The sequence below is a fragment of the Polypterus senegalus genome, chromosome 10 (assembly GCF_016835505.1).
Source record: "Polypterus senegalus isolate Bchr_013 chromosome 10, ASM1683550v1, whole genome shotgun sequence".
Classification (NCBI taxonomy): domain Eukaryota; kingdom Metazoa; phylum Chordata; class Cladistia; order Polypteriformes; family Polypteridae; genus Polypterus; species Polypterus senegalus.
Genome location: NC_053163.1, coordinates 56515818 through 56659996, shown reverse-complemented (window position 1 = coordinate 56659996; position 144179 = coordinate 56515818). Strand labels below are relative to the sequence as shown.

Genomic DNA, 144179 nt, shown 5'->3' with positions numbered 1-144179 from the left:
GAAGTCTTTCTTAGGTAGTCTTGTTAGGAATGTATCACAGTAATTTAGTCAACTAAAAATAAAAAAAAAACTTGAACTAATTTTTCAGTTTCTTGTAATGTTATATACATTTGCTATATTCATAAAATTCCTAAAATGCAGTCCTAGTAATTTGGTTAATATGTGATTTAAAGTTTAGGTCAGAGTCAATGATTACCCCTAAATTCTCCGCCTTGACTTTTAAACCTAAGAGATCAAGTTTATTTCTAATACCCTCACTATTTTCATATTTGTCAGTCACCAAGATTTCCAACTAAGAAATCCCAATCATCAGCACACACAATTAAAATTTGTATCACTCCCCATAAATGATATGCTATGGGCCTTACTAATGATCCCTTCTGTTCTCTTTGCTCTTCTAAACTGCCAGTTACATTTTTACATACAGTTTATACTGGGAATGTTCTAAAGTTTTGCCTATTTGGAGAGCTGTGTTACAATTTCTTTCTCCTGTCTTCTCCTATAATATCCTATTTACCCATCAAATTTTCATTCTTTTGTATCTTTCTGCTCTTTCACCCTTTTCTTTTCAGTAGGAATTGTTCTGTTTGGGTACAATCACTGCAAACTTTGCCCTGTCTTTAAGTTGAAAATCTTTCTGTCCTTTTACTGCTTTCAGTAAATCTTCGTTCTACAGCTCTATGCTTCTTAAGCTGTCTGCTGCTGCTACTGATTAACAGTGCAACTGGCTTAGATATTTCTAAGTGGCAATCATTTAGTCAAGTTTTTAGACTCACCTGGATGGGAGCGTTACATAATGACCACATAGTTTTTCTTTTGTATAGCTATGCCTTCCCCACTTCGATTAACTTCAGTTATTTGGGGCTGTGGGATGGGTGTATTTTTATTATGTTTTTTTCATGGTTATGTTTGATTTACTGCAACTTTTATGTAAAATTTACTTAATAAAAAATTGGTAAGAAAAAGAAGCTTCAGTGTTAACAAATACTGTATTAAACATGTTGTATTTTATAGACAGAAAAGTATTCTTAATTTGGAAAGTGTGACTGATGGGAGTGTTTTTGCCTTTACATGTTGCTTGCACTGTTACCAAATTCTTAGTGGGTGATTGAGTAAGAGATTATTGTTTTGTTTATAACAGTTTGTAAGCACTGATGCCAAAGAATGGAGCATATTAGAAGAAAACACTCCTGTGTAAAATACACATCTCTCTATTATATTAAAAAAATCCTGGGATGAAACAAGACTTTTTAGTCTGGGGCGAGACTTGACTTTTTCAGAGAGATACTTTCACTTCCCATGAGACAAGACCATGTGCCAAGAGATTTAACAATGCCCGGGGCCAGAAATAAAAGACAAAGAGTAGATGACAAAGTAGAATGTCCTGAAGAGGTTCAAAAACGTTGGTGCAGGTTGTACATGCCGAGCAGGTTAAAGATAATGAAAGTACTAAAATTCGAAAGTCTCAAAAAATGATAGTAAAGATTGCATTAGCACAAACAAATGGAAATTAATACTCCATGAAATAACAGAACAGTGAAAAGAGATTGAATATATTTTTCGGATTTAACTTTAAGTCGGAAACTTGTAGATTGTCTAATTCGTGTTGTCATCAGGGAAAAGTAGTGTTTCTTCCTAATGAAGAGGCAAATTCGCAAGAAATAAAAGATTTGTTGTTTGGTGAAAGTGAAATCACCATACGTGAGCGGCAGAGATGCAAAGTGGCTGGTGCGTAGCGCAGGCCGGGGGGTTGGCAAGCGAAGTGAGCAGGGGGTGAAGCTCCCTGGTATATTACATTTTTGGAAAAGTAACACTGTACTTTATATACTGTACTACCTAGAGAAACACAATCTTTAGAGAGGTTTAGTGCCTTGTATAGATTGTAAAAGATTGTAAAACAAGACTTTGGCACAAAGGTAAATAGAATTTCATTATTTTCCCAGTCTTTTATTTTACTAATGTATTTAATATTGCGGTCGCTGTTCTCATACAATCATAGCTTTCAGTCTGGCAATTTGAAAAACTGAATGCCATCGCTGTCCAGTTAAAACCAAAGCTATCCCGTGCCTTCAGGCAATGACTGGAAGAAATTTACAGCCACGCCCTCATGAGCATCTGCCCAAGTCTCAATTGTGGTATACAACTCACTGTGAAGCACCAAGCCAAGGCAGCTGCACACACAGTCAGAAAGCACAGTCATGCCAGGTTGACAACAGTAACGCTGATGGATGAAAAAAACTGAAACAAAGTGACCCTATTTCACAACCTCTGTCTGGGATTAAATTCAGTCTGTTTGTTACTGTTATAGTTAGTAGAGTACAGTAAAAGAAAGACTTCATACAATTCCAGAGAGATCATGGTTTGTTTAAACCTTCTCTCCTTTCAACTGATATTTCACTTTTTTCAAAGGACCTCGACTGTGAATCAGCTTTTAACAGCCATGTGTGAAATGTTTGAGCAGCTTTGTTACACATTTCTTCCCATGTAAGGCACACTTGACTACCCAATGACATTTAAGCTGTCTGATTGTTGGGCCCTGATTGTCAGTTCATTCTTAACATCTAACCTAGTCAGTCTGTACACGATTTGACTTGTCTAAAGAGTACCTCCCACAGTTGAAAGCTGAGTCATATTTAACTGACTGGCATCTTTAAAATGATGACATAATTCAATAACATCTCTAAACTTTGGATCATATGACAAACTCCTGTTTCAGCAGGATCTGCTACATTGACTTACTATTTCTGTTACAGTCATATTCAAAGTGCTTATTACTTACCTAGAAAGCAGTGAAATCAAAAACCTTGAAACCTTTTGCTACTGACCCTACTGGAAGGGCTTTCTTTATTATAAATCTTTTAAATCTGCATCACTTTATTGAACCTGACCCTGGATGACTGCGAAATAGTATGCGGAACGTGGTGAATTCACCTCTGTCAGAAATTAAATGTACTGACTGAAATGGAGTGTACCTATTTCTAGCTTCACTATGGCACCAAGGGATGAAAGATTATTCAGCTTTGCATCTTTACCCTTTAGACTGTGCCAAATTGTGCCTCCTTTAAGTGGTGCTTAGCAGTTAAACAGCTATTATTATTATTATTATTATTATTATTATTATTATTATTATTATTATTACCACGCTTCTTTTAACTTCACCTGTTTGTTGTCTGGTACAAATCTTATTTAACCCACTTCCTATTGTCCAAATGACTTGAAATTTTACACACTTACTCACTTCCGATGACAATACATGAATCAATAATCAGTTTCACTAATTGATCAATTAATCCATGTTAATTAAGAAATGAAATTTTCATATGAAGAATAGTTAAAGATTTCACCAATAGATGGTGCTAGTAACAGATAGATATATTAAAGGAAGTGTTAAAATATTGATTACAAAATTATACTAAAACAAACCTAAGACTAAAAAGTTGAAAATAATATATATATAAAATACTTTTAAAAGCCATGCTTATATTAAGTTAAAAAGTGTATTAAAAAGTAAAAAATAAGTCTCTCATACATCACTCGTAAAATGAAAGCGTGGGCGCTTTTCATCATTCAAAATTCAAAAAACACTTCTTAAAATATTAGCAAAAGCGTCCACCTTTTATTTTACGAGTGATGTATGAGAGACTTATTTTTTACTTTTTAGTACACTTTTTAACTTAATATAAGCATGGTTTTTAAAAAGATATTTTATATATATATAATTATATTATTATATAACAAGCTTTACTTTATTCAATTCATTTTCTCATGTTGAGCACCCATCTTATGCCCCACATGTGCAATAACATTAAACAGTTGTTGTATTCTCAGAGTTAAAACTATTATGAAATCAGCAGTGACATGCCATATACACCGAGTAGCTCAGTGGTGCACACGACGGTGCAAGTGTGGCACATTTAAATCCTGGCCAGGCAATACCTGTCTGAGTTTTGCATGCTGTCTTTACATCTTTTACTTTCATGTGCAATAACTACACGTTAGTTAGTTTAAATGATGATGACTCGGTGTAACTTGGTTGACTGTGAGTGCCTCCTGAGACTGGCTGGTGGACCATTCAGTATGTGCATAATGTTTCTGTGATAGGCAGTAACTCTTAAAGGGGTTAGAAAATGGCTAAATGAGTGACAGACACGTGACAAAATCTTAATTTTTCAGTTTAATATACTATTTGTGTGAGACTGCTGTTTAGTTGAATGAATAAGATATAAATTAAAATTACAAAAAACATTTAGCTATTTTCTTTAAGAAGAAAGCTGGACATGGATTTACATTTTTAAACAAATGTGGCTGTCCTACCCACTCCTTCTTCAGAACTCAGTAACAAAAGAACCAGCATACACAGCAAATCCTAAATCTGTAGGAGAAAGAGTCTTTATATATGACCTGCTTAACGTACACATTGTGTGTTGTAGTCAGAGTGCAGTGAACAGTTCCCATAGTATTCATGTTTTAGTGTCATCCATATTATGAGAACAAACTGTAAAGCTCAGCAGTGTGCTACACACCCCTGCCACCTCACTGGAGTATCCTGTATTTAAAAACACTTTTTTCTAATTTTGGTTCTGTACATTAACACAATGAATTTTAAATGAAACAACTCAGATGCAGTTGAAGTGCAGACTTTCAGCTTTAATTCATTGGGTTGAACAAAAAGATTGCATAAAAATGTGAGGCAATTAAAGCATTTTTTAACACAATCCTTTCATTTCAGGGGCTCAAAAGTAATTGGACAATTGACTCAAAGGCTATTTCATAGGCAGGTGTGAGCAAGTCCATCGCTATGTCATTATCAATTAAGCAGATAAAAGGCCTGGAGTTGATTTGAGGTGTGGTGCTTGCATGTGGAAGATTTTGCTGTGAACAGACAACATGCGGTCAAAGGAGCTCTCCATGCTGGTGAAAGAAGCCATCCTTAAGCTGCGAAAACAGAAAAAAGCCCATCCGAGAAATTTCTACAATATTACATGTGGCAAAATCTACAGTTTGGGACATCCTGAGAAAGAAAGCAAGCACTGGTGAACTCAGCAACGCAAAAGACCTGGACGTCCACAGAAGACAACAGTGGTGGATGATCGCAGAATCATTTCCATGGTGAAGAGAAACCCCTTCACAACAGCCAGCCAAGTGAACAACACTCTCCAGGGGGTAGGCGTAACGATATCCAAGTCTACCATAAAGAGAAGACTGCATGAAAGTAAATACAGAGGGTGCACTACAAGGTGCAAGCCACTCATAAGCCTCAAGAATAGAAAGGCTAGATTGGACTTTGCTAAAGAACATCTAAAAAAGCCAGCACAGTTCTGGAAAAACATTCTTTGGACAGATGAAACCAAGATCAACCTCTACCAGAATGATGGCAAGAAAAAAGTATGGAGAAGGCGTGGAACAACTCATTATCCAAAGCATACCACATCATCTGTAAAACACGGTGGAGGCAGTGTGATGGCTTGGGCATGCATAGCTGCCAGTGGCACTGGAACACTAGTGTTTATTGATGATGTGACACAGGACAGAAGCAGCCAAATGAATTCTGAGGTGTTCAGAGACATACTGTCTGCTCAAATACAGCTAAATGCAGTCAAATTGATTGGGCAGCGTTTCATGATACAGATGGACAATGACTCAAAACATACAGTACAGCCAAAGCAACCTAGGAGTTTATTAAAGCAAAGAAGTGGGAAATTCTTGAATGGCCAAGTCAGTCACCTGATCTTAACCCAATTGAGCATGCATTTCACTTGTTGAAGACTAAACTTCGGACAGAAAGGCCCACAAACAAACGGCAACTGAAAGCCACTGCAGTAAAGACCTGGCAGAGCATTAAGAAGGAGGAAACCCAGCATCTGGTGATGTCCGTGAGTTCAAGACTTCAGGCTGTCATTGCCAGCAAAGGGTTTTCAACCAAGTATTAGAAATGAACATTTTATTTCCAGTTATTTAATTTGTCCAATTACTTTTGAGCCCTGAAATAAAGGGATTGTGTTAAAGAAATGCTTTAGTTGCCTCACATTTTTATGCAATCTTTTTGTTCAACCCACTGAATTAAAGTTGAAAGTCTGCACTTCAACTGCATCTGAGTTGTTTCATTTAAAATTCATTGTGGTAATGTACAGAACCAAATTAGAAAAAAGTTCTCTGTTCAAATATTTATGGACCTAACTGTAGATGTGCCTTCCCGATTAATAGTCTAAATTGGCAGAGTGTAAGTGAGTGTGTCCTTTAAATGACTTTTGTCCCATCCAGTGTGGACACCTGTCTTCTGCACAGTCCTACCAGAAAGTGATGGAATGGAGCCATGCGGGCACAGATAACATTGACTGGAGAAAGAGAATTAGGCAGATAAACACCATTTTAGACTTTGTATTCCCTTTTGATTCTACAGTTGAAGGAGAAATACAATAAAAGTACATTCAAATGATGGAGAATAACACAACTGCTTTTGTCAGTTATTTCTGTTTTCCACAAGAGTTTTTTCCATTTGGTAACTTTCAAGTTCTAAATATATACTCCTCAGCCAAGGCTGAAATAATCCAGAAGAATTCAATAAGGAAAAATAATCAAGTGAAAGATAAAAATGTAGTATATATTTTAATGAACAAAACATGAAAGAATTTGCTTACGGTAATACCTAGTTGTGAAGTGTGAGACACATCTCTTAAGCATGCTTAAAAAATGTTTCACACGCTGGTAGTGATTTGTGATCTTATCTCATATAATTTCAGGAACAAAAGGCATACTTAAGTGACACACACGCAAGCTCTTGTTTATAATTGTACGTCAGTGCTGTATAAAAAAAGGAGCACTATCCAAAATATGTTTTCCTTCAATTGTGTAAAAGCGCAGGACACAGGATGTTCACCGAGTAGCCTTGTAAAACTGGCACTCCATAAATTCCCTTCAGGATGACCCCCTCTCCCAAATGCCATTGCCTTCTTGCAGGACCATGGTTTTCTACTGATGTCTGAATTGTATCCTATTGCAAGATCGATTTTTCTGCAGAAACTGTCAAAAGGTCAACATGTACTCCATACCTGTAGACTCCACTGTGATTATTATTTCAGCTCATTTCTGTAATACTCAAAACATGAGGTGATTTCACATTTGTATTAGTCTTACTTAAGCAGCTTATGTTCTTGATGCAGTACTCAGGATCAGTAATAAAGAGAATCAATTGTGTATCACATATTTTCAAATGCAAGTTATGCAACTTACAGCTATAATACGCTAAATAGATTGTTCAGTCTGGAGTAATATTAGTTAGATATTGCTTAATTGTTTTTATTTGGAAAGTTATGTCAGTACATCCACCACATGCTGTGTTTCTACTGGAACAAGTGAACTTAAGTATTGGGATGTACCCATCTACTTTACTATCTATTTAATTCAACATGAGTTCATGGAGAGCCCAAGCTTACCTTGACAGTGTCAGGTAGTAGAAAGGAACAAACTAAAGTATACCAGACACCAAAGATGAGCTCATTCACTAAAGCCTTTTAGAGTGACCAGTCAACCTAACCTGAAAGTTTTTTGGTAGAGACCTTTGCAGACACTCCATAGTGACAATGACCAAGTGGGTACTTGAACCCCAGTGTCTGGAGCTGTGCACTAACCACTGTGCTACCATGTCCACTGTACTACAGTATACATTTAGGTCCATAAATATTTGGACAGAGACAACTTTTTTCTAATTTTGGTTCTGTACATTACCACAATGAATTTTAAATGAAACAACTCAGATGCAGTTGAAGTGCAGGCTTTCAGCTTTAATTCAGTGGGGTGAACAAAATGATTGCATAAAAATGTGAGGCAACTAAAGCATTTATAAAACAAGGAAATTGTTCAAACATAATTACAATCAAAAGTCTTTATTAAATAATAAGACTGTAATTCGAATTTTCAAATAGTGATTTTGCTGTATTCATACTCTCTGAACTTCTGCCTACAGGTTCTTTAGTCTCCATTTTAAAATCCAAACTGAAGACTCTTGTCTTCTCTACTGCATCTAAAACCTCTATTCAGCTTCTCACCTACGTGTTATTTTTAATCCCTTTTATCTGTTGGTCCCCGTCCTTTACAATTGTCACTGCCTTTTATTGACTCATTTCTCTTTTCAAATGGATGACCTGAGGCAAAGAAGAGCATGTGGTACAACATCCACAAGTCTGGAAAATTTCCACACAAGATTGTATTTTGCCGTTAGTGATATGGTAGTAGGCAAGTAGCGCAGCATAGTAGCTAGAGCACTGGACTTTAACCAACACATCAGCTCCACCTCACAGTTTCATCCTGAGGAAGTCATTTAATTGCAAAGATTCATGCAAAGAATTTGAATGTATCCTGTCCTTGCAAGTCATCTTGGTAAGACCATCTGTTATAGTTACATCCATAATAATTTGCCTAAACAGAGAAGCAATGATCAAATGTGGTGGCAATACCAGATAAGAGAAAGCAGAAAGCTCACTTGTGTGGATTACTCTTGGCTTAAATAACATGAAATGCAGCTTTTTGACCAACACTATAGTTCTTCTCTTATTAATAATATACATACAATAACTGATTACCTCAAACTGCCCCATGCAGCAAGCTGGCACCCTATGAATTAAGCTGACATTGTTTCTATGGAAAAGCTTCTAAACTCAGTTGGAACCAACAACAACAACAACATTTATTTATATAGCACATTTTCATACAAGAAAAAATGTAGCTCAAAGGGCTTTACAAAATGAAGAATAGAAAAATAGAAGACACAATAAAAAATAAAAATAAGTCAACATTAATTAACATAGAATAAGTAAGGTCCGATGGCCAGGGTGGAAAGAAAAAACAAAAAAAAACCTCCAGACGGCTGGAGAAAAAAAATAAAATCTGCAGGGATTCCAGACCACGAGACCGCCCAGTCCCCTCTGGGCAATCTACCTAACATAAATGAAACAGTCCTATTTGTATTTAGGGTTCTCATGGAAGGACTTGATGATGATGGTCACGTAGACTTCTGGCTTTCAGTCCATCAATGTTGGAGCATCATGATGCTTTGAGTAGGTGGTGGTGTCGCAGGCCGCCACCACAAAGAAACCGGAAAAAGAAACAGAAGAGAGAGTTGGGGTCAGTACGGATTTTAGAGCCACTATGAATAGTTATTATGATGAATTGAACATACAGAGTATCAGTATTAAGTTAAAGTGAAGTCAGGAGAAAGCCATGTTAAAGTAATGTGTTTTCAGCAGTTTTTTAAAGTGCTCTACTGTATTTGCCTGGCGAATTCCTATTGGCAAGATTTTAGGTGAATAACAGCAGAAGGCCGCCTCACCACTTCTTTTAAGTTTAGCTTTTGGAATTCTAAGGAGATACTCATTTGAGGATCCAATGTTACGATTTGGAATATAGGGTGTCAGATGTTCCGATATATAAGATGGAGCAAGATTATTTAAGGCTTTATAAACCATAAGCAGAATTTTAAAGTCAATCCTGAATGACACAGGCAACCAGTGTAGTGACATCAAAACTGGAGAGATTTGCTCAGATTTTCTTTTCCTAGTTAGGATTCTAGCAGCTGCATTCTGCACTCGTTGCAAGTGATTTATGTCTTTTTTGGGTAGTCCTGAGAGGAGTGCGTTACAGTAATCTAGTCGACTGAAAACAAAAGCGTGAATTAGTTTCTCAGCATCTTTCAATGATATAAGATGTCTAACTTTTGCTATGTTTCTTAAGTGAAAAAATTCTGTCCTAGTGGTCTGATGAATATGCGATTTAAAATTCAGATTACAGTCAACAGTTACCCCTAAGTTTTTTACTTCCGACTTTTAATCCTAATGCATCAAGTTTATTTCTGATAACCTCATTGAATCCATTATTGCCAATTACTAAAATTTCAGTTTTCTCTTTATTTAGTTTGAGAAAATTACTATTCATCCATTCAGAAATACCAGTAAGACATTGTGTTAGTGAATCGAGAGAGTCGGTGTCATCAGGTGCTATTGATAAGTACAGCTGTGTGTCATCAGCATAGCTGTGGTAACTCACGTTGTAACCTGAGATAATCTGATTTAACGGAAGCATAGATTGAGAAGAGCAGCGGACCCAGGATAGAGCCTTGTGGAACACCATATAGAATATCATTAAGTTTACTGAATCAGCCCACAATCTAGGAGTTATCTTTGACTCTAGCATGTCATTTAAAGCGTAAATTACAAAGTTGTCCAAATCATGTTTCTTCCATTTTAAAAATGTTGGGAAATCAAGGTGCTTGCTAAATAAACAGGATTCTGAGAAAGTAATTCATGCATTTATCTCTAGTAGGATTGACTAATGCAATGCTGTGTTCATTGGATGTTCAAACTGTTCTTTATACAGCCTCCAGTTAATCCAAAATGCTGCTGCAAGAATTATTACAAAAACAAGAAAATATGAACACATAATTCCACTTCTTAAATCCTTACACTGGCTCCCGGTTAAGTTTAGGGCAGATTTCAAAATCCTCCTTTTAACATATAAAGCATTAAATGGCCAAGGTCCAGCTTACTTGTCTGAACTTATCATTATTTACAATCCAGAGCACACATTAAGATCTCAGGATGCCGGTCTGCTTATGATTCCAAGAATTAATAAAATAACAGTGGGAGGTCGAGCTTTTAGTTACAGGGCCCCTAAACTGTGGAATGGTCTGCCTGCTACTATAAGAGGTGCCCCTTCAGTCTCAGCTTTAAAATCTTGAATTAGGACTCACTACTTCAGTTTAGCATATCCTGACTAGAGCTGCTGATTAACTGTACAAAACTGCATCTCTGTTGTTGGTTATTAGCACTAAAACATAAGTAACATGATTGTTATAATTTGTTACTAACCCTCACCTGCACTGAGCTAGCACCCTGCCTGGGATTTGTTCCTGCCTTGCGCCCTGTGTTGGCTGGGATTAGCTCCAGCAGACCATCGTGACCCTGTGTTAGGATATAGCGGGTTGGAAGATGACCAACTGACTGACTAACCCTCACCTATTCTGTTTCTCTTCTCGGTACTCAAATGTGGCACTTGGTGCCACTTCCCACCTTCCAAGTTGTTTTGCCTGCCCAAGGTAAAGTCATCTTTGATGAAGGATCACAGGAATCGTTAGGTTGAGGGGTCCTTTCATTGGATTGGCTGGCCAAGCATATCCCAGCTGTGGAATGGCCAATTGGGGGAAGCAGCTTGATGGCTGAGGTCTCCAGGACTGTAAACAAATCCAAATCACATTATATGACATTGTCTACTGTTAAATTCTACTCTGTACTTGTAATATTTTTTATTTTAGTACTGTACTATATTGAGGATTACTGTATTTGTGTTCTGTTCTGTGTATTGTATTGTATTGACCCCCTTTTCTTTGACACCCACTGCATGCCCAACCTACCTGGAAAGGGGTCTCTCTTTGAACTGCCTTTCCCAAGGTTTCTTCCATTTTTTTCCCTACTAGGTTTTTTTTTGGGGGTTCTTGTCTTCTTAGAGAATCAATGCTGGGGGATTGTCAAGAGACAGGGCCTGTTAAAGCCCATTGTGGCACTTCTTGTGTGGTTTTGGGCTATATAAAAATACATTCTATTGTATTGTATTGTAAAGTGTAGGACTTCAGGAAATTGACTTCTGTCAGTCCTAAATGATATATTGAAATAAGTTACATTTGGTGACACTATATGGCAGCAACTGGGTTTGTAAGATAGAGGGATAGATAATGCTTTTATATACTCATTCTAACTAAAAATAGAACCCAAAAACATTACTGGAACAACATAATCTGTGTATTGAATTACACGTTAGCACAGTGGGTGGGTGCCTCACAGACTTAAGGATATGCTCCACACTTTAAAATAAATAGTTTTTACTGGAAGAGTTGTTCTTTTCTATCTATCTATCTATCTATCTACAGTATCTATCTATCTATCTATCTATCTATCTATCTATCTATCTATCTATCTATCTATCTATCTATCTATCTGTCTATCTATCTATCTATCTATCTATCTATCTATCTATCTATCTGTATACAAACTCATCAGGGATGATCACAGTAACCTCTCTGTATATTTACTATGGGATCAATGATGCAGAATAGACAGGTATCCTTGTGTAGAATGCTGCCAAGATATGGAAGATTTACAAAAATAATATATGCTTCTGGTTATGTGGTTGCTTATTCTTCATTCAATTGTTTTCTAAATGAAAAAGAGGAAATAATAAGTTGAACTTTACTGCCACATATAAGAAAACTGGTGAAGGTCTTACTTATATGTGCACCAAGATTCAACATGTAGCTTCTGTCCAGTGCCATGATCAGCAAGTATTACTTGTCAAATGTGAACCTGGTCTTGAAACCTTCGGAATTTGGGGATCTAACATAAAGGTCTAAACTAACAATGAAGAGAGAATGGGAAAAAACGAGAACCAATTAAGAAGTGGCGCAAAACCAAGTTATTCAGACAGTCAGCTAAAGTGTTATGAAACGGAATAGATAACAGAGCCGCACTTGCGCACATCAGAGAGATGACTACTAAATGCATTTCATTTTAACTAAGTGGCGAGTGCTCCAAAGCTCCGGTGGCTTGTCTCACATCATTCAGTTCTAAATGGTTTTACACGACTTCTTCCCAAAAATTTTCGAAGAAGTGTTCCGTGTTTGCCATTTACTCGAGCGGCAGCTCTTTATCTTGGCTAGGACAGGAACTGAGAAGTGGGTTTAAATTGATAGGGGTGTGAGGCACTAGGAACCTTAGAAAGCTGGCATGCTGCTTCAGCATATTTTACAGTGCTTAACTTATTAAGGGCTTGCATCCCCTCGCGTGACCGCAAGCGGGGTGCAGTGGGCGGGGGCTGGCCCCCACCATGGTTTTCGCGAGCACTGTCAGAATGCCAAAATGGGAAGAATATGGGCTTCGCTTACGAACATCGGACAAGTTAGTGAGAGAGCTGATCACGGGCAGGATGCCTGCGATCAGGGGCTAAAGCTCTGGAAGCCCATTCCCGACGCCATGTTTTGTTCAAGTCTAGCGAATAGCAGGTGGATTCACATGAAATGAAGAGACTGCATAAATAATACCTGCTTTTAATAAACTCGGCACGCCAGTTCCACGCCCGAAGGCTTCCTTGTCTTTCTCGCCCTGTTCGGCAGCTGACGGGCCACGTCGCTCACGCACTGTACAGTCGATGCAGCTGTCAGCAGCGGCTGGGCGACAAAGAAAATTAATCCAAATAAATACATGACATTTGTTATGTGGCTGGCACTTCTCGGTTTAATTCACAGGCCGGTCTCTATCGCTCGCCGTAGGTGTAATCAACGACGTTTAAATATATGATAATCTAGTGTGAATGCACACTAGTGTGCCCTTTGAATGCCTAGCATCCCCGATTGGTATAACATGAAGGGTTTCAAATGCCCTCAAACTGAAAACAAAATCACACACACACAGAGAAATGTGCAATTTAAAACGAATAGTTCAAAGCTAGAAAGGTTTCATTAAAGTTGTATGTCACAGTCTTAATTTGGGATGAATCGGCGTCCAAGTCCCGAGCTAGGTCTGTTATTTAGGGTGTTATTGCTTCACCAAATGGTGTATAAGATAATGAGGCAGGGGAAATGAAAACGTTAATTTCAACATAAGTGTTGAGCAATAGTTCTTTAGATTTCCGTCTGATGCTGTAAAACGGTAGCTGCATAGTCTCCATAAATGTGCCTCATCAGACATGTCTGATATTATTTCGTTTGGAATGTGTGTATAAGTGGTGCGTTTATTTTTTAGTTCATTTTTTCTGCATTTTACGTATCTCTTAGTTTGCTTTGCTTACATACAGCGCTTTTCACTAACTTATATTATATTAATATTAAATATTAACATATTTGACCCCTTTTGTATTTCGTGCGGTCATAAGCGTTTTTCCACGTTGAACTCTTGACACAATCACCGTTTAGACAAACTGGTCTCGGGTGTGGTTTTGTGCCATTTTTTCACCAGGTCGGCATTTTCAAACATACATGGCGAGGAGCTGCTTTGCACTTAACGATTTTTTTTTAACCAAAGTCAGTCATCCCAGTCGCGGTTACAGCGGAGGATCTTCTCCGATTTTGTCACTTGATTGTCTTCCAGCATATTCTCCAGTACGATTTCTAAGTTTAGCGTTCTGTAAAGGATGTGACAAGAAACAACTGAATTCTAACCAAATGTTAACTGAGTGTAATTTTTTTTTAAATTTTCGTTCACTTAGTCTAAGGGATTAAATTACATTTAAAAAAATGTAAACCCATATGGGGTGGCACGGTGGCGCAGTGGGTAGCACTGCTGCCTTGCAGTTAGGAGACCCGGTCAAATAGCTGCATGTCTCCCCGTGTCTGCGTGGGTTTCCTTCCACAGTCCAAAGACATGCAGGTTAGGTGCATTGGCGATCCTAAATGGTCCCTAGTGTGTGGTTGGTGTCTGTGTGCCCTGTGGTGGGCTGGCGCCCTGCCCGGGGTTTGTTTCCTGCCTTGCGCTCTGTCTTGGCTGGGATTGGCTCCAGCAGACCCTCGAGACCCTGTAGTTAGGATATAACAGGTTGGATAATGGATGGATGGATGGATAAACCCGTATGATGTGTTTTGGCACAGCAGGTGGTATCACCTCCTCATACAGCCATGTTCCTGTCCTGTTTCCGGCTTGGGTGCCTTCTGTTTTCCCAGTGTTTATGTGGTTTCCCTCCTACAATCCATCAGATTAAAGTGGCCAGCTGTGAATGACTATGATGGGTGGGGGCACATCCTATGACGGGCTGGCATCCCATTCTGGATAAAATCCTCCTGCTTCATCCAGTATGCGCCGAGGCAGGCTATTAATACTTGCCATTCCCAGAAAACAAGCTTATAAATGTGGAGAAAGACTAATATTAATAAAGTCGTATTCACAATATAATTAATCACCAAGATACATTTAACTACAAGAATAGTTGAAAATAATTAAGTAATATACTGATAAAGTAGCATTTTTGGCACCCTAGGCATATACAGTACATGGCAGTTCCAAACCTCTGAGTTTTCAGGGCATAAACATATATTATACAGAAGAGTGGGCAAATCAGGCCCCTCTCCTTGTTGTTTAGACTGCGCTGAGAGACGTATATTATATATAAAGGAGTTTTGGGGGAGGTTCCCTTAGTGTTGTATTGAGTCCTGGTGTTTCTACGTTAGATAAGTAATGTTTTTTTTTTTTAAAAAAAAGTGCCCCCCAAGGACCACCTAGATAGCCTAAATGCCTGAGCCAGCCCTGGATAAAGCAAACTAAACTTAAAAAGTTAAATAGGAAACACATTTCTAAAAAAGATGGCACTACTGACTTCTGTACACAACATAACAATAAGGTAGGTTAAACATATGTATTTGGTCATATTACAAGATCAATATTACATTTCTGGATTATCATTAAAAAGATAGAAGGATAAACACATAGCAAGATAAAGGCATAAAGACAGGCAGGCATATAGTAGAGGCACTACATTAGATTGATAGATGAATAATAAATGCACCGTGTCCGATAGAAGGTAGACTGGCACATTATAGCACACTGAGGTAGATATGAATGGCACTATACAACAGACAGACAAAAAAGACACAGTATAAAACAAATTGAAATATACGAATGAAAACACAACTGACAGACAAATACGAACGGCACTATGTAATACAAGATAGGTATTTTCAAATATGAAATTTTCTGAAGAATCTATGTTTTTATATAGATGTTCATAATGAATCAATTTAAAAAACAAACAAAATGGCTATTTAAAACCACCATAATAAAGTGCAGTACACCATTTTGGTCGAGTGTACACACAGGACAGAAAAGCTGGGGTTTCAGGTGCGATTTAATTGTTAACACTGATTGAGCCTCTCCAGTGAACACAGGAAGACATTACAGAAATATTGGCCCATCACAGAAATGCGGGGCATTACAACGATGCCATATTACATACGCCACAGTTTCTTAAAAAATAACATTTAAAATATTTTTTTAGTCGCATGGCTATATAAAACAGTATATTGACTGGATATTCTCAGAAATCAGTCTATTTAGAACAAAACAGTTAACTGTGGCTATTAAGATATTCAAAAATAGTGCACAGTTTTATCCATAATTTTGGTACAGTACTGAGCATTTAGGTTTTAAGACCGGGCAGTAGTCTTCGCACATCTGCTTAGTAAAGGCACATTTACATTACTTTGCTTTTGATTTCATTCAGAATGGAATCTCTCACGTTTTCCATTTTCCATCTTACCGTTGAATTTAGACAGAAACCTACAAAACAGCACCGCATTAGTTTAGAATTATATGAAGACACTCAGTCCCCGTTTTGAAATCCTGGCATGAATTATCTCCAACACTATAGTAATAGTATCCCCTTTACTCGCTCGGAGCAGTGACGAACTCCCCGAGTACATTTGGCCCCGGTGTTCCCGAGGCATTCTGGGGCGCCCCACAACTCCAGAGGCGCGTCTCAGAGAATTCAGTCAAGTCCCGTGAAAAGGGGGGACCGCGAGTTGTCTCATCCTGTTCCAGTAGCAGAAGTCATTAGCGGTGGTGGTAAGCTGTTCACTATCTTCAAGCCTAACTCATAAACTCCACTGTATTTTATTTGCTTAGTAAGCTCCCGGTTCGTTCGGCTCTTTACCCAATGCACTTGCGTTACAGTTCGAACCTGACGGACCCTCCTACGGCTCCATCAGTCCTTGCCCTCATTTCTTCCGCCAGGCTCCAGTTGTTCTTCATGTAGATGTGGTACGGGTCGTTCTTGTTCACGTTCCTTCTCTCCCTCATATTGTCCCACAGGAGAATAACCACTAGGGCGGCGAAGAGAAACATAACAGTTAAAACATAGACGAAGGCGTAATCGTTGCGGGTCGCCTCGCCCAATGTCTTTTGATTTTCAGGTTCTCCGAAAATCTTCAGCAGGTAGGAGGGTAGGATGTTGGTGCAGTTCATGTCTTGGTGCCGTCCAATTCCGGGATGGCCGCACGTGGAGTGAAGTCGGAGCGGTCTTCAAGGATCACAATGTACCTTGTAGCAGGGTGTCATGACTTAATGTAGCGATCTAGCAGTAGTCCCACAGAGCCTCCTGACAGCTACCAGTTTATCACTTCTCAGCAGCTGTTGAAAACTTTCTGCCTGCTGGGCTTGCACATTTCCTCCGTCTGGCTCGACACGGAACCGTCTCTCATTTTAAAAAGACAGTAGCATAATTTCAGCCGGCTGATCACGTGCCCCCTCTTCATGGAGCCTGCCTCTTTTCAAGTGAAGTCGTGGTATTTTTTTACGTTGCTACGTTATAATCATTATTGACAAGAATTAATTGAGGAAGTCATTGGGAAGTTCTTTGCCTTTTCTTAGTAATCTCTCTTTGATAGTACAATGACCTTACTGCTGTGCAATCAGTTTTGACAAAGGTCAAACTTAGTGATGTCACAGTTTTTGTATTTGATAACCAGTACCAGTGAAATTTCATAGTACTTAATTTCTGTTAGATACCACATCAAAAACAAATCCCATTCAACAGCTTTATATTAAAAGTACCTCCATTATTCATGCATACAATATTTTAGCACTTCTTAGTGCTTGTCAGTGCTGACCCATTGGATTCATGCTCATTTTATGCTCTTTTAGCAGCATGCTATCCTTAAAAGGACCGCTAGCTTTAAGCCATCCTTTGCAGGCTTGCTGTTTTTCTAGGTGAACCTGCCACTGGTGATATTAGGGCTTGTATCCTCTCAAACGTACGGTGACTCCTCCATGGCTGATGTCACTTATCTGCTGCTGCATAGCCCTCCCTTTGACGCTGCTGTCCCCAGTGACCACTTTTAGCTCCCTGTAACAACACACAAACTGGTCTTCTCTTCTTCTGCTTCTGTTGTTAAGCCAGTGATGAGAGCACATCTGTAGGGATCGTGAGTGCAGTGTCAGATGGTGCAGCAGGGAGTACTGTGCTGTCATTAAGTGCATCGGGGTGGTCGACACTGCCTTGCTGGTTTCTGAATTTGGACTCCCATTTATAGGGAGTAGGGATTTGTAGGGGGGGCAACTAGTCACGGTGCACCACCACTGCCCAGCATCCAACTTTTACCTGATATTCTTCCTCAGAAAACCTAGCCAAGATAGTACATGAACCATACCCACTGTTAGCCAATTTAGGGCAGAGTCTCCTTTTTCGACATAGGTTGTACAGCTGCACCAGGTTACCAGGATGTACTGAGTTCCCTTAGCATTGATTATAGTATATCCTTTTTTGTCAATTGTTTGCATCCTTTTGATTATTCCAAGTTAGTATGTGAACAATCTCGAGACTCCCTCGCAAGTCCTGCACTTAGTGAGACCCTGGAGTTGTGTTGATATTAGGCTTAGGGTGCATCTCAAAGGCCAGGTTTAGGGACTGGAGAGGTGTGTGCAGTGCAGTCGTCATAGCAGTGGATGCACAGCTAGCTCAGTTTTCTGCCTATAGGCTTCCCAGTGGAACTGTTATTTCAACCAGTGCAGTGTCTTAGTAACTCCAAAGCATCCCACTTATGGCAGTCAGCGTACTCACTGAGGGACTTGGTAACACTGGCACTCTGGCACCAGCAAAATTTGGCATCCTGGAAGTGGGCTTTTCCATCTTTAATAAAGCAGTTGACCCCGGAGCTCCAAACTGTTTCATTGCGAGTAGTATGCCTTCACTGTGGGCTTGTAGGGTATGACTTCAGTCCATGGTAGGCGCCGTCTCCCTGCTATCCATCCTTGAACTGCAGCCAATTCTGGGTCTTCCTCCTGTATCTTGTGGAATTCAGTTGTGCTGTGCCATGCAGTGTGGTCAGCTCTTTTAAGTTTCTCTTGAATTGCACATCTAGGGTTGTCTGTTGTTGATTGGTCCTGACAAAGTGGCTGCAGTTCTTCAGAAAGTAAAAGTTCATGAGAGGGCATCAGCATCAGCTCTGATGACAAACTCATACTCTTGCAGTGCTTTTATCCACAACTCCACCTGACCCTCCAGCTCTTACAAATTCAGAAGCCAGGTGAGTGAGACATGGTCTGTCTGTAAAGTAAGCTGTGTAAAGGCCAACCCTGACACAGACAGACCCAGGACACAAGTTCAAAGCACACAGAGCTTTTATTTCCTTTTTCTTCCCTCGTGGAGGATGTCTTCCCTATTCCCACGAATGCACAACACAGTTCCAGAAGCACAGTACCACACATTTCTTCTTCTCTTTACTCTTTTCTCCTCCACTCCTCTCTGGCAAACTTTGTCTCCCTCCTTCCTACTCTAGTTCCTGGAGTGGTGGCTGCTGGCTTCTTTTATACAGTTTTTATACAATTCCGGTTGGCAGAAGAGCTGCTCTGTAGGGCTCAGCAGCAGCTACAGCACCCCCTGGTGACACTCATGGATCCCAACAGGGCTGCACCAAAATCCAACTCCCATGAAGCCCTGCGGGAGTCCTAGGCACCGCTGCAACCCAGGGGGCTGCCATCTAGCGTTCCGGTGGAGGTACTTTCCTGACCAGGCTTGCTCCCCCGGTCCATACAGTGAAGAGGCGTCCCAGCCAGACAAGGACCCCGGACGTCTGTGACAGCTGGTACTCATAAAGGTATGGAAGGAAATGCCACAGACTGAAGTTCAATCTTGGCCATTTCCCAGATATCTCTTTCAGCTGTCTGATATTTAGCAAAACCAACTGGTGTTATCACACATGGATTGGAATTGTTGATGTGCTGCTGAATTAAATCTATTTTGTTGCAGTCCTCATCACAAGTAGCAAAGATGCCTAAATGCTCCTACAGCAGAAGGCAAAGTTATTGGTATTGGTGTTCTGTCAGATCAGCTATACTGCGTTGCCATAAAGCCATGACAGCTGTATTGGTAGTGGTGGATGGAGGCCGTGCAGGTGGATGTTCAGGTCAGGGTCTGCCTAATGGTGGTGCTGTCCTTTAACTTTTTAGAGCCTTTGGAAAAAATGGCACCGTCATTGTTCCTTGCCAGTGGTTTTAGACCTGTTAGGAACCTGTCCTGCCCAGACACAGCTTTCATTTTTCAAATCTCAGGACTGTTCTTTGTGCTGCCGAAAATCTACTCCAAGGATGCACTGGTACAAATGCCCCATAATCCTATTTAACTCAATCCTATATTAAGACTAGAGCCACACATTAGTCCTTCTAATTTCTTCCAGTGTTTCCTAAACAGGTGTGTAGCAGAGGCAGAACTTCAGAGAAGACCACCTTGGTAGTTTTGAACCTCAGCTTGACATGTAACTATTTAAATCTGAATTGCAGAACTAACAACTGTTGTCCCAACCTTGACAGTGTCAACTGGATCCACTTCCACTCTAGATAGAGTTTACTCTTCCTTCCAGAGAGGTCTTCTACTTGTGTACCCATAAGGCAACACACCATTTGAGACTGTCTGTCTTTTGAGTGAATCTGCATCTTAATCCGTCTCAATGATTATGGCCCACTACTTCTCTCTTTCTGGATACTGGTTTTGAGATACCCTTTGGGGCTCCTCATCCCTACATATCACCTCAGAGGTATCAGAAATATTGCCCTGCTCTGCAAGGTCCTGAAAACGGTTGTATACCTCACCCTCTGGATTGAAGTCTCTGGACAGTGTGGATCACTTTCCTTGCAATTGCATCCTACCTCTTTGATTTGGAGTCTCCTCCTGTGCTAATTTGTACTCCATCTCCCCAAAGTGATATCTGGGCAAGATGTATTGATTTTTTTCCTACAATGCAGGCTAGCCACTTCCTTCTCAAGTTCAACAACCCTGAGCTCAAGGTGCTGGATCAACTGGCATTTTCCACAGATGTATGTCTCCTAGGAGCTGACATCACCAGACCCAGCTTCCAAAATGTCCAGCATCATATGAGACTTCATTGTACTGGCCTTGTGATTTGTTTGGGTGACAATTAAGTCCTGGATTAATTTTGAGTTTAATGAACAACAGCACCAGTTTAATACATACTGGTGCTCCCTAAGCCCACTCATTTTTGTTAGAGACCTCACTATTGCAGGCTTCATTTCGTCTACTGCTGATACAATTTAAACTGCCTGCTGAATGTGTGTTATATCTTACTAGACTTTCCCTTACACCTGCCTGCTTCCTTAAGAAACACTGTCTTTGCTACTTAATTTCTTTGTAACCCAAGACAGAGCTCAATATTGTAACTGCATAAATGCTCTACTTTTCAAATGTGCTCTTTACCCTAACCTTTGACTTGTGCAAAATGTACTCAAATCAATGCTGTCACCATAAGTGTAGAGTTTGCATGTTCTCCCGGTGTTCATGCATGTAAAAGTGTCCGGCACCGGACTGGCACCCCTTTTAAGAATGCCAGAATAGTTTCCACTTTCCATAGTTAATCTGGGAATTTAGTTTAATATATTTACAATTTTTATTTTCATATGTTATAGGCTGCACTTTATTTTAGTTTGGATTTAAGCACAAAAAGTTAGTTTGAGTTACTAAACGGGAAGCTCATATTTTATGCTGCTGATGAAGCCTAACTGAGATGGAAGTCACTGCCTTGGGGATGGTGTTTATTAGGTCTGGGAGTCAAATCAGAGCAATGGGTGCTTTGATCTTTAAATAAGTATTTTAGGCTTGTTCCAGTAGCAAGTGTATTGAAGAGCGTTGTGTGTAAGATTTGGGGTACTTGGGAGGAGGATTGTAGTGAGGAAGCATCCCAAAAACTGTGTTCTGTTCTAATACATCTTAATCAAGTGTTGAATGTCCCAAACTTAAAATCCAGGTTAAATGGCATTTCAAACATTTCATCAGGAAAGGTGGTTGTAATAAAGGGACAAGGAATCACTCCAAAACAGCTAAATCAAAGTTTGTAAAGTTTTGCATCTATATTACTGTCAACTTAAAAGCTGTGGTCAAGGACTTGTCTTTTGACATTTGATGGCAGATGTAGAATCCTTTAGTGAGACTAGTGAATTTTTTTCCTTCCCAGAAATGGCTGTCAGTGGATGATGATGTGGTTGCCAATTCAGCTGATGGCCTGGATAAGGTTGCATCTGGAGATTTTGCAATAATTTCAAGTGGCGCATAAACAGTGGGAAGGATGATAAATGAGTTCATGTTGGAGCAGCAAGAGAAAAAAACATTAAGAACAGCACCAATTTAACCAGTCACAGGATGAAGTAATATTGATCTGTGGAAAGAACAGCAAGTGGTAAGGAGGTAATGGAGTCTAGAGAAGCTGTTACTGCTCAGGCCAGCAATATAAGCAAACCAAGTCAATCTGTTAATGTTCATGTAATGGATGACCCATTGAAATATATAAAAGCTGGATGTGATGCCATGATCGTGATTGCTGTCTGAACGTATTTTGTTTAAAGAAAAGCAGAGCTACACTTGTCACTGTGTCTCCAAGTAACCCTGTTGCTAATATCAGTTTCGCCTGTTGTAACTTTAGTACTTGATTTACGGTGTACAGAGATAGTGAAATAAAGAAAAGCAGCTGGTGTGTGGCTAAACAGCTTCCAGTTTACGCAGGTTTTTACACATATGTGCAATTCTAAGTTTAAAGCCAGAGTCCTATCCAGGTGTCTATGAGCTGTCAGAAAGGCTCACTTGGACTTACATGGGGGAGCAACAGTTTAAGGTAGGCCCATTTTCATTATTCATTTTGGGTTAAAAATTGTTAAGTCTTGTTGATTCAGAGGAATTTGTTTTCTGAATATGTGTAGGTTTTTTGTGTTAAATTTAAGGCTGCTGTACTGCATGGAAATGTAAAAGAAGCTTCTGGAGTGTGGTCAGTTGGGTGTATGGGTGTATCAACTCCAAGTCAGTTTATAGGTCATCTTCAATCTTATAGACCTAGTGTTAGTACAAAAGCAGGTTGCCCAAGTTGTAAGTTTTAGATGTGGCAAGAAGGGCCTTAAAAGACCTGATTGTCCTCCAGAGAAATCTTAGGCTATTAATCTGTGCTTTGTACCTTGTCCTATTCCTGATAAGCAGCTCCTCCCTAGTCAGGAAAGATTAGTGTGGGTAAATATAGCTGGTAAATGGCGCCAAGGTTTCATAGGTATGGGAAGTTCCTAGTCCTTAGTAAGAAGACATTGTTTTGATATAAAAACATTAGAAACTGATGTACAGCAGGTGCCCAGTTGTGTTCTTGGGGTGAGGTTGCATATCCATTACTTAAGACCAGGATGGAGATAATAGTGGAGGCAATTGTTTTCTGTGTTTTGAGGCTCTTGATTCAGTGCCTATGCTGTACTTCTTGTTTTTGATATGCTCTATATTGATGGGTTATTTATGCCTAAGAAGGCTTGACTCAAGGGTAGTAACTCAAGCCCAGACAGCATGTCAGCATTTCTATGATCAGGAAGAATGGAATACTTTGCCATTTGGGTCTCATGAAACAGGCATGGTTCCTAAGATGAGAAGGCAAAGAAAACAGGCAAGGATTATGGGAACTCTCAAGACTGAGAGTCTCATCTGCTGTTTCTTTAGAACTGGACCTTACAATTCCTGCAGATGTTGTGACTTTGCAGAGTAATGACATCAGCCTGATGACATGTTTTCAGAAAGCACATGAAAATAAAAGCTTGAGAACTGGGAAAATGTTTATGGGAAGCAGCAATCAACATTACACAGATTAATATGGGAAGCAGCTTGTTGAACCTACTTTAGCATAAGAAGAAATATACTTCAACTAGGGCACTATATTCCTTGGGCAGGTCACATGGGACAAGCAAAGACTAGTATAAGGATTGCCCATCATTGTTATTGGCCAGGGCTGAATAGAGATATTGCCAAGTTTTCTACAGCATGTCCTGATTGTCAGTTGGTGAGGTGGAAGTTTTTTATAATAGACACTGTCCAACTACCAAAATAAAGTAAACGTGATAGACTGACTGATAGAGCACCTTTGGTACCACCACCTAGTGTTGATGTGCCATTTTCATATATTGCAGTTGACGTTGTAGGACCTGTGGAAATAGGTATAGGTACTTGTGGTGGGTGACCATGTAACTCATTATCTTGAAGATTACCCTCTTTAAGAAGTTGAGGTCTTCACAGATTGCCAATGCATTAATGCAGTTATTTTCTAGACTGGAAATACCAGGAGAAGTCATAATTTAATTTAATCTAATTTTAGCTCCACTCTAATAAAACAAGTATATAATTTTTAGGAATTAAGTGGATACAGACTACTCCATACCATCCACAATCTGATGGTTTAGTTGAAAGATTAATTTAGACCCTCAAGAACATGCTAAGAAAATACAAACTGTTTGTTAGGAGGTTCTACTAGTCTCTACAGGAAAAAACCATGTGAGCAGTTGAATGTTGTTTTGTATGTGTTCAAGATGGTAGACAAACTGAACTCCATATCACTCATTAATTCATGAAAATATGGCCAAGGCCTAACAAAATCAGAAATGTTGGTTTAATCAAACTTCGGGTAACAAACTTTCTTAATAAGCCAGTAGGTATTATTATTATTACCAACTTCTGAGAGCAGCAGTCTGTATAATGGCCTGGAACTTATGAAGTAGTATGTCAGATACAACCTGTCACCTGTGAAGTAATTATGCCTAATAGGTTTAAGAACAAAAGGGAGATTTCTCATGTTAATTTGTTGAGAGACTGCTCAAACTGATGCCGAGCCACAGCTTTTTCTTAGTAAGACTGGGGAGGAAGACAAACAGTCAGAGCAATATTTTCTAGTTTCCATCACAAAACAGCAGCTTGAATTCTATAATCCATCAATGGAACAAAGTGATGACATTATGAAAGTAGTACCTTTAAATTTGTTTGGTGAAAGGCCTGGTTGAACAGATCTTGTTCACCATAACACTCATTTAACGTCTTAATGGTTTATTAGATGGTCTGGTTACAGGATTCCTGCTCATCTGAAGGACTGCTGAAAAGGAACTTGACAGTATGTTGCAGTTAAGCATAGGTTAACCTTCATCTGATGGGTGGAGTAGCCCTATTGGTTCCAAAAATAATGGTCAGTTTCAAAGTTCTATTTCAGCATTTGATGTATAACCAATGCCCAGAGTGGATGAGCTAAGTGAGAATTTAGGTCCAACCAAGTTTTTAACTACATTAGATCTATGTAAGGGTGATTAGTAGGTGCCATTAACAGAGGCATCTAAACTGTGAACAGCTTTGAAGGCCCTCTTCTGGGTTACACCAATTTAACGTTGTGCCTTTTGGTTTGCACAGAGCAGCATCCAGTTTTCAAAGTTTGATGGACAAAGTTTTAGATAGACCAGGAGACCACACCAAGACTTAAACAGATGATGTAATTTTCAGTAGCAGTTGGGAGGAGCATTTACAACATTTGAAAAATGTGTTTAGTTTTTTACCAGCTGCTCAATTAGTAGTTATCCCAACCACATGTTGTGGAATTGGAGCATTTGGGATACAACCAGTAGTTGACAAGATGGATGCTATCTGTAACAGACTCCATCTAACTACCAAAGGACAGATGCAATCATTATTGGGTTTAATAGGATGGTATCAACATTTTATTCCTGACTTTTCTAAGAAGGCTGTTTCACTAACAGAACTACTTAGGAAGAATCAGTGAAATCCTTTAACTTGGGATACTGATGTTCAAATGGAAAGTTACAAGAAAAGAAAAACAAATAAAGATTTGTTAAGATATCAATGAATAAGTAACAATAAAAAAATCCACAGATATATACAGTATATATAAAAAACAGATATATAACTAGTAGAGGAGTAGCATCTTTATACAATATCATAATGTAAGTCTCCAAAGATGAGCTCAGTGATAAGGTAAGATGGTTGGGAGAACAGAAAAAACAAAACAAACAAACAAAAAAAAAAAAACCAACTCTGCAGGGGTTCCAAAGCCAAGAGAAAGGGGCATTCTACCTAAAATACATTGAGTTAAATATGATCTTTAAGGAGGAGACTTCATAGTAGAGCTGGACCGCACAGCTATAAAGTGGCTGAAATGTATGTGGTATGTTAATACCAGGATATGTCGCTGGTATTTATCTCTGCAGCCATTTAAATTTAAAGTTCATTATATAAAAGGGAAGGAGGATGTTATTGCTGACCAGCTGTTAAATGGGGGAGTTTGTAACAAAGAATGTCACCCTCTACAGTTAATCTGGAAATTTTGTTTAAAATGTTCACAGTTTTTATTTTCATATTTTTACTTTGGATATAAGCACAAAAAGATAGCTTTAGTTGGGCAACTTACATTATATGAGAGAGGCTGCTGATAAGGCCTAGCTGAGATGGAAGCCACAGTCTAGGGGGAGGAGCTTATTATGTTTGTGAGCCAAACCAGAGCAATGGATGCTGCTTTCGGGTTTATGTAGGAATTTTAGACTTTTTCCAATAGCAAGAGTGTTGAAGAGGGTTGTGTGCAGGTTTTAGAGTAGGTGGCAGAAAAAAATTAAATTTTCCCTTTTAAATAATGGAACATGAGATGCATATTTTATTAGTTACTTTAATTAGTTTTATTTGTTGATTTGGGATTCCCTAAAGAGATGGTACATCCTGGTCTTACCCTATTGGTTGAAAGTACCTGCAGAAGTATAGAGCCTCAGAGTACTTGCATAATTTGTAAACACAAAAACTCTCTAAAGTTTCAGTTACTTTCAAATCCATATACCATATTTTTTGAACTTCTACACAGTGGTTTGGCTGTTGTTGGTTTTGGCTTAAAAATCATGAAGAATCTTGAATTCACACCACACAGATACAGGTCTCAGCAATTATGAGTATGCACTAAATGTCCTAAGGAACGTTCATTCTTGAGTTTTAGTGTCCTCGATGTTTTCACTACAGATATACAAACATAGTTGCACATCTTTCCAACCTGGAAAACATAAAGTCAGTTTTTTCATTATAACAATCTATATAGATAAAATTGAAATAAACTCTGTCTTTAGAATTTTTCAGCACTGTTTGATGTTATGTATTATTTTACACACTACAGACCTCATTTCATCGCATGCATTGTCTAATTGTTTGTTCACCAATCACACAAGAATGGCTGAAGTGATTCTTGAAATTTTGCATGTAGGCTACCACTGGTCCAGTTTAAAATACAGCCTTAAAGACATGTACAAATTTGTTGGTACCCTTATGGCTCATTGAAAAGTATGGTAAGCCTCCTGAAAAGTGATTAAATGAAAATAATTCATGCCTTTGATACATCGAGTAAAGCAAAGCAAGTGTGAAAAGAGATGAAGTATTGCTTATTCTATGAAGATATTCTAAAATTACCTGGACACATTTGCTGGTATCCCAGGAAAATATGATAAATAATTGGGCTACAGTGATTTTTCTAACTAGCTATTTTTTTAGTATCACATATGTTTCCAATGCCACAATTAGCCATTCAGAGTACTAAAAATGGATAAAAGTAGTCACTCTGCTGTTTGGTATCTTCATGTGTCCCAAACTGAACGCGGACCAGAGAGAGTTGTCTGAGGAGATCAGAAAGAAAATTACACACAAGCACGATAAAGGCAAAGGCTAGAAGGCCATCTCCAAGCAGACTGATGTTCATGCTGAAATGCTTGCAAATATTAATAGGAAGTTTAAGGTTCATGGAATTGTAGCCTACCTCCCTGGATGCGGCCACAAGAGGAAAATCAGTCTCAAGAAGGACAGTGAGAATAGTAGACAAAAAGCCAAGAACAACTTCCAAAAAGGTACCAGCTGAACTCCAAGGTCAAAGTCCATCAGTGTCTGTTTGCCCCATCGCTTTTTGAGTAACAGTGTGCTCAATGAAAGAAAAACATAAAAATGCCAGACTGCAATTTGCTAAAATGTATAGTGACAATCTTTAATGCTTCTTTCAGAATGTCTTATGGACAAATGAGACAAAACTGGAGCTTTATTATAAGAGACATCAGCTCTGTGTCTACAAATAAAAAATGAAGCTGTCAAAGTAAAGAACACCATACCCACTGTGAAACATTGAAGAGGCTCGGTTATGTTTTGGGGCTGCTTTGTCTGTGCAGGGAACAATGAAATCTGAAGACTACAACATTCTGAAGTGAAACGTACTTTCCAGGGTCAGAAAGCTGTCTTTGTTGCAGGTCTTGGATCCTCCAACAGGATAATGACCCAAAACAACAGCTATAAGCACCCAAGAATGGCTAAGAACAGAACACTGGACCATTCTCAGGTGGCCTTCTATGAGCCCTGATGTGAATCCTATGGAGCATTTCTGGAAAGAGCTGAAACATGAAGTCTGGAAAAGGCCACCTTCAACACTAACACAACTGGCACAGTTTGCTCAAGAAGAGTGGGCCAAACTACCATTGGACAAGTGCAGAAGTCTCCAGAAATCCCTTGTTTACTTTGATTGCCTCTAAAAGGTTGTGCAACAAAATATTAGGTTACGGGTCCCATCATTTTTGTCCATGCTGTTTTCATTTGTGTTTTATTTGAAATCTTCTGTTGAATCAAAATTCTAAAGCATAGTCTGAATTTTGTTAAATGCTGATGCTAATCAATGATGGATGCTAATTATTTTTGTCAGTTTCAACTTATTTCAGAGACAATTGTGTACCATCAAATTTGTCTACTTCTGCATATTATGGTTTTTCAAAAATTTCATCAGGGAAAGGAAATATAATGAGGGGGCAACCTAAAAACTGTGCATTTTTCCAAAACAGGTAAGTTTCTCTTAATGACGTTTTTCAAGTATTAAACCAGCTGAACCAACCTAAAAATCCAGGCTACATGGCATTTCCAAAATGTCTTCAGGAAAGGCGGTTATAATGGGGAAACAAAGAATGCATCACTTTACAATGGCTAAGTCAGAGTTAATAAACTTTTGTATGTATACTACTGTTTACACAACTTAAAAGCTAGACTTGAAGGCCTTTCAAAAGTTCCATTGAGGAATGGTGTTGAAATGGGAGGTGGGTGGTGCTAAGTGTGTATTGGGTGGGGCAGAAAGCCAAAACAGCATTAAAACAGCAAAACAGTTTAACCAATGGTAATGGATTTGGTGTTACTTATAGTGAAGGCTGCATTCCACATCAGAGTTGGCAGAGAGGATGTAAATAGCAGACCAACACCAATATCACGCATCTCTCTAAAGCGGCTCTGTCTATTTTCATAAAATTTTCTGTTTAGTTTATTGTTCCTGCAATTTCAAATATGGGCTTCATGGAGTCTCACAATTTCATTAGAGAGTCTTAATGGCAGGGTCATCTCCAGAAAAAGCAATCGTTACCTCAAAACAGCCAAGTGGATGTTCATGAAATTTTTGCATGTACGTTAAAATTAAGCCAAATTAGGGTTAGAGTTTAGGGAGTTTCAAAATTTTCATTATGAATATAGTGAACAACACAAAAACTAGTAGTTTTGCCCGGCTTACATGCCATTTCAATAATTCAGTTATTCAGCATCTTAAAATACGTATTCACCACAATAATGTCCAAAATCAACTATCATCTGACCTTCTTCATTTCTCTCCTTGACACCATACCTACGCATCACCTTCTCGTCTCCTCTGTTCCCTTCACCAACATTTCCATTGAAATCCGCTCCAATTACCACTTCGTCCCTTGGGTACACTGTTCCTCACTTCATTCAACTCACTCCAAAACTCTTCTTTCACCTCCATTGCACACCCAACATGTGGGGCATATGCACTAACAACATTCATCATCACACCTCCAATTTCCATCACATGTTCATTTCCAGCTTCATAATTATTACTGTGCCTGATGCCCTTTTCACCTCCCAAACACTCTTGACATACTGTTCCTTCAGAATAACTCCTACCCCATTTCTCCTCCCATCAACACCATGATAGAACAATTTGAATCCACCTCCGATCAACCTGGCCTTACTCCCCTTCCGTTTAGTCTCTTACACGCACAATATATTAACCTTCTTTCTTTCCATCATATCTGCTAACTCTCTCCCCTTTTACCAGTCATACTGCTAACATTCAAAGTTCCTACCCTCAGTTCCACTCCTTTTATCTTCCTCCTCTCCTCTTTCCTCTGGACATGTCTCTCCCCTTCTCCTTCTTCTTCGGCCAACAGTAGCCCAGTTTCTGCCAGCACCCTGTTGGTTAACAGTACTGGTGGCGGCCGGTATTAACTTGGGCCTCGACTGATCTGGTATGGAAATTTGTATTGTTGACTACATATTGATCTGGCAAAATTTTACACTGGATGCCCTTCCTGACGTAACCCTCCCCATCTATCCAGGCCTGGGACCAGCACGAAGAAACACAGCATCCCCTGTGATCAAGCCATAGTTTATTAAAGTGGGATTAAACATCCACTATATTTATGAAACCTCAGGAAAATAAGAAATAGAAAGAAGTAGACTTCATGGTTCCAACCTAGCAAGAAATTATCATAATTGTAGAATCCAATCATACATATTTTCAACTTGTGGGAGCAGAGAAACTGATAAAGAGGTGGCATTGATGACGAATGGAACACTTGTGTGCATTCTGACCTTAATTTATTATAGAGACATAGCTAAGTAATGCTGGTACTTCAGATATAAAATATTCAGAAAGTGTAAAAAAGATATTTCCTCGATTGCAAAGTATCACAAACCGTGATAAAGCATCGGGCACAACATTAGCACAGCCCTTCTGATAGCACACCTTGAACATGAACTGCTGGAGGTGCAATACCCACCTGGTTAACCTAGACGTGGTCTTCGGGCAATTGAATAGCCAGGTCAGAGCCCTATGGTCAGTGTAGATTTCAAATGAAGTTACATCCAGGAGGTGATGACACTTTTCCACGGCTCACACGACAGCGAGGCATTCCTTCTCGGTGGTGGAATAATTATACTCTATGCCCTTTAGTGACAGTGAAGCATAGGCCACCACTCTCTCCTCTCCTTGATTTGTTTGCGAGAGAACAGCGCTGAGCCTGAGGTCACTTGCACCAGTGTGGACCTGAAATGTTAATGAAGGATCAGGCTGTGCCAGGACTGGAGGTGGTATCAGTGCCTGTTTGAGACTTTCAAAGGATTCCTTGCATGCTGGTGACCACTCCCAAGGGGATTCCTTCCTCAGCAGTTGGAATAAAGGGGCAGCGATGTCGGCAAACCTATGCACAAATTTGTGGAACCACCCAGCCATCCCCAGGAAACGCTGGAGACTTTTTACCTCCTAAGGTGCTGGGTAGTCCAAGATGGACTTAATTTTCTTTGGGTCCACCTGGACCCCGTCTGCCAACACCACATAGCCGAAGAAGTTCAGATGGTCTTGTAGAAATCTACACTTTTTGGTGTTGAGGGTCAGATGAGCCTTAAGCAGTCGCTGGAAGATATGGTCTAGGTCCTTTAGATGTTGTGGGACAGATGGGGAGAATACAATGATGTCATCTATATAAATAAAACAGGTCTTCCCAATGAGTCCCTGGAGACCTGCTCCATTAGCCGTTGGAATGATGCCCCAGCGTTTTTAAGTTCAAAGGGCATCACCCGAAACTGGGACAACCCCTCTGGGGTGATGATGATGGTCTTCTCCATGCTACTCTTTCCCAGCCTCATCTGCCAATACCCGGACTTCAAATCTAGGGAGCTGAACACCGCTGCCCCATGCAAAGACTCCAAGATGTCATGAATGAGGGGCATGGGGTAAGCATCATCCAAGGTCTTCTTGTTCAGCTCCCGATAGTCCACACAGAATCGGTAGGTCCCGTTGGCCTTTTGAATGAGCACCACAGGGATAGCCCATGGCGAGGTGGAAGGCTCGATGACCCCATCTGCCAACATCTGGTCAACCCCCTCCTTGATTATTCCTCTTTTCAGAGGTGACACTCTGTAGGCTCTGTGCCGAACCGGGACAGGGCCGACTGTGTAAATGTGGTGACACACCACCTCAGTCCGACCCAATTTGTCTGTCCACACAGAGCACCACCTCCTAAGCAGTGACTGAATGAGCTCTGGCTGTTCAAGAATTGCCTTCTCTACTGTGCAGGGCTCATCCATCAACTGCACGAGGTAATAATACAAGTTAGGCCAAACCAGATTACTTTGAGCCTTCGTCCCAAACTGATGGACTTCACCCCCCGGCAACTCGTACTCCAGCCGTGACAGGTGGATGGTAAGACCTACCGACACAAGAGAGTCCATTCCCAGTAATAAGGGCATTGACAGGTGGCCATCTTCCAGGATGCAAACTTCTGTCTCCCAGTGTGTCTCATGTAAGCAGAACCTCATAGGAACCCTGCCCTTTGTCCCGCGCGCCCTTCCATCCACAAGAAAGAATTTTACTTTTGCACTTTCCCTTAACTGCACATGAAGCACTTTAATCCTTTCCCACAAGCTGTATTTCATATGGGTATAAGTGCTCCCTGTATCTACAACCGCCTCTCCAGTGACTCCTTGCACTTGTACAGGCACCACTAAGAGGGGCAAGGTGGCTTGCACCAGGGTGAGATCAGCCCGGGGATCCACTGGGGCTTTTTCCTCGTGGTTTGGGACAGGGGACATCTCGAGATGTGGGACCCTCTTTCGAGACCCACTAAGCCCTATAGCCGCCCAATCCTTTTCCACTCGGGACCCCACCTTCACCAGCTCATCAACTGATTTCACGACCCCCTTCAGAGTAGCTGCCACCCAAGGGTCACATGCATCAAGGACACTTCGCACTATCTCTTCCTCATGCATGTCAGATCGCCACCTCAGGCACAATGAACAGAATTCAAAGACAAAGTCCTAGGGGCTCTGCGATGGTTTTTGTACCAAAGTCCGGAGCTTTTCTTCCAACAGCGCTTGGTATTCATCAGAGAGCAACGCATTCAGGAAGTCAGCGTGAAACTCCGCCCAGGTGTTACACTTGTGCCGGTCAGCAAACCCCCAAGAGCATGCCGACCCGCTGAGTGCCGTGTTCAGGAATCCCCGCAACTCGGCTCCACTCAGAGGATGCAGCTCCACGAACATGTCGATCTCCTCTACAAAGTCGACAATGCCCGTGGGTGCACACTGAGGGGCCAGCTTAGGAAACTCCATCCGCGGCACTGCAACGGACAAGGACGATTGTTCCCAGTCGTTCCTCACTCCCGTTACAGGAGTCGGCTGCCCCAGTGGCTGCGTGACGGCACGCCAGATTTCCTGCACCTGCCTCCTGATCTCCTCTCTCATATTGGCTTCCAGGCGCTGCACACACTTCACGAAGGACTGTTCCAGACGCTGCACCTTCACAACCGCCACGCCGGAAACTCAGGCGGCCGTGGCATCAATGAGGCCAAGGACAGTTTCGTCTCGACTGAGAAAACTGCGGCGATGTCGTCAACCCGCGTCTCTAGCTGTTCTAAGCGCAGCATCAGGTCTTGCAGGAGCCGTCCTTCGCTGGTCTTAGGCTGATCCGGACTGGAGACACAAAGGGAATCCAGCAGGCTCAACTCCTCCTCGAGAGGGGCTCTGACCGTTACATGACGTGGCCTAAGCAGTGGACGCAAATCAACCAGTGGCTCACTTAGTTCAAGCTCCTCGCCCTGTACTGCGCTTTCAACAGACATGCTTCTGAAAGGGTGTAAGTGAAGTTGGACTAGAAGGGGACGTAAATAACCATGGCTCCTACCTGGCTCGCCAAAATCTGTAGTGGTCAAGCGCCACTAAGATTCACACCGTCAATGTGATGGTGATTTACTTATTTTAGTGGAGGAGATCCCAGGAACAACCCCAGCCTTGGAATGACACACACACACACTACTGGGAACACTGGGAACATTAAACAATAAAGAATATAATGAAATTAAATTAATTTAATGCAAACAATAATACCACCCTTGACCCCTTCGATGATATTACATTTAACATATAAACACAAACACCACACAGCAAAGTCCATGGAAAAACCAAACCGGATGAAATGGGAGGTGACGGATCCAGAGAGCTGTATGTAGAAAGGGAAGGGAAAACACAGTCCTTCCGGTAGTTGCTGAAAGGATGAAGGCAGATGGATGGTTCAGGAGCATTCCTTTTCTTACGGGAAAGCCAAAGAATCCAAACACAGTCCTCAGTATACAGGAAGACAGATGATCCAGACCCCAACAAACAAATACAATCCAGGACACAATGATGAAATATGCCAGAACTAACATCAGGCAGTCCGACAGATAAATGCAACACACAACGTACAACAACAAAAACAACTTTTTTCCTTCCTGACCCCTGCCATCCTTTAAAACCCCTCTGGCCACCTTTGACCCCAACAGCCCATGCAAGGACTGCTGGGAGATGCAGTTCTAACTACTAGTAGCATTGCTACAACTTGTCTCATTGGACTTTATAAATGACAATTCAAGGATGCAGTATGGATTTCCTCAACATAACAGCACTAGCCAGCACAGCTGGAATACACATTTGAGAAACAAAGGGTTAACACCATCAGCCACTAGTAGAGAAGAGCTTGCTCTTATCTGCTTTACGTCCTACTGTGAATCAACTGCTTCATAAACCAAGCCTGTGTGTGTGTGTGTGTGTGTTTCTTCTTAAAATCCTAATTGAGTTGTGGGTGGGATGCAAGTTACAAAGAACGTTTGTTTGGATTTAGGGGTAGAGAATAAGTGGAAAAAGGACTTGTGTTTTAATAAAACGAAGTATGCAGACTTAGGCCTGGGATATACTTAATGCTACATGATGCATGTGCTTGAGGACACTGCTGCTACACGATCAGTGTACTGTCTACACTTGGGCATGTACCTTAAGAAAATCTGGATGATTCCACCAGGTGGCAGTGTGAGAATTCATCATAGTGAGGAAACAACGTCCCGTTTTGCTGTATTGTGAGTTGAGGTAAGAAAGATGTTAAACATAAAAATTCTTTGCATTCTGATGCTGTTGAGAAGGTCCCAAAAAAAAAGAAAGAAGATGGCAACAGTGACACAGAAGATGGTATGTGAGACCTGTAAATGTATCGCATCATTACAATGGGGAATATGTGACGCTTGTATTGCCTGTACAAGAAATGGATGAATACATTTGCATGTCATCATTTAAGTCTGATTATTTGCTTCACCGCATGGATCATTCATCAAGCATGTAGATAGAACCTATTGGAGCTGCAAGCCTGCCATCACATGTTGATAGCAAACAACAATGCTGATGTCACGTTCCAAAGCCTGAACACACGCCACCCATAGTTCTGCTGGTAGTGCAACTCACACGTGCGTCACATTAATTTCTGATGGCACATGTCAAAAGAACACTGGGAATGCGTGCCAGCCATGATGCATGTGCATAAGCATTCTGAGTGTGACGTTTAAACTGGCCCTTTGGGTTTGTTGGCCTGGCTTTGGGTTTTTTTTTTGTTTGTTAAAAGAAATGTGGTTGTTTTTAAGCTAGAGATCCTGGTGGTAACCTGACTTTGAATCCTTTGAATTGTGGAATGTGTCGAGCTGTGTAAGTTCTGTTCAGCTAGATAGCCAAATTAGTGTTGTTCTCCTAACTTGCACTTGCTTTTGCATGTAATTTTCTCTATTTTTTGTTTTAGGAAAATAAATGGATTCTTTTATTTCTTGAAGTGCTGTGGAATGTTCAAGATTTGTGGGCCTTTCAGATGCTTGGAAATTTGGTGCAATAGTAGCTGTGTGATAATAAGAATTGTGGACTTATTTCGTTTGTTTGGACAACTGGAAGTGTTTTATTAAACTTTGAAGGATCCATTTCTATATATTGTGATAGTCAAGTTAGTGTTGTCCTCCTATCTTGCTTCTGTTTTCGTGTGTAACCGTCTCCAATTTTTATGTCTCCCTCTGTCTCCAGGTCGAACCCCTTAAACGCCAGAAGTGACTCAACTCCGTTGGACCCCTCAGCAAAGTCTTTAACCTGCAATTGCTCCGTCCTGGGTATGATGTTAACCTGCACCCAGGCCTGCAAGCAGGTCCTCCAACTTACAGGAAGAACTCGGGGTTGGTGGAAACCTCCCACTGTACCATTCCATTCGAACTAATGTGGTGCTGAGGTGTCACCCATTGTACGGCTGCACTCGGGTCCTAATTTGGGATCCTGCGGTGGTGCGTCATTTACTATATCAGTAGATGCTCCCCATCTCTCTCTCTCTCTCATTTGTGTACAGCCTACTTATGTACCCCTAGACCAGCGTTTCTCAACCTTTAAGTATTTGCAACCCGAGTTTTCTTAACAGTTTTAATCGCGCCCCCCCTAACATTTTTTTGAAATGTAGATGCATATTTTATTATACCTACTGTGACAGACAGGGGGTGCTATCGCTCCCTTGAACCCCTGTCAATGACTCCAGACACCAGGTAAAAGTCCAATAGCTGACTTTATTTAAATGCCACAGTGCACAAAGCACCCTCTCCTCCACTATACTCATACAATCACTAATCACAAATACAATAAATCAATCCTCCACTCCCAGACGCGTCGCCATCCTTCCACCCAGCTCAGCTCGTCGTTGTCTTGGAGTTCCCAAAGTCTTTTTATACCCCCTGACCTGGAAGTGTTCCCAATCCCCAGTCCATGTGATTCAATATCACTTCCGGGTCAGGTACAAGTCCTTCTTCTTCTCCCCGGAAGCACGTCGCTCTTCCTTTGATGCACTTCCAGGTTATAGGGCACAAAGAAGTCTTTGGTCCTCCCTGCAGCTCCCTCTTGCGGCCCCTGTGGTACCCAGCAGGGCTGAGATACAAACTACAAAGTCCATGACTCCCTGCTGGTCTTCGGGGCACCTCCATACTGTAGGGAGGGCTCCATCTGGTGGCCTGGGGGTATGACAAGCCGGCCATGTACCACACTACTTAACTTTTATCGACATTTATCTAACTCTATATTTATTGTTCTGGTATCAGAATGTAGTTTAAGTTAATTTGTTTTGGTTTCAACAGATGTTTTTTTCATATTTTTGATTCTTGTTTTCTTTTTTTCACATCTTCGCACCCCCCTTTTTGTTACTTCGTGTCCCCCTAGGGGGGCCCACCCCACAGGTTGAGAACCACTGCCCTAGACCTTTAGTAGGCCATAATAGTCATTAAGAGACTAAGCTGTTCACTTTTTGGTGGGGGGGATATGGTTTTCCAGGAGGGGAATGAACCTTCTACTCCATTAACATCAAGACAGTCTATAACCGTGCATTCTTTCGTTACCTTTTCACAGCAGCAGACTCTTCGGGAAATGGCTAAATTGTATCTCATGGTTCCAGGTGCACATCTACGTGTGTGTGTGTCTGTCCAGCCAGAAAGTGAGAGGTGGAGTTGGGGTAAGGGCTCCACCTCCGAGGAAACAGAAAACTCACTTAGCCGCTAATAACACAAGCGGAGCCAGCACGTCAGCAAAACGAAACCTCAAAAGAAAGACAAAGTCGCTTAGCCGCTAACATCGGCAAAACAGTATCCCTTTTACTTTTCCTCTCGCCATTAATGCACAAACGATGCGAGCACATCGGAAAAACAAATCCTCCTACGAGAGACATGCCCAGAGTAGTGCCTTTCAATTACTTGACATCTCTACATTTCAATTTTCTTTCTGACAAATCTCAATAGTTTCTAGGACCCCAGGCTTTTTACAACATGGGGTTACACAGCTAGTGTATATATAAAAGTTTAGTGTTTGCAAATAGTGTATGTATTTGACTTTTTGTATAACATATAAATATTATTATTATTACATCGTTCTTGGTGTGATCAGTTGAAGCAGGTGGTGGGGCAGGAAGCCTGTTTAGCGTTATGTTTACCCCCAGGAAAAAATGATTAAAAAAACGTTGAATATTTTTCAGCAAGAAAAAAAACGCTATTAAGTTGTAACAGTAACTTGTCAATACCAAAACGTCAGCATAAACAAAGTAATGTTCACTGCTGTACTGACATAGATTTAGTGCACGCCCTTTGTGTGATGTGTTTTGCACTTGGGACAGTAGAAGTGAGTCTTTTTGCGCACTCAAATTTTTTTTCTGTTGCTTGTGCATGAGAGGGTAAAATGACAGTGCCTGATCCACGCGATCAACATGACCCCTGGTGTTACTGTAATCTACCACAGTGCAAGGCTTAGTGACATGAACATTGACAGTTGCTGCATTGTGAACAGAGTCTTGCGCGTCCTTGCAATTTATCGCAACTATTTTGCTTTTTTGTCATGAAGCTACTGTTGCACCACGTTGAGGCTTCACCAGGCATATCAAACCGGTTCAGTCACGCAGTGCACTAGCATACAGTATATCTGTTTCACCATTCATGTTAACGTCTGATGACCATTTCACATCATCATCACAATGGTTCACTTCATTCTAAAACTACCTTCGCCTTTGTGTTTTTAGTTGGGGGCTCCGCCCTAACTCGTAAATATTAAGTGTCAAAATGTATAGAAAAATTTATGAGATTTCTTTGCAGTATTGTGTTATTTCATCCTCTAGGTGGCAGCAAAAGCATTATTTGGGCTTAAAAATGTAAAGTGGCTCATTACACGTCACCCCGAGTCTGATTCGTGGTTTACTCATGGCATGTAATTGCATAGAATTCTGAACCCAAGTCACACAAATGTAATGGCACTGCTTAATTTAACATCTAAAAAAAGAAAACGACTTTAGCCAACTTCACATAACAGTAAACTTCATCAGCAAGATCTAAAACATACTTTGACCCATTTCAGTTACCTGCTGCACAGTCCATAGTAACTAAATGTGTGCCCACAGGCAGAATACAGAAACATTTAGAAGTGGACCACCTCTTTCTCCAACTGTTGACGCCCCTTGCCTCACCTTTTGATGCTAAATAGTCATTAGATTACTTTTAGTTATGTCACGATTATAGTGGGGTGTCATGTCAAAATGCAATAAACACAGAGCTTCCGCTAAGCGAAATGCTTTGTCTTTATTTATGACACGTGATCTAAAATTCAAATGCAATGCGCTTTTGTATTGCAATTTAACTGGCACGAAAATTGCAAGTCATAATGAAAAACAATCAATCACTTGGTCAATATGTTTTTAAATAAGCCAAAATGAAATAGCCCACTTGCATATGGATTGCATTTAATTTTGGCTTGAGTAACCTGCCATATTTGAGGGGTGTCTTGAGTGTGCACCACTTTTTAAATCTGCCCACAACATCTGGATGGGATTCAGATGTGGGCTTTGGCTTGGCCATTCCTGAACCCTCCACTTCTTTCTTTTCAGCCATTCCTTGGTGGGTTTACTGGTATGTTTGGGTTCTTCTGCTTTCAGTTCAGTTTCAGTCTCCTGAGAGATGGTCTCTCATTATAGTGCAATGAGGAATTCATAGTGGATTTGATGATAGGGAGATGACCAGGCCCTGATACAGCAACGTTTCACCTTTACAGTTGGTATCACGTTCTTCTGGTCAAATGGTTTTCAACAAAAATGTGTTCTGGTACGATGGCCAAGTAACTATTTTTGCCTTGTCCGTCCATGGTGTTCCGTAAGCCCTGGTCATCGTTCATGGGCTAACTTTAGTCTTGTGGTGATGTCCCAGGAGGAAACATTTGCTGTACAGAAAGAACATCACCCATGTAGATCCAATCTGTGCAGCCTCATGCAATTTGACATCAATGGTGGTAAGAACTACCTTGAGGTCCCATGATGGAATTTTTTAGAGGCTTTCTTTCAGCATGTGTGCTGCTTTTGTGCTGAATTTGCTGAGGCAGCCTGGCCTGGACTAGCTGATAGTTGCTTGAAATTTCATAAAAGATGATTTTCTGGATGGTGGAATGTCCAGATATCCAGCTTTCTTGGAGATCTTTTAAAATGCTTTCCAGGCATCTATAGCCTTCTTTCTGAAGGTCTCTGGGAGCTTTTTCTGACTTAGGTGTGGTGGTAACATACACTTCAGCAACAAAGAGCTAACCAAACTAAATGTTGGAGGTTTAAATAAGACGGATTCAGAGGAGATCCTCTCTAAAGACATTCGGATTCTAGTTTTGAGCATTTGAGGTACAGTAGTCATAAATATAGGGATTTATTTACTTTTCGACATGCAAAATTTGCATTTATGTTTAGTTAAATTATGCAATGGAATATTTGTTACATCATCTTTATGAATGCATGCTGTTTAAACAAAGATCAAATCTTAATATGTCCACTTACAGTATATTAGAAAAAGGTGACGCAGTGCGTCGTGTTGTGTTGGTTGTTCTGCAGCCTTGCAGTAAGGAGACTGGAGTTCACGTCCCAGGCCCTCCCTACATGGACTTTGCATGTTGTCCCCTTGTTCATGTTGGTCTCCTCCCACAGTCCCAAGACATGCAGGTTAGGTGGATTTGTGATACTAAATTGGCCCCAGTGTGTGTGTTTGTGTGTTCATCCTAAGATGGACTGGTGTCCTGTCCAGGGATTGATCTTTCCTTGTGCCCTATCCTGGCTGGGATAGGCTTCATCCCCCCCATGACCCTGCTCAGGATTAAGTGGTCTTAGAAGATGGTATGGTATGATAAAAAAAAGGGCTGTGTGTACTTTTTTCACATGACTGTATCTAGCAAACTAGTGGAAATTAAGTCAGAAATACAAGTTTTTCTTTTTTAACTTAATAAAGTTTGTCCCAAACTTCTTACACATTATGATTCCATTTTCTTTTCAGTGCTGCAGGTATTTGAGCCGGTGCTTATCTATAATGCACATTTCATGGTGGATGTGCATTGTGCATGAGATGAACCGTAGGGGCAAGAACTGCTCATTTGGTTTTGTTGCATCTTTTTATACTTAAATATCTACTGTATGTTTGCCTGTTTTGCTTATTGGTTTAGAGGGTTTTCTTAATCAGCTAGCATTTTGGGTGAGAAATATGGAGTTCTTTTATCACATTAAGGCTGCTAAGCTCCTGTAGGTCTACATAAGTAACTCTAGTAAGCCACTTTTAAAAAGGTAGTGATCAGATATCGCACGTCACCAACAAATGGGTAATGTCAGTTCAAGTCCTGTTTACATGCTTGTGTGTGCCATGAAAGTAATCGTACCAAGCATATAAGAATGGAATGTTGGCTGTTTTTCTTAAGATTCTCTCTCCATGACCTTGACCACAGTGTTTTTCAGTCTCTTGAAACAGAATGTAGGATCTACAAGCCTTTGGAGAAACAGACACCACTAGATTATGAGAGGGTTACAAATACATTTAGCCTTTAGATGCCAGTAGTGAATCTCTAGTACTTACGTAGGCAGAAGCAGCTCATTAGTATTTCATCCGCTGTATCTATGGTAGATTTTCTACTTCACCATCAGACAATATGGGTCTCCCGAACTGCTCATCTTTACTGCTTGCACTTTAAAGATATAAGCTTGTTTTCTTACTCTAGGCCAGTTGTCTCAGAAACCCACAAGACAAAAATGTATTTGAATTTAGCACATTATGAAATAAAAAACAATATTATGTTGCTGTATTTGTATACTTTTTGACATGTGCTTTGAAAATATTAAAACACTGCATGCGATTCTCAAACCCACTGTCACACACGTGCACATGGGAGGCAGCTAAAGGGCTTGAGTGAAGGCAGTTCTGAGGCATGCGGGGATGTGGCACTGAGTGCACAGACTCTTTTTCTCCCTTCCCTGTAGACCATTCCCGGGAGATTCCACCTGGCTCTCTTGACATCACTTCCAGGACCGAACCAATGGAAATAGACCTTACCAGCTCCGGCCCCTCTGATGTCATGTCCGGGCTTGATCCAATGATTGATGAACATGTGCCCGATCCTTATGACCTCACTTCCTGTCTTCCCCTTTAAAAGCCTGCCCTTTTTCCCTTTTCCCTCAGTTCTGTATTGGACTCGGTTTTGAGCACAACAGTGCTACCACTTAAAAAAGACGATTTGCAGCCAGGATACCACATTATATGGGTGGCTGCCCCAAACCTTGATATGTCTCATTGTGTGCTTTGTGACACCACTTTATTGTTTCAGAGCTACAGGAGGAACATCCAGCAGCAGGCCCAAGTTAGGAAAGCGCTCTGTACACTCACACTGTGCCAGTCTGCCATTGCCTAACATCACACTCACTCTGTGCCAGTCTGGTAACTGCCTAAATTCACACTCGCTCTGTGCCAGTCTGGTAACTGCCTAACATCACACTCACTCTGTGCCAGTCTGCCATTTCCTAACATCACACTCGCTCTCTGCCAGTCTGCCATTGCTTAACATCACACTCACTCTGTGCCAGTCTGGTAACTGCCTAACATCACACTCGCTCTGTGCCAGCCTGCCATTGCCTAATCTTCAAGAATGTGGGAGGAGAAGCCACACAAACCACAAATCTCTGAGGCAACGGCTAGTGTTCACAAGAGTTATACCTAAACATACATTTTCAAATGTAAATGTGTTAGTTAAAAAAAAGTGTAAAGTGTGATGTGTTTGGAGAAAGCCATTTAGTTGGATGGACCCCCTTAGATATTTTAGTCAGGTGAAATAAATAAATAAATATATATATATTTATTTCAGGACAAAACAAAATGAATACAGGTGGTCAAGTCTCTCTTCATTATTTTATTCAGAATTTATTACAATACTATTAGGCACCACAACCACTGTGGACCTTGTAAATATTACAGTATCTTTAGTTTACACATTGCAGAGATTCTGAAAGCAAAGACAAATGTATAAAAAAACAACAAAAAGAACTTAATGATGTAGACAGCAGACAAAACATTGGTCAAGTATTTATTCCTACATTACAATAACAGCAGTTGTGTTTTTACTAGTAGATTTGCTTTAATATTTCCTGTTGCTACTGAGCATCAAATCCTGCACACAAACACACAAACTGCACTATTGTAGGTCTAATGGTGTTTGGCCTTCAGGTGTTTGTTTAGAAAACAAATACAAAATACAAATATAAAAATTCTGGCAATACAAGCATGGCATCATTGAAAGAGGAAGAATGAGCATTAAACCAAGCAGCCTGGGAACACGTCTATCTAGTTTGGGCCATCACTATGGATGACACTTACCAGCTATGACATATTGCCACTGCTCTTCAAAACTAAACGAGTAAGACATGAACTAATCTCTATATATTATACTTTGATCAGTTTTCTCCCATCACCACCATACACCAAAATAATTCTAATACGTTGCACACTGAAGTAGTATTAAGTACAGATGTTCAGGATTGAAATTGTTCCTAATTGACTCGAAATTGGGCTCCCACAGTGCCACTGTTACATTACATTAATATGTCTTACAGGGGGGTATCAGAACGTGACACTTGCACTAACAGACTCGTGAGGTTTTACTGGCCCTTGGTTTCAACTCTGCATGTGGGATTCACTTAACTAAACTGCCTGTCACAGTATATACCAAAATGGCGAGACAAAGGTATTACATTTTTGAATGATTCAAATAGAACATGAGTTGTGCTGGTTTTTATAAAAGATACAACACAAACAAGTGTATCCGACTGAAGCGCTGTACATCTTTAATAAACTAATGCATATATACATCATCGGCTTCTCTCTCAAGACCAGTTCTAAATATTTTTAGTATTTATTCAAAACATTGTGCAAAGAGTATGACAACTCACGTGTCACAGCGTCAAGTGTCTCGAAGTGCAGCCACGTACTAAAGATCTTTTATACAAACACTCCCAGCGTATAAATCATGCACATATCAATATAAAACAGATCTCCACAAATGTCACCATTAGTACTCTCTTACATATCACTTTTATTTTATAACAGACACACACTCATAAATAAGCACACCCTTCTCATAAAATGGCTGAAAATATAAATACAGGAAAAACTAAAAAATTAAAACAACATTCTAATATTGTGAACATGAACTGCTTTTTAGGATCACTTATGTCCGGTTACTTATTTACTTAATTGAGTTTGTGACTTTGGAATTTTGTTTAAACTCTTTAAATGGAGTATCCTTTTTTTACAAAATAAATAAATAAATATGTACATCAATAAATACCTTCTTTTTGGTTTTGCCCTTCACAAGCGATAAACAATCAAATACACCTAAATGTGCAGCCCTGATTTTCCTAAGTTAAAATTAATGTTGTTTCAGTCGAATTGAAAACACAAGATTTTTAAGAGGTCCCCAGAGTGCGCATGCTGTAGCATCTAAGTCAAATAATACCTAACAATTCAGATGTGTTTATTTTTTTATTTTACATTTTCCATATTTCTACTAAATAAACAAACACACTTCCCACCAAATATGACTTCTACATGACAACCATTACCGTGTATAAAACTCTGCTGTACAATGAAACTGGAAATGTTCATCCATTTGTTTCATTTTCGAGCTTCCAATTCAGTGTTGTCATGATGCAGGTCCAATCATAAGGGGTCTCCAAACCTGCCATCTTTGGGTTAAGGAGGTGATCGCTCACCAGAGAACTTCAGAAACAGGAGGAGAACTTATAAACTCCACACTGACCGTGAACAGGCCAGCCTCCCGAATGTGTCAAGCAGCAGTGCTAAGTACTGTGCCAACATGCTGCCCCAGCTCTAAATGTAGACAAGCATACGTTTGATTGGCAGGGAGACTAAGCATTTTTGAAGTATTCAGATGATAAAATGCTTTCAATGATTTAATGTACACATCGGCCCTTCAGCTTTTAGGGCACAAGTGACTTGAGCTCATACAGCGGGGAACTCTGGTCCTGTAGGGTTGCACGTTTTCCTTTTGACAGCATTTCTTATATCAAGCATTTTAGCTGACAGCAACACACATTTTCTCCTCCAGTATGGTATGTATTGGGATTTAATTTACTAGGCTGGATTTGCAAAACCCAATAACCATTTTTTTTTTCTGTCACAAACACATTTTCTTACAATTTCTACTTTACTAGGAACACTTATGTGTTTAAATAGTACCAGGTAAGCTGGTTTGTCTTTGCAATATGCTCCATATTTGTAAGTGACTGCTGGTCACAAAAGCAATAACTTTGAAATTTACGTGAAAATGAAATATATTGAAGGAAACAAGCAAATAACCTCAAAAGAAATGAACAAACGTCCATGATCTCCTAAGAAGATTATCATTTGATTCGATTATCATAGACTATAAATAAATCTTACACTACTGACAGTTTCTGAGATTGCAGAGACAAGCACTTAATTTGGTGGAAGGGACTGTGTGTGAATTGAAAGATTAAATGGAAAGGGAACCAGCCAATGCCATGGCCCTCAAGAACCAAGGCTCCCCAACCCTGTCCAGACAGTAGAGACAGTCCAGGTCAGTTTACACAGCACAGCTCACAGTAGCCAGACAGACGATGCAAACCAATAACTTAACTTTACACATCAAACTTCAATAATAAGCAATAAATAAATACAGGTGTTCATAGACTGCTTAACTGTTCCCTCAAGCATTATTAGGAATGGTATGCTATACAATAAGTGCAAACACAATGGAAAGTAAAATAATCTGTTTTACAGTTGTGAATAACCTACTTCACAATAAAGTATATCATAAAATAAAAATGACTAGAATGTTTCACTGATTATTCCACTTTTCAAGATTCCTGTATCATAAATAATAGACCATGTAAATATAACTGAAGTTAAACTAATTCATATTCTAAGATGGCACCTCCCATCACTGTGTGAACACAAACAGGAGCAGGACAAGTGCAACAAGGCCTTTTAAAAGCGGGCAGGCTTTGGTTCTTATTTACAGCAACAGAAACATTAGTAAGGCAGCCATATCTGAAGCTCAAAGAATTTCAGGAACAAAATGTTTCCAAGGCATGTCACTTTGTTAAAAATACAGACTTTGACAGAATCACAATGGAAATGCATCTCTTTACACATTTATTTAATTGTTGATTTCATTTAAATATATCAAAACCATTTTTGGATTCTAATCTGCTGTAATTAACCTTGACATTAACCCCGAGTGTGACCTGGGCTCACAATTCTATGTGATTAAAGTTAACCATGAGTCAGATTCAGAATGACATGTAATGACCCACCTTACATTTTTTTGCCTAATTAAACTCTCAGGACGGGGTCCTGCTGACATCCGGCAGATGAAACAATATCATTCTGTAAAAAATCATGAATATTTCCATGTGCTTTAATGAACTCTAAGGTATTTCATGAATATTCATAATTGGGACAGAGCCTCTAACTAAAAACACAATCGCAAATGAAAAGCCGTAAAAGGCATTTTTAGAATAAACAGAAACTGAACCATTACTCGATTCAAACGATCATGATGATGTTGTGAATTGGTCATCAGACGCTGACACAGAAAGTGAAACTGGTGCATGATAGGGCACTGCACAGCCGACCCGCCACTGTATGCCTGGTGAATTTGGTTGCGTGTAGCTTCAGTATGGGCTGTGGGTGATTGTTTCAAAACTCACAAAAAGGTCAAATCTGCATCAGTACCGCAGTGGATACTAGACATAAGTTTTTTACTCTATTTATGTACACATTTTGATATTGACATGTTTGTTTCTACGAAAAAAAAAAAAATCATCATTTTTGGCTTGTTTTTCCTGGGCTAAACATAACGCCAAAGAGGTTATATAGTAAAATAATAGTTGTACTTTTTTGTTAGCCCAGCATTAAAACTATAAAATCTGGTTTAATTTCTAACATTAATAATCATGCCTACACTATAAACAAAGTCTCTTCTGAATAAAATCAATATTTGCATTATGTTTCTAGAGTCCAAGATTACGATTTCTTATAACTCCTTTAGCACAACTATGATTCATTCATTTGAAGTGATGGACAGATTTCAGGACTTCACACGGGCCTAGCTAGCATATAAGACACGTTTTATTGTGAAGATGTGAAATTTGTCCAAATGACATTCATAATATTGAAGGTAGCTATATAAACAAATGGACACATTCCCTTCTAACTTAAAATCGGAGCATTTTGTTATGTACAAACCTAGTCCTGTGAGGTAGTTCTGTGAAACACTTTCTCTTGCACATGCCTTGGAAAGAAATTTTTACAAGGAATAATTAAACAAGCTCTGCGGTGGGCTGGCGCCCTGCCCGGGGTTTGTTTCCTGCCTTGTGGCCTGTGTTGGCTGGGATTGGCTCCAGCGGACCCCCGTGACCCTGTAGTTAGGATATAGCGGGTTGGATAATGGATGGATAATTAAACAAGTTATGGCTTATCGTGGTTTTAAATGGAAAACAAACCAAGATATGACCTGCCTTGAAAACATCTGAATTTTATAATTTTGCAGAAATGTAGAAAAAATGGAATGGAATCCAGTTCTGAAAACACTAACTTCAAATTTTGGCAAGCAAAGATAAATGAAGTGTAACAAAAACATTTAGAATTTATAAAGTCCAAATATGAACCTAAATGAAGGCAGGCGAATACAGCAAAACAGTAATGGAAAACATGATTTAATAAAGACAGATTAAAGGCGTTTGCAATTTATAGAAGCATTTAGCAGGAAGCAGAAGGATCAGCTGTTAATGGCTGTGAAGCTTAAACCCAAGCAGGTAAAATGGAAGGGCAGAGATGGTTTTAGATACCATTTTGTGGCTAAAGATTGGTCCTAAACCGTGTTATATACCGTATATACTCACGTTTAAGTTCTCCCGCGGATAAGTTGGGGCTTGGTTTTACTGTATAATTTTTGGTATTTTATAATGTCATTCGTATAAGTCAAATGCGGAAAACTCGTGCTATTGGTCAAAGAGATTATGATATGCTAACGCCCACCTGAGAGAGTAACCACGGAGCACAGTGCCTTTTTTTCCCCTAAGTACTGTGCCTGCATGACGACACGGTAATACCCAAACTATTCGAAAGCGACGTTTGCCCTATTTAGTGTTATTTGTATCTCATACACCTTTATCGTAAGAGCATCCCTTATCTATGACGGAGCATTCAATCACAAGAAAATATGAAGCTGGTTTTAAATTAAAAGTCATTGAAGTGATGAAAGAAATTGGTAACTGCACAGCTGCAACAAAATGTGATGTGTCTGAGTGAGATTGGAGGAAGGAAGAAGATGTTTAAAAAAAATGTAAGGGTAGCATTTTTGAACGGGAGTATAAGTTGGGGTCTGATTTTATGATCAATTTTTCGGGTTTCTAGACCCGACTTATACATGAGTATATATGGTATATATTACCTACAGTACAGCATCAACTTAAAAAAGTAGGCAAATAGTTGTTGTTGCATTCGTCATCCAGAATTGGCCAGGCATTATTTGTAAAACTGGGTTAATTCAGGCCTCTTCTGTTTGGTCAGATAAAAAAAAATAAAACAGCACGGTCTTCAATGTTGCTTGCCCAACACAAGCATCTCAAAATGACTTTTGTAGAATAAATATGATTTACACAGTAGAAAAAATATATACGTATTTCTCAAAATGCAACTAAAATACATATAATAAACGTGCAGAAAATTAAAAAATGATATTTCAAATAAGCATCTTGCTCTGTTTTATAGAAAGAAATATTTGTAGAGTGCACGAGTTCAAAGTCAAATATTATGATGCTGTGCAATTCTTGCTCAAGAATAACCTGTCCGCATGACTAATCATTGCAAACCGTGAATGGCAGGATAAAAATATAATATACATCAGGACTTTGTGCGAATATTACACTGCCATAAACAGATATCTGCATCCCCTAAACAACTCTAAAAACAATCACTTTGTACACTGCATTTGGTCATTTTAATAACTTATTTAAAATAAGAAGATATTACTTTCTCCCTTTTTAACAACAAAAAAAAAATATTCTCAAAGATGAGAATGTATGTATGAAACACTAAACAGTGCCTATAGACACAGTAGTTACAAAAGCTCAAAGTACAAAACTTAGAAAATGAATGGCAGTTTAAACACGTGTTTTCAACTTTTAACCTTAAGTATATATATATATTTTTTTTATAAAATTTACATTGATACATGGTCACTTTATTTACAGGTTTCACGAATCTAAAGTAAATCTAGGAGCTAGTCACTAGAGAAGTAATGGACAGTACCACAGAGTATACTGAAAGCTGGAAATGTTTTGAGAGAGACCGGCAAAAGCAATATGACCATCTGTAATATTCAAGAGATCATATGACCACCATTTTAACAACAAAAGTTGAAGTACAGTTTAAAGACTGAAAATGCCACAGTTTAAGAAATCATGAATTGACATCAAATGTGCCTACTCCACAATTTAACGATATAAGAGTTTGTGGTTACTTCCCCCCATACATTCTCTCTATATCATTAAGATAATGGTTTTTCAGCTCTTTCCGTTTCAGTTTGAATGCATCTGTAACCAGTCCAGTCTCTGGGGTCCACGGTTCAGGACTCAAGCGAACCTTTACAGGGATTTCAAACCGTTCTAATTTTACAGCATCTGCAGGAAAAAAAATATGTAAAATTAATTCTTTCACAGATGTACTTGAGAAAAAAAAATGTGCATAACTAACTACAAATCAAATTAAAAAGAATACATTTATTTTGTAGACATACATGTGGACAGTAACTGACAAAATTACTATGATTGAATGAACATGAAAACTGATTAAACAAAATCATTAAAAAAAACTTTCTATATAAACAGGAAGAACAAAAAAAGAAGATTAGGTTAAATTTAAAAGACAAGTCTGGAAAAGCATAGTTTCAACCACATGATTCCATTTTATTGTGTTCATGCCACTGCATTCTGAGAACCAAGACCACCATATGTTCAATGCACAATGTTAATCAAATGAGAGGCTGAATACAGAGAACATTTTAAGGAGCCAGAAGCAAATTTTTAGAGTGTCATCAAACAACTCATAGATGACAGTGAACTGCAGTGGATATTTGCCAAATTTTCATTTAAGCTTATTTGGGAAACATGTATATTTTGACTTTGAATTTAATTAACTGTCAGCAATATAGTTAAAGCCTCGTGGTACAATCCTGCCATCATGTTGATACTTTTGATATCTGTGTCTCCTATGCTACTCCAGTGGGGAAATTATTATTGTTATGGCTGTTTTTTTATGGAGAATGAAATACTACAAATACAAATTTTAAATAAAAAAAACTTATATTAATCTTGTTTGTATACTAAATAGCATCAACATTCTTGTAATTTGGGAACCATTCCAATGTAGCTTCTACTGCCAGTCAACAAGTATTTAAAACCATTTCTCTGTTATGCATTAAAGACCTTTTAATTTAATTATAAATTAATTAATATTATTTATTAAAAGTATTACAACAGCCCTCTGCTGTAGAATCTTTCGATACCAAAGAACTCAAACAGTAAGTGTAGGCAAATTGTATAATGCTGACTGTGGATAAACTGAATTATTAATATCACAGCTTACAATTTTTGACCACATCCTCCCACATGTTTAAGACAATTTGCCACCCAAGCTCTAGATCAGGGGTGCCCACACTTTTTCAGCTTGCGAGCTACTTTTAAAATGACCAAGTCAAAATGATCTACCTACATTAAAAATGATTATTTATTTATTTATTTATATATATATATCTCTCTCTCTCTCGCTATATATATATATATATATATATATATATATATATATATATATATATATATATATATATATATATATATATATATATATATATATATATATATATATGGCCGTGCAATATGTAACACAGAGAATGGAAAAGGCAGGCGGCACCTCCGGGCAGGGAAACCACTCGGTAAGTGACAGTTCTTTGATCGATGGTGATCACCTCGATAGACATGTTAATGGGGGTACGGTTGGAACGGTAAAAGAAATGGGTACCTGAACAATGTAAACTAAGTCTAAAATACCTACACAATAACTATAAGCATAATAAACGAACAATAAAACAGCGGAGAAGCTTTCGATTAAATAAAAAGGCTGCAGTTATCAGCACAATAAAACAGCGGAGAAGCTTTCGATTAAATAAAAAGGCTGCAGTTATCAGCAAGGAGACATGAATACCGTGGCGAAGCAAGGAAGGGAATGAAGAGACCGGTGCAACGGACGGCCTTATATGGGCAGGCAGCCAATTACTTGGGAGGCGTGGGGATGGGGGACGCAATATAGGCAGGCAGCCAACTATGTGGGAGGCGTGGGGATGGGGGAAGCAACGCCGCCTCACACGGCGACCGAGCTGCAGGCTATGGACGTATGTAAGTAGGATTCAGTTATGACCGTTACGCATAGAATTTTGAAATTAAACCTGCTTAACTTTTGTAAGTAACCTGTAAGGAATGAGCCGGCCAAATTTCAGCCCTCTACCTACATGGAAAGTTGGAAAATTAGTGAGTCAGTGAGGGCTTTGCCTTTATATATATATACTGTCACAGGTGGCTGGGTGTGGTCGGCAATCAGCCACCTATTTAAGGAGCCACCGCCCTGCAATCAAGGCTGGAGTCGGGTGAGGAGGAAGAAGAGGTTGTTGCAGAGGAGGCGAGGAGAGGCCCCAGTGATTGATGTGTGAAGACTGGCTAGTGAGAGACTGGACTTTGGGGAGTTTGGTGGAGGTGCACTTGACTTTAGTATATATTACTGTAAATAAACGTGTAGTGATGGCTAAAACGGTGTTCGCCTGTGTGTCCGGGACGTCCTATCTCACAATATTATTTATATATATATATATATATATATATATATATATATATATATATATATATATATATACATATATACATATACATATATACATATACATACATACATATACATATATATATATACATATATATATATATATATATATATATATATATATATATATATACACACACACACACTGAGTATACTTTATACATAACTGAATAACTTTTATGGCACAATAACAATTCAATACATTTATGGTCACTACAGTATTTTGATTTAATAATCGTCATGTGGGAAAAGGCTGACTTGCATAAATAAATAGAGCCGAATAATGCAGTCAAGGAGCTTTTGAATTCAGCTGAATGAAAAATGACGGCTGTTTAATTAACTGTGATTTTAGTTCCCTTTCTTTTCTCTTCCTCAGATCGCTTTTTGGAAGGACATCAGTTTCGTAGTTTTTATGAACAGTTCAAAAGTGCCTTTCCACATTTTCCTTCTTTGGAATAGCAATGATAGATTGACAAATCAGACAAATGCACTTCGATTGTGAAATTGTGAGAAAAAAGTCCTCTTCCAATTGCACATCCAGCCCATACTCTCCCCAAACAATTTTTTTTTAAATCCCTTCTTCAGTCGATATAAATTGTAATTTATAATTTAATTTATAATTGAATTTAATTTGTAATTTCTAATTGTAATTGCTAACTAGATCACAGCCGATGTTTTGCAGTAGCTTGCGCGTTTGATCGCGCATGCAGGATGACCAGTGTGTTAAATGAAAAGAGGTCTCAGACTGGCTGCCCTGTAAGTCAATCAAGTGGCAAATGCCATAGGGAAGATATATGATAGACTAACGTTTAAAATTTTTTTTTTTTTTTTTGAATGCAACGCAATCTACTTGCACTACCTTTGCGATCTACCAGTCGATCGCAATCGACGCATTGGGCACCCCTGCTCTAGATAGACAAATTAATAAAAAAAAAATCCATGACTCGCTCTAATAAAACCAAACAATCAAACAGGTTTGATTCATCTTCACTAGTAGGTGTGGGCTCTATGTGCAGAAGAGCAGATATCCAATGAATGCTCATCCAAAAGTGCAATTCATATAAAGTAGCAAAGAGAAATAAGGAAAGCAGGTGTTTTGAACGAACAAAAGGCATGCTCGCCGTTCTGATGTCTCATGTACCACTACAGAATGGAAAAGAAAAAAAAAAAAAAAAGGGACAGATTTTGCGGCAATATACCTGTTAACCCTTCACACAATGCCTGGCTTCATTACACAAGGTTTTTGGCTTTCACAAAAAGGGCCAAGCAAAATTGTGCTGGAAAACCAGTATGCGACGGCTGAATGTGACATGACTAACAATTTTCAGTCGTATAAATTAACATGGTCTTGCAAATAGCAACTGCTGTCAGTAAGTCTGTCTTGCTCAGTGACTTGAAGTTGTGACATTGGCTTTAGTCTCCATAGTTTAGATGCATGACACACAAACACAGTGACAACAGCGCAACCTTGCTTAGACCAGGTAGCAAAGATCTCGCTTTCTAGATTTTAGAAAGCTGCTACTCACTTGAAGCTGCTACTTGTTTGATTTCTTTAAGAACTTCAGCCTCCATGCTGGGATGGTTGCAGATCTCTTCCCAAGAGCCTCGAATTCCTTGCTTGTTTGCCAAAGCGGTCAATTTCTTTTGATTTGGTACCACAAAGCTGATCACATAGTTCTGGTCACTAAGAGAGAATGTTAAGAAAACTGATAACTTGTGTTCAATGTTTATGTCAAAGAAACATTTTCTATGCAGCTCAGTGTCGCATTTAGGGTTACCTGTTTGCATAAGCGCAGATGTTGTCGATCAGTGAGCAGTTCTTTAAGGCAGATTCTACTTTTCCAAGGGACACATACTCTCCAGCCTGTAGTTTTACCAAGTCTTTTTTGCGATCTGTAAACCACAAGAAGAAATAATTGAAAAATCATTTGAAAAACAAAGTGTTAATAGTGCCATAAATATGCCGATAAATAGATGTTTCCATATTATTTGAATTTCTTCGTATGTATTATGCAACAATATATTTGGAACACCTAAAATAATTGCTGGCAAAGTAGAAAATCATATACAGTGCATCCGGAAAGTATTCACAGTGCATCACTTTTTCAACATTTTGTTATGTTACAGCCTTATTCCAAAATGGATTAAATTCATTTTTTTCCTTAGAATTCTACACACAACACCCCATAATGACAACGTGAAAAAAGTTTACTTGAGGTTTTTGCAAATTTATTAAAAATGAAAAAATTGAGAAAGCACATGTACATAAGTATTCACAGCCTTTGCCATGAAGCTCAAAATTGAGCTCGGTGCTTCCTGTTTCCCCTGATCATCCTGGAGATGTTTCTGCAGCTTAATTGGAGTCCACCTGTGGTAAATTCAGTTGATTGGACATGATTTGGAAAGGCACACACCTGTCTATATAAGGTCCCACAGTTGACAGTTCATGTCAGAGCACAAACTAAGCATGAAGTCAAAGGAGTTGTCTGTAGACCTCCGAGACAGGATTGTCTCAAAGCACAAATCTGGGGAAGGTTATAGAAAAATTTCTGCTGCTTTGAAGGTCCCAATGAGCATAGTGGCCTCCATCATCCGTAAGTGGAAGAAGTTCGAAACCACTAGGACTCTTCCTAGAGCTGGTCGGCCATCTAAACTGAGCGATCGGGGGAGAAGGGCCTAAGTCAGGGAAGTGACCAAGAACCCGATGGTCACTCTGTCAGAGCTCCAGAGGTCCTCTGTTGAGAGAAGAGAACCTTCCAGAAGGACAACCATCTCTGCAGCAATCCACCAATCAGGCCTGTATGGTAGAGTGGCCAGACGGGAGCCACTCCTTAGTAAAAGGCATATGGCAGCCCGCCTGGAGTTTGCCAAAAGGCACCTGAAGGACTCTCAGACCATGAGAAACAAAATACTCTGGTCTCATGAGACAAAAATTGAACTCTTTGGTGTGAATACCAGGCATCACGTTTGGAGGAAACCAGGCACCGCTCATCACCAGGCCAATACCATCCCTACAGTGGAGCATAGTGGTGGCAGCATCATGCTGTGGGGATGTTTTTCAGCGGCAGGAACTATGAGACTAGTCAGGATAAAGGGAAAGATGACTGCAGTAATGTACAGAGACATCCTGGATGAAAACCTGCTCCAGAGCGCTCTTGACCTCAGACTGGGGCGACAGTTCATCTTTCAGCAGGACAACGACCCTAAGCACACAGCCAAGATATCAAAGGAGTGGCTTCAGGACAACTCTGTGAATGTCCTTGAGTGGCCCAGCCAGAGCCCAGACTTGAATCCAATTGAACATCTCTGGAGAGATCTTAAAATGGCTGTGCACTGTGCTTCCCATCCAACCTGATGGAGCTTGATAGGTGCTGCAAAGAGGAATGGGCGAAACTGGCCAAGGATAGGTGTGCCAAGCTTGTGGCATCATATTCAAAAAGACTTGAGGCTGTAATTGCTGCCAAAAGTGCATCGACAAAGTATTGAGCAAAGGCTGTGAATACTTATGTACATGTGATTTTTCAGCTTTTTTTTTAAATAAATTTGCAAAAATCTCAAGTAAACTTTTTTCACGTTGTCATTATGGGGTGTTGTGTGTAGAATTCTGAGGAAAAAAATTAATTTAATCCATTTTGGAATAAGGTTGTAACATAAAATGTGGAAAAAGTGATGTGCTGTGAATACTTTCCGGATGCACTGTACCATTAACAATTAGTGGCAAGCAATTTCTTAATGTTCTTAATGTCACAGACACAGCATACTGGCTTAGAATGTGACACAATGCTGTGCATGTTCTTCAGTTGTCTGCATGTATTTTCCTTAGGGTGCCCTGGTTTTTCCTTCCATAACCCCACAGGCATACTTTGTTAGATTGACTGGTGACTGCCAAGTGGCCCAGTATGGGTTTGGACTTGCACTCTGTACTGGCAGCACTGAGGAAAAGGCAGGAAACAACTCAGAATATTCTCTGGTTCTCGCAGTCCCTGAAATATTTTAGAATATGATGTTAAAATGCACAGACAGACTAGACTTTTATTAAATACATTTTTTGGGAACCGGTCATGAAAAAAACTCACTGTGTTATTAATCATCTTTCCAGGTAAATGATAGCCCTTATGGGTAATATTACGTAACACTGACATAAAATCAGTCTTTAAAACGCAAAAATAAAAAATTATAAAGAGATGATAATTACAGTACATTGCTTGATGTCTTCAGACCAAAAATTCAAGAAGGTGTGGTTTAACACTGAATAAGAATGCATATTTTTTGGTGTTCATCGACTGAACAGAACAAATCAGAAAAGGAGGCATCACTTTTTACATGTGCAAGAGGTCCAACTTGTGAATCACATGTATTGGTTTTACATAATGTGTGTTAATTTACTGACTAGTACTGACTAGTTCAGTTTAACTTGAGGTAAAAATACATTCTTTTAGGGTTTTCTTCCTACAAGTTTCCAGGACATAAGGTCACAGAGACAGGAGTAAGGAATACATCAGACTTGCAGTTCTTTTGAATAACACATTCTTTCAAGAAAACAGAGACTTGTAAGTAGGTCAGAAATACAAATTAGAATTTCAGTGTACATATAACATTACTACTACTATTACTACTAAAATAAAAAGAGAAAATTGCTTCAGAAGAGAAATTAAGCAATCAGTAACTATTAATATTTATATTTTCTTAAGAAAAATCTCATTTGTCACAAGTTCCTCATTAATAAATTTTAAAAGCGGAATGTGGCTGTGATATTAGTATAGGACACAAAGATACTAGGGTCAGAACTCTGAGCTAGCAGTATTAGTGTTCTGTGTGGCTCTACTTCATCCTGTTGTTTATCTCTGGTATTTTTTTCTTATTCTTTACTTGCAGTAACCAAACTTATATTAAATGATATAAAACCTCACAAAAAACAAAGTATCAGTGCGTAAAACAACATATTTTTCTATTTTAACAAGTGGCAAGCTTCTGGCTGGCCTCCTATCAATGATGCTTTTGGAAATCTACTGCAAGTTATAAAAAAAAAGAGACCCATTTTTCTCTTTGTTGTTTCCATTTCCTTATATCAAAAGTAATTCAGAACCTTAAGGGGAAAAATGATTTCCATAAGAGTCTAAGTAACATATATACAGTTTAGAATAATGTCATATGATTTCTGGATGTTTGCCAGTGATGTGTGCTGCTTTTCAAGCTTCTTTCATTATCTTCTACACCACATGGTGTTTCCAATTCTCTCTGTAAAGTAGTTCACACTATACTTGAGCCTTTAGGAGACACTAGGTATAAAATGCTCTCCTGCTGAAGGCTCAAATACAAAAGGGTATGAACACTGTAGTTATATACAATCTCAGACCCACTCCAGTATGGGAATGGGGCAAATGTGCAATGTAATGCCACTTTTACACCAGTTTCAAAAGGGAAAAAACAGACTGAAGCTGATTGTTTTGACTACACTGGTAAATGTTTAAATGTCTTTTTGGGCATAACTTTTATTGCGAGAGAAATTGTTCTGTGTTTATGTAATATTTAGCTCACTTTTTCTTTTTGCAAAGATAAAATTCAGTCTCATTGTACATATGGAAGCAAACAATATTGTTTTCTGTAAATCTGAAAATGAAAATCAAAAGAAATAGTGTGTTAAAGAGTAAACAGCAGCTGTTTCATTTAACTACTTCTGCAACCTTTTACTGAGATTACTGACAGATATGAATAAACTGGAATCAGAAGCAATCTGAAAAAAGGACTCCCAGTAAATGAAAGTTTGAAAGAGTTAAATACATCTTATTTTAAGTTTGGATTAGTTCACACATCAACATCTATAATTGATGACTTTATAACCTGTCATCCCCAGGTTCATTGCAGATAAACTGTCCATTACATACTATAGGGTATCGCATTGGTAATTAAGCACGTCTCACATCACAGTTGTGTATAGCATGCAGCAGCCTGCTATTCAAGCCAAACATTAAAAAACTCTCCACATTTGATTTACCTGGTCAGGATAGTTTAAGCTGATGTGACTTTCAGACATCTGAATTGTTACATAATACTAAAACTAACTTTCAGTCTTAAGCACTATTTAAATTTACATACTTCATTATTTCCTGTGTCTGAACTATTGTGTACCAGGTGTGATCTATCAAGGCTTCCTTAGATTTTAACATAAACCTGCCTACAGAGAGTACAGAGTTAGCATTATGGAGTAAATTGAAATTTCATCTCAAGAACAGATACAGATTACTGTGAAACAGGCATGTTTTGGAATATAATTTTTCAAAAAAGTTTGAGCAAATGCAGTATGGCTGTGCAATATAAAAAGAGCATAAGAAAGGCATACAGTCATATGAAAAAGTTTGGGAACCCCTCTCAGCCTGCATAATAATTTACTTTCAACAAAAAAGATTTCCTAGGAACATCTGAGTACTGGGGTGTTTTACAAACAAAGATTTTTAGTGAAGCAGTTTTTAGTTGTATGAAATTAAATCAAATGTGAGTAACTGGCTGTGCAAAAATGTGGGTACCCCTATAATTTTGCTGATTTGAATGCATGTAACTGCTCAATACTGACTACTTGCAACACCAAATTGGCTGAATTAGCTCGTTAAGCCTTGAACTTCATAGACAGGTGTGTCCAATCATGAGAAAAGGTATTTAAGGTGGTCAATTGCAAGTTGTGCTTCCCTTTCACTCTCCTCTGCAGAGTGACAGCATGGGATCCTCAAAGGAAGTCTCAAAAGATCTGAAAACAAAGATTGCTCAGTATCATGGTTTAGGGGAAGGCTACAAAAAGCAATCTTAGAAGTTTAAACTGTCAGTTTCAGCTGTAAGAAATGTAATCAGGAAATGGAAGGCCATAGGCACAGTTGCTGTTAAACTCAGACCTGGCAGGCCAAGAAAAAATATAGGAGCGGCATATGCACAGGATTGTGAGAATGGTTACAGACAACCCACAGATCACCTCCAAAGACCTGCAAGAACATCTTGCTGCGGATGGTGTATAGTTCTACAATTCAGCACAATTTCTGTATGGCAGGATGATGAGAAAGAAGCCCTTTCTGCACTAACACCACAAATAGAATCATTTGTTGTATGCAAATGCTCATTTAGACAAGCCAGATTAATTTTGGAACAAAGTGCTTTGGACTGAGGAGACAAAAATTGAGCTATTTGGTCATAACAAAAAGCGCTTTGCATGGCGGAAGAAGAACACCGCATTCCAAGATAAAAACCTGCTACCTACTGTCAAATTTGGTGGAGGTTCCATCATGCTGTGGGGCCGTGTAGCTAGTTCAGGCAATGGGGCCCTTATTAAAGTCGAGGGTCGGATGAATTCAACCCAATAGCAACAAATTCTTCAGGATAATGTTCAAGCATCAGTCACAAAGTTGAAGTTACACAGGGGTTCCAACAAGACAATGACACAAAACACAGTTTGAATTCTGCAAAGGCATTCATGCAGAGGGAGAAGTACAATGTTCTGGAATGGCCGCCACAGTCCCCTGACTCGAATATCATCGAAAATCTATGGGATGATTTGAAGCAGGCTGTCCATGATCGGCAGCCGTCAAATTTAACTGAACTGGAGAGATTTTGTATGAAAGAATGGTAAAAAATATCTCCATCCAGACACTCATCAACGGCTATAGGAGGCATCTAGAGCCTGTTATATTTGCAAAAGGAGGCTCAACTAATTATCTAATATCTCTGTTGGTGTGCCCAAATTTATGCACCTGTCTAATTCTGTTATGATGCTGTGGTGGATTGCCGGCATTTCACTCCGGCCCTCAACCCCAGGCTGCCAGGAGGAGCTCTCCCGACAGCATGATCATGCCCCGAGTTCCAGCAGGGCATCATGGACTATGTAGTGTTTGTACACAGCCCTGCTGGATACCTTGGGGGCCACCAGGCGTCGCTGTAGGGGGGCTCGTAGGCTCTTATGTGCCCTATAACCCGACGTGCTCCCGGGTTGAAGAAAAGGACTATTTACCCTGACCCGGAAGGAATAAGGACTTGTGGACTGTTGGGCAGGAACACCTCCGGGTCAGGGAATATAAAAGGACTGTGGGAGCTCCCAGACAATGAGCTGAGTTGGGAGGCAGGGTGGCTAAGCGTCTGGGAGTGGAGGATTGTTATTATTATTGTTATTGAAGAATTGTGGAGAGGAGCGTGCTTTGTGCACTTTATTATTATAATAAATATCATCATTGGATTTTTACCTGGTGTCTGACGTATAGTCTGAGGGTACAAGGGTGCGGGAAGCATCTTATTCTATTACAGATGCATATTGCATTTTCTGTTAATCCAATAAACAATGTCACTGCTGAAATACTTCTGTTTCCATAAGGCATGTCATATATTAAAACGAAGTTGCTACTTTGAAAGTTCAGCCAATGATAAACAAAAATCCAAAGAATTAAGAGGGGTTCCCATATGACAGTATTGAACAATAGTGGACATCAAGAAGGAAATCAAATGATAGAAAAGTTATTATCACACTATAGAAAAACTGACATGAGGGGACAACTGCAAATACTGGCAGCAACAGCCAGAAGACAGGTGGGTTGAGGACCTGCAGGAAGTGTAACAGTCTACTGATGAGCACATTGATGCCCACACACATTAATTCCAGATTAGTTTAGATCTGCTAATCAGCTATGTATATCTGTGTGAATTGTGTAAAAATACGGGAATTTCTGAAGGAAACCTGCAAAATTTAATTCAACGAAACCTCAAGATGGAATTAAACATCCAAGTGCTGTGAAATGACTTGGCCAACGTCAGCAAATTAGAATATATTGTACAGCCAAGGGCCTATATACTGACCGACTATTTGAAGGCATCCATCTGGATGAATTTCTCCAATATCTCCTGTGCAAAACCATCTCTGTCCATTTTCATCCACAAAAAAATCTTCACCAACTTTATCACATTTGTAATATCCTTTTGTGACATTTGGTCCTCCAATCAAAATTTCCCCACGGGGGTTAGGTTTGTCCATATCTGTATATCCACCTGTACAAATCAAATAAAATGAACTCTGATTACTATGAGAATAAACATTAATAACATACATATTTATATTGCTGGGATGGGCTCCTGCACCCTGCTACCTTGTTCAGGATTAACAGGGCTTAGAATGCATGGTATGTAAAGAACTGTATATGGCAACACTGTTTGTAACTAATTGGTGCAACTGCTTGCCCTGCAACCATGGCTTGGATAAAGAAAATTGATGGAGAGATGCATTTTCTGTGTCTAAACATTCTGCTACTACTGTATGTTTTAGTGTCCTAATCTTATTTCTAGAATTTGTTTTTCCCTGGGTTCACTGAAAAAAAACGAAGGATCTACAAAGTAACCTCTCGTTCTAAAGCTCAAGGGAATAGTTTCTATAAAGTTATTATATCTAAACATAGTTTTTGCGTTATATTTGAAGTATTCTTTAGCAAGTGAACCTCCAGTCTAGAATGCTAGAATAATATAAATCACTTACAAAAAATTCAATTTTAATGGAAACGCAAAAGCTTCTGCCTTATCACTTTTACGTTTTGGAGGTATTAAGCATGCATCATGTTCTTTTATATTCTTATGTTTCTTTGCTACTCCCTTTCTCCCCTGAACTTTTTACTATCCTCTGTCTCTCAATTATTGTGTTCCTTCAAAAGAAATGTTTGCAAAATTTAAAGTCAACTGGACTTAAGTATAGATTTGTTTTTAACTTCAGAGAAATGCATGCAGTTTGTAATATGGTTTGTGTTACAATAATACAAGTCAAAACACAAACGTGCACAGTTCATACAAAAATGAACATACTTGAAAACATACTCTCACTCTCCTTCACATAATTTCATTCTGTTTACAAGTTTTCACTCGTCTGTCATATTTTTACAGAAAGAACAGTATAACTCTTAAATTCTCCTTGAATAGTTTCTGTAATATATGAAATAATTTACAGATATCACACAAATATTCAATTCCAAACTTATTATTATAATTCCAAACTTTATTTTCCCCTGTTTAAAGTAATGAACACTTTCTAAATCTTTTAAGTATAGTAATTTTGTTGTGTTTATTTGTATATAAAGCTTAACTTCACACCAAATGTACTACAAACAGATATCTGGATTTAATCTAATAACACACCCTTATAAAAAAGATCAGGTTACAACTTGAATTACGGTACATCTGTCTAAGGATGTGAAGAACCAAAACTGTTTAGTCTTTATTAATGTTAAATGTAGCTGATGACTAAATGAATATTCCACATTTCATTTTTAGCCTCTAATACTGTATATACATACTTATACTTTTGACAGGAAAACCAAAAAATGTTTTAAGTTGGAGATACTGCACTTGTACAGATACACACATTTCTAAAATAATATGATAAAGGAAGCAAAAGTAAATCATAATTTATCATATATAGTAAAGAATAATTAAAAGTGTTTCTTTCTGATTTTGTTAATGTAATATTTTGGCTACAGATGGGTTCCATGCATACAGAATACACAATGTATGCACAACAGCTATGTCTCTGAAATAAACCAATATGTTTACTAAAGAAATCTTTCATAAAGCTTTAGAGCTTTAAGTGGACCGGAGGATACCCTTTAATTTTTGCATATAATTTGAATGTAATGTTATTTACCGGTATTAGTCATCCTAAACAACACTGCTAAAATATCATTTCAAACATGTGTCAGGTTACTTTTGCACACTTGTTAGCATATTCCATTACCAAATTAGTCATTTTTTAGATGTTCTGGACAGTTTACTTCATCTTGAAGTCACAGTTTCCACTGAAAAGTTTTTAAAATTAAAACTATATTATTACAGGGAATGATTTTTGAAAGCATAATTTTTTATCTAAAATTTTTCAATCATAACAAACACTGTTTCTGTCATGACTTAAATTCTTAAATGTGATTTACTTCAGGATACAAGTGACAAAAGGTTGTATTTACATTTCTAATTACATTAGAGAGACCTGACTTTTCAATTATTTTATAGCCTTTTCATCCATAATGATAAGCAGTGAAGCAAGCTTGCTAACTTACCATGTAAGAAGAAATATTTTGTTTTCATTTTTATAAACAAAAAAACAGATTAACATTTACCTTCAATCCAGTCCCGCAGCTTGATTTCACAGCAGATGAGAGGGGCCCCCACCCGCCCAGTGCTGTAATCTGCAACTACAAGCAAAACAAAAGCATCACATCAGATGGGCAGAACACATGCAGAGACACACAGAACCAGTCACATCATTTTATTTTATTGTCAACATGAAACTATATATAAAATACTCCAATTGGGAGAAACATGGGACAGATTTTTTTCAGTTATTTTTGCTGTAAATTGTATTGGAAACACAGTAAACATTCTTCACAGATATACAGAAATTACAAAGACTTTTATTTTGTATTATTATACAATTCTTTAAACAACTGTACTATTTAAAAATAGTATGTCCGATTGTGCATAAAACAGTTACTCAGCGATTAACCCTGATGCTCCATAACTTAGATGTTTGGGTCTTAAGTTTAGACATTGGCACATTCTAACGTGCATTTCTATGAGACACCCGAGGAAAACCAGAGTACTGTACATCAAGAGAAACTCTCATACATATGGGGAGACTATGTGAACATCACTAAGAGTCAGATTAACATAACTGTTTTCCTAATAATACATAGGGTACAGTTTGAAATTTACAAAAATCAGAATTTACATTTTCAGTTTAAATGTTACTACATCTTTCATCTATAACAAACAGGCCTGTGAATGCAATGGAAACACTACATAAAAGAAAATTTGTGTTCTTACAGCTAACTATTAACTTTCAGAATTAATTTTACTTACACATAAACAATTTTTTTCTTAATATTATTCCAATACATAACTGCCTAGGAAACACTTGACGGAACAACTTACCTTCTGTGATTGTCCCTGCTCCACAGGTCTCTGTCAATCCATAGCCCTGTCCAACAGGACAGCAGAAACAGATATTCATGAAGCGTTGGGTGGCTGGTGATAGTGGGGCACCACCTGAGAGCATCATTCGCACATTGCCACCTAACAATGATTTCACCTTTTTGAATAAAAGCCTAAGAAGTTGGAGAATATATGGGTTATCTTAAAGTAGCTAATATTTACAAAGTAGAACAAAAATATGTTTTATAATGAAAATGAAAGACGTATACTATAACAGCAATAAAAATATACATTTGAAATCCTATTACAAGACACCAATAAGAATGGAAAAATAAAGATCTCTCAAACTCAGTTTAGCTATCAAAAATCTAAATTTGGCCAATAAAATGGAATGCACAGGGCTGTTGTTTCGGTAAAATATGGACCAGACCAGGCTTCACTTGTAGAGCTTCATGGAATACTTCAAAACTTAAAATACATAGGTGTAAAATACAGATATGGTACAGTATTTTGGAACAGATGAAATTTAGTATAATTGCTGACATAAACACTGAGAAAGTATAACATTTAGGGACTTCGGTAACTTTGGTGTTTTACTTATATGAAAAAGTTTTTTTTTTTTAAATCATAAAATACTATTCTATAAACGGGTTACAGGAAAAGGAATAATTTCAGAAGCAATTGTCTTCTATATATCAAATCTACTTGTATTAATTTCAGGAAAAGTTTTTTTTAACAAAACTGATTACAGTAATCCCTCCTCGATCGTGGGGGTTGCGTTCCAGAACCCCCCGCGATAGACGAAAATCCGCCAAGTAGAAACCATATGTTTGTGTAGTTATTTTTATATATTTTAAGCCCTTATAAACTATCCCACACTGTTAACATTATTAGAGCCCTCTAGACATGAAATAACACCCTTTAGTCAAAAGTTTAAACTGTCCTCCATGACAAGACAGAGATGACAGTTCTTTCTCACAATTAAAAGAATGCAAATAGATCTTCTTCTCTTCAGGAGCAGAGAATTTCAGAGGAGAGAGAGAGCCGCAAAGAAAAGCAAACAATCAAAAATCAATACTTGTGCTTTTAAGTTTGCGCGCATTTTAGAGGAGCGTTAGTATCTTCTAAGCAAACAGCCTCTGTGCAAACAGCCCCTCTGCTCACATCTCCTCCGTCAGGCACAGAGAACGTCAGAGGGAGAGATCGAGATTAAAGCAACAATCAAAAAATCAATACATGTGCTTTTGTGCTTTTAAATATGCCGAGCACCGCAATAAAGCGGCATTTTTTTTGAAGAGCGTCAGTATCTTTTAAGCAAACAGCCTCTGTGCAAACAGCCCCTCCGTCAGGCGCAGAGAATGTCAGAGAGGGTGAGAGAGAGGCAGAGACAAGCAAACAATCAAGCTCCGCGCGGGATGCATATCTTATAGCATTGAGGAGTTTTAGTTAATATGTAATACATGCTCTGATTGGGTAGCTTCTAAGCCATCCGCCAATAGCGTCCCTTGTATGAAATCAACAGGGCAAACAAACTGAGGAAGCGCGTAGCATAAATTAAAAGACCCACTGTCTGCAGAAATCCGCGAACCAGCGAAAAATCTGTGATATATATTTAGATGTGCTTACATTTAAAATCCGCGATAGAGTGAAACCGCGAAAGTCAAAGCGCAATATAGCGAGGGATTACTGTAATCATAAATTCCTTAAAGTAAAACTTTTCTTAAAATAAAAGCACGTGTCTATAGAAAAACAGCTGTCAGGTAATCTATGGAGTGGAGTTAGGCCAAAATATTACAAAAAGCAATTTTGCTCCTATTTTTCTTAATTCAAATACAACACACTCACGACAAAAGAATGTTTCCATTACCAGTTATTCTATCTATTCTTTTGATTAGACGTAAAATTACAAACCCTAATTTTCAAAAATCATACCATTTTACCAAAGAAATCCAAATTAATTTAGCTTACAAAAAATTTACCAAAAATGATAAAAATGCTTCTTACATATTACAAAGTGGGGCATCAAATCCTCGTTTAATTTGTTCAAGTTTATAGTCGTAGCCTAGTTTAAAGAGAGTTTTCTGGATGTAATTCATCTCCTGCACTTTGCTCATCACATTCTTGTAGATTCTATCCATAATTTCCTACAAAGGTAAAATAAATTAAATGTAAAATGACATATTTTAAAAGTGTATCAAACAATGAAAGAAAATTATTCTTGCATTAACCAAAATTATGCACAATTTACATTATATTGGCAAAGAACATCAATAAATTAGTTTAACCTCTTAGTGCTGGTGTCAGCGCTATAACCCACCAAACTAATTCCATGGTCACAGCAAAAGGACAGTGTACATATATTCACATACTGTAAATAAATAAATAAATAAAATACACACACACACACACACACACACACACAGAACATACATTTTATCTATATATCTAAACACACAGAAACTCTATAAAAACACATATAACTTGTATATTCAGATCAGGAATAGCATTTCTTATGGTATGGGTAGCGTTCAGTTATCCGCCACACACCCCAACTGAATTTTAGCCAAAAACCTCATATGTCATGTGACCAAATAGCCGACACCCAAAACTTAACTGGTTAACTCTCATAGTTTATGGTAAAGTCAAATATATATTATGTTTACTACACTCTGAGCCACTGAACTTAAGAAGTCCTTCATAGTCATGAATGGATGACTAATGGCTTAATTCACAAGTCTCCATTTGCAGACACCAAGCTGTGATGGACATTCGTCACATGGACGACCATGTTTGAGCAGTATTATGCAACTTGCACTTCATGATTATCAAATTAACATTGCTCAGAGGGAAATGGAAACACTGCAGTGTAGTTTTTTACTTAGTCAGAACGTGTAGTATTCTTTCAGACATGTGGTGTGCCCGAAGATGCACAACCAAACCTACCCTTTTATACTGAAATTGACTTCAGGACTCAAAACCACATAAACAACAATCCATTACTCTTGACTGGGTATTTCAGCTTTTAAGTAGTAACTGTTTGGATAAAGCTGTAGGCCCTGCTTTAGAAACCCAAACAAACTAGAACGTCTTAAAAATTAGCAGTGTATTTCAACCTGATATTACACTATATTGTATTTTATTTTATTGGTTATTTAAAACACTGCTTATGCGACACAATCTATTCTACATGTGACCTATAAACTTCTATATTGTTACATACTGGTACAGCAGCCATGAGCGTAGGTTTCAGTACAGAGCAGTCTCCTTTGCTTCCCTTCTTGATTTTTGTTGACTAAGAAGAACAAGGGATGACAGGAAGCAATTAATAAAAAAGGCAATTCAGAGGCATTATGGAACAAAGTAATTAACAAAGTAATTAATATTGTTGAAAAATCATAATATTAAATATTGTCATACTACCTATATTAATGGTTTCCACATAATCTTTGATAGTGTAAATAAATGATTCATATGTATTTTTTACATGAAAGAATGTAAACACAAAAATATGACATAATTCAGGTGAAAAAATGCAGCACTGGCTCTTTAGAGCGATGACATCAACAGACGTTTTAGTCTAGTATAACAATTTACACATTATCTTCATATGTAACGAAAACACAAAAAAGGTATCAGACCATTATGTGGGTCAAATAACCAAAATACAACATTCAATACCATATGATTAACACTAGAATTACCCGAGCCTACGAAAAAACTCATAGATCCGTCCCACCTTAAATCGCTTTGCACCTCTCCATCAGCGTCTTAATTGTCCTGTAAATGGGTTGATAAACAGCAAACAGCCTGCTATTACATCCCCCCGGCGCACAGTTTTCTCAGCTCAAGTCTGCATTTCTTCATAAAGCACAAAAAAACTTCCTTTAACCCGACGTTGTGCAGTCAAGGGATGAACCCAGTAGCGGCGGCGATTTTTTCTCTCCCTACGTCGCCGTATTACGAGTATTTTTAAAACAAGAAGATTAATATCTAACATAGCAAAATGGTCCATATTGAAAGGAGGCACCTCAAATAAAACGACAAGGGCTTTCATATCCAGTTCCCGACACTGCCTCCACAGGTTAACACACAAACTACAATTTGGGCTGCAGGCTGGCGTTAGACAGAGACAAACGAACGCCGGTGTAGAAGTCAATCTATCGCCACCACAAAATGCAACATAAACGTCTAGGACGTTCAGAGCAAGTTCGTTTATCCAAAAACTTAACGCCCTGTGTGAACAAGGCCTTATTGTTAATATTATATAGTACACACATACATTTGGTTTGTGTCTGTAACAGACCGTGTATATTTATAGTACTGTACTTGTAAAAGTTATTACTAAAACATGAAAAACGTTCCTGTGTTAACTACGTTATACATAGATTGTTGTTGACATGGAACACAAATGAAATGTATGTGTTCCAAATGATGATGTACTATTTTACCCTATAAAGCTCCAACACTTCATTCGAAGATAAACACTGAGAAACTTCTTTACGAAATGAACTGCAGCGGTGGGCGGGGGGATGGGATACCAGGCTGCTTGCTGTTAATCGACACATTTACAGGACAAAACACTCTGACGGAGAGGTGAGAATGGATTTAAGGTGGACCGGATTTACAAGCTTTCTCGTAGGCTCTGGTAATTCTAGTGTTAAATGACATATCATGCAAAAGATACAGATTATCAAAAGTTTAAAAATTACCTGATCTGATAGGGTTTGTGGAGAAGAATAACCAATTCTACAGCCATATGTGACACAGGAGATCTCAGCTGTCATTTCCAGAACATGAGCTAAAGGCAGATATCCAATGTATGTGTCTTTTGGGCTGTTAAGCAATATACAGAGTATTACTAAATAAGTGCTGGGAGTACATATTTGTAAAAACCATAAATGTGCACACAGTATGTACAGTAAATTGCATAAAAATGCATAGTCCTACTAGAATAAAATAAACCTGCTCATCAACATGCACACAATGAGAGGTGATCAAAAAGTTTTTACCCTAACCTATAAAGAGAAACACCAGCAAATCTAAACTTCTAAATCTAAATTCTTCAACATAATCTCTCTGAACACTAAAGTACATGCTTTAGCTTTCACAAAGCTTTTCTATTACACTCGGGTAAAGCAGTTTATCTACAGTGTGCATCCGCTCTTTTGTAGCAGACTTGACATCTTCATCATTGGTATAGCACATCCCACAAAGCTGGCCTTTTTTTGATTTGAGAAGAGAGGATAGTCACAAGGGTGAGGTATGGAAAACAGGGTAGATGTGGCATCTTTTTGAATCCAGAGTTTTACAATGCAGCCTTTGCAACTCATGGAGTGTGAACGGAGGCTTTGGCATAAAGTAGATGGGCAATTGTCAACAGTTTTCCTTGATATCTTTCGCTGATTAACTGTCAAAAATGCAATGCAAATTGGGATAAGAGTCATGTAATCAATATGGACTATACCCTTAACATCACAAAAAATTGTGCTTATGATCCTGACAACACAAGATTGGAGCTTTCATTTCTTTTGATGATGGGGAATTACCATATTTGCCATGGTGCTTGGATTCACAATGATGTATCAAGTGTTTCACCTCCAATTATGAAACATCTTAAATTTCTCACACTTCATATTAATAAGCTTGAGATTCTGCTTAGAACTTCAGATGTGGAAATGATTTAAGACCTTGTTCATGTCTAATTGTTCAAGAATGATGGACAAGACTGACCAAAATTAATCCTTATAATGTCTGCTATCTCGTGTATAATCATGTCGATTTTAAATTTCAATTCATTCTATGTTTTCTGTTGTAATTTTGTAATTATAATTTTCTTTTGTGATCAGCATGAAAGGTCAACCAGACTTTCAGACATCATCAACAGACACCATACCACAACAGAATTCTGTAGTCTATTCTGCAATCTATTGACTGTAGCATAGAAATGGGACTGATCCCGACATTACTCTGAAACCGTACAAACAGTATAAACTACAAATGCTAGAAACATGTAATTCATATAATTTAGTACACACAAGTTAATCTTTGGCTACTTACAAAATCACCACTATAGAATAACCCTTTCAGGATCAGGCGAAAATCTTATTATTCCTCTTATACAATTTGATATCATATACCAAAAAGTATAATAAAATATAGATCTTACTGCATTTTCAGATTCTACACTACATTTTTATTTTTAATATGACTTAACTTTACAGAAAATAATATAATGTGGCTTGTAAAATATAGATCTTACTGTATTTTCAGATTCTACACTACATTTTTATTTTTAATATGATTTAACTTTACAGAAAATAATATAATGTGGCTTGTTTACTGTTCTACAGAAAGCAATAATCTTGTAAATGAAAGCTACAAAACTCAAAAACACTTGTTTAAGCAGTAGAATTATGGGAAGATTATGTGGGGGGAAAAACATATTTACACTATTCAACTGGAACGCTAACATTTAAACATATGTGCATACACATATGCCTATGATGAATAAAGTGCTCCAAACTACTGTTAAGTAAAGAGCACAAGAGAATCATTATTAAGGAGGTTAAACTAAAAAATAATGTTGGATGGATATTTTGCTTACTGTGAAGCAGCAGCCATTTTGGAAGCAGAATTTTAACTACAAATAAAGTGTATAATGAATGGCCACATTTTCTGATACTCCTCCTCAATAGTCAGCTGGTCCTCACATTTGCTTTCAGAAAAGCAAAAATTCATGACGGGATGAACTAAAAGTTGACTCACAAAAATGTTGTTGAATTAGCTGGTAAATGAAAATCTGGGACTAAAAGGGAAACAAAAGTCATTGTTGTTTCTGTAGCAATTCCTGAACATTTCTACTAAGGCAGCAAGAACTGTTCCACCCCAAAACCCCACAGAAGGGTATATTGTCAAAACGAAGGGATGCATGTCATTAGCAACAATTTTGAGATACACTACATGGCAAAAAGTGTGTGGATACCTGACCATTACACCTGTACAAGCTTGTTAGCAATGCCATTCCAAAATCATGGGCACAGATATGGATCTGGCCCCTCTTTTACTGGTGTAACCACCTCCACTCTTCTGGTCTAGGCTTTTCATCACTTTTTGGAGTGTTTCTGTGTGAATTTGTGACTATTTAGCCTAAGGAGCATTTGTGAGGTGAGGTACTGATGTTGGATGAGAAGACCTGGTTTGTAATCAGCATTCCACTTCATCCCAAAGGTGTTCCAGAGGGTTGAGGTCAAGGCTCTGTGCAGACCACTTGAATTTATCCACACCAAACTTGTCAAAGCACATTTTTATAGACCTGGCTCTGTGCATAGGGGTACTATTGTGCTGGAACAGAAAAAGGAACTTCCCCAAAATACTGCCATAAAGCTGGAACTGCACAATTGTCTAAAATATCTTCATATGCTTTAGCATTAACAGTACCCTTCACTGGAAGAAAGAAAGCCCAACTACCTCCCTAAAAAACAGCCTCAGACCATTATCCCTCCTCTACCAAACTTTAAACTAGGCATTATGTAGTCTGAAGGGCAGTGATCTCCTGGCATCAGCTAAACCCAGATTTGTCCATCAGAATGGCAGATAGTGAAATGCAATTCATCACTCCAGAGAACATGTTTCCACTGCTCCAGTGTCTAATGGTGGCATGCTTTACAGCACTCCAGCCAACGTTTGGAATTGCATATACTGATCTTATGCTTGTGTGCACCTGCTTAGGTATGTAAACCCATTTCATGAAGCTTCTGATGCTGATTTCAAAGGCAGTTTGGAACTCAGTTGTGAGTAATGTAATAAGAGTGTACGTGATTTTTACACACTATGATCTTTATCACGCAGTGGCCCCACTCTGGAAGTTTGCATGATCTACCACTTCATGGTGGAACTGCTATTGCTCCGCTTCACAATATTAGTACTTACACTAACCTAGTGATCTAGCAAAGCAGAAGTTTCATGGACCGACTTGTGGAGAAGATGGAATCCTAACACAGGATCACATTTAAGGTAACTGAGTTCTCCAGTATGACCTGCTTTACTGCCAAGGTTTGTCAATGGAAATTGCATGGCTATATGATTGATTTCATGCACCTGTTAGCAATGGGTGCAGCTAAAGCCACCTGAACTCAATAATATGGCCATATAGTATATGCTGTAGCTTTCAAATATCGTTCAACTAACAACAACAAAGTTATGCTATATTACTACAATAACACCAACAGAAAACAACATGCAGTTTGCACTGTAGACATCCAGCAAGAGGCATCAATGGACATGTGAAGTGTGCACAGAACCCTGGACATAGCATGAGCATAAATCAGCAGGAACGAAGATTCATCCAAATATGAAAGGTTTTAATTTCTTTTTCATTTTATATCCACTGGGCTTACTGTTTTGCATTCCTTTGCCATTGCAATTAATAGAATTGGATCTCATTTGGGTCACTGGCAGTCAGACGGTATTTGTGAAAAAAGCATGAGAAGCTGTGCATTATAATAGGACTGTCACTGTCATAGTTGCACTCAACTTTTTTAGTTGATTGACTGTAGCCTACTTGTTACTTTGCACAATTCAGCACAGCAACCACAGGCTTCTTACATTAGCAGTCTTTATATGGCTAGCTGCACTTTTGAGTGTTTTTGAATAGTGTCCCACTCAAATAATCCTGTGACACTGCTGTATGTGAAAACCCCAAGACTACTAATTTCCTGCTACACTTATGCCTGGGCTGCTGTTGCCCACTACCATGCCATACTTGGAGCAATGAAAATTATTTAGTCTTGCTTGTTCTCTTACTGAATTGTAAACAAAGATGATTAGGTGATGCTCATGCATTTTTTTTTTTTAAATTAACTTTGTTTGCATATATGTTTCTGTCATCGACTAGGCATTCAGTTACCTGGGAAAGTTAGGTGTGCCTAATGAAGATGCCACTCTGCATAATGTGTCACAAGTTAGTTTTAAAAATAACGGATGCTTAAATATAACAATGCATATACAGTAAGAAATATCTGAAGAAATTCAAAACTGTGATTTTAATAGTGAAAATATCACATTGGAACAGGGTGATTGTGTTGTAAAAGGAGTTTCCCTTCAATGAATCTTTAACCTCCAGGAACAATAATGTACTCACCCTAGACCTGGTATCCTTTCACACTGTCCAGACATACCAGCTATTAGATTACTATGATCAATCATGACTCCTTTTGGAATGCCAGTTGAACCACTGGTATACATAATAACTGCAAGATCAGAAGAACTAGGACGAGATGGAGGAACACTTACTGTGAAATAAAAAGAAGATATAAATTTAAGACATGGGTGAACATTTGCCAATATTTATGAACATCTACTTATAGTATACTAACACACATAAACGTGTTTTCATTGTTTAGTATGCGAATATAGTGTGGTGTCCAGTATAAGAACTGAGAATAATCCAGATATTGACACTTTTTTTTTTATTAATTTTATTACAATCAATACATAGCAATCAAGTTTTTACAAAAAAAAAGAATTATGTTAAGAACAGATCGATCCCCACCCTGAGAGAGAGAGCAAGCCAAACGGTGTAAAATTTAAGGCTTGTAAAAATACCTAAATTAATAAATTCTCTGTGCTTTATAAACTTATTTTAAAATATTACTGATTAGATCCTGCCATGTTTTGAAAAAAGTCTGTACGGATCCTCTAACTGAGTATTTGATTTTTTCCAATTTCAAATAGTATAACACATCAGTTTCCCACTGACTTAAAAGAGGAGAGTTTGGGTTCTTCCAGTTGATCAGATAAGTCTGCGTGCCAACAGTGTAGTGAGTGCAATCACAATTTGTTTGTCCTTCTCCACTTTAAGCCCCTCTGGAAGAACCCCAAACACAGCTGTTAATGGGTTAGGAGGGATTGTGAGTCCAAGGCTGTCTGAGAGGTAATTAAAAATTTTTGTCCAGAATAATGTTAATTTGGTGCAGGCCCAGAACATGTGACCCAGTGAGGCTGGGGCTTGGTTGCAACGCTCGCAGGTTGGATCATGCCCTGGAAACATTTTGGAGAGTTTTAGTCGAGACAGATGTGCTCGATATATAATTTTGAGTTGTATAATTGTATGCTTTGCATATGGAGCTTGAGTGAATTCTCTGCATTGCTACTTTCCACTCCTTTTCTGATATATTAATTGAGAGGTCATTTTCCCAGTGTCCTCTTGGATCTTTGAAAGGAAGGGATTGTAAAATGATTTTATATATTGTAGAGATGGAGTCTAACTCCTTGAAATTGAGCAATATTTTTCCAGCGTGGATGAGGGTGCAAGATGAGGAAAATCTGGAAGGTTCTGTTTAACAAAGTTCCTGATTTGAAGATAGTGAAAGAAATTTGTAGCTGGAATGTTAAATTTGGAATGTAATTGTTCATAGGATGCAAAGGCGTTGTCTATATAAAGATCTCTAAGCAAGTTAATTCCAAATTTTTCCAGATATTAAAAACTGCATATGTTTGTGAAGGTTGAAAGAGGTGGTTCTCTTGCAGGGTGCCACAGAAGAAGCTTCTCCGTCTTAAAATGCTTTCTACATTGGTTCCAGATTCTAAGTGAGTGGAGCACAATTGGGTTATTAGTGTATTGCCGATAACGTGTGTTTATTGGAGCACAGAGCAAGGAATACAAAGAAGTACTGCAGGATTTTACTTCTATTGCGGTCCATGCCTGTGTATGTTCTTCTATTTGTGTCCAGGTTCTTATCTTATATTACTGGGCGGTATATTTGCCGCCCAGTAATAAAACTGCAAGTTAGGTAGAGCCATGCCCTTCTGCCTTTTGTCTTTGTAGGGTCGCTCTTTTGATGCGTGGATGTTTTGAATTCCAAATAAATGAGGTTATTGTTGAATCTAATTGCTTAAAGAATGATTTATTAATGTATATTGGTATGTTTTGAAATAAAAAGGAGCTTAGGAAGAATATTCATCTTAACAGTGTTAATTCTTCCAGCTAGTGTGAGATGAAGGGTTGACCATCTATGCAAGTCTTGTTTAATTTTTTCCATGCAGACACGAAATTTTGTTGATAAAGAGCTTTATGTTTACTTGTGATGTTTACCCAGGTATTTAAACTGTTCTGCAATGATAAAAGGTAGGGTGTCTAATCTAATATTATATGCTTGAGAATTCACGGAAAGAGTACACTTTTATTCAGATTAATTCTGAGACCAGAGAGCTTTTGAAATTCTGTGAGTGCTGCTAAGACTGCAGGCACAGAATTTTCTGGGTCCGATATATACAGTACCATGTCATCTGCATATAATGAGATTTTCTGTTCCAGTCCTTCTCTGCTAATCCCCTTTATCTGATCAGTATTTCGACAATGTATTGCCAGTGGTTCAATGGCAATTGCAAACAGCAGTGGTGACAAAGGGCATCCTTGTCTTGTGCCACGTTCTAGTTTAAAGTAGTCTGAGCAAATGTTATTGATGCAAACTGAAGCTTCTGGGTTAGTATACAGTAATTTAATCCATGCACAAATGTTGGGCCAAACCCAAACTTCTCCAAAATAGTAAAAGGTATTTCCATTCAATCATGTGAATGCTTTTCTGCATCCAATGATAATAATATTTCTGGGGTGTTTGATTTAGTTGGTGAGTATATTACATTAAACAGGCGTCGAAGATTTGAAGATAAGTGTGGCCCCTAATAAATCCAGTTTGGTCTTGTGATATTACGAGGGAGCACTTTCTCCATCCTTCTAGCTATGATTTTAGAGAGTATTTTAACGTCGTTATTCAGAAGTGAAATTGGTCTGTATGATGCACATTGTAATAAGTCCTTATTTTGTTTTGGAAAGACAGTGATTAGTGCTTGGCGAAAGGTTTGTGGAAGAGATTGGTTATCTCTGGCTTCTGTAAATGTTGCTAATAGGAGGGAGCTAGCTGGCGGAGAATTTCTTGTAAAACTCTGCAGGGTAGCCGTCAGGGCCTGCTGCTTTTCCACCTTGGAGTGACTTTATAGCATCCAGTAATTCTGATAATGACAGAGGTTTATCGAGTTCCTCCACACTAAAAGCGTCAATTTGTGGTATCTGTAATGTATCCAGAAATGCATTAGATTGTATATTGTCTTCTTTAAACTCAGTAGTATATAGGGATTTATAGTAGTCTCTAAAAGTGTACATTATATTTTTGTGTTCGATGATTTTATCTCCGTTAGTGTTAGTGATTACGAGATTGCGTTGCACATCTTGCTTGTGAATTTGTTGCTAAAAGCTTATTAGCTTTCTCTCCATGTTCATAATAATGATGTCTGGATTTGTAAATTAGTTGTTCAGTTTCTTTAGTTGTCAAGAGGTTTAATTCTGAATGTAGAGCCTGCCTCCTCTTATGTAGAGTCTCTGGCATGTTCTTCATCTATTTTAGTAATTTAGCTTTTTATCTCTGCTACTTTCTTCGCTCGGATTTATTTCTGTGGGAAAGATATGAGATAATCTGTCCTCTTAAGAAGGCCTTAAGAGTTTCCCAGAGTATTCCTGCAGAGATCTCAGGGGATGTATTTGTCTCTAGAAAGAATTTGATTTGTTTGGATATAAATTCAGTACAATTCTCGTCAGCTAATAGAAGCGGTTGAGGCCATCTGCGGGTGAGTGTATGGGGCTTAGTAATTTCAGCTCCAAGATCATCGAGCATGGTCTGAAATAACAATAGCATCGTATTTACAAGATTTAATCTTAGGCAAGAAGTTATTATCTATAAAGAAGTAATCAATCCTTGAGTAGCAATGATGTACTGGTGAGTAGAAAGAATATGTTCTTGAATTTGGGTTTAAAAACCTCCAGGGATCTGATAAGTTGTGATCAGTTATAAACTTTGTAATTATCTTTGCGGTGTTAGTTGCCGTTCCACCTGTGGAGGAAGTCTTATCTAAAAGTGGATTTAAAACACAATTAAAGTCCCCAGCCATTATAACTTTATGAGTGTTCAGATTGGGAATGGATGCAAATAAATTTTGTATAAATTCCTTATCATCAACATTAGGTGCATAAACATTTATCAAAATCATTTTACAGTTAGATAAGTCTCCCATGACCATTACATATCTCCCTTCAGGATCCATTACTACATCTGATGCTACAAATGGTACTGTTCTATGTATGAGAATTCCCACCCCTCTAGTTTTCTTTGTAAAACTAGAATGGAACATTTGGCCAGTCCAGTTTTTTTAATAAATGTGTTTTGTTTTTTTTTAATAAATAAATCTGAAGTTGTAGTCATACCCTTACATACCTTTTGTCACAATTTTTTTGTCAATACACATTTCAGAAGGATGGATGGATGGACAGATAGATTTCCCTTGAATTATCCAGACACACAATAATACTGTTATTAAATACTGGCCATAACAAAAACACATGAATGTGTTGCCACTTAAGCTTTTGATATTCACCAGTTTTATTAATTATATACAGTAGTGGGAGCACAACCACATTTACTCCAAATATTATAGTATAGATTAGCCTTTTAGTTAGGTATCTATTTTAATAAATATGTTTATTTAATAGATTATAAAATGTCAAAACCACACAGTGGGTAGCCTTAACATCTACAAAAATCCAGCATCCTGTGCTCAAATCCTATACCTGGAAATTATCAGTTTGGACTCTGCACATTCCGAATGTAACTGGCATCCTGTCTTGGGTTTTTTGCTGCTTTGTGCCCAGTTCTGCCTACCAGTCTAAAAAGGATCCTTGGCAACCCCAAATCTGATTGAGCATATTTGAGAATATTAATGTGTACATATCAAGCCTGCTTCTTGTCTTAACATAACTTTTATTTAAGAACTGTGCATGTCTTTGGAGTCAAAGAGTAATAACTCACCTTGCTTCTGATAATTTTCTACATTACTGGATATATTAGCACCACATGAGCACTAAGCAGTACACAACCATGCAACAAAATTATTGCTTAAAACTAGCATCCTTTTCTTTTGCAAAATTTAAATGTATTAATTTAATGCATAATAATTATAGTCCATTGATAAAAAAAGATATAACTTGGAAATAATGACGATTCTGTTTATAGGATCTTCATTAAAGAGATACTTTTGATTTATTTACATATACAGTACATACTAACAAAAATTCTAAATCAAGTTACCCAAACTAATGAAAAAAAAAATTCAACTTACAGTGTTCAGGTTTGGCTCCCATCTCCTGAACAGACTCTAAGCTGTGAATCTGGATTTCTTTAGGATAATCGGCTGTCTGGATGTTCTTTTTATCAACATAAATGACATGCTTCAGATTGTGAAGCTGCGATAAAATACCCTGTTTGTAAAGTAGGAAGGATATAGCAGAATCAAACATGGTGTGTTTAATATAAATAAATAAATATAAATCAAAAACTAAAATACATTAAAGAAAAAACAGAAATAAACCATTACATGAAAATACAGTATAACAATTAAAACTTTGTTTCTTCTTGTCTAATAAAATGCTATGTAATACATTTACAGTATGATACAGAATGGGGAAAAAACAAATATGTAATTTCAACACAAATATATATTTTACTTTCAAAATGTTTCGAATTTAAATTTTATGACATAAATATTTTCCGGAAATTTATTTACTGTATCTGGCGATTTATGGTGCATTTCCCTAGATCAATCAGCCCTTGACGTAAAGACAGTCTACTATAGGGCACACACAAAACATTTACACCAAGACAAGCTACAATTTGGGCTTTGCAAGGTAAGGAATGACTGTTCTTATTTATATTGTTCTGTATCAATACAAAAAAATGTACATTTAATACAATTCAATAAAAAACAATCATCAACTCGATTTACTTCTGCCTAGTTATAGAACACAAAAACAGAAACCAGTCAGAATCTACTAGATACCCTGCTTAACTAAGCGGCTTGTAATTAACTGTTTATGTTTTCTCAACAATGCCTACATTTAAGTGTGCTACATCTTTCCTTAGAACCAATTCCTGTGATTCTTCATATGTGAATGAAAAACAACATTTTCAGATATTGTTTAGTTACAATTTGTTTCCATTAGTCACTGCAACAATTGGTAAGACTTTATTTTAAAAACAAACTCCTCAGTGTAAGACATAAAAAAAGTATTCCCTACCCCTATCACACAAGGTAAGACTTGCCTTGAGTTTAGTTTCAAGAAGTTCCACGCTTGTAATGAGATGAGTGGCGTCACATTGATTTAGTCCATAAACCACAGCATCTTCTCCAAGTGTGGCATAGAAGGTCACCACTGCGGAAATATTGAGCATTCAAATTGAATAATTAAAATAAAAGTAAAGATATATAAATGTGTATACCACAGTATGAAACTGACTTAGGTACTGTTTAAGCTCAAGTAAATAAACATAAAAGAAGCAATCACGTTTTGTACAAGTGATTTACATGTGAATCCTTTTCTTATTCTTCTCAGAGGCACCATCACCATCTTTTGAAATTTTGCCATTTTGTTTTACACAAGCTTAGAAAATTCAAGGTTGTTGGCACTAGGCAGTAATTCACCTTTGATATGATGCAAGCACTCTGAAGGAGAAAAAAGTACATTCACAGATACTCAGAATCATATTTGGATTTTAAATTAACATTACATCATGTTTCTGGTCTGGGAAGATGAATCTGTGAACTCAAAATGTATAAGGTGAAGGGAATTGCATCTTAGAACCAAATCATGAAAGCAGTATTGTGTAGGGACACTAATAAATTTGGCCCCATTGACTACCTATATAATGAACTGGTGACTTTTATGACATTAAATTAATTGGCATAAAAGCAACATCTTTACTTGTACAGATTTCAGACTACTTGTACTAAGAACACATACATACATCTATTTAGATTGTTTTCATTGACAATTTCAAATAACCTATATGAAAAACAAGCACTCATTTTCCTTCCCCAGGCACATACATAAAAAAGAAAAACATATTTGAAAAGCTCACTAATGCTTATATCAACCAAACAAATTTGGGACAATGCCAATGGAATTAAATTCAAAACCCAGTATTAAAGTACAGCGGAATCCTAACCAAAAAAATGGTATTTCTTTGTATTGTGACTTTATTTGAATGCACATACTGTATATCTATATTAGGTGGTTTTAATTAGAACTTTTGATTTCAACATTTAAGCTTTTTTTTGGTATTACATATTTATTTTTGTTCAACGGGCAATCAATCTTGAAACAGTTTGCTCCTTTCCAGCTTCTTAAAAAAAGCAAAACATTACAATTAAAACAAGGAAATAAACACAAATTTAACGAATAACAACTTACATGGAAAATTGTATCGGAAACAAGCATTAGCTGCAATCATCCATTCGGCCCTCGTCTCACAGAAAATGGCAATTGTGTTCTTTGGTTCTTGTCCCAAAGCAGCTAGGCCACTGCCCAAGTGATTCACCTGAACATCGATTTCTTCATACGTAATCCATTTGTAGTTCCCCAATATCAACTGAAAAACAGAATAGGTAATAAATTCAAGTTTACAGTTCGGAGTTTGCCAATTAGAGGCAATGATTTAGTGCGATACATCCCTCCTTGTCAAACAACTATTTCAGACAAATTTCCTTACTTAAATAGGGAAAGAATGATATATTAATACAAAAATACTTGCAGTTTCTGAATAAATTTGTAATGTTCATAATAAGAGTATATTTCATCTGCTGACTGCATCTTTTTTTTTGTACCACTATGAAATTCCAAAAAGCACAAAAATTAATAAATGAATGTACGTTGTATTCTTCAGAGGAATAAAGAACAGATGACAAGAGATCATGATGGATGAAACTATAGATAGTGTAACAAAAATTTAGTTCCCATCAAATTACCATTGGCACTGGTTTCCTCTTCATCCCTTTATTCCTTCCGGTCTGCAAGACTTTGCTCCACCTCACCTTTCCACATTAAACTTAATTTGCAACTTGCAGGGTGTGGCAAAACCCATTTTGGGGTCAGACACAGGCCTATAATAATTAAGTGCCAACAAGCCACATCATTACCTGGGTACCATAAAAACAGTGCACCAGAGCAGTGACCGGTCTTTAAATGGCTATTTTGTTACAGTATCCTCCAGGCTATCTGCCCTTGTTTATAAATAAATGGGCCAAACTGTGCATCTATCAGGATTGGCTGCTGACCGATCTTCCTGATGTATAACTGGCATCTTCTCACTTAGTCTACAAGAATCCTTCTGTCACTGTAACACTGCTGTAGAAATTATTCTTGTGGCAGTGTTTATTGCTCCCTCTTTAATTCCCATCTGAACATAATTTGTACTGTTTTTTTTGAAGTGGTAGTTAGCAAGGGTCAAAACTTCCCACCACACAAGCAAGAACATATTATATAGGGCACTGTGCTAATGTCTTTGACCAGCCAAGAAAAGTGTGTTTAAAGCAAATAATCATAAAACATTACAATAAACATATTTTGACAAAATGACAAGCGTGTCTGTGGTTTTCCTAGAACATTTATATCATGTGAAATGGCATAAACAACAAAGGTTTGGTGGAGAAACCACTCCCCGAAGCACCCAAGTTCCATTCCATGTGTTTGATAACCAACTTTAAAAATGATTTCTTTGAGTGTCCTAACAATGGTCTGCAGTATTGTAATATATATCTATACTAATAAAAGGCAAAGCCCTCACTGACTGACTGACTGACTCATCACTAATTCTCCAAGTTCCCATGTAGGTAGAAGGCTGAAATTTGGCGGGCTCATTCCTTACAGCTTCCTTACAAACGTTGGGCAGGTTTCATTTCGAAATTCTACGTGTAATGGTCATAACTGGAAGCTATTTTTCGCCATTTACTGTAATGGAGTTGAGCTTGAAAGCCGTGGTGGCGGAGTTTCGCGTGACATCATCACGCCTCCCACGTAATCAACTGAACTGACTGTCAACGCAGTGCAAAGAAAACCAGGAAGAGCTCAAAAAAGCGCTGAAGAAAACATGCATTATATAATTATGAAGGCAGCGAAACAATAAGAAGCGAGCGAGTGACATATACAACCATATTCATGAGTGCTGCTACTTCGGAAACAAAGCAAGGTGTAAACCTAAAGTTTAAATTAAGTTCATAGGCAGGCTGCCGCTGGCGTTTGTCATGCCCACGGGTAATGCGGGATACAAGTTTGAGAGGACGCAGGATATAAACGAGAGTTTTGATCTCTTTGTAACTAAGTTAAAATTGCACGCGAAGGGCTGTGCTTATGCAAATTCCGAGAGACTGTGTTTGTGGGGGATTGACAGTTAAGGCGGGTGGGGGAGTCATGTCATCATCTCCCGTCCCATTCAACTCATTTCGCGCTGAGCTGAGCTCCACAGCTAACGCACGCAGTGTTATGGAAGCGACTTTGTGACGCTGCCACCAAATACTCACAGAAAAATCCACAAGTTAATACACACGCTGTCTCTACAGTTTCTCAACACTGAATCCTCCAGGCACTACTTACAAAAGGTTACATTGACAATCGTGTTACGTTTATTTTTTCCTTTTCTTAGCACAAGCACAGCTGAGAAGCTTCGATGCATATGTTCCATAACGTGTTAAAAAAATCACGCATTTAATCACACTTTGCAATACAAAGAAAGGGGAACTTCTGTCAATGCATGACTTCATGGTACACCGATTACATTGATCAGCGATTCCCGATTTTTACCCTCGCACACCCTTGGTTTGAGAAGAAGTATGAAAAAATATGAGGTTAACACAGAAAAACAGATCAACAATTGAAGCTTTATGAATAATCGATTTGCCATAAATAATTGTTTTGGTAAAGCCATACTCAGTGTATGCATTAGATGAACGGTAAAAAAGTAAGAGCGAGGGGAGGGAGACTTATTGAGGCACGCAGGCAAAACCACAATAGCACGCGCGCTCGATGTAGTGCGCGTCAACTCGATCTGAATTGCGCGATAACATTCGAAAAAATATATCTTTTCAAGTTCTATTTAGTCCATATGTGTCAAACTCAAGGCCCTCAGGCCACATCCGGCCCGGCGTGTAATTATATCCAGCCTGCAAGATCATTTTATATATTATTGTTATTAATGGCCCGGGGATAAGAAGCGCTGGTAACACAATAAACTACAGATCCCATAATGCAGCGCTTCAGCTGCCTTGCCGAACACTTACTGCGTTAATCAAGTCTAGCTTATGATGCTGCAAGTTATTGCGAAGGTAGCCCAAACGATGCCAAAGAGAAAAGTTGATTCTGAAAATAGAGCCTTTAAAAACCGATGAGAGGCTGAGTATATGTTTACTGACATTGCCGGTAAACCCGTGTGTCTCATTTGTGGAGCTAATGTGGCTGTAATTACAGAATTTAATCTAAGACGGCACTATGACACAAAACATTGGGATAACCTGAAAGACCTGAATGCAATGCAGAAGATACAGAAAGCAGAAGAGTTAAAGAAGAATCTGACACTTCAGCAGACGTTTTCACCCGTGTAAAATCACAAAGTGATTTCAAGTGAAGCTGCTTTTATAGGAGACACAAATGCACCAGTGCAACTTGCCCCACTTCCCTGTTGCCAAGTAATGTTGAACCAAGTCGGCACAACGGTGTTCCCAAATACGCACTTTGCTGATAAACTGAGCGCACTGAGTTCGCACGGCGCTTTGGTGACTTTGAAGAACAAAAAAGGAATTTTGAGTTGTTTCGCAACCCATTTGCAGTCGATGTGGAAACTGCACCTGTGCTGATTCAGATGGAGGTGATTGAGCTGCAGTGTAATGGCACACTGAAGGCAAAGTACGATACTGCAGGGCCCGCACAGTTTATTCACTCCATTCCCGCAGAAATGCTCCAGCTCCGTCTACATGCAACTTGAACCTTGTGCATGTTTGGTAGCACATATCTGTGTGAGAAGCTCTTCTTAGTGATGAAGACTAACAAAACAGCACACAGGAGTCGCCTCACTGATGAGCACCTGCAGTCCATCCTGAGAATCTCCACAACACAGAACCTCACACCAAACATAAACGAACTTGTTGCCAAAAAGATGCCAGGCGTCCAGCTCTGATAAAATGACATATGAGCAAAGACAACTGAATGATTTGATTTGTTATTGCTGAAAAGAACACATTTTATTTATATTTCCAGGTTTTGTTATGCAGCATGTTCATATTTGAATTTGTAAAATTTTGACAGGATATATTTTTATGGAGAGCAAAATCTTTTGGGATATTTAAAATTTAAGTTTATTTTTTATATAAGATTACATAAGAGTAAAGAAATTTGAATGTTTGTTCTTTTAACGTTTACTTTATTTCTAACTTGTATAATTTAGACAGGATATATTTTTATGGAGAGCAAAATATTATAAGTTATTTAAGGTTTGAGTTGATTTATTCCGGAATAATATACCTGTCTGTTTTTATTCATATTTATGTTCAAAAAAGTTAAGTTTTAAAAGTTTTGAAGTTTTAAAAGTTTAGTTTTAGTGTGTTCAATAAATGTTTATCCTGTTCGGCCCGCAACCTAAAGCGTGTTTTGGATTTTGTCCCCTGTGCAATTGAGTTTGAAATCCTTGATTTAGTCGACACAAATATCTTTGGTTGGAATGTAAGGCGAATTTACTCTTTATATTTGTATGGTGAAGAAAAATTTATGCAATGATGCCTACATTTAACTTCCATTCCTACCAAAGATATTTCTGTCGACTAAATAAAAATTCCTTCTATTTAAAATTTAAATAGAACTTGAACAGATACGATAGTTCATAATATCCACGCAGGCTTGCACGTAAGAGTGGGAGTCATCCGTTTTAACAAAAAGCGTATTGCACTGATACGAAATAGCCTGCCCATTTAATTATTTAGGAATGGATAAATAAGATTTTGTACAAATAATGTTGTTCATTTTTCTTCCTTGATGGATTCTGCCACCCCCGTGTGTGTATATGTAGATATGTATGTATATGTTTATGTGTGTGTGTGTGTGTGTGTGTGTATATGTAGATATATATATATATATATGTGGATGTATGTGTGTGTGTGTATATATATATATATATATATGTGTATACAGTGGTGTGAAAAACTATTTGCCCCCTTCTTGATTTCTTATTCTTTTGCATGTTTGTCACACAAAATGTTTCTGATCATCAACCAAAAGACCCCAGGACAACGTCTAAAGAACTGCTGGCCTCACTTGCCTCAATTAAGGTCAGTGTTCACGACCCCACCATAAGAAAGAGACTGGGCAAAACGGCCTGCATGGCAGATTTCCAAGGCAAAACCACTGTTAAGCAAAAAGAACATTAGGGCTCGTCTCAATTTTGCTAAGAAACATCTCAATGATTGCCAAGACTTTTGGGAAAATACCTTGTAGACTGATGAGACAAAAGTTGAACTTTTTGGAAGGCAAATGTCCCGTTTCATCTGGCGTAAAAGGAACACAGCATTTCAGAAAAAGAACATCATACCAACAGTAAAATATGGTGGTGGGAGTGTGATGGTCTGGGGTTGTTTTGCTGCTTCAGGACCTGGAAGGCTTGCTGTGATAGATGGAACCATGAATTCTACTGTCTACCAAAAAATCCTGAAGGAGAATGTCCGCCATCTGTTCGTCAACTCAAGCTGAAGCGATTTTGGGTGCTGCAACAGGACAATGACCCAAAACACACCAGCAAATCCACCTCTGAATGGCTGAAGAAAAACAAAATGAAGACTTTGGAGTGGCCTAGTCAAAGTCCTGACCTGAATCCAATTGAGATGCTATGGCATGACCTTAAAAAGGCAGTTCATGCTAGAAAACCCTCAAATAAAGCTGAATTACAACAATTCTGCAAAGATGAGTGGGCCAAAATTCCTCCAGAGCGCAGTAAAAGACTCATTGCAAGTTATCGCAAATGCTTGATTGCAGTTATTGCTGCTAAGGGTGGCCCAACCAGTTATTAGGTTCAGGAGGCAATTACTTTTTTCACACAGGGCCATGTAGGTTTGGATTTTTTTTCTCCCTAAATAATAAAAACCATCATTTAAAAACTGCATTTTGTGTTTACTTGTGTTATATTTGACTAATGGTTAAATGTATTTGATGATCAGAAACATTTTTTGTGACAAACATGCAAAAGAATAAGAAATCAGGAAGGGGGCAAATAGTTTTTCACACCACTGTATGTATGGATATGTGTATGTGTATATATATATATATATATATATATATATATATATATATATATATATATATATGCCAGCAACACTCATTGTCAATCATGTTACGTTATTATTAAAATGGTTCCTTTTCTTTTTCATTACTTCTTTAACACACTACTTCTCCGCTGCGAAGCGGGTATTTTGCTAGTAATAAAATAAAATAGTACATCCTTTGGCAGCCAGAATAGCAATTGAACATTTGGTAGTTTCCATCTATCTACATAGAGAACGTTTTGCCTGTCTTCCTCAAAGCTTTTATGTCTGCTCCATATTTTATGACTGTCTTGCTTAGATAGCCCAATCTAAATCTTACCACAAGGCATCTTTTGAGTTTATCTCTAAATACCACACACCCCAAACCTTAATTTTTAGAATATACAGTCATTGCTATGCCAGGTAACCCAATTTTGGCTTGAGGGGTTCTCCTCCATAATGTTTTGGTATAATTCTGAAATATTCATTTTTTGTCCTGGATGAATACCATTGCCATTCAGCTTGTGCTGCATTGTATGGACAAGGATATTGGCAGCAGGAAGTAAGGTGTGAAGAAGTTTGAATATATTTCTGGGGTTGGTTCTCCTTGACAAACTCTTCACTTAACTTGCTGCTCTACTGGATAATTTCAAAACAGACAAACAAAATTAAAAACATCAAAACACCGTCTGGACTAGCAGGCCATTACAACTCTTTGCCAAAGGCTCAATTAAACAAAGCTGTATAGGTAAGCCAGATTGTCAAAATTTAGTATCCAGCTATTTTAGTCCCTGTCTTGCTTATTTCTCTTGCTTGAAATGATTAATCATTGCATTTTCAGTTACTTTTGCACATTATTGATTTCCAATTTTACCCGTTTTATTTTGCATGCAACAATATGTCCACCTGCAAACATGGAATTTGTTTATATAATCCCATTTACAAAGAACAGTTATAATTAAACAAGAATGTCATAGTAACAGTATAAAATGTAGATGCATAACTTGTAAATAGTGCTCAAAGTAAAAAATGAGAGCTGAATGTCAGTTTAAGAACATTTTTGTATGTCCACAAAAACACTCATATTTCAATTGTTTTCTTCCTTCATCTGGATATCTAAAAAAATGCAAGGATATAAGGACAAGCATCTGCAGGTAGTCCAGCAAGTGTTTACAAAATATACAAAAAAGTGTAAGCAAAAAAATGAAAACTAAGAATTACAGAATGAAATTCATTAATAGCAAACAAAAACAAACGTGCAAGTGTGGGGGATAAATAGACATTGGCTTAGTGAGGTGACAAGACATGCTAAACAGTCACCAAGTGTCAGGGACATGTGGGTAAGGCCAATGCCTGGACAACACTTACTAAATAAATTTAATACACCAACAAGGATACTTGGAGCTGCCAGAAGTATGGGATTGGCAGGTGTTTATTGTTCCTTGGTCCAGCACCATTACATTGTTCACTTATACATTATAAGCGTCATTAATGTGGACTGTTACAATAATGGAACTTAGGGATGAATGGGAATACACAATTCCAGAAGGAAAGCACCAGAACTCTACTCTGTACAGGAGCATAATTTTGCCTGAAATGGCAGTCAGTATTCGATTAAGTAGTAGAGATTAACTGAATTAAACTTTGAAAGGTCAAATGTTTACAAAACAAACAAAAAAAAATGTATTGGACATACCCTCATGGTTACAAATTCAATACTTTAGGCATTCACACTTTCTTAAAATGGCCAATAAACAAGTTAGATATGCCATACAGTGACTATAAAAGTTATTTGTTCCAATGCAACCCTTCAAAACACCTTATTTAAAGGGAAGGCTGTGTCAGTGTGATGTGTGGTATCACATTTAACCCAAAGATATTTTCAGCATACAGATGCCAGTTTTGGTCTAATTAAACCACATAATTCTTATATAGTGGGTCATAGAGTCTTTTGGTAAAACATGGCCAAGTTTAATATTTATGCATTCTTCACCAAAGGCATTAATATCAAATCCAAAGTTTCTCCCATTTTAATTATGACAGGCATTCTGTTATAGCTACCACTGGGTCATGGGGGATTTCTAGACTAAAACCAGTCTATTATCAGATTTGTGATTGTCCAGAGGTCAATGTATTTAAAATAGAGTTAAGTGGAACACCTTAATTATAGAAAAACTGACAGGCAGTTAGATTCCTTAAAGTTAATTTTCAAATTGTTTACATCAATTATTATTCTTTTAAGTCACCACAAATTGAGAGAATATTTGTGGATTTGAAGATCTGTACAATTCTGTTTTTGCATTGATAGAGATATTTTTTTGTCATCATTGGCAAGCATATCCATTAAATGAAGATTTAATACTACTAAATAATACAATCTGGGGAAATGTGATGTGGGAGAATACCTTTAATGCCATTGTAAATACAAAATGAGAAATGCTATAGTATTTCTGAAAAGGATTTGATTTTTCTGGTCCAAAATGCTGTTTTAAATTTGAAATAATATTAGGGTATCACTTCACCACTATTTTCCAACAAATTAAAAATGTATGGTTGTAGCATTATAGATTAAAAGTGCAATACCTTTTTAAAGACTTTTCCGGTGGGTTGAATTTCATTTTCTTCACTCAGCACTTCCCTGGTGCCAAGGCATTCGGCTTTTGAAAAGTTCTTCACTGCATGATCGAACAACTTATCCAAGGTATCAACTCCAGGAAAGTCCATTGTAGACAGGCAGTCAAAGCGGTCCACAGATCGGTAAGGGCCTGATTGCTTCCCTGATGTTGACTTTGCCTTTATCCGTTTTGCCATTGTCCTTTTCATTTGAGCATCGGTAAGAAAATACCATGGAATAAAAGTAAAGATTGTATACAGCCATATCAACAAGTAAAGAGGGAGTAAAAAAATGTTTTTAAGAAAATTCAGTTTGAAATTCATGTCTTCTAAAGTTAATAAAAAACAAGGAAGTAGTGGTGCTGATGTAAAAATGTTCCAGCTATATCTTATTCTTTTGTCTTTTTATTCTTCTTGATGAAGTTAGGACTGCTGTGTTGTTAGGTGTCAAAATAAGGCAGATAAGCAGGCAGTGAAGCAGCAGTAATACCGAAGAGGAAGAAACATAAGTTAACCTGTGCTGTTAAATTGTACACATATTGCTGGCTTAAATAAAAACAGAAAAAAAGGAAAAAGTAGTGTAAGCACTAGTTAGACAAGAAAAAGACAGCAGGAAAGAGAGGAAAAAGAACAAAAAAAAAAGATTATTAGTGATGTACTGGCATCTCATACCACTTTTACTATTTAATAGCTTTAAAGCTGCTATGTGACACACAGCTGAGTTTAAAAACCTTTAAATGGTGAGGCTCTACCCATTTGCAGAATGTCTAGAGAAAAATCTCAAATATAGTTATGCTAGCCTTCTTTTAACTTTTACAAGTCCTAACGTTTTTGTATTTTGGTTATACTGTTTACTACTTTGGAATGAGTTGCTGGTTTCGAACATTACTATATTCTGAACATCTTTACTTCCCATTGCCTGTATAGTTTTTCCATATACTTCTCTAGACTTCATAGTATGTGAATTTGGCAATCATCCTTTTTAACTGTCTAAAAATACATACTGTATTTATACTCATATTTTCAGGATTTAATTCACTCCTTTACGCCTTGTACTTCACTTGCAGATGTACATAAACATACAATTGGATTTTTGTACCCACTTAATCATGGGAGCGGGAACCTATCCCAGCAGTCTCACTGCATGGCACAAATCAGACACGAATGGGACACCACTCCATTGCAAACTAAACGCATACTTCTGGTCATTAATTGAAATATAAAAATCTTAAGATTTAATTTAACTGTTTGATTACCTCTCCCCTTTGCACATATGGATGCACTTGCTGTTTATCAAAAATCGACACAGGAATGAATTACAGCTGCAAGCAGCAACACTTGTGAACAAATGTACTAAGAGGTGGGAAAACAGAGTACTGATTCCCATAACTCTTACCTGGCCGTATTTTATTATTCATGTCTTTTACAGGGAATACTATTTCAAAGGGTTTAAAAAATTACGTTGCACAAATTTGAAAGTGTGTATGTGCCACAAGTATACCACACATGAAAAGTTACTAAATATCTTAGAAAAAACAGAGAAGCTATTAAGTATTTCTGACATAATAGTTTCAATGTGAAAATAAAAAGTATGTGTAATTAAAGCTTTTTACAAAGCTTAGAATTTTTTCTTTAATTATGAACATAGCAGCTAAAAGTAGCTCAAGAACCTTCCACCCAAAGAATTTTAAAAAGCATGTTACAGCAGCTATACTTGTCTTCGCATGCAACAAAACAAGTCAGTGCAACTTTATAAAAATATAAATTCTGCTTCAGGATTAACAGCTAGAAAGCTGTTTAATTCCCCAGTTTTGCTATGCTTCTCCATAAAGGCATATGCATGGAAGTTTTGAGTAAGTCAATGAACCCACCCTGAAAGTAATTTTAAACCATATTTTGAAACTATGTAGCAAATATTGCATATTGTTCAGTAAATCCGCTTTTGGGAACTTCACTGAAACAAGAAAAAAAAATCTACTACTCTTCCAATTTTTTTTAAAATTGCACAGGCTTATTACACAAAAGATCTGAAGAAAATAAAAATGGCACATCAAAATAATCTATGAACAATATTACTTTTTTAAGCAGAGCACCCCACAACCTTAAATAAGGCACAGCACAGCAACTTAGCAGATATTACTAGCATTTTAGTTTTTTCTTAAATGTGTTAGCACCACTTTACCTGTAATTGCAATATCAAGTAGAACTAAAATAAATGCAGGAATCTGTTTTAGAACTAATTAAAATAGGCACAAAACATATGTGTATTCTAAACTGTGTTACGGGAAAGTGAGCAGCCCTTCCCTTATGCAGGTAGTGTGGTAAAATTTTGGGATTGCACATTCAATTCCTATGGGACTTTACCAGTTCCCTTGCTCAGACTGTACATAGATTAACAAACAATTTTCAGTCAGAGATTTTCTAATTCTGTACACATATATTTCTTGCCTATATAGATTTCATAAATAAATAAAACCACTATGCAAATTAAAACACCTTATTTCTTAAACAAACACCACTTTTATACATAATATTTAGGTATATTGCACATAAAATCTCTGATTATCTTAATACTGTATACTGTTCTTAATGCATTTTGCACTTTTGTGCAAGGCTGACTTCAGAAGATTTGGTACAATACAGTTTCCAAAACTAAAAGGAACATATCCAGTGAAGTATTTGTTTTTATATATAGCCTTACTTCATAAAACAACTGCATAATTTATAAAGCATCTGCACTCTAGGAAGCATAACGAACACATTACAAAGAGGAATATTCTTCTCATACCAAGATTGAAAGGTATTATATTTTTGGCTTTAAATTAGATGCATTCAATATAAACAAAAAGAAACTGATATGTAAAACGTGAGAAGTATTTAAACAAAAAAATCTTTAGCCCAGGAGTTTAAGAGCTCTCCAACATGCCAAAGTGCAACCTCTGGCAGATATGGTCAAAGTCTTATGCTTTACTAAAAGGAAAGCACCGTTTTATTGATTGAAAGTTTGCATTATTTGCTCAACACATGCTTGTTTTTGCAGGCAGCCTTCTTAGTTTGCTATTGCCCTGCAGATACAAAATTGTTCAGTCATGAGTCATGTTAAAGGGTTTTAATTCACTGTCTCCTTAGTGTTTGCCAAGTGCTCAGATTAGAATTACTGAATTCCCATAACTTTTGGTCCAATGCACAAAGACTATATTTTAAATACTTATCAGAAGAAGAAAACAGAGTGTACTAGTCTACATACACAATATGGATGTGCACTTTTTATATCCAGCCACACCTGTGAAGTTTTTTGTCTTTAATGAATTACCCAATAATTAAAGAAGTAACATTTTCTTAAAGTAGGTAGACGTCTGTGTGGGACTGTATTATTCTAACACCTCTGTTACAAACCAGACTTTTTTCAACCAGCTGCAGTGCTTAGATGCTTTCCCATTTCTTTTCTATTATTCTGACTTTTAATATAGCACCATACAAAGAAGGTATTAGGAAACGTTTAAATATATTACATTTACTTAAACAGTACTGTGCAAAACTCTAGATCACCAAGGAAAACTCATTTTAAAGCTATGTATCTGGGCAGTAAATGTTTATTTGCTCCTGGAAATATTAAATTAGAATTTAATTTTATTAGATTCAATAAAAATTAAGTCATAATTTTATGTGTCCTTCCTTATAATACAAAATATTATACACTGCTGTATAGTATTTTCATATAGTACTGTAATAAACTCTTCTAAGCTTCTTACAAGAATTTGGTCAATTTTTGTTTTTTTTTCCTACACCCCACAGAACTTCAGCTGCAATTAGGTATTAAGGTGGCTTTAATCCCGTTTGCAATATCTGTGGGGTCATTATCATGCTGAAAGCCAAAGATTATAACAATGAGTTATTTACCTGAAGTTACGGCCTAATAAATTAAAACTGTTTATATTCCTCTCCAGTCATTATTTCATCATTTTTTCAAGATCCCCTACAATGTTGGCTAAAATGTAGCCCAAGACTGTGACAGACCTACTGTTGCGCACAGAGTACTGCAAACACACTTCAATGTATTTCTTGCCAAAAACTTAAATTTTGGAGCGACACCCAGTAGGAAAAAGTCTTAAGAAATCCAAATTTTAAGATCTGTCATGTACTGCAATCTCTTCAGCTTGTTACCTTTCTACAAGAATGAGTTCTTGACTGCAACATGCTCTAAAAAGCCCATTTCTTTTAACACTTCTTTGCAAGATCAAAGGGTATAGTTGGATGCTAGATCACCCTGGATCGGATGCAGAAAGATTTACATCTTCAACTGCATTTCTTGTTTTCATCTTTCACGGCTTTATTAGTCTTTTTTATGACAGCTTTAATATAACTTCTTGAACATCCATTTACGGGTGCTGTTATTCACTGACTACAACCCTGTTTAAATAAAAATATGATTTTATATCTGTCAGAATATTATGGTAGCCATTTTCAAACCTCTCCTTGAGGCACCCCAGTATTTGTGGTATAACCTTATAAACCCACTATTAGTTAAAATTCACGATTAGCATGAATGTTTCAGCTGATCTCTACCTCATTAAAATTTCACCAATAGCACCACTGATTTAAATGAACAAACGAATGGAAAGGATAGGATGTTTCAAGGGGAGGTTTGGAAATCAAACTTGTTTTGTTCTACTCATCTCACAAATGGATCAATACATTTTTTGGAAAACAGAAGAAATATTTATTACTTTTAACTGTATCAGTATTAGTATTTAGTCTATAGTTATAATTTCCCCTTGTAGACAAATAACAAACTAATTATATATATATATATATATATATATATATATATATATATATATATATATATATATATATATATATATATATATATAAACTGAAAAAAATTAAAGGAACACTTTGAAAACACATCAGATCTCAATAGGAAAAAGAAAACCTCCTGGATATCTATACTGATATAGACTGGGTAATGTGTTAGGAACGAAAGGATGCCACATCGTTTGATGGAAATGAAAATGATCAAACTACAGAGCCCTGAATTCAAAGACGCCCCAAAAATCAGAGTGAAAAAATTATGTGGCAGGCTAGTCCATTTTGCCAAAATTTAATTGCAGCAACTCAAAATTGTATGCAGCACTTTGTATGGCCCCTGTGTTCTTGTATACATGCCTGACAACATCGGTGCATGCTTCTAATGAGATGACAGATGGTGTTGTGGGGATCTCCTCCCAGATCTGGACCAGGGCATCACTGAGCTCCTGGACAGTCTGAGGTGCAACCTGGTGGCATTGGATGGACCAAAACATAATGTCCCAGAGGTGTTCTTTTGGATTTAGGTCAGGAAAGTGTGGTGGCCAGTCAATGGTATCAATTCCTTCATCCTCCAGGAACTGCCTGCATACTCTCACCACATGAGGCCAGGAATTGTCGTGCACCAGGAGCCACTGTACCAGCACAGGGTCTGACAATGGGTCCAAGGATTTCATCCTGATACCTAATGGCAGCCAAGGTGCCTTTGTCAAGCCTGTAGCGGTCTGTGTGACCCTCCATGGATATGCCTCCAGACAATCATTAACCCACCACCAAACTGCTCATGCTGAATGATGTTACAGGCAGCATAATGTTCTCCATGGCTTCTCCAGACCCTTTCACTTCTGTCACATGCTCAGGGTGAACCTGCTCTCATCTGTAAAAAGCACAGGGCACCAGTGGTGCATCTGCCAATTCTGGTATTCTATGGCGAATGCCAATCGAGCTGCATGCTGCTGGGCAGTGAGCTCAGGGCCCATTAGAGGACATGGGGCCCTTGGGTCACCCTCATGAAGTCTTTCTGGTTGTTTGGTCAGTGCATTCACACCAGTGGCCTGCTGGAGGTCATTTTGTAGGGCTCTGGCAGTGCTCATCCTGTTCCTCCTTGCCCAAAGGAGCAGATACTGGTCCTGCTGATGGGTTATGGACCTTCTATGGCCCTCTCCAGCTCTCCTAGAGTAACTGCTTGTCTCCTAGAATCTCCTCCATGCCCTTGAGACTGTGCAGGGAGACACAGCAAACCTTCTGGCAATGACACGTATTGATGTGCCATCCTGGAGAAGTTGGACTACCTGTGCAACCTCTGTAGGGTCCAGGTATTGCCTCATGCTACCAGTAGTGACACTGACGGTAGCCAAATGCAAAACTAGTGAAGAAACAGTCAGAAAAGATGAGGAGGGAAAATGTCAGTGGCCTCCACCTGTTAAACCATTCCTGTTTTGGGGGTCATCTCATTGTTGCCCCTCTAGTGCATCTGTTGTTAATTTCATTAACACCACAGCAGCTGAAACTGATTAACAACCCCCTCTGCTACTTAACTGACCAGATTAATATCCCATAAGTTTCATTGACTTTATGCTATACTCTGATTAAAAAGTGTTCCTTTAATTCTTTTGAGCAGTATATATATATATATATATATATATATATATATATATATATATATATATATATATATATATATACACACACACATATATATATATATATATATATATATACACACACACACATATATATACATACATAGCAGTTGTCTTAAGAAGCAAACAAACACTTAATGTCCAGAAAAACCAGCCTTAAAAAAATCAGCTTTTTGAATAGCCCAATATTTTTACACAGTACTAAATACAGTCTTTAACAAAGTCATCACCTCTGATAACATAAGGTATAAACTGGTGGAGCCAGTTGACCCTGTCTAGTCAGGTATAAAAGGTGAGGGGGAATTGGGATCTGATTAGATATCACAGGGTCATCTAGTCATTTTTGACTGATGCTGGAAGTAAAAAGAAATAAAGTAAAAAGAATACAACTTGACATTTTGAGGACGCCTTTTTAAAATTTTCGGCCTCTTTATATGAAAGAAAACAGTGAATTAAAATCTACTTTTAAATGTTAACAAAAGAATTGTAATAGGTAGTGTACTATTGTTTATTCATTCGAGATACAAAAAAGGGGTTATTCATAACCACTCCTTGTTGATAATTTTGATTGATTTTATTTAAGAACAATACAGTTACTTTGGACAGATTTAAAAGAATTTACAAAAACACTTACAAGTTCTGTTCACGTAGTTGAATGTCTTTTCTTGATCTTTCTTTGTTTTCTGTTACATACATGCAAGAAAGAAAGATAGAAATAGCTACATCATTCCCATTTTCCAGAGAGATACAGATTAGAAACAGAAATCTATTAGTCCTGGTAGTGTCAAACGATGCCTGCTCAAACAATGGCCTATGTGGTGATTGAAAATCTAATGCTGTACACAACACCTGCCCTGACTGATTCAGCTTCCCCTATCAAAAAAAAAAATATATATATAAATAAATAAATAATAATAAAAACAAAACACACCATTATTAAAGCAGGAGCATCAACTGCAAAACTGCAATTCTTCATGTTAAAAAAAAACAAAAAAAAAAAATAAAAACACAATAATAAAGGGTTAATTCACTTTGGGGAATAACAATTGTTTTGTCAGTTATTTAAGTATTACACTAACAGATTTAGGGACTTTTGATGTAATGAGTTTAAAGAGAACTTAACCGACAGCCTTTTGTTCCTAAAGTCCAATACCTTGTGTAGGAGAGAGGTGATGATACAGTAGAACAAAAATGGAAAATATATTTTATTTAATATACAAAAATTGTCAAGACTTGAATCAACAAGGAGATTGTCTATTTCAGAGTGGGCATATGTTCAGCAAGTTTTAAGGCTTTTGCTTCACGAACATACTGGTAACCCCTGAACAAACACAAAACACAATTGCACACATTAAATTAAATGTATTGGTTTGGATGCACCAATAATAATAATAATAATAAAAACTAATTCAAAAATGACATATCTATATATTTTACTATTTCTGGGGCTAGTCTGTCTCTTTAATTACTATAACATAGTTATACATAACATGTAATGGTGCAAGAAGCATGAACTGCAAGAAATATATTCAGGATATGTACATTTACAAAGAAAAAAGATAATTATCACTGTTTGTTCATAACATACTCCATGGTCTGTGCAATTTGTTAGACAAGACAAAAATAAGAGGTGAACGACAATAAACTTCTTGGCAGATGAGGTTAAGTCAGTTCAGAAAACCAGTGTTTTGTAATCATTGCTGTCATCAGAAAATGAACTCTGCTCTAGACAAGCCTAGACTGTTTTTTTTTTATTATTACAATTTGTTTTATCATAAAGACCCTGATTATGTACCTAACTTATTATAACCTTATGGTAAGAAGAAAAAAGCTATCTTAGTACGTCAGATAAGGCTTGATATGACATGTATTTGTTATCACATTCAGCATTAGCCCTTTGCTGACATTTTTAATGTTAATGGACTTTAGCATACAACCTGTACAAAGAGAGTCAAATTCAATAATTACCTTGTTATCCTTATCAATGTCTTGTTGCCATTACTTAACTGAGGTGATAGGAACACTCTTAAAAAAACTGTGATTTTGTAATTATATCCACAGTATATTAAATGCCTTACTTATAGCCATAAATTCCATGAGTCTGCCAAAATATTAACATCAATTTCTGTATGATACGTTTAATTATAGCCAAAAAAATGTCATTTACAAAAGCACATTTTAATTAGCGTTGTTTTGTGTTATGCTCTGTCTGAAATGTTAACGTAGTGAAATGTTGATGATATAAAAACACTTGGAGGTATCTCATTTCTACACTTTTTGAAATACATTTTCTATCCTAACTTTACTTTTTGCAAGTTGACTTTTTAAAATTATGCTTTTTTTCTAAATAATGTATCATATTTTATACTTATTATGTTATTATGAGAAATAACATCCAAAATGTAATATTTCCATTAATAAAAAGGAATATATAATTTAATAACATTTATTTGGAGAAAATAAACTATCCATTCTATTTTTGCAGTGCATCTTAAACTGCCTTGTCTTCTTAGTAATCATTATGTTTGCCAATTTCATTTTTTTAATATAAATCTGTGTTTGGTCTTTTTTTTAAACCATTGATTCAGTAAGATTAGGCATGAACTCTGCTCCTCCTGGACGTTTTTGATTTGAAAAAGCTCATTAATCAGCCTACACATAAAGCAGGTCATACGTTAGACTTAGTAATTACTAAAGGACTGAAAGTTGATGTGAAGCAGATCATTGATATTGGTCTATCAGACCATTTTCTTTTACTATTTCATATAGAAATAATGACAGGAAACATTCACAAGAAGCATATTGTTAAAAAACGCTTCTTTGATTCATCAGCAGCTTCAAAATTTACAAACATTCTAACCAAGCAGTCCGTTTGTAGTGCTAACTACAGTAGTGAGGATAATGTAAATAGTAAGGTGGAAAAATTTAATACTAAAGTGAGAGCTGCTGCTGACATAGTCGCACCTAAAAAGACAGTTAAAAAATCTTCTAGCATTGTTATACCGTGGAAGACCCAAAGAGTGTCCGATTTAAATAGAACATACCGTAGAGCTGAGCGTAAATGGAGAAAAACTAAACTAACTATCCACTATGAGATATTGAAGGTTAAAATAACAGAATAAAATAACACAGTCCGTCTTGAGAGGCACTATTCTATTTCTCTAGAATTATAAATAACAATGCTAGTAATTCCAGAGTCTTTTTCTCTACGATTGATAGGCTGCTAAACCCAGGTCACTCAATGGAATGCCTCCAGAATACTTCCAGTGAAACTTCTGAGGTTATTGCTGTATTTTTCAATCACAAAATTAATATTAGAAATAATATAGTACATCTCCCCAACACTGCGCATCCTCTTAAGCCCCAGTACTCTGTTATAAACAAATTAAATTCTTTCACCAAGATAGATTTACCTGATTTATATAAAATAATTTCTCAACTGAGACACTCCACCTGCGTCCTTGACCCAATACCAACAAGTTTTTTCAAAGTATTATTGGGCATGCTAATTGATAGTATTCTTGACATGGCAAACTTGTCATTCGATATGGGGGTTCTTCCTGGACTGTCTTAAGACTGCTATAGTTAAACCCCTACTCAGGAAAAATAATCTCGACTACTCTGCTTTTGAAAATTTTAGACCTATTTCTAACCTGCCTTTAAGTAAAATTCTAGAGAAGACAGTCATTATGCAGCTAAATGACCACCTCAATAAACATGCTATTCTTGATCAGTTTCAGTCAGGTTTCAGAACAAATCACAGTACAGAAACTGCACTTGTTAAAGTAGTAAATGACTTGCAGGTAAATGCAGACAGAGGCCATTTATCTGTTCTCATCCTCTTATATCTGAGTGCCGCATTTGATACCATTGATCACAATATTCTTAGAAATCACCTTAGTCAGTGGGCCTCTCTGGCAGTGTCTTAAATTGGTTTGAATCCGACCTGGCAGGTAGAAAATTCTTTGTTAGTTGTGGTAATTATACTTCAAAGACACATGATATTCTCCTCAAAGGCTCTATCCTGGGTCCGCTGCTCTTTTTGATCTACATGCTTCCGTTAGGTCAGATTATCTTGGGGCATAATGTGAACTACCACAGCTATGCCGATGATATGCAACTGTATTTATCAATAGCACCTGATGACCCCCGACTCTGTTGTTTCACTAACACAATGTCTTACTTGTGTTTGAGTGGATGAGTAGTAATTTTCTCAAGCTAAATAAAGAAAAAACAGAAATTTTAGTGATTGGCAATAATGGATATAATGAGGTTATTAGAAATAAACTTGATGCATTAGGATTAAAATTTAAGATGGAGGTAAAGAATTTAGTGGTAACTGTTGACTGTGACCTGAATTTTAAATCTCATATTAATCAGATCACTAGGACAGTATTTTTTCACTTAAGAAATATAACAAAAGTTAGAACTCTAATATCATTGAAAGATGCTGTGAAATCAGTTCACGCTTTTGTTTTCAGTCGACTAGATTACTGTAACGCACTCCTTTCAGGACTACCCAAAAAAGACATAAATCGACTGCAACTAGTGCAGAATGCAGCTGCTAGAATCCTAACTAGGAAAACAAAATCCGAGCACATTTCTCCAGTTTTGATATCACTACACTGGTTACCTGTGTCATTCAGAATTGACTGTAAAATACTGCTTATGGTTTACAAAGCTCGCTCCATCTTATATATCTGAGTGTCTAACATCTTATATTCCAAATCATAACCTTAGATCTTCAAATGAGTGCCTGCTTAGAATTCCAACAGCTAAACTTAAAAGAAGTGGTGAGGCGGGCTTCTGCTGTTATGCACCTAAAATCTGGAATAGCTTGCCAACAGGAATTCGCCAAGCTGATACGGTGGTGCACTTTTAAAAAAAAACTGCTAAAAACACATTACTTTAATATTGCTTTCTCATAACAACATAATTTTAATTTAATCCTGATGCTCTGTATATTCAGTTAATTATTACTATACATGGTGGCTCCAAAATCCATACTAACCCCTACTCTCTCTTCTGTTCTTTTTCTGGTTTTCTGTGGTGGCAACCTGCCACCACCACCTAATCAAAGCACCATGATGTCCCTACATTAATGGATTAAAGGCCAGAAGTTCACATGACCATCATCATCAAGTCCTTCCATGAGAATCCTTAATACAATGAGAACTGATCATTTATGTTAGGTAGAATGCCTAGAGGGGGCTGGGCGGTCTCATGGCCTGGAACCCCTGCAGATTTTATTTTTTCTCCAGCCGTCTGGAGTTTTTTGTTTTTCTGTCCTCCCTGGCCATCGGACCTTACTTTTATTCTATGCTAATTAGTGTTCTCTGATTTTAATTCTTACTTTGTCTTTTTTCTCTTTCTTCATCATGTAAAGCACTTTGAGCTACATTATTTGTATGAAAATGTGCTATATAAATAAATGTTGTTGCTGTTGTTGAAATGACCAAGCAGTGGGAGGCTGTAGGTCTAGAGTTGTATATAAGGTGTTCTTTAACAAAACAAAACAAAAAAAAAAAAAGAAAGAACAAAAAATAATGTTGTATTATGTCACCTTTACACTGAACACACCTAAGCCAACTCAGTCACGTGTGCTCGTGGAGCTGAGAGTCACGTGTGCTTTGTGCTGACGTGTGCTTTGCAAACGCTAGAGTCTGTTGAGAGTGTTGGTTTGTTCTGTGGTGTGAGATTTACATTAAAAAAATACATTTTGCTCTTAAAAACTTGGGTTTTGGTTGCCTCTAAGGAACCGTGTGGGAATTTTAAAGCTTTTTCCCTTTAGAAGGGTTTTTTGCTTTTTTCGCCGCACAAGAGCAAAAGTAGCTGGGTGTTTGGAAGTGCGCTTGGAAAAGTTATTTGTACTTGTTCTTTTTCTTGTTATCTGTATTTGAATTAGCATCGAGGCGGCAGGGTAGAAAGCAGCAGTAACTGATATCGGCATTTGTAAATAAATAACCGCGTCGTCGTAACAGCGATTCCTTAGTTTAAAGGAAAAGAAAAAAAGGCCGCGGCTGACTTCAAAGCAGTAAAAGGTGGAAACTCAGTAGTGCGCAGGTAAGCGGCCTGCGTTAAGACACCGTTCAGGCACAAGGAGCAGTAGGACCAAATAAGGTAGTAAAGTTTTATTTATTTGTTTATTTTAGATTAAACAGTCCTTAGCGTCCAGAGGCAGAACAGTTAAGTGGGCGACAGCGTATTGGTTCATTAATACGGGGGAATACAAACAGTGCGAGTGAAGAGCTTATAAGTAAGAAGAGCGCAAAGCTAGAAGAGACAGAGAAAAGTAAAGTTAACCTCATAAAAAGGCAAACAGCAGGCAGCTGAGAGGGAGAACAGTACAGGAGCTTAAGGGGAAAAGGTGTAAAATATCTGTAGCAGATCTTAGTGTTACCATTTAAGTTAAGAAGAAATTTAATTTTAAGAAAGAAAAAAAAAATATATAGTTAAGGCAGCTTAGTAATCCCAAATCAAATTTTAATAATGAGGCCAGTGCAATGCAAGTCCTGTTGGATGTTGGACTTTTAGATGATGGTTTGGAAGAGCCAGTTGTCTATGAGGGCTACATCTGCAAGAGATGCCAGCTGATCCAGCACCTCGAGCTCAGGGTCGCTGAACTGGAGGAGGAGTTGGCTGACCTGCGTTGTAATAGAGAATTGGCGGACTTGGCCCAGGTGTCCTTTAGAGATAGTGTGCACCCCTAAGGTGGCGCGGAGGAGATTCCAGACCAGACAGGTAGGAATAGGTGGGTCACGGTCGCAAGGCGTAAGGTAAAGGGTGCACACTGTCCGGGGGCATCAACCCCAGAATTAGAAGTGTCTAACCGTTATCATGTCCTGGCGGAGCTGGACGGTGACTCTGATAATTCTGAGGTGGTAGGCAGGGTTGAGGAGCCCCAACGGGCCACCTCAAAACCAGTTCCCAAAAGAGAGAGGTAGTGATAGTTGGGGACTCAATCATTAGGGGATTGAAGCGCAGGTGTGCTCCAGAGAGAGAGAGTCTCAGACGGTGTGTTGCCTTCCGGGAGCACAGGTGGGAGACCTCCTGGAAGGGTGGATAGGCTCTTGGCCAGAGCGGGTGGATCCAGTTGTCATTGTCCACGTTGGAACAAATGACATACATAAGGGTAGTCTGTCAGTTCTGCGATCCAAATTCAAAGAGTTAGGTACCAAGCTGAGGAGCAGAACTGACAAGGTAGTCTTCTCCGAAGTTCTGCCTGTGCCACGCGCCAGTCCAGGTAAGATTGAGGAGATTAGAAGGCTTAACGCGTGGCTCAAATCTTGGTGCAGGGTAGAAGGGTATAGGTTTATGGGGCATTGGGACTCCTTTTGGAACAGATGGGACCTGTTCCGCCGTGACGGGTTACATCTGAACCGGAGGGGCACCAATGTATTGGGGAGGCGTATGTGTAGGCTAGTCGAGGATTGTTTAAACTAGGGAATGGGGGGGCAGGGAGTTTAGGACAGGCCAGATTTAGATCTATACATGGAAGAACAAACAATGGTGTAGAAATAAAAATGCATAGTAATGTAAATTTTAAGCAAACACGTAAAGATAGAAGGATTAACACATTAAAAATAGCTTGCCTTAATGCTAGAAGTATCAAAAATAAGGTAAGTGAGTTGGAGTTGTATGTAGCAGAGCACAATTATGATATTATAGCAATAACGGAAACCTGGCTAAATAACAAAGATGGGGATGAGTGTAACATAGAGGGATACACATTTTTTAGGAAGGATAGACAGAACAGAAAAGGAGGTGGGGTTGCTGTTTATGCCAAACAGGAATTAAATGTAAGTCATCTTCAGTTGGATGATGAGCCCCATCTTAGTGAGGACATGTGGCTTCGCCTGGAAAATATTAGGGAAAAAGGTCTCATTTTAGGAGTGTGTTATAGACCACCCAATTCAGACAGTAATTTCAACACACATCTTTTAGTAATATCAAAAGGCAAGTTTACAGGGGATATTATAGTCATGGGGACTTTAATTATCCAAATATTAACTGGGATAACCTTACAGATGGAGGAGCACAAGAGCAGGAGTTTTAGAAGTAATCGCGACTGTTTTTAACACAGCATGTTAAAGCACCAACAAGGGGTGAAGCCTATCTGGATTTAGTATTCTGTAATAATCAGGATAGAATTGAGGGTGTAGAGGTGATTGAACCACTAGGGTCAAGTGACCATAATGTAATACAATTCTCAGTATTTTGTAAGAGTACAGATGCAAAGACTAAAATTGTTAAGTTGAACTTTAGTAGGGCTAATTTTGAGCAGATGCGACAAAGTCTAAGTAGGATAGACTGGGATAAGCTTTTAAATGTGGAGACAGTCGAGGAGCAGTGGAACAGGTTTAAAATGTTTTACATGTAATGCAGGACAGATACATACCTAAATTTGGAAGTAATAGGAAACTAAAAAATCTCCACGATGGATTAATAAAGATTTAAAAAGAAGTTGCAAAGGAAAAACTGCTGTATAAGGCATATAAGACTAATGACTGCAAAGAGAACCGTAGGCGTATGAGAAAATGAGGGCAACCATTAAGAAGGATATCAGAGAGGCTAAAAGACAGTTGGAGAGGAATATAGCAGATAAGGCGAAAGAAGACCCCAAGAGATTCTTTCAGTATTTTAGTAGTAAAAGAACAGTTAAGGAGGAGGTCAAGTTCATCAGGAATAGTAAAGGGAATTAAAAGATACAGACAATGAAATAGCAGATGCCCTAAACTTACATTTTTCTGAGGTGTTTACAAGTGAGCAAGTGGATAACCTGCCAGAGGTAAACACAACTACTAAGGAGGTACTGAGGGATTTGGAAATTGTAGAGGGAGAAGTGCTGCTCAGATTAAATAAGATGAAATCAAACAAATCACCAGGCCCAGATAATATTTATCCTCGTGTTCTTAAGGAGGCTAGTGAGTACATATATAAACCCTTGACACATATTTTTAGGAAGTCACTGTGCACTGGAGAGATTCCAAAGGACTGGAAAATGGCAAATATCATCCCATTATATAAAAAGGGTGACAGGGCAGATCCAAGCAACTATAGGCCAGTAAGCTTAACAAGCATCACAGGAAAATTAATGGAAGGAATTATTAAGGATAAGATTGAGCAACACATGACAAGGACAGGAGTTATTCTGAACAGTCAGCATGGGTTCAGAAGGGGAGGTCGTGTTTTACTAACATGTTGGAATTCTATGAGGAGGCAACAAAAGGATACGATCAAAGTGGAGCTTATGATATTATTTATCTGGACTTTCAGAAAGCATTTGATAAGGTGCCACATGAGAGGTTGGGCATCAAGTTAAAAGAAGTGGGAATTCAGGGTGATGTTTTTAGATGGGTGCAGAATTGGCTCAGACACAGGAAGCAGAGGGTGATGGTGCGAGGAACCTCATCAGAACTGGCGATGTTAAGAGTGGTGTTCCACAGGGGTCAGTGCTAGGGCCGCTGCTATTTTTAATATATATAAATGATTTAGATAGGAATATAAGTAACAAGCTGGTTAAGTTTGCAGATGATACCAAGATAGGTGGATTAGCAGATAATTTGGAATCCGTTATATCATTACAGAAGGACTTGGATAGCATACAGGCTTGGGCAGATTTGTGGCAGATGAAATTTAATGTCAGTAAATGTAAAGTATTACACATAGGAAGTAAAAATATTAGGTTTGAATACACAATGGGCGGTCGAAAAATCGAGAGTACACCTTATGAGAAGGATTTAGGAGTCATAGTGGACTCCAAGCTATCAACTTCCAAACAGTGTTCAGAAGCCATTAAGAAGGCTAACAGAATGTTAGGTTATATAGCACGATCTGTGGAGTACAAGTCCAAGGAGGTTATGCTCAACCTTTATAATGCACTGGTGAGGCCTCATCTTGAGTACTGTGTGCAGTTTTGGTCTCCAGGCTACAAAAAGGACATAGCAGCACTAGAAAAGGTCCAGAGAAGAGCGACTAGGCTGATTCCAGGTCTACAGGGGTTGAATTATGAGGAAAGATTAAAAGAGCTGAGCCTTTACAGTTTAAGCAAAAGAAGATTAAGAGGTGACATGATTGAAGTGTTTAAAATTATGAAGGGAATTAGTACAGTGGATCGAGACTTGTATTTTAAAATGAGCTCATCAAGAACACGGGGACACAGTTGGAAACTTGTTAAGGGTAAATTTCGCACAAACATTAGGAAGTTTTTCTTTACACAAAGAACGATAGACACTTGGAATAAGTTACCAAGTAGTGTGGTAGACAGTAAGACGTTAGGGACTTTCAAAACTCGACTTGATGTTTTCTTGGAGGAAGCAAGTGGATAGGACTGGCGAGCTTTGTTGGGCTGAATGGCCTGTTCTCGTCTAGATTGTTCTAATTCTAATTCTAATTCTAATAATAAAAAATATCAATTAAAAGCTAGGGTGGTACGGTGGGTTAGGTGCATTGGCGATCCTAAATTGTCCCTAGTGTGTGCTTGGTGTGTGTGTGTGTGTGTGTGTGTGCCCTGCAGTGGGCTGGCACCCTGCCCAGGTTTTGTTTCCTGCCTTGTGCCCTGTGTTGGCTGGGATGTAGTTAGGATATAGCGGGATGGATAATGGATGGATGGATTAACAAGCTACCATACATTATAATTACATAATCTGCCAGTAGACCAACAAGTATATCTCACCAAAACATTGGCACCAACTTAAGCATGAGCTTCCGTAATGCTCAGAGAGAACACAAATGAATCTGATATCTTACATACATTTCCTATTTCTGCTGACAAAAGACAAGGTTCTTGTGTAAGTATGGTAGGAGATAAGAAACAGGGAACAGACGTCCCTAAACTAAGTGCCCCTTCAAGTGTATAAATATTTCTATCTACGCAGCTGTACACTGACTGAAACCAAACACAACTGAGAAATCAAGTTGTAAACAACATAACCAACATTTATACACATACTTGAAGAGTTACCTTTTAAAGAGGTTACAGAAAAAAACATTAAATCTATGCATATTACAAGGTAAGGTAAACTGTTTTTTCCCCACAGGAAAATCTCTGTCTTGTTTCTCTTTATGTTTTGATGAGGTAAAAAAACAGTAACTGATAAAAGCGTTAAATGTAATATAATCTTTTAGTTTGAAAAATGATTTTATAATAAAAATCAAATGCACTGAAATTAAAGGGAAAATTCACAACTTCAGTTTTAGCAAAAGTTCAAATTATTTTTTGGTTTCATGTCACCAACCCACCTAACACATATTTGAAACATTTCAACTTACGTAGTTCAGCTAGATTATAATAAATTGGTTGGTTAGAAATAAGGCAATCTAAAGGTGGCAATGCCCGTATCATTTCATCAAACCTCTTAAATTAAGTTAAACAGGGTTTGCTAATGCTGCATACACCCCTTATATTCACAAGACTTGACCTTAACTTTAAAACCAGAAAATTAGAGGTGCACACGACAAAATACTGTACTGACCGTTAGACTCTACCAAAAATAAAAATATGGTAAGCAAAATAGATTTTAAAAAAACAAACAAGAGTATTATAATGTCATAAACCAAATTGTATTTCTCATATCACTGATTGTGTCTAAATTCCTATGAATACCAAATGCATATCATTTAATATTGACAGAGATGTTTGAATGACTAAATACTTGATCACTTTAACATACTCACCACAAAACTTGTTGTGTGTACTGGTAATTGTTTTCCTACTCTTCACTTAGTATTTCCTTTTTAAGAGGTCACAACGTCTGAAAGCACATAAGGTACAAACATGGTGCATATAAATTACTCTGGTTATCAGCTCATTAAGTCTGGTCAAGCATTCAGTCAGAATTGGTTAATTATGAGAAAACTGGATAAGTACAATTTTACATAAACTACCAATCTTTTGTTTAACAACATACACACCTATCCACATTTCCCAGAACTTTACTTTACTCACTAGTCAGCTTATCTTAAGTTTTGCAAGAAGGAATAGAAATGCAGTAATTTTCATTTCCAAAATATGTGCTAAAGAGTTTAAGGATGAAAATTCCACTTTCTCCCACAATGCAAAATAGTAACCTTCTCATACAATTGCCATTTTTTTAACACATACCCAAGGCCATAACATAAGCAAACAATTCATAAATCAAGAACTTTAATTTATTAAAATAGTGGGGATTCCCACAAACAAAACAAAATGCCATCTTTGCTCCTACTGCTTCCAAAAACAAATCAAGGACTTATTCTGATTAGAAATTTTGACATGAATCTTTCAGAAGCAGATAGTGTCTACTTTATATCTGTCAGTTCAGACACTGAATATAGAAAAAAAATCAAAGTGAAATCTAATATTACATCAGACAGGAGTATAAATGACCAAAATGATTTAACACAAAAAAACAAGATCCTGTTTAAGTTGTAAAGTTTCATGATACTACCTCCTTAATAAATTCACATACAACTAATTAAACTGTTAGTACAGTGCTAAAATTCTGAGGAATGGGAGGCTCAATGGGAAAAATAACATAAGCTGTATATATCACATTTATATGCATTTATTCACATGCACAAAGTACACTTTGTTTCTTATGTGACATTATAAAAAAATAAATGTATACAGCTGTTGCATCATTGACTGAAACCATTTTTTACAAAAATAGTGTAAATCCATTCTAATTACAGTACAAAATATTAAAACGAGATTGATTTCAAGGAGTAAAAAACTACAAACATAGCCAGTCACTTAAAATGTAAATTCTCAGTTACCATTATTTAAAAATCAAAAGTGTCAGCAGACAAACACGAAGTTCTGGTCAAGGCTGATGTTACTCAAATTAAATAAAAAAGTATTGTTTATGGAGAAGGAATATATTAGAAAGGTGAGGTACAACTTGACACAGGTAATTATGAAATTTTCTTTTAATCAGAATTATTTGACACAGGTAATTACGCAATTTTCTTTTAATCAGAATTATCTGAATGTTGCAAACATCCTGTCATACATTTCTCTCTGCAGATGCATTATCAAAAATTATCTATTTTCCAGGGGTGGGGATCGATCTGTTCTTAACATAATTTTTTTTTTTTTTGTAAAAACTTGATTGCTATGTATTGATTGTAATAAAATTAATAATTTTTTTTTTTTAAATTATCTATTTTCCTTTGGTTTGTGCTTATTTTACTGAAAATTTTACAAAATAAACTGAAATCCTAAATCATCTACAACTTTATCGGTCTTAAAATGAGAAATACTTGTATGATTGTATTTCAGTATAATGGTGAAGAAAAATAGCATTAAAGAACAAAGGTAATACCACAAATAATATACCATACCAACAGCAAGCCATCAGCCTTCAATAAACAAATACAATAAAACTGCAAAATGTTTAGAGTTTTTTAAATGTGAGTACATAAATATATCACTCAGTCTTTATTTTATATAGCACCAATCAACCAAGTAAAGTATAAAATTATATGGTGCTTTACATAGAAAAACAATGAAATTTCAAAATGAACACAACTACAATAGATAAGCTTCAAAATGAATGACAACTACATGCTTAAAATGTACATAATTATAGTAAAAAAAAAAAAAAAGAAACTCAAGTTTACTGAACTTATATATAAAATTACAACAGTCATTTATCATACAACATTATGTATATGAAATTGCACACACATACATATACTGTATACAGTTTATATATAAATATGAGCATACCAGTTGTGTACATTTGTGGTACACATTTTCACACACGCGCAAATGAGAAATATGCAGTCAAAGTTCAACTCAATGATCTTACTGTTTAAAAGGACTGCGAAAAAAATATTTGCCATACACTGTATATCAGTGTGCTGATATTTATAACACAAAAATTATTGCATGTGACTAAAAACTAACCAATGCCAGTGATCATGGGATGACACCACAGACATTAATCATCCACACTACTCGAAGTACGGATTTTTAAAAACACGTATTACTATATTAAATAACAAAAATACACATATAAAATACACTTAGTTCAAGCTACTATTATAAATAGTTTTAGTTGACATTTTTGCTTTCACTGAAAAAGCCCTGTCTGTGTGTAACATTTATGTATGTATTACAGAATTTTAAGCATTTGAAATCAAGCCTCTTTAAAGTTGAGCTTCTTCCTACACAACTTTACAGTAACATTAAACTGAAATATTTTACATTTGCCATTCCAAATGTTCTGTTCATACAAGTATCTTTGAACACGTGAGCAGTAATAAAGTTCTTCAAAAAAATAAGAATTCCTTCAATATTAAACGTTTAATTTCTGACACATAATCTGAACAGAAATACAAAGAGATCCTACCTGAATTCTCCGGCAGCTCGTCTGAAGAACTCTCGTGTTAACTCCCTGCACTCTCCTGATCGCTGCTTTTTTGACTTTGCCACTAACGTGGTGGTCTGGTCAGTCTCCGCCCGTCTGTGAATGACGCTTTTACGTCTTAAGGAAATGATGCAACAACCTAAACTCATCCCTGAGTCACGGGTAAAGTCAGTGCGCAACCTTGCTGTACCACAACGGTGGATTTCACATTAAAGTGGACGCCTTCCTAACTTTTATCATCTTTTAACCCTCCCCCTATACCTCCGCTTAGCCATATTATATTACTAAACTCAATCATAAAAATAACACAATGAACTTTATACTTACTGTCCTACAATCTTCCCTGGCCCACAACCCCTTTATTTTGATATAAAATAAACGAGCAAGTTAAAATACCACTGGCGCCTTTGGTAAACTCCACTCGCTTTAGTAAACAAAGTTCCCCCTCTGGTTTGGAAACATAAGCGGTGTCACCAGGTACCAGACTCCAAAATAAAGCTGTAGCCAAGTTATTTCCGGTAATTAGCTATTGGACAACTGTAAAAACTTGGAACCGACATCGGGGTAGAATAGAAGTGTAAAATGAAAAAAAGTTTTAGTTTAATAAAAAAAAAGTTTTTTAATATGTCACAGTCCAAAAATGTGCGGTCTACGGCATCAGAATCATAAAATCACATCATTTCCGCGACTCGGAGAACAGACACAATCCGGGAAACTAGGCTTCAATTCGCTATTCAGACAATGAACTGGAACCAGTGGAGGGTCAGCATACATTTGCAAACAAATCTCACAAAGAAAGTCACGGCCGCATTCACAGTAAGCTTGAGATATTCACTACATTTATTACAATACAAACAACGGAGGTGAAAACAGTAGTAACTTTTTGAATAACGTGTCCTGTGAAACACGGGGAGAAACTGATAAAACCAGGACACCTTGGTTTAAAGGATTGCGTATTTCAACATAATTGAGCAGTACGAGAGGTGCATCGTCACGGAAAAGTATTGTCACACTGTGTGGTGCTCTTGTAAAGAAATGCGAAAGCAGCACTCAGGAAAGCAAAATCAGCAATAACCATATATAGTCACTTGCCTGAAAACGTAATAAACGCTCCAAAACCGCTATCGACTTCTTCAACGGGGAGCTCTTAACCGTAATGTGGTACTTTTTAAATCACAATCCGTTTTAGTTATCTAAAAGCAGAGTATGGCCAGTAGAGTACGGATAAGACTCCATCGTTTATTTTACGTGTATTTGCTGTATTTCACAAGACTCAAGTTCTTTGCATTTGAAGTTGGATTTTGTTTTTTGAAAAGGTTCTAATATGGGGACAAAACAGAAATCTTTCAAGTATGGTAGGCTGCAGGACACTAACAGATTAAGAAATACTGGACTTCCATCCATCCATCCATTTTCTAACCCGCTGAATCCGAATAGGGACACAGGGGTCTGCCGGAGCCAATCCCAGCCAACACAGGGCACAAGGCAGGAACCAATCCTGGGCAGGGTGCCAACCCACCGCAGAATACTGGACTTATTCTGTGTTACTAGACCTATGCAGCAAGAGTCCTTTTAAAATCACAAGCCATTGGTATTTCACAAATCTGTTACCTTCTATTCATTATTATTCACTCTTGTTACAGACAGAAAAAAAGGTTCTTTCTGGAAACTTCACGTGGATGAGTCTTTTGGGAACTTTGTTCCCCTATAGCACTGCTCTGAAGAATCACTCAGGCACCTTTATTTTTAAGAGAGTAGAATGTGAATCTGTTCCACTGTTTGCAATGTCACATTTACCATTACCAGACTGAGGAATGGGTTTTTCAGCAAGACCTAAAATATACTTTTTGCCTTGTCTTTAATCACTTCACAATGACGAATATTATGCTTGCCGTCAGAACACAGAAGTGTTTATTAGTGGAACATCTTCCCCCGCTAACTGTTGATGCCCCTTACCCCACATATTGACATTACTTGGTCATTTGATTACATTTAAATTTGGAACGATTAAAGTCTGGTCACGAATTGAGATGCAATAAACACAGAGCTGTCGCTAAGCAAAATACATTCCGTTTATGTTACTTTAGTTATGGCACGCAACTTTGGACATGAATTCAAATGCAATATGATTTTGTATTTCCCACAGTAAAAAGCAATTGATCACTTTGTTGATACATTTTTAATTCTGACACGATAATATGTTGACAAACTTAAAATGCCTCAGGTGCATATGTGTTCCATTTCAATATAGTTAATATGCTGGACTGCATTTCATTTTGGCACAAATAATTTTCCATACATTACAAGTTCTATAAAAATTTTGAATGTTTCTCTACTCAGTGAATATACTGGCCTGATCATTGTTTTAAAGCCAGGTCCGGGCAAGTTGGCTAGAAGCACAACTTCTTTCATCCTTCAAAAATTGTGTCTACTTTTCAAAAACCTATTTTTACTTATCTGCTTGTTTTTTCTGACCTTTGGCATGTTCTAAGTACTTAAACTCCAAAAGCCAATATAGTATTTTTTTAGCATTGGATGGGAATTGCTATAGACAAGCACTATTGGTAAGAATTTAACTTAAGTTGCTTGTTTAAAACATCCAAAGCAACATCATCTATTTTCTTCTGAACACAGAGTAATGACTTTTAAGACAAGCTCATTCCTAAATAGTCCAATTTACTTTATTAATGTGATACCACATTTTAATTCGCCTGGTAATATTTCATAACTGAACAATATTATTTGATAAAAATTATATAAAAACAAAGTTTAAATAGTGAACAGCCAAAAATTGTTAAACTGATCAAACAGCCTGGACTAGGTCAAACACACATTTTCAGATCTTTTCTTAAGTGGGTCTTTGGAACATATTTTTTGGTTCTGGCATTAAAGGATAAGTTTAGCATTTTTCACGTCAAACTTGTTTTTTTCACAATCATGATATATTAATTCACCACATAAAATTGTGTTTTAAAGTGAAGCAACTTTTATTAAGTTTAAAAAATGCAACTCTATGGAACCTGAAATCCTATTAAAAAACCTTAAAACTTATCAAACACGTCCACTTTTAAGTAGCAAAGGTTTTGATTTAAGAAAACAGGTCTTCTGCATTTATGAGGCACTATCACACATTTTTAGTCAAATTTTCTCAAGGTACGGATTTGTTACTTGCTTGCTCATGTGTGGCTATAGCGTTAGCATAATGTAACACTAATCCGCCTGCCCCCACCAATTACAATCTGTGCATTTATTTTACATAGACCACGAAGTGAGATACATGGTGCATGGCACAGTGAAAAGTGCCAATAGGAGTTTCATTGTACTTTGTACACATAATAATGAATCTGAAATGAACTAATTGCAAAGCATTTTCTCGTAAAATCTTACTTTTTGTTTTTTAAAGATGCAAGCCACTTTTACTGTGTTTTGTGTTACACCTGCCAAAAAAAAAACACAGAAAAGTGTACAAAACCGCAGACGGAAGCACCACAGGCCCATTATCGATTTTTTAAACGCACGTTGAGTTGCTCTTCCTGACAATATAGTAATAAAAGAAATAAGCACAATGTTTTTGACCCTTATGCCAATCATTATGTACTCTATGCACACAAGGATGACAGTCCATTCTGCCTATGTTAAAATGTGTGAATTAAACTTACTAAAATTTCATCCTGAATAAACTTGGGTAAATTGGCATTGATAAAACTTGCCCTATAGTGTGAATTTGTGTTTCTTGTCTGTGTTCACTCAGTGATGGACTGGCATCCTTTCCAAGTATTGTTCCTGCCTTGCATCAGATACTTGCTGGGATATGCTCCAGCTGGACTGTAACCCCGCTGTGGATAAGTGAGTTAGGAAGATGGATGCATTTATGTATGGATATATGCAAGGCTTGAAGAAGTGAAGTATGTACAGATATGCCATACTGGCTTTCTCACATTCAGGCACAGAATGAATGCCTGTAATTTCTGTTCTGTTCCATCATTGCCTGTTACATGAGTTCAATATTCTCTCACACTGAAGCATGTGCATAATTGATCAATCCAGCAAGAGCAGGCAGTGTCTTCTCTACTGTGAAAGATTACTGGTGATCATAGGTGTGTTTTCCCCATAATTATTGTCTAGCTATCTATAGAGCAGGGAGAGCAAGGGAACCACAGAATAAGATGGATAAAGAAGTGGGCAAAGACACAAAGCTAACTGCCAGCCTCTTTTTAAAATGGCTGAAACTCACAACAAAGTTTTGTTTTCCTTTCCTCTGCAGTATCCATGTAACCTCAAGATGCGGATGAATACTCGATTATGTTTGGTTTGGAAAACCGACATATTTGAGGCTTTTCTATCATGTATGGATGCAATGTTCTTTAGATCACTGTTTAATGTGGCAAATTATTACATACCATGACAAAGAAATAAATTCAACTTGAAAAATACCAATCTTATCCTTTAAAATCCATGCTGAAGACACATGTGTCTATATCACAGGTATGTTGCTGCACCATTAGATTTTTTTCTTTTTTTTAATGTAACACTTTTAAGACCTACAAAATAGTTCCAGATATTACACAAATTAACTTCTGCATACTCCAATAGTCTTGAGCCAACTGCAACAGGCAGTTCAGGCTAAAGAACAAAAAAATATATATTTTCCATAATAAGGTATACTTCCTTGCTTACTGCATGTCAAAAGTGACAATCAAATGACAAAATAAAATACTGTATATATTGTGATGTCTGATCTTGATTGTATGTGTTTTCAGACATTACTTAAAAATCTTAGGAGTTTGTCTTGAGTTGAACAAGGTTATGAAAGTGACAGATTTAATTTCAACTCTGTACATAGACATCTGATGCCAAAATGGCATGTTGTGAAACTTGACAAACAGGGCTGGGCATGCAAATAAGGGTTACTCGGTAAAAGGTTATGCAAGTAAATAGAAACACTATGAATCACTGTTCAATCCTTGAACTGCTGAGATTAATCATTCAATACATGGGATAAAACAAACTAAAAAGTTTTGATCTAAAATAGATAATAGTTGTCTGTGTAATCAATCAGCCGTTTCAAAACATAGATACTCATCCAAGAAAAGACTTACACAAACACTGAAGTGCACACATGTAATACCTATTACTGTATAATCCATCACTCTTGTGTACCTTTATACCACCCTATGTTCATGTGATGCCAATGCCTATTTCTAAAGCAATTGATTCAATGCATAAATGAAGAAAGGAATGAGATGCCAGTCCATAGCAGGGTACACTCACCATGTACATGCACACATTATCACCAATCAGATTAGCTATATGTTTTTAGGATGTGGAAGCAAATTAAATTTTTAGATGATCAGCATCACAGAATACATGTAACCTTGTTTTTTGTTTTGAAAAACCTTACTAATAAAGATAAGCCAGCAATTCACAAAAAAACTAAATTTACTGTGAAATCTAGAGATTTAACTTTATAGAAAAAGTTGTTAAACTATGGTGTTTAGTGACCAGCAAAACTCATGCCATTTAGAATGAAATATGTTATATGTTATATAACAGATATATATATACATAAAGATATACAGTAGATATCTATAGACGAAAGAGAATTGCAACGGAGCGTCTCACGGGGATATAGAACATGAGATTCTTGTAAGATACACCCTACTTACAAGCAATATCAGAGCACAGCCAGCAAAAAAAAAAAAATCAGTTGTGTAAAGGCACGCAGCCCACAGATACAGAGGTCTCAGTGCATATAAAGCGTAAAGGACAATATGTTATAAGTGAAACGTTGACGACTAAAAGATCGCATTAGCGCAAACAAAAGGATATAATCATCAGGACCAGGTATAATTGAAAAAATAGCAGGACAAAGTGAGGTCAGAAACAAAAGGCAAAAAGCAGAAAACAAAGTCTTTTCGCATTCACATCATTCAATGCGCAAAACGTAGAGTTACACAATAATGGACCCTACGCTATGAGAATCTGTGGTCCCGCAACAGTTAAAGCAACGACAAGTTTAATTTCAAAGAAAACACAATTTGGTCAGGTGTATATTTATGATCAAGGAGAAGCGATCACAACGCGAGCAGCAGAGACATGAAGTGGCAAAAAGGACAGCGGCTGTACAGGCTTTAAAATGATCAAAGAGCAACATGACAGCAGCTGCCCCACCCTTCACAATGCGAGCAGCGTTATACGTCCTGCAAGAAAGAGATTTAACCACGCCCGGGGCCAGAAATAAAGGACAATTATTGTTTTTACAATGTCACGTGAGACAAGGCAGTGAGCCATCATTTAAAACAAATCCACAGACATCTAACCTAGCAGTTGTTGGATTGCTTTTAGCAGACAAGCATCATGTACTCCCAGCTCTTAAAACAATGACATGCGACAAGCAGAACAGGCAGCTCGCAAGCAGCAAAAAGTTAGCAGATGATCTGATGTCCTATACTTAACATGCGTTCAGCCCTTCACAATGCGAACATCATTATACATCTGGCGAGAAAGAGATGTAACCACGCACAGGGCTGGAAATAAAGGACAAGCACTGTTTATACAAAACTTTTTAAAGTAAAAGTGAAAATAATGCATATGTAACAATTCCCATGAAAATAACAATCTCTTTAAATTGTATATCCGGTAAACCAAACACAATAGATATTGGATATATATATACATACATATACACACACACAGTGCATCCGGTAAGTATTCACAGCTCATCACTTTTTCCACATTTTGTTACGTTACGGCCTTATTCCAAAATGGATTAATTTCATTTTTTTCCTCAGAATTCTACACACAATACCCCATAATGACAACGTTAAAAAAGTTTACTTAAGGTTTTTGCAAATTTATTAAAAATTTAAAAATTAAGAAAGCACATGTACATAAGTATTCACAGCCTTTTCCATGAAACTCAAAATTGAGCTCAGGTGCATCCTGTTTCCCCTGATCATCCTTGAGATGTTTCTGCAGCTTAATTGGAGTCCACCTGTAGTAAATTCAGTTGATTGGACATGATTTGGAAAGGCACACACCTGTCTATATAAGGTCCCACAGTTGACAGTTCATGTCAGAGCACAAACCAAGCATGAAGTCAAAAGAATTATCTGTAGACCTCTGAGATAGGATTGTCTCGAGGCACAAATCTGGGGAAGGTTACAGAAAAAGTTCTGCTGCTTTGAAGGTCCCAATGAGCACAGTGGCCTCTATCATCCGTAAGTGGAAGAAGTTCGAAACCACCAGGACTCTTCCTAGAGCTGGCCAGCCGTCTAAACTGAGCGATCGGGGGAGAAGGGCCTTAGTCAGGGAGGTGACCAAGAACTCAAGGGTCACTCTGTCAGAGCTCCAGAGGTCCTTTGTGGAGATAGGAGAACCTTCCAGAAGGACATCCATCTCTGCAGCAATCCACCAATCAGGCCTGTATGGTAGAGTGGCCAGACGGAAGCCACTCCTTAGTAAAAGGCACATGGCAGCCCGCCTGGAGTTTGCCAAAAGGCACCTGAAGGACTCTCAGACCATGAGAAACAAAATTCTCTGGTCTGATGAGACAAAGATTGAACTCTTTGGTGTGAATGCCAGGCGTCACGTTTGGAGGAAACCAGGCACCGCTCATCACCAGGCCAATACCATCCCTACAGTGAAGCATACTTTCCGGATGCACGATCAATCGATAGATATTTGGTGACTGACAGCAAACTGCTTCCAAAGAGTACAAGCAAAAACATCTGATGGACTGTGATTGTGTACAAGAAAGACCATGTGAGTATGAAGGAATGAAATGTGAAACATTTTTTATTCTTTCTGGAAGAGAAAAAAAATCCTTTCCTCCAAAATCTAAAATCCAATGTTTGAATATTTACTTGTAAAGATCAAGGCCTTTGCTTATAAAGTTATAAACTTATTTGCTATAGATCTTTTGAAATGTTCAGAGGCTTACAAATATGTGACACAGAATATTTAAAAACTGACAAAATTATTAACAATGTTTGGTTTATTTTGAAATATACTCACAGCTCTTGCAGCTTAGTTTTATGCAATTTGCATCCTAACCATGTCACAATTCTGAGTCAGTATTATGTGTCACAAAACATGGAGACTGCACTGTTCAAATTGTTGAGTGTAACCTTCTACCTAAGTGAAATTGGCAATGGTGTGAAAAATTTGATGTTGCAAATATAATTATACAAATAAATGTTTAAAGAGAGACGTTAATGTATCTCAAATGCATAAATGTGCTTCATACCAAATGAATGTCATTGCACAGGACTTCCTATGCTGTTTTAAAAAAAAAAAAAACTTGCTCGATATCTAATATTAAGACAAAGAGGTCATGGCACTGTGTACCCAATACACTTCTTCAGACAATGAGTTCTTAATCTCGATTTATAAGAATCCCAGTGATTACTGGTTTTAATTTCAACAAATATGTTAATCATGACCATTTTCCTTCTTTAATCTGTCTCCTTTAATTAGAGGAGTTATTTCTACTTACTGTAGTGTCAGACATATTCTGCTCTGGATGCTTTACTTATGTGTAGCTATTACATAGTTTAACACAATGTAATCTCCAAACTCATTATCCATTCATTTACTTAAGATGTTGTCTTCAATGGGTTTGTTTTTCATCGGCTGGAATTGCTATATATTATGAAACAAATCACACATTTCATGCTATTCAGTTCTATGTCTAAGTAGAAAAAAAATATTTTGACAATATCGTACAAGCTTAACTACAACTTTAAGCTGTGTATGTGTTTGAGAGATTGTGCTCTACAATGGGCTTGCATTGTGTTTACTGCTGCCAGCTATCTGTGACTTTGAACTGAATAAATATGCTAAACTGTATGACTATATGTAAATAAATGCAAAGGAATTATTTACTCCTTTGTATTAAATAAACAAATATTTCTCTCTATTATAAAAAAATCTTGGAAGGCTGGAAGGAGACGAGACATGATTTTCTCACAGACACTTTCATGTCCCACAAGATGAGTCTTTGTGCCAAGAGATTTAACCACGCCTGGGGCCGAAAATAAAACAAAGTAGATGACAAAGTAGAACGTTGTAAAGAATTCAAAAACGTTGGTCCGGTACACACGCAGAACAAGTTAAGAGATAATAGAAGTACGAATATTCGAAAGTCTCAAAATTTGTAAGTAATTCCAAACATGGAATCAAAATTCAATGCGATACTGATGAAAAGGTAAAAGCAAAAAGAGATTGAATATATGGACATTGGTGATATGACAAAACTGCGCCGCGCAAGATGTAGATCACGCACCACGGCAGCGGGAGCAAGCCAGCAGCTGATCGAGCAGAGGAGGTTTAAAAAAAAAAAAAAAACTATATTTGTTTCCCATTGTATTACCGTTTAAGAGGTGACTGCATCTCCTTGGGGTGCGTTCAGCCTCCTTCTTCACAATGTGAGCAGGAGAGAGGAGGGGGGTTGGCAAGCAAAGTGAGCAGGGAGCAAAGCCCCCTAGTAAAATTAAAAAAAAAAGAAATTCATAGTAGCCATGCAGCTTTTATACACATGGTTAAAATAACTTAATTACTGGAAAATTAAGCTTGTTTATTACCACAGACTAGGAAAAATAACAGCAAAGTATTGACATAGTTTTGAAATACTGAAAAAGTTATTTTTTGGGAATTATATAAAAAAAATCAAAGTTTACAGCATTTATCTGTAGATACACTAAAGGGCTCATGTTGTACAGTAGATTTAGTAATTGGTTGCATTACCTGAATGTTTGACCATGAAGAGCATACCAAGCATCTCCACAAATCTTTTATTATAACATTTATATGTTAACTACACTGGAAAAAGTGGGCTTAGAAAATGGAAGGATAGATTAAGAAGAAAGACACAGTGGAATACATTATACCTCCAGTAATTCAAGAGTCAACAGTAACAGTGAACAGGCAATACTGAAAATAATAACATCTAGTAACACAAAGATAACATAAATTCAACCAATAACAGAAGTAACAAAAAATATTGTTAGTGTGCATCTGTGAACAACGTGGACATCTTTCTGGATTTAGAGAATGTAATGCTATACTAAAAACTAAAAGATTCACAACATTGAAATATTAGCCAAGGGTGCTCAAAAACATTCAAACATCCAATTTAATTTGGATAATAGCATGCAAGACACCAAAACGTAAAGGGGTTAGTAGGGTAGCATTTAGAATTTTTTTTTTTCCACTACTTAAGTGGAAGTCATGTTCCACAACCTACAGTCAGAGAGGATGTCAAACTTGATAACAGCAGTTGCTGATTCTGTTGCCTTAGTATGTCAAGCTACACAACTATTAGAATGTGTGCTGATGGTCCAAAAGTGCCTCTGACTGACTTATGATTATGTATATGAAGTCAACGACCAAAAAACTGCTGGGGAAAAAAAATCACCTAATGTAACATGGCCTTTTAATAAGCCCATAATTGTAAGTAATATTGACTAATGGGATGCATATTTAAGATCGTTTGTTATACTTACTTCTACCAGTCATTATTCTTCAAAAGTAAATCATTAAGAAAAGTTGTGCTGCAAGTTGTGTACAGTAATTGACTATGATTTATTCATTCTGAAGGAAAAAGCAACTTTTTGTATATATTGCCTACAAATTAATTACTTCTCAATTTTTGTCCTGAAGGAGCAAAAGGGAAGTGAATAACCTCCTTACCAGAAACCAAATCCCACCTTTTATTAAACATCTGACTAAATATTTACATTAAGTGTCAATACTCAAAAGTATACGCTGTGATCAGAAGAACCAGGCATGTATAAACCTAGAAGAATAAAAATAACTAATGTATGGTGCAGGACCTTTAGCTATAGTGCTTCCAAACTCTCTGATCTACCAGATAAAATTGGAAACGTCAGAATTTAAAGCAGAGCTGAAGACTCACTTTAGAATAGCTTACTCTTAACTGAGATAAAGGTGAGATGGTTTATATTTCTTTTTAATAGCAGTAGAATTAATTTTAATTGGGTATTCTTTACTTTGCCCTTCTGTCTCTCTCCTCAATCATTTACTGTATATGTCATCTGCAAAGTCTGGTTAGTAAAAAAAAGTTACATCAGTATTGAGGGGTACAGATAATTATTAAAAGAAAGTGGTTCAGTTCAAATCACTAAGCTGCAAGTGATAAAAGAACCAATTTATATAAAAAAATATATTCATCTCTAGGACAGCCAATGGGGCTTTCTTAATTACAACATGGGAGCATGGAACTCGGGTAGTCGTCCTTCACATGTCTCCATATAATAAATGAGTAAACAAAAGTAAAAAAGTGTTTAATTGAAATGAAAAATTTCATTATAATGAATTTAAGTGAAGCAATTCATTTTCATTTATAAACAAAGAGCCAGGGCAGCAAATCAGGAGTATGCAAAGTATGTGTTACACAGGCCCACAACCCCAAGAACATCCACTTGCATAGGTGCTGTCAATCAGTTTTATCAGTGAAAAGAAACTCAACTGCAACTTTTTGCACATATCCAGTTTTTAAGTTTGACTGTAGAAATCAGTTTTGCACGTAATTCAAATCTGATATACTGCACAGTGTATCAGTGTCTATTCTGTATTTGCAAAATTAATAAAAATTAATTCAAAAGACGTGTGCTAATAGACAGCTGTGATGGTCCAGGTCGGCTCCACTCTCCCTATTCTTTTTGGGAGCCACTAGAACCTGCAACCGTCAATAGTCATAACCGAGAGAAACCAGGAAAATGAGGACACACACAGGCTCCTCTTGCATTGCCTTGCCAAACTGGGTGTGGATGTGACCCTCCACCCCCTCAAGACATGAATGCAGCACCTGACTAATCTGCCCGCTTTTGCATGTGAGCTTGAGGTCAGCTGAGCACCACAACTCACTATGGAGTAGCACAGTCTGGAGCACACCTGCGCCCATTCCGAGTCTGCATATTAGGCATTCATCTTTATGAGAACCTAACATTAAAAAATTTGAAATTTCACCAAAGGACAAAGGAAAAATCAATAGAAATGTGCAATACACTGTGGACATAAGATGTTTTTAACAGTAGAAAAATGTGTGCTGGAGTATTGTTCCAAAAATAATTGATTTTGATTAAAGCAACCGAGGTAGATGTCTAAAAATCAGTAAAATCTGCAATAAAGCATGGTCTGAAAGATTTAAGCAGACGCAAACTATGAGAACCCAAACAATAATATATACTAACAAACAAAAGCATACTCAAGGGTAGACTGTTGATAACAAGTCCTGTGTACTAGATCTGAGTGAGAGATTATTTGCAAGCCACTGTCAAGATTCATTCCACATTCCAGATTATTTTACAATAGTTGTTGTTGCAAAGAAAAATAGTAAACTTTTACTGTATAGATGAATTCACAACCATTAATGGTTTCTTACAAAAGTGAATATTGAATTTGTTTATGAGACCAAGTATGACTCAATTTTATAAAGCATATAGACTCTCAGAAAAGTGACAGTATCAAAGAAATCCTTGTGGTGTCCATGGAACTTGTTTTCAGGCTTTAATACCATAGTTTGCTGTGAAGTGTCTTAAGCAGAGTCAATATATCCTAGAGGGGAGGAGAACAGGAGATAAACTGTCAAAATTCAAGAAATTTATCAGATGCATAGAATTGTTCAATTAAAACAGTACAGCATCTCACATTGCAAGGGAAGTACTTCTTTTGTTCTGGGATCCTTATCACTTTGAAATGCTTATGCTTCCCACATTTACCCGATTTATCTTCACAATATTTTATATGATATTATACACTCAAATGCCACTTTCTTAGGTGCACCTTGCTAGTACTGGATTGGATCCCCTTTTGCCTTCAGAACTGCCATAATTCTTCTTGACATAGAACCAACATGGTTCTGGAAACATTCCTCAAGGATTTTGGTCCATATTGACATGATAGCATGACATAGTTGTTGCAGATCTATGATGCAAACCTCTGGTTCCACCACATCCCAAAAGTGCTCTGCTGTATTGAGATTTGGTGACTGTGGAGGCCATTTGAGTAAACTCTTTGCTATGTTCAAGAAACTAGTTTGAGAAGATTTGAGCTTTGTGACATAGCGTGTTATCCTGCTGGAAGTAGCCATCAGAAGATGGGTAAACTGTAGTCATTAAGGATGGACACAGTCAGCAACAATGCTTAGGTTGGCTGTGGCATTTAAAATGATGCTCAATTTGTACTAAGGGGCCCAAAGCGTTCCAAGAAAATATCACCCACACCTTTACACCACCAGCAGCAGCCTGAACCACTGATACAAGGCAGGATGGATCCTTGCCTTCATGTTGTTGACACCAAATTCTGGTCCTATCGTAAAAATGCTGCAGCAAAAATCAAGACTCATCAGACCAGGCAATAATTTTACAATCTTCTATTGTCCAATTTTGGTGAGCCCACACGAACTGTAGCCTCCTGTTCTTAGCTGACCGGAGTGGCACCCGGTGTGGTTTCCTGCTGATGTAAGCCCGTCTTGTTCAAGATTTGACGTGCTGTGCACTCAGAGATGCTCTTCTTCATACCTTGGTTTTAATGAGTGGTTAATTGAGTTACGATTGCCCTTCTATCAGCTCAAAGCAGTCTGTCCATTCTGCTCTGGCATAAACAAGGCATTTTATATATTATGTATATTTTATATACATACATACACACACACACACACACACACTGTATAATATATAAGCTAATTCTGTCTGTTGAGCAGTTACACTCTGCTGGGTGTATTCAGAGTTAATATTTGCAATGCACAATCTATTAGATTGCAATAGTTTCCAAAATATGTGCATCACAAACATTAGTACTGCTGTTGGTAATCCTATGCCATGTAATTGAAGCAACAGACAAACTGACTCTATAACTTAATACATTCTTATACTCTGCCCTCATTAATATAGCAAAAAGAGAACAGGAACAAATTATTTAAATATACTGATCAAAAAAATGAAGGGAACACTTAAATCACACATCGGATCTTGATGAATTAAATATTCAAATGGAAAATCTTTACTGAATAATGTGTAATTCATCGAGAAAACAATGATCTAACAATGATCAATGGAAACCAAAATCACCAACCCACTGAGGGCTGGATTCACCATTACACTGAAAATCAAAGTCAAAAATTGAAATCACAGGCTGATCCAACCTGCACGAATTTCATCATGACAATGAGTGTATGGCCCCCACCCATGTGCCTGTATGCACTCCAAGCAACAATCAAGCACGCCCCTGATGAAACAGCGAATGGTGACCTGTGGGATCTCCTCTAAGACCTGTATCATAACGATATATAATGTGCCAAAGGTTCTCAATTGGATTCAAGTCTGGACAGAGAGAAAGTTGTCACTTTCATTTGCACCGAAACAGGTGAAGTTGATTCACAATCGCTTATGCTTTCTAACTGAACATTGTGGTATAGCGGGTCCACAACTCGTTTAGCAAAGGCCATTTTAAATAAATAATCACCACTCTCGCGGCGGCTTAGCGAGGGGGCGTTGGGTCATAGCAAGCCGCAGGGCGATCTGTGGTGTGGGTGTTTCTCACCGAGTGCACAGGTGAGGAACTGCCCACATCCGTGGTTACTCCTGTGGCTAATATGCTACAGCTGCTATGGCCCCTCGTATTATAAAAGAAGCGCGAGTCAGTTGGAGGTAAAAAAAAAAAAAAGAACGAGAGAGAAAAGGAAGAGGACAGAGGATAGAGGGGGAGAGGAAGCAAGTTGGAGAGAGAGAGACAGAGACAAGCGGAGCGTGTGGGCGAGCGAACGAGCGATATCGGGCAGTTGCGAGGAAGCTGGGTGTTTGGCCAACACCCAGGCATTTGAGTTGTTGTTGCTCCCGCTGAGCGACTATGTAGCGGGATTGACCAGGGGAAGGCGACAAGCCGCAGAAGTCGGGAGGCTTGATGGTTGGAGTCCCCAACGTGGGAGACCTGGCCGTTGGTGGAAACCAAGTCTCGGGGACTGGGATGAGTGCCAGACCGGAGCCAGGGATCGGGAGGTCTCCAGTCTCGAGTAAGTGCTGAGAAAAGGGCAGCTGCAGAGTGAGAGTGGCTCCCCTGTTGCGAAGCCTGGACAGGGTGAAGCAGGGGAGTCGCAAGTTAAAAGAAGCACCGGGATCGTTGTTGTTTTTAAAGACTGCTTCCTATTTATTTGAACGTTTTAACCTCGTTTTAAAGGATTGTTTTTTTGTGTGTTTTAACCTCCATATTTTTCTTTAATTGGATTATTTATTGAAGAATTGGAATCACTGCACTTTATGAACTTTGTCTTTTTAATAAAAGCACTGTTACACTTTTTACCATCCCCTTGCTCGATTGTTATTGCCTCCACTGACTAGCTCACTCAGTAGCATTATCGACGGTGTTGGGTTGAAAAGCTCCCAAACAGCGATGGGAGTGTGGAGCCGAACCCGCATCGTCACAAACAGATTGATATAGCTGAAGTTTAATTGACTTGATGTTAGACTTTGATGATTAAGTGTTCCCTTAACATTTTGAGCAGTGTATGTAAATTCCAATAACAGCTATAAAGAAGGTGTGTTTGCCTCCCATGAAATGACCCCCGAGACCACCACAAGCATAAAGTCAGTTTACGTCCTTCTTTGCAACAGTCAACAAGCTCCAATAGAATCAGTATTATACTTCCTTTATCAGTCTTTATTTCCTTTTTTTTAATTGAATTATTTTTTTTCATTAGGTTATAGTGTTGGTTGTTTATGCAACCTATTAAAATTAAGACTGGAATGTGTTATTTTTATTACTTGGGAAAATGTCTTGAATGGGCATTTCTGGAATGACTACCTCGAGTGAGCATGTAGCAAGTGACGTTGTAGGTACTGCTATAACCCTCTGTTGCATTCATTTAGACAACACATCTTTACTTCGTTTTAAGCACTAGGTTAGTTGTGCACAAAGTATTACTGCAAATGTATGGCTACAATTGTAAAAGACTGGAGCAACCACTAAGTGCCAAATTCACTTTATACATTGATACAGAAATGTAAATTTACAAGGCAACGAAATATACTTCTCATAGATAAACTAATCCTGCTTGTGCAGATGTTGTTTCAAACAAGCAAAATGGATACCAGTTTTCAAAGCAGACATATCAACTAGGTACAATAAGTGAATTCACTTACAAATGCTGGAAGCGGACATTAGGTTTATGGCAACTGCTACGCTACAAAAAAAGTGGAAAACAGGATTTGTTTGCTAACATATTAGTAGTAACTTGAAACTTGCTAAGCACATATACAGAAATGTGTAATCATGAAGTGAAATTTTAGTTTCTATCTCAACATCAAAAAAAATATATATGTAAACTTGGCTCACAAGCACTTTCTGCAAAAACATAATAATAAAGCAAGCAATAACAAGCATATGTATGTGTTACCATGATTAATTTGCTATAAGGGGTTAATTGTGTGAAATTTAAAAGGCAGTGGGCAATCTGTTATTTATCTACAGTGGTGTGAAAAACTATTTGCCCCCTTCCTGATTTCTTATTCTTTTGCATGTTTGTCACACAAAATGTTTCTGATCATCAAACACATTTAACCATTAGTCAAATATAACACAAGTAAACACAAAATGCAGTTTTTAAATGATGGTTTTTATTATTTAGGGAGAAAAAATCCAAACCTACATGGCCCTGTGTGAAAAAGTAATTGCCCCCTTGTTAAAAAATAACCTAACTGTGGTGTATCACACCTGAGTTCAATTTCCGTAGCCACCCCCAGGCCTGATTACTGCCACACCTGTTTCAATCAAGAAATCACTTAAATAGGAGCTGCCTGACACAGAGTAGACCAAAAGCACCTCAAAAGCTAGACATCATGCCAAGATCCAAAGAAATTCAGGAACAAGTGAGAACAGAAGTAATTGAGATCTATCAGTCTGGTAAAGGTTATAAAGCCATTTCTAAAGCTTTGGGACTCCAGCAAACCACAGTGAGAGCCATTATCCACAAGTGGTAAAAACATGGAACGGTGGTTAACCTTCCCAGGAGTGGCCGGCCGACCAAAATTACCCCAAGAGCGCAGAGACGACTCATTCCGAGAGGTCACAAAAGACCCCAGGACAACGTCTAAAGAACTGCAGGCCTCACTTGCCTCAATTAAGGTCAGTGTTCACGACCCCACCATAAGAAAGAGACTGGGCAAAACGGCCTGCATGGCAGATTTCCAAGACGCAAACCACTGTTAAGCAAAAAGAACATTAGGGCTTGTCTCAATTTTGCTAAGAAACACCTCAATGATTGCCAAGACTTTTGGGAAAATACCTTGTGGACTGATGAGACAAAAGTTGAACTTTTTGGAAGGCAAATGTCCCGTTACATCTGTCGTAAAAGGAACACAGCATTTCATAAAAAGAACATCATACCAACAGTAAAATATGGTGGTGGTAGTGTGATGGTCTGGAGTTGTTTTGCTGCTTCAGGACCTGGAAGGCTTGCTGTGATAGATGGAACCATGAATTCTACTGTCTACCAAAAAATATTGAATCCAATTGAGATGCTATGGCATGACCTTAAAAAGGTGGTTCATGCTAGAAAACCCTCAAATAAAGCTGAATTACAACAATTCTGCAAAGATGAGTGGGCCAAAATTCCTCCAGAGCTGTAAAGACTAATTGCAAGTTATCGCAAACGCTTGATTGCAGTTATTGCTGCTAAGGGTGGCCCAACCAGTTATTAGGTTCAGGGGGGAATTACTTTTTCACACAGGGCCATGTAGGTTTGGATTTTTTTTCTCCCTAAATAATAAAAACCATCATTTAAAAACTGCATTCTGTGTTTACTTGTGTTATATTTGACTAATGGTTAAATGTGTTTGATGATCAGAAACATTTTGTGTGACAAACATGCAAAAGAATAAGAAATCAGGAAGGGGGCAAATAGTTTTTCACACCACTGTATGTTGGCAATCATATACGCAAAGTGACTCTACGAAGACTTGCTTGGAGAAATTAACCAATAGCCCTAGACAGTGCAAAATTAACCTTGCAACTCTTATATGAGTCAATGTTAAAACAACATCAAAAGATGAAAGTTTAAACTGATAAGCATACATCTCTCACCATGACCTTTTTACATTTAGTACTTTTAAATTCCGTTTCCAGGGACGACCTAACCAGTCCTACAGTAAACCAACATCGTGCAAGACTCAAGTGAACTCTAAAAAGCAATAATTTCTTTGCCTTCATTCATTCATAATTACAGCTCTAAGTTCCTCAAGGGAGCTATCAGTGATCTTTCAGCTGTAGACAATACAAAAGCACCTACATTTGTAATTATAACTTCTTTTTCTTTTGGCTGCTTCCCTTAGGGGTTGCAACAGCAGATCACCTGCTCTCATATTTTCCCGTTCTCTGCATCTTAGTCTGTCGCACCCACCACCTGCATGTTCTCTCTCACCACATCCATAAACCTCCTCTTAGGCCTTCCTCTTTTCTTCTTGCCTGGCAGCTCTAACCTTAGCATGCTTCTCCCAGTATACCCAGCATCTCTCCTCTGCACATGTCCAAACCAACGCAATCTTGCATCTCTTGCTTTGTCTTCAAACTGTTCAACCTGAGCTGACCCTCTAATGTACTCATTTCTAATCCTGTCCATCCTCGTCACACCCAATGCAAATCTTTAACTCTGCCACCTCCAGCTCTCCCTCCTATTTTTTGGTCAGTCCCACCATCTCCAGCACATATAACATAGCTGGTCTCAGAACAGTTTTGTAGACCTTCCCTTTCACTCTTCTTGGTACCCGTCTGTCACAAATCACTCGACACTCTTCTACATCCACTCCCCTCTGCCTGCACTTTCTTTATTACCTCTCTTCCACACTCCCCATTACTCTGTACTGTCGATCCCAGGTATTTAAACTCATCCACCTTCGCCAACTCTACCCTCTGCATCCTCACCATTCCACTGACCTCCCTTTCATTTACACACATGTATTCTGTTCTGCTCCTACTAACCTTCATTCTTCTCCTCGCTAGGGCATATCTCCACCTTTCCAGGGTCTCCTCAACCTGCTCCTTACTCTAGCTATAGATCACAATGTTATCAGCAAGCATCCTAGTCCACGGGGACTCCTGCCTAATCTTCTCTGCCAACCTGTCACTCACCACTGCAAATAAGAAAGGGCTCAGAGCTGATTCCTGATGTAATCCCACCTTGAATGTATCCATCATTCCTACTACAGTCCTTACACACTTAACTTCTACATAACCTGTACATGCTTCTCTCCCACTCATGACTTCCTCATACAATATCACAACTCCTCTCTACGCACCCGGTCATATATAATGCAATTTATTTTTGTATAGCCCAAAATTACACAAGGAGAGCCGCAATGGGTTTTAACAGGCCCTGCCTCTTGACAGCAATCCCACACCCCCCACCCCCCCCACCTATGCATCGACTCTCTAAGAAGACAAGGAAAAACTCCCATAAAAAACACCAGCAGGAAAAAATGGAAGAAACCTCAGGAAAGGCAGTTCAAAGAGAGATCCCTTTCCAGGTAGGTTGGGCGTGCAGTGGGTGTCTCCAAGTCCACAGTCACAATGCAAGTCATTCTGGCCTTCTCTATACTTCTACATCAACACCCTCAGAGCAAACATTCCATCTGTTGTGCTCTTTCCCGGCATGAAACTACACTGCTGCTCGCTACTCATCACCTCACTTTTTAACCTAGCTTCCACTACTCTTTCCCATAACTTCATGCTGTGGCTGATCAGTTTAACCCGCAGTATTTACTACAGCTCTGCACATCACCCTTATTCTTAAAAATCGGTACTAATACACTCCTCAGGCATCCTCTCACTTTCCAAGTTTGCATTAAACAATCTGGTTAAATACTCCACTGCCATCTCTCTTAAACACCTCCATGCCTCCACAGGTATGACATCCGGACCAACAACCTTTCCATTCCTCATCCTCTTCAAAGCTGTTCTTACTTCCTCCTTGATAATCTGTTGCACTTCCTGGTTCACTATCTCCACATCTCTCCCTCTCTCATTTTCTTCATGAAAGTGCAATAATGTGTTAAAAGAGCACATTAATGGTGTCCATATTTACAAGTGGGGATTTATATATATTTTTAACAATTTGAAGAATCCAAATATTAACTTTGTTCAGCAGGGAAAAAAAAAATCAAAGGAGTGAAATTAGGAGTGAAAGAAGCACCGACCAGCAGTAGAGGAAAAAATAAAAGGATGTAGCATAGGATATTGAATAATCCTACATTAAAATGAGATGGATGTGTATAAAAAAGGAGTTCCTATTTCAAATGTATTTTAATTTATTTAGCTTTAATCTAAAGAAATGTACAAAACACAATGCTACAATGCAACATGAGTCAGTAAAGGATACAGAACTAGAAGTTAGGTTATAAGCAAAATGCAACAGCCTTTAAGCCAAGCTGGCCATTCTTTTCACATCCATTTTAAACTTATTTTTATAAATCCAAATTATTTAAACAATGCACATATAGATACAGGGATGGGGTGGGAAGGCTGCATAGTGGAGTTTTATGTGAAAGTTGATAGTGACAAATCTACTATGATTCCTAAATCCTTGTCATAAGCAGTACTTTTAATTTTCAGACTTTCCATTTTGTATTAAAAGTTTTTACTTCCTATGTGTAATACTATACTTTTACTTATATTAAATTTCATCCGCCACAGATGCTTCAGTTTTATTTGGTGTAATTAATTGCAGACTTTATATATTATACTCAGGATGCCAGTGCTTAAATTTCAGGAAATACAAATTATCACCAGTTAGAAATGTACAATTTCAATGTTGTATACCAAGCACATGATATTCCTTCTTTTCAATTCTTAAAAATGGGGACCATCACCCCACCTGGCCAGTCCAGAGGTATATTGCCTGATATGCATGCAATGTTGAAAAGACATGTTAACCAAGACAGCCCAACAACATCCAGAGCTTTAAAAAAAAAAAAACTCAGGGTGCACATGATTCATCCACAGAGCCTTGCCACAGAGGAGTTTTTTGTTTTTAAATTACCTTACCAACATCGCTCCAGTGATGGGTAAGTCTTCCCCAAACAATACCCCCCATCCAAATCACAGGGCTCTCTGCTTCATCACAGGAAGGTGTGTTGGTGGGATTTATATGGTCCTCAAAGTGCTCCTTCCACCACCAATTATGTCCCCAGGTGAAGTCAGCAGCACTTCATGCTATAAACTGCATGGACTAAGCAGTGCTTTTCCATCCCAGGTTTTTGCTTCCGCAACTGCGATTACTGTGCTCTACTTGGCCTTTTAGTACCTGTCAACTAGCTTTGCTGTCCCAAAAGCCAGGCATGCTTGAAAGGCCTCCTTCTTCAGTCTGACTGCTCCCTTTATCTCTGGGTCCACCACAAGGTTTGCCGATTACCACTGCAGCAGGTTCTAAAGGCCTCAGCAATGGAATCACAGAACATAATCCACTTAGGTTCAATGTCTCCCACCTCGCTTGGAATGCAAAAGAAATTTGCTTGGAGTTGAGAGTTGAAGATCCCCTGGGCAGGGTCATCCACCAAATGTTCCCAGTAAACCCTTGCTATATGTTTGGGCTTGCCAGGTCTGTCTGGTATCTTCTCTGCCATTTAAACCAATTCACAAACAAGCAGTGATTAACCTGAAATCTGAATAACCCCAGTATAAATATGTTATCCTTCCAAAGGCTATAGGGCAGAACAGCACATATATTTTGACATAATAAAATAATAATTTTAGAATATAAACGGACGTGAAACAAATATGAACAAAGAGAGGACAGAGTCTGGGGTTGAGTCAGAAATTTTAATGAGATCTGGCATTTAATATCTAAGTGTACCTGTGCCATGTGTTGTCTGCCCATCAGGAAATCTAGTCTCCTGTAGCAAAGACAGCTAATGTGTGTGACATCAAAATCTACAATAATAATTAGCACTTGGACAATGTTGCAAAGGCATTTATCTGACAAGTCCAAAACGATAGCACAATCTACTTACTTGTTAAAGTTATGTGCACATTAGGCTGGCTCTAGGGAACAGAAGAGTTATCAATGTTATCTATTAGTGGTCTTTCTAAGCATTTACTAGCCAATTGCAGTATATGAGTGATACGAAACAAAGGGCCTTCAGAAATGTTACATTACTTTTATTGGGCATAAATATGTGTGGTGGAAATTATGTTACTTTAAAAAAAATATTTTTTGTCAATACATCTATTACTAGCATGTGTTAAGATATTTTAAATGAGCCAATATTAGAAACCAAGTAGACATCTACACATGTATAGCAACTGTGAAATTTCACTTATTTTGGTAAAACACTCCTGGGATATCTGATATAGGTTACTTGTGTGTATCAATGGATCAGCAAAGCATTTTCTTGTGACTAGTGAACACATACAAGAGTGTTGCTCTAATCAACTCCATGTGATGTCACATGGAAAGTATAAGTAGCAGAGAGGTGGACCACTGAAGGAAGATACAGGTTAACACCAAATGTGAAAGGGCAAGAGACAAGTTCTTGTTTTCCAGAACTCTTGCAAGCCACTTGAAAGCTAGGAAGTTTAAAAGAAGGAAGTGCGAATTCGAAGCTCTGGGTATCAAAAATTATAAAATATAATAGATTGTCAGTTTATTCAATATAGGGTTATTGCTAGACAGAAGTCATATTGCTTCAACAGAAAGGCACTTGGCAGCTCTTCAAAACACATTTATCCTGAGAACACTAGTGTTATACAACTTTTAATAATTATGGGATACACAAAATATTTTGACTTGAGGGAAAGTGCAAGGAAAACACTTTAATGAATCAAACATTTACTTATACAGGCATACTATCTTTCATTAAGAGTTCTATGACATAGTGCTTTGCAAAGCAATCAAAATCACAGTGTGTCAGCTGCAGGCATAAAATTAGCAGAATTCTGGTTTAAAACAAGTATGCCAAACTGCCACAGAAAAAGGCAGTTTAATACAGTGGAATAAGAGAACACAGAGAATAAATTAGCACAGTGGTCACCAACCAAATACAGACCGCAAGAGACTTCCATATGGACCACAAAACATTCCCACCGCAGTCCAAGGTAAGGACACAGAAAATAAATGAACTGAAAGCCCAGTACAAACAATCAACATGGGTCCTCTCTCATTCCCTCACAGCATAGCAGCGAGCATGCGAGTGTTCCCTAAGAATACAATGGATTCCAGAAAAACATAACAAGACATTTACAGATGGGGAAATAGTAACGGAGTGTAAAAAAATGAAAGAAATCCCCCTTTCAGCCACAACCACCACCAGAAGAGAAGAAACACTGTACTAGCACAGGATTTATAGTTACAGCTTGATGCTGCTATTCAGAGTGCAACTTGCATAGCTTTAGCAATTGATGAATCAACTGATATTAGTGACAATGCCCAATTGTTGGTATACATCAGATTTTACCATGCAGGGATGAAAGATTTTATTGCAGACCTCTTAGATGTCACATCACTTATAACATATACCAGAGGGGAAGACATTTACCTGGTCATAAAAGAAATGTTATGAAAGAGAGGGATTAGTCTGAAAGTTGTTGTGTCCATCAACACTGACGGAGCTCCTTCCATGATACAGTAGGTAAAGAAAAAGGAGCAGTGACTATTATGAGAGAGGACAACCCAGACCTCTCCTCATATCATTGTATTATCCATCAGTCTGTTCTGTGCTCCACTCCTTCAGAAAAGTATGAAGAGGTTATGTAAATAGTGATTAAACTTATCAATTTTGTAAAGGCATCCTTCTACTATCCTCTCACTCTGGTTGTTTGGCTGTTACGACAGATGCCCATAGTCTGTGCTACATACAAGGTACTATTGCATGAGGCATGTCAAGCAGAAACTGAAGCAGGGTGTACATGAAAGAAATTTCTCATAGTGTAGGTCACATTTGTATGTAGTGAAGCGGCAAACATTCCTCGCTGTCAATGTAAACAACTAATAGACATTTACAAAAATCCTTATATATAACTAGCTACTACCATCAAAGTGGACAGGATACTAAGAGCAGTTGCTATTTCTAGCATTCTGAACAAAAATTCAAATCCACAGAGCAAACACAAGTAAATATATTATAATGTGATATGGTATTTTGAGAAATCATCCATCCATCCATTTTCCAACCCGCTGGAAAAGAAAGAAGAAAGTAAGAAACCTTACCTCCTAAATATTTACACCAGTCATTCAGTTAACATTTTTTCTATATGGTGTCATGAACACAGTCTTGGTGAGTTTCCTATGGAGATTTTTTTTTTTTTTAAAAGAGTAAACCAAGGGTGTAGCAAAGGTGGTGGAGCGTTTACTCATACAGTCCCATTTTTCCTCCCTAGGGTGGAAGAACAGTGGCTGGAAGATGTCATACATCTTATCTTCTACAAGTTGCACCTCTTCTGCCCAGCTGGGATAAAAAAAAAAAAGACGATCACCCAGCAGGAGCTGGCCTTTAACCAAAGACACTAGAGTAGATCCAGCCCTTACACCTGCCTGTTATACAGCATAACTAGAAAGCACCAAAACTGCCTACTTTGGACAAATTACAAATTTTCAGTGACAAAATCAAATTAAATGGGGTTCTCCTGCCTGGAGCCACTACCCTTTTTCTGTCTTCTATTAATTTTTGCATTTACAATGGCCTTTTCATGATGCATCACTATAAAATACTTATTAGAAGAGAGAGGCTCCAGAGTCTGTTTCAGTAGCATTGGACACAAAGCAACCCTAACTGGTGTGCCTGTCCACTGTAAGCCCACTTACAGACACAACCACAGTTACACAGGGTCAATGCAGTATCAACAATCAGTGTGGTGGGTGTTCACTAAGATACAGGCTGAATGTGTAAATTCCACTCATTTAACAAGTGGGTACTGATTTTAAACAGAAAATGCTGGAGCAATTGCAGAGCTAATCACTTGCCACCATGCTCTCCAAAACTAAAAGCAATGATTTGAAAAGTAATACATACAAAGCAAATGTATCACCAACAACCTATAATGTAGCATTTTCATGTCAGCATTCTTTTTTGGTGAGGAGGCACTAAGGCGCAGTTTACCAGGGTAACTTGCGTAGTTGTACTGTTAGACAAGTGTTGGACTAAGGTTACTTTCATTTATCCTGCTGATATCCTGTGAGATTATAGCTGACTGGTCCAGATCCAAGGAAAGGAAAGAAACAAGAAATTAATGAGACAATGTAATAAATTTGCGGTGCTTTTAACTGAAAGAATCAGAAGGAAAACAGATTGTCCTTATATCAATCTCTGAAAGACATAAAATGAAAGCCAAAACAAATGCCAGCACATTCTATTCAGTGCAAGTCCAGAGTCCAAGGTGAAACATTCTACTAGTAAGTTCACTAGGAAAAAGGTCAGGATATAAAGATGACCAAGGACAGAAGGTTGACATTACTCTGATAATCCTTAATAATGCTTTATTTCTGTTTAATCCCTTCACATAGCACTGTCGCTTTACTGCGCTTGAAATCAGACCACACAAATCAGCAGCCAAGTTGATGTTTTACGACAGCTGCATTTCCTACTCACAAGACACGCTGTGACCGTAAGTAACCTCACTTTTTAAAAGGAGACCATGGAAAAATGAACAAATGTGGTGCGTCAAAGAAATACAGTCACAGGGAAAAGCAAAATGATTGGAAACATTGTTAGAGAATGGAGAACTCAATTAGACTATTTCAGATAGTTAAAATGCCGTTTAATCACAGAATAGACTGTTTTTAACAATTAACAGTGTCTGCTCTTGTACAACATGTAACTATTCAGATGACTAATTACTACATTTTTGTTTACCAGTTACATCACTGGAATCCCCCTACTCATGGTTTTATTTGAATTGTTTGCCCCTAAGTCCCTGCATTGTCAAATAAATCTCTGAAATAATGCTTAAGAAAAGAACTGCTTACATTACGAACCTATTAATTCATTTTTATTCTTTGTTACTACCAAGTACATTTATTACACCCACAGACATATATACATACACGTTATATATAGCCAAAAAAAAAAAACACATTCTTACAATGCCTGACCAATGATAACCTGCGCAGAGATAATTCGAACAATCTGTTCTATTTTTAATACCATCACCAACATGTGGTCCTTTTGTCACTATGGTAACCACATCATCTGACGTGATGGTTTAGTAATCATACCATACTGGGCCATCCCCAAGACAAAAGGCAATTTGTAGACTTAAAAGAACAAGGTCCATAGAAATAGCATATGTGGAAAATTTGCAAGAATCTTCCTGTCTCTCTATGCCAGGCTTTATAAAATCTACATCATCAAAAAAAATGGGTATTGTTTTGAGAAGTGAAAAATTAGGCTGACTCAGCATTCTAACACATCATCCATTTGTCAGTAAAATTACATTTTTAATCTTTTAACTTATTTGAAATAGACTGGTTATGTTTGTTTTAAAACAGTTTTTTTTAAAAGATCATTCTGTGAAGCGTATGTTTTGCCAGAATGCCAAGATGTTTTAAGCCAATAATATGAGAAGCATTAAGTAACTGGCCATTGACTATGTTAATACTACAGACGAGGAGCCTCTAAATGGTAAAGGACACTGCAAAATTTAAAGAAATGTTTATACAGGACAACTTTACTCCATCCCTAATAAGCTCTGATATGTCTGTGTTAATTAAGTGGTGAATAAGGTAAAGGAGAATTCAGCTGGAATTCAAGTTCACATTTGTTTCCATCCATTTTTTAACCCACTTATCTCATTCAAGATGCTGGGAAGCTGAAATCTGTGCTGGTTTTAAGTTTACTTCCATATGTACATAGGCACACTGTCTATTAAACAGTACTATTATACAAACAACAGACAATGAAAACAACACCAGATGATACAGTATACAGACACTCGCACACTTGTTAGTATGAGCAGCACTTTAGTTACCTTCAAACACTAGGATAAAAACTGTACCTGAATCTTATGCTGCAATTTTATTTTAGCATCATCATCACCAAGTATCTATCTATCATCAGACACCAGAAAAAAAAACTATTTGAAAACAGGTACACTCACATGGGAACAACTCAAGAGTCACCAGTTACGTGTGTCTTTAGGACAAAAAGCGGAATACCCAAAGAAAAACTCATGCACAAATTAGGAGAACATGCAAACTTGGCACAGACAGTGCTCATGCTATATTTTGAACCCAAGTATCTAAAACATTTATTATTTAAATATTAATCTTTGAACTGTGTTTTACATACTTTTAACACTGTTTATGTAGCAAAAATAAAACTATTAAAATTAAATTTAGTACGTGATAGTTTTGCAAATACATTTTCAATGAAGCTACAAACTTTGCCTAAACACAAGCTTCAGGAATATATTGACTGGGCAAGTATGATATCTTATCTTGTGGATGTTGTACAGTTACACAATGAGACTTCCTCTTCATTGCAAAATAAGCCAGTAAATAAGGTGATACATGAGTTTAAAATGAGGAATTTCTACTCCTCCCAAATATATTTTTGCATTTTCATGGGTGTTTTGTAAGCAGTCCCTTTTGAAGTATTAATAATGGATGTCTTAAATAGGTAATATAATTTAAAAATGTATAACATAAATGGATTTCCTACAAATACATATTGTAGGCTGGAATAAGCTTCTTCCGTAGCTGTAGTGAAAGCTGTTAACTTCCAGACACAATGTGGAGTAAATTACAGGGGTTACGTGGGACATAATGAAAATCTCTCAATGTATAAATTTGGAAAAACAAAACAAAAAACAGAATGGGCATACAACCCTGCACAACAGAAACAACTAACTTCATGAAGAGCCAAAACACCTTCCTGGGTTAAACCAACTGAAATACTGTTTAATTAGGCAAAAGAAGCATGTTTGTTCTCCCTATGGTGTTTTCAGCATTTTCCTTCTTTAAAACAAATTGCAAAAAAGATCATATGACTATTCAGTGGTCAATATGGTGTATGAACATATTTCTTGTCATGTGAATTTTTCAGTTGACATAACAAAATCTCTCCTGTACACATAATCAGTTTCACTTGCTCAAAGTCACAAATGGGTTAATCAGGATGTTAACATAGGAGCCAGTAGTGCAACTGATTTAAAGCTTGAGCCTGCATTATAAAACATGTACATAAAAACATTAAACTTTTATGTTTAATGCTTTACAATAAACTTTAAAAACACCCCACTGGTTTAACTTTTAAGAGAAAACATTTCTTGAGATATCATTTTGGGAAATATACATTTGTAAATATGACCCTTTAAAAGCAGTTCAACAATTTGAGTGCTTTTAATGTAATATATACTATGCTATATGTCCAATTAACTAAAACCAGCTTAAATCCTAGAAATATGTCATGTTTGTGGCATCTTCCAGCCCAACAGCACTTCATGACTCACTTAAGAAAATGGCCTCACTTTGTTCCACAAAATGAGTCCAAAGTTTCAGCTTAGGCTGGCTAGATTAATTTTACATTTTATAAAGTGGTACTGTGGTTAGTGCAGCTGCCCTGTACCTCTATGGACCACTTATTTCTGGCAACCCTGGTGTCTCAGCAATTACTCTCCAGGCAACTATATATCGGCCTACTTCTGAAAAGCATGCTCATAGAAGGACTAGCATTGCATCCAAGGTTGGTATCACAGCCGCTGATGCTCTGGCATGCTCTCACTCTCACCTGGAAAAAGGAGGTTCAGATAACACATAAGTGTGATCTAATAAAACAGGGTTTTACTTTTTACAAATACTGAACACACTATTGACCTACAGGTGAAGACCACAGAGTTAAATTGTTCTTTTTCCACAAACATCCAGTGTCTAATTCCTGTTTGCACCAAATTATTCAGAGTACTTTTCTCATTCACAAATTTTGCCAGTTCCTTTGCTGTATGCAAATCTCCTTTGACTGGATGCCAAATGTTCCATCTCATTTTTTTGTTCAAAACATCTGACAGATTAAGTACACTGTAACTGGCTGATATCCTCAGGCACACCCTAAATTTGATGAAGTGGGTATAGCAATATTATGTATATGAAGCACACATGAAAATCCTTATAATTATTTTACCACTCTGTTTAGTCTTGATTAAAAACAGAATAAAGGATTTAGAGAAACGTGGAGATAAAACATTAACCAATATTGCCCACCACATTGTCATTAATACAAGTATGAAGTAGGTATCATTTGATAGCATCACAGCAGGTGTCAGAGATGTATTATGTTGATGACATTTCTGATTTGAATGGACCATAGTTAAATATCAGCTACATATTTTTTTTTTCCTTCAAAATCAAAGGCAGCTTTCCTTCCAGCAATTCATCTATGATATGATGACCAGGGAAGATGGGGGAGAAAAAAAAATGTCAGTTCTACAAGGCAAATGCCAAAATAACGCCAGCCTGAATTATTCACAGAAATCTTTTACTTTTTTTGTTGTCGTTTTATTTGGGAAAAAAGTGTAGAAATTTGCTGCGGAAAATGAACACATAAATTATATAAATGAGGAAGATAATTCACACATGTGACTGTAACTTTTGTCATTGGAACTGTAATACAAGGAAGTGGCCTCTGCATGTCTCATATATAACAAATACTTTACTGAAAGCCTCGTAGCTTGCAAATTAATTTGACTACGGATACCGTGGCGTGTATCTATAGTAACTGGGCACTGCACTATATCACATGAATACCACGGACTCTCTTCACTCTGCTCAGATGAATTAAAGCAGCAGTCGCACTGAAATCAAGCACGTGCTCATATAATTTGGTAAAGAATACGTGATTTAAATATAATGGGCGAATCTGAAGTATGCGGAATATCAGCGCATATTAATGATGAAGGTGAGATGTGTTAAAAACCACAAATAAAGATAGCAAATAAAGCAACGTGGTAGCTTATCTGTCTTTTTATGAATGACAGATAAGCTAATGAACGTATGTAAAGCTCTCTGAGCAATTCCGACAGCAATGAGTACTTTTGATTCCTTAACCTTTCCCCTGTACTACTTCTCCTCCCGAATAATACACACATGTAAGACATGATGCTGGAGCCCATACCTTTCCAACCGGGACAATAGCCGCGCAGTCGATAGCCTGACCTCGCGGCTGTCTGGTGTGCAACAGCTGACCGGTACGGCCAATACCAATTCGCAACTTCGCTTCTCCTTTTTCAAAACACAATTCTTAAAGCATGAAATAATGATGTACCCGTAAAAAAATGATTACCCCCTAAGACGCCGCAAGTATTTCCTTACCTATATTTTAACCATTCGCCGACAGCTGTCTGCTCAGAAGGCTGGCTTCACGCTATAAAATTTGACCGAGAGTAACCTCACACCTTCCGGGAAAACGAGAAAACCCGGAAATTTCTACGTCATATGACTCCATTGTTTTCAGCCAATCGCTGCGTGTATCGTAAACGCGCCTACTCAATTCCTTTTTTTTTTCTAGTTTGTTAGCGTGGTAGCTTATAAATAAAAAAATGAGCTGGTTCCATTTTTTTGGTTGTTTTTTAGTGTTTTATTTTAGAATATTATATATGGTGTATTAATTGGCACAGATCCAAACAGACCTTATTTATATTAATAGAAATGATACTTTGAACTAACCAAGAGCAGATGCATAGGGGAAAAAATCTATACGGTCTCTGTCTTGGCAAGGATTTTTAGGTAAAATCAAGATGACACGTTTGGGTTGTACCTTACAATGTTAAGCTTCTGGAGCTTTATCTAGCTGCGTGTGGCGCGCTAAGTGTCACTTTTCGAATCTTGCCGGCGACAACAGCCTTTCTGGCTCCTTGGTAGAAGATTTTGCAAACAAAATCTAACCAACTGTGAAGCGATTGGGGAGCATGATGCTCAAACTCAGGTCCTGGAGAGCCGCAGCCTCTCATTTCAGTCCCTTTGATAATTAGTAGGCAGTTACTACTGGGACATAAATGTGTTGCCTTGATTTCAAAACCTAAATTGTTTATTTTCTTTAAGCAGCTGCCAATTATCAAATTCAGAGCTGCCCCAGGTCAAAAACGTGGAAGATTTTTTCAGTAAAAGAAAATAAACGATATTATACATGTCTGCAGCTTCAGAGTGAGTACACTGTCAAACCATTTAAATAAAGGGAATAGTCACGTTTTTCGATCTTCTAATAGTAAAGTACTCTTTAATCAAGTACTCCACCAAAAAATATTTGTTATATTCTACTTACACCAAGTACTTTGTAGTGGTGGTCAAGAAAATTTTTAATCTCATGTTTTCATGCAGATCACAGAGAAAGAAGTTTGACATTACAAAAGGCAAAAGTGACCATTGTGTAATCTGTATTTATTTTTGTTGCATAATCCACATGCCAGTTATTCCAGTTGCCATATTGAAACTGTGCAAAATACATGCTTTTTAGCTACAATATCATTAGTTACTTCTGACTTATCAGCTAGCCCATAAAAGGGAAACTTAAAGTCTCATGGGACTGACCTGTTTAATTGAAGACAGGACTCTTGTTCAACAAATGAGGTGGAGAGCAGGGTCTTCAATTTAAAAAATCAGTTGTATGAGGTTTTATCTTTCCTATTTACTGTATGTGCATAATGATAATTCAATGTGTGCTTAATTAGACCATTGTTATTTTTAAGAACATTATAATCATGTTTTGTTAATAGGGAAAGTACATCCCATCCATAAGACTTGTTTTGTCAATCCACATGAAATCAAAAAAGGCCTTCTGACTAACCATTACCAATTACCATTATAGTATATGGAAATAATGTAGTTGTACCGTAAATGTTGTATGCCAAATTTTAAGACTGTCTTTGGTAGTTTCTGAGATATGGAGGAATTAATAAGGAGGTGTGAACCTGATTTTATTGAAAAAACAAGCTACTAAATAATTACAATGTTCCTTATGTCATAACGTTTAAAATGGTAATGCTAGATGCATGACATTTTCAAGGAATGTTCTTAATTTCTGACATAATTGGTACACTATTTCATATTTGTCAATTTATAGCTTTCTACAGATTTTATTAAAATATTCTTTGGTGCTGTAAAACAAATTTCATCCTATATATCTCTACTTAAACCACATCAGCTTTTAAATTTTGAAAGATATTAATCATGTCTTAGTAACTAGGTGCCTGGGTATGACGTTAAACTGCATCCGGTCCTGCAAGTGGTCCTCCAAATTGAAGGGAAAACTTAGGGGTTGTTGGCAGGATTGGCACTCCAGCTACCATAAAAAATTTAACACAGCTCCAAAATAGCAGACAGGACTCCTTTCTGCTCTTCGCGGGAGTAGCTCTGCAGTAGCTGCCCTAAAGAAGGCGGCTCGCATTGTGAAAGGGATGAGGGAAAGCCCTCAGAAGCCTCATCCCCGGAAGATGCAAAACCACTAGAGAGTCAATGAGGTCAGGCTTGTTGAGGATCAGAACTGGTGGGATGCTGAGGCGTCACCCACTCTGCATGGCAGCACTTGGGTCCCTATTTGAGGCAGCTCATTTGGGTAGGCGTGTAGAATGACTGGCCTCTTCAGCATGATGATCATCTTCCTCTGCTGTTGGAGGAGCTTCGTAAACTCCACATTTCAATGGTGGCACTTTCTGAGGTGCGCAGACCTGGGACTGGCCAGATCTCTGTAGGTGGGTACACCTTTTATTGGTCTGGTCATTCTGATGGCTGTCATACTAAGGGAGAAGCCATTGCTGAATCAGCTTCTTCCAATGGTGTCAGATGTCACTCCTTTCAATGAGCGTATTATGAGGATCAGATTAAGGCACTCTCTGTCTCTTATCTGTTGTCTCAGTGTATGCTCAGACTGATGATGTCTCGAGTGAGGGAGACATTATATTCACAACTTCAGTTGGTGGTTGATGGTTGCCCGTGAGGTGACACTCCTCTGGTCATGGGTGACTTCAATGCGAACACTGGCACTAAGAGGACTGGGTGTCCGGATTGTGTTAGTCCCCATGGGTCTAGTGACCATGGTAAAAGTGGCTCCATGTTCCTTGACTTTGCAAAAGGTCAGGGGATGCGGGTCACTGGATCCTGGTTCCAGTGCCTTGAGGTGCATCATTGAACTTAGTACTCCAGTACTGGTAGTGCGGTGAAGGAGGCTGATCACATCCTCAGGGGAAGATTCCGGAGGCTCCTACAGTACTGCAGGCTCTAAAGAAGTGCCCAGTTTGTGAATTCTGACCACAGACTTGTTGCTACTCTGAAGATCCAATTTAGGTCCAATAGGCTTTCACCTGATAGGAGAATGAGGCTGGACCTGGCCTGACTCCAAGACCTGGCTATTTCTAATTAGTCTGCATGCACTTTGTGTCAGGAACTTGCAGACTTGGGAGTGTCTGCAGCCCCCAATGTGATGTGGGTGACCTTCCGTGACAAGACTCTGAAGGTTGCTGAGTGTTGTGTTGGTGATACTGGCGTTCTCAGAAGGAGGTGTTTCATCTCACAGAGCACCCTGGATATCATTGAGAGGAGTCGCATCACACAGCTTAATGGAAGCTCCAGTCTGTACCAAGAAATGAGAAGGATGGCTATGAGGTCTCTGAGGGCAGATAAGAAGGCATTTGTTAGAGGAATCTGTGAGTAAGTGAAATACCATTTATGGTCTAGTGACCTGTATCCTGCTTATAGAGGAACGGAAGCATTACGCACATCCAAATCTGATTCTTGGAGAATCCCAGTCAGGGTAGCTGATGGAATGGTCTTTACAGATGATATTGCAATTGTGACCCATAGGGGCTGACTACCTTGAGCAGCTGTTTAAAGCTGATCCTGTAGCAAGGCTGCTGGACATCTCTGGGTTCACGGTTCTTGAGGCTGATCCTCAAATTAGCAGTGAACCATCCATTCTCACTGAGATTGCACAGATTGTGAACCAGTTGAGGTCAGGGAAGGAAGCAGGGATCTGTGGTATCCGGGGTAAGCTTCTCCAGGCTGGTGGAAGGGCTGTCTTCCTTGCATTGCAAGCATCCTTAATAGGATTCCTGATCATTTGCTCACCTACTAGCGACCAGAGTAGTCTAGTTTTATGCCTAAGAAGTCTACCATCGACTACATCCTAGCACTGATGGTTCTCAAATGCGAATATCGGCAGACTTTCTTTGCAGCCTTTCGTAAAGCGTTTGACTCAGTTGATCAAGTTGCCCTGTGGGACATCCTGAGACTTTGCTGGATCTCCCCAAAGTTGCTGGATATCATGGCCAGTCTCTACACTGGTACTGTGAGTGCTGTGCAGAGTGAAGGCAAAACATCTGCATTTTTCCTAGTTCTTTCTGGGTTTCATCAGGGGTGTGTTCTTGCTCCTTCTCTGTTTAATGCTTGCATGGACTGAGTGTTGGGCAGGGTTGTGGGGTCCAGCGGCTGTGGGACATCTGTTGGTGAAGAAGGTTTACTGATCTTGACTTTGCCGATGATGATGTGATCTTTGCAAAGTCAATGGAGGCTCTGAATGTGGCTCTTGAGAGACTGAGTGAGGAGTCTGAGTGTCTGGGCTTGTGAATGTTCTAGATGAAAACCAAGACACAGGACTTCAATGACCTCTTGGGTGCAGCTGTCAGCAGTGTGTCTGTTTGTGAAGAGAATGTCAGCCTCGTCGAGAGGTTTACTTACCTCGACAGTGACATTCATGTCTCTGGTGAATCTTCCTATGAAGTCGGTAGCTGGATTGGCAGGGCATGGGGGGGTCTTGAGGTCCCTGGAAAGGGGTGTGTAGCACTCCTGAAATCTGTGCAAAAGAACTAAGGTCCAAGTCATTAGAGTCCTGGTGCTTCCTGTTTTGCTATATGGTTGTGAGACATGAATGCTATCCAGTGACCTGAAACGAAGACTAGAATATTTGGGCACTGTGTCTCTTTGGAGAATCCTTGAGTACCACTTGTAATATAAAGACGCTATATTGCTGAGACTGATTTGGAGGCACGTGTAAAAGCACAAAGACTTTTATTTTTCTTCACCTGTAGGGCACGTCTTCACCGTGAACCCCACAGGCAATACACAGTCCCACAAGCACTTAACTCCACACAACACAATCCTCTGGCACCACCACTCCTCCCTGGCAACCTCATCCTCTTCCTCCCGATTTTGGCTCCTGAGTAGTGGCTGCAGGCTGTTTTTGTAGCCC

The 144179-nt window shown here is 37.9% G+C and overlaps 1 protein-coding gene across 7 annotated transcripts; it reads right to left on the bottom strand.

Moving 5' to 3' along the window:
* Nucleotides 1-47536: 47536 nt before the first annotated feature.
* On the bottom strand, nt 47537-139393 carry LOC120537126 (long-chain-fatty-acid--CoA ligase 4-like). Of its 7 annotated transcripts, none has more exons than XM_039765806.1 (17): nt 139313-139393; nt 106328-106404; nt 95286-95334; nt 88170-88786; nt 79723-79900; nt 78575-78684; nt 77595-77733; nt 72568-72718; nt 68138-68261; nt 66649-66720; nt 65433-65572; nt 63429-63601; nt 62615-62689; nt 60321-60509; nt 53273-53387; nt 53021-53178; nt 47537-49246 (listed from the first exon to the last, which is right to left on the bottom strand). In XM_039765806.1, exons 4-17 carry the CDS (start codon nt 88521-88523, stop codon nt 49083-49085), a joined length of 2142 nt encoding a protein of 713 aa, XP_039621740.1. In that variant the 5' UTR covers nt 88524-88786; nt 95286-95334; nt 106328-106404; nt 139313-139393; the 3' UTR covers nt 47537-49082. The 7 variants fall into 7 exon arrangements, with proteins under 7 accessions (XP_039621740.1, XP_039621742.1, XP_039621741.1 ...); XM_039765808.1 differs by lacking the exon at nt 139313-139393 and adding an exon at nt 139116-139139; XM_039765807.1 differs by lacking the exon at nt 139313-139393 and adding an exon at nt 118379-118399.
* Nucleotides 139394-144179: the final 4786 nt, after the last annotated feature.

What these genes read in the sequence shown, in the direction of transcription:
- LOC120537126 (XM_039765806.1), bottom strand. Translation starts at nt 88,523, where the DNA reads ATGAATTTCAAACTGAATTTTCTTAAAAACATTTTTTTACTCCCTCTT. An exon ending in GGGAGCCAAACCTGAACACT is followed by an intron (nt 72,719 to 77,594) that starts GTAAGTTGAATT and finishes TTTATTTCACAG; the next exon opens with TAAGTGTTCCTCCATCTCGT. An exon ending in CAAACAAGTAGCAGCTTCAA is followed by an intron (nt 49,247 to 53,020) that starts GTGAGTAGCAGC and finishes TTTTTCCTGCAG; the next exon opens with ATGCTGTAAAATTAGAACGG.